The 144,179-nt window shown below is 43.3% G+C and overlaps 6 protein-coding genes and 1 pseudogene across 15 annotated transcripts in view; 1 reads left to right on the top strand and 6 right to left on the bottom strand.

Annotated features, from left to right (window-relative positions):
- The window catches only part of LOC121704918 (protein MTSS 1-like), a 33,094-nt gene extending 25,605 nt beyond the window's left edge, over positions 1–7,489 (bottom strand). For 3 of the 4 annotated variants that reach the window (XM_042085466.1, XM_042085468.1, XM_042085467.1), the window contains exons 1-3: positions 6,857–7,488; positions 5,144–5,205; positions 2,707–2,780 (exon numbers count right to left, since the gene is read on the bottom strand). In XM_042085466.1, coding sequence (XP_041941400.1) covers positions 2,707–2,780; positions 5,144–5,205; positions 6,857–6,928 — 208 coding nt within the window. In that variant the 5' untranslated portion in view covers positions 6,929–7,488. Of the gene's footprint in view, positions 1–2,706; positions 2,781–5,143; positions 5,206–6,856 lie in introns of all 4 variants that reach the window. The other variant, XM_042085465.1, reaches the window with a different exon arrangement.
- Positions 7,490–22,884: 15,395 nt separating this feature from the next.
- On the top strand, positions 22,885–32,063 carry moxd1l (monooxygenase, DBH-like 1, like). Its single transcript, XM_042085470.1, has 13 exons — positions 22,885–23,214; positions 23,474–23,620; positions 25,975–26,127; positions 26,231–26,314; positions 26,810–26,965; positions 27,142–27,244; positions 27,670–27,836; positions 28,092–28,168; positions 29,264–29,360; positions 29,617–29,676; positions 29,759–29,889; positions 30,226–30,334; positions 31,679–32,063. Exons 1-13 carry the CDS (start codon positions 22,942–22,944, stop codon positions 31,841–31,843), a joined length of 1,722 nt encoding a protein of 573 aa, XP_041941404.1. The 5' UTR covers positions 22,885–22,941; the 3' UTR covers positions 31,844–32,063.
- Positions 32,064–35,377: 3,314 nt separating this feature from the next.
- LOC121704920 lies at positions 35,378–37,106 on the bottom strand (annotated as a pseudogene).
- Positions 37,107–40,214: 3,108 nt separating this feature from the next.
- On the bottom strand, positions 40,215–47,243 carry LOC121704921 (secretagogin-like). The gene is made up of 11 exons (XM_042085471.1): positions 47,072–47,243; positions 46,897–46,967; positions 45,819–45,911; positions 44,500–44,589; positions 44,091–44,147; positions 43,013–43,090; positions 42,096–42,151; positions 41,374–41,419; positions 41,142–41,201; positions 40,727–40,795; positions 40,215–40,613 (listed from the first exon to the last, which is right to left on the bottom strand). The coding sequence occupies exons 1-11, from the start codon at positions 47,139–47,141 to the stop codon at positions 40,485–40,487; spliced, it is 819 nt and encodes a 272-aa protein (XP_041941405.1). The 5' UTR covers positions 47,142–47,243; the 3' UTR covers positions 40,215–40,484.
- A 614-nt stretch (positions 47,244–47,857) lies between these two features.
- Positions 47,858–114,151, bottom strand: LOC121705541 (F-actin-uncapping protein LRRC16A-like). 6 transcript variants are annotated; one of them, XM_042086568.1, is made up of 40 exons: positions 113,638–114,151; positions 110,796–110,893; positions 95,197–95,247; positions 85,968–86,027; positions 85,656–85,777; positions 85,178–85,275; positions 84,805–84,875; positions 84,014–84,087; positions 83,773–83,848; positions 81,359–81,463; positions 80,702–80,790; positions 80,281–80,375; positions 79,306–79,392; positions 77,204–77,307; positions 76,006–76,083; positions 75,299–75,375; positions 73,719–73,823; positions 73,346–73,415; positions 71,613–71,624; positions 70,955–71,036; positions 70,751–70,850; positions 70,449–70,503; positions 68,528–68,700; positions 68,181–68,249; positions 65,475–65,568; positions 65,153–65,251; positions 64,596–64,727; positions 64,097–64,228; positions 61,641–61,816; positions 60,771–60,858; positions 60,449–60,589; positions 57,226–57,292; positions 56,530–56,729; positions 55,969–56,078; positions 54,780–55,245; positions 52,368–52,416; positions 51,911–52,177; positions 51,335–51,460; positions 50,211–50,366; positions 47,858–49,729 (listed from the first exon to the last, which is right to left on the bottom strand). In XM_042086568.1, exons 1-40 carry the CDS (start codon positions 113,675–113,677, stop codon positions 49,548–49,550), a joined length of 4,476 nt encoding a protein of 1,491 aa, XP_041942502.1. In that variant the 5' UTR covers positions 113,678–114,151; the 3' UTR covers positions 47,858–49,547. The 6 variants fall into 6 exon arrangements, with proteins under 6 accessions (XP_041942502.1, XP_041942504.1, XP_041942508.1 ...); XM_042086570.1 differs by having other exon boundaries at positions 81,359–81,460; XM_042086574.1 differs by lacking the exon at positions 50,211–50,366.
- A 6,506-nt stretch (positions 114,152–120,657) lies between these two features.
- On the bottom strand, positions 120,658–122,996 carry LOC121705245 (tumor necrosis factor receptor superfamily member 11B-like). Of its 2 annotated transcripts, none has more exons than XM_042086122.1 (4): positions 122,948–122,996; positions 122,123–122,510; positions 121,767–121,949; positions 120,658–121,138 (listed from the first exon to the last, which is right to left on the bottom strand). In XM_042086122.1, the coding sequence occupies exons 1-4, from the start codon at positions 122,948–122,950 to the stop codon at positions 120,750–120,752; spliced, it is 963 nt and encodes a 320-aa protein (XP_041942056.1). In that variant the 5' UTR covers positions 122,951–122,996; the 3' UTR covers positions 120,658–120,749. The 2 variants fall into 2 exon arrangements, with proteins under 2 accessions (XP_041942056.1, XP_041942055.1); XM_042086121.1 differs by lacking the exon at positions 122,948–122,996 and adding an exon at positions 122,674–122,727.
- A 2,556-nt stretch (positions 122,997–125,552) lies between these two features.
- Positions 125,553–139,398, bottom strand: LOC121705626 (tumor necrosis factor receptor superfamily member 11B-like). The gene is made up of 5 exons (XM_042086697.1): positions 139,131–139,398; positions 135,330–135,699; positions 133,156–133,368; positions 128,042–128,266; positions 125,553–126,725 (listed from the first exon to the last, which is right to left on the bottom strand). Exons 1-5 carry the CDS (start codon positions 139,176–139,178, stop codon positions 126,328–126,330), a joined length of 1,254 nt encoding a protein of 417 aa, XP_041942631.1. The 5' UTR covers positions 139,179–139,398; the 3' UTR covers positions 125,553–126,327.
- Positions 139,399–144,179: the final 4,781 nt, after the last annotated feature.

Here is a 144,179-nt window from a genome sequence, read left to right as displayed (position 1 = left end):
ACACACACTTCTCCTCAAAATCACAAACACATGTTTACCATTACAGCTATCAGACCCCTTGTTGGCAAACAGGGAGTCATCAGATTAAGACTTCTATCTCGATGGAAAATCATGAACTACACAGGAAGACAGCCACTGGTTACTACCATATGGCATGAGTGTGTTACATTGTTATGCTGTTGTATACTGTATGTTGTGTGGCCTGTAGGGGATAGCTATGGAGAGACTGGAGAGTCTTTTTTCCTGATTAGAGAGCACTTTTGGCAGCTATCAACAGGCAATGTTAAGCTGCACAAACAAAGAGGTCTTGGCACTCAACTGAAATTGATTGGATAGCCTTACATTTCTGTCAGTTGTTAACACAAATTTGAGGTGCTTTAGAATTTATGACATATTCCCTTGGCTCCCATTCTTGGGTAGAAGCAATAACGCTTATTCAATTCCACCAAACAAACTCAAACTCGTTGCAAAGATCTAGGCTTTCGGCCCAGCTGTGAGGAAGACCCTAACTGAAGGGTGAGCCTGCATCTCCAGACACAAGGCAATGATGTATGTTGTCCTCCACACTCTCCCATCACATAGTTCACATGAGAGCATACGGAAAAGATTCTCATAAAGTCAAAAAGAGGAAAGATAACAGACCGTTGTTAGAGGAAAAAGGAGGCTAGAAGTCACTGGGCCTGTGAGTAACGAACACCAGAGCCGGGCAACAAACACATATCATTTTCATTTGTGTTCATATTAAAAATGGAAGTAAACATTTCTTAAGCAACAATGATCTGCGCAGTAGGCCAATGTTCAAGTATTGCAAGAGGCTTAAAACCTTCTTTTAACACAAAACACTACTCTGGAATCAAAAAACAACAATGAAAAGAAGACTAGGGAAGAATTAAGCAATAAGCCCAGAGAGTGGCTTATTGCTTTTCTAAAACTGTTACCATAAATACCTGGCAGTTTCATAAAGTAAAGGCACAGCAACTAGAAATGGAACCGATTCCCTCTTCCGCCAAGAAATATATTTCCTCTATCTGAATGGTTGCCAAGCAACGTTGAAACGTAGCTACTTTAATTTTTGTATCAAGTTATGGTAGCGCAGTAATATACAACGAAACGCGGTCAAGGTGTATGTTTATGCTGCATTTTACAACGGCATCGAACACGATTCAGCCAATCACATCAAGGACCGGAACTATCAGTTTTAGAAAACAGTCTAATAGTATGTAGCTGTTGGTGCTGCTATTATTTTGATTTATTTGAGAAGCCATTTCATTGTTTACCACTTGCCGTTGACAACGTCACTCATCATCTTTTGACAGGTACGTGTACCTGACCTGCTGATGCATAACAGCAGCATAAAAACAAAGCAAAACAAAACCACACAAATATAGACACCACCCTTCACCACGAGCTCAATGAAAAACAAACGCTGACAGAAGGACTGCGCAAAAAAAAGAGAAAGAAACTCTGGGAGTACAGTCACTGCCCTGTTTTCTGCTAAACCAGATAAACATGTTAAAACACGTCAAACACACAAGCCATCGGTGAGGGGCCCCAACAAACTAGAACTATGACATTACGCCACAGATGCTGGAGCGTTGGTGTAGTCATCTTACGAAATATATTTTGTAATGTATAAATGTGCGTGATTACACCCAAAGCTCAGTTAAGCTCCGTTTCAGTGCTATTTTAGGAGACAGAAAATCTAAAACTAGACAGATGACTTGCCAAAGGGTTCTGGCCGGTCAAACTCCACCCAAAGTACTCTCAGGACCATGGATGCCGACAGCTGATAGAAGCTCGCTAGTCAACTGATGTACTGTATTTTGGCCATATTATTTGATTATGGTGCTCCTAAAGGTGATCTTGTGTTTCAGTGGGGTTTCATGGCCACAGTGTGTGCAATGAAGTAGCACTATGAGGCTATGTGAAAAACAACATATAGAATTCTAGTAGAAAGGTTCTAGTGAAACTCAGGCTCAGTGGGGACATTGTTTATGTGTGTGTGTGTGTGCGTGTGTGCGTGTGTGTGTGTGTGTGTGTGTGTGTGTGTGTGTGTGTGTGTGTGTGTGTGTGTGTGTGTGTGTGTGCGAGAGAGAGAGACAGACAGAGAGAGACAGTCACAGCCATCTGCACCATCACTGCCAGCTACTTGCATGAGATCCTGCAAGTGAGTCAGCAAAATATTCCAGCACTGTAGAGTCAATCACAAATAAACAGGCGCGCGCACACACACACACACACACTTGTGAGTGACGCTATGTGTGTGTGTCTCTCTCTCTCTCACACACACACACACACACAGGATGTGAGCGCTAAAGGACCCTCTACCCTTCCCATTTCCCCCACTGGCGTGCTTGATGAATGCCCATGTCTTTCTGAGCCTGGCCTATTTTTAGGTACTCATGAGGCAGGCTGCCTGGAAGGGAGTGAGGGAGGGAGGGAGGGTGTGTACGTGCACGTGCGTGTGTGCGTGTGTGCGTGTGTGTGTGTGTGTGTGTGTGATACTTCACGTTTGAAAATGTCCAATCTTAAATGTGCACGTCATAGTTGAATAATTTACACACACGCAGGGGGATGGAGAGCACTACAACTCCTTCAGAGGAATTTTATTGGCTGCACCCCCCCCCCCCCCCTTCATTCCCAGTACAGTTTAGAGATTGGGTGACAATCATCACAGAACCAAAAAGCAATAAATATGCTGCTTACCTCGAGAGCTGGTCGCCAGGTCAGCTACCTTCTGGAAGGCATCAAGGAAGGCTGCCGTGGCCACCACTGTGGTTCTGGACAGACAGAGGAACAGCACAGGGGTCACTGTTAGGTTCACCTACCTCTCACCACAGCCATCTTTTGTTTGTTTGTTTGTTTAATTTAAAGCCATTTCACCAACTAAGGCTATTTAATGGCCAGAACATTGTTTAAATCCACAGCCATCTTTAATAGCACTGGCAATAAAAAGCTTTCCTCCAAGAGCATGCACACAATGTTTTGAGGACTTGTCAGCCGAGATGAATACTTCTAAGGCCGTGTGAAGGTTCAAGTAGAAGGCTTATTAATGGTAGGCTGCTTCTTAGGAGTTCTTTGGTGCAGAGCCGCCAGCAAAAAATAGTGGGAGAAACAAAAACACAGGTGAATATGCATCAGGGCAAACAGGTGCTGGAGCATTGGTTGCCTTAGGTTATCTGTCTTTGATGAATCATACCCTCTATAACACTTGATATAATGGCTTTAAGGTGTACAGTAACTGATAAGTAACTCACTTTCCATCACAAGACAAATCCTTCCCCCACCCTTACACCTTGATGGAAAAAAAAAGGAAAAGAAGAGGGAAAAAAGTCCACTCGCTCAGCACAGCGATTTCTCCTCAATGTTTGGAATGTCTGACGGGGGCAGACAACTGTGAAATCTGATCATGTGTTTCAGTGTTTCCACTGGCTGCCACGAGTGAGGCAAGCGATTGGGTGAGAGCGAGTTGGGGGGGGAAGAGAGGCTGCCGCTTAGGGGGCACGAGCAAGACCGTGAGCGCTGGCCTGGCGCAGACTCAACCACCGTCTCATCAAAACACTAACGTCATGTGGACAACCGCACAACTGGACAACATGTGCCTCTCGTTGGGCGAGTTGTGAGCCAGACAGTGTAAAAGTTATTTAGCGCAGCCCAGTTTCAGTCTACCCACCACACGATGTGGCACAATTAAGATGAGCTGGTTGTAAACCTCCCTGACTATTTCACAGCTCAACACCGTCCACAAACTTGGACTCTAACCATGACTACAAAGATGTTACAGCCAGAGATGCTGGTGCATTGGTGCACTCATCTTACAAAATATATTTTGTAACGTATAAACGTCCAGCACTGTCCACTATCTGACTGGGGATATGCGAGCCTCAGTCAAGCCCAGCTGCTGAGAGAGGCAGCAGGACGACACGGCAGCAGGACGACACGGCAGAGGACGCAGTGCAGGAGGGGCCTTTTCTTCACAGGGTGATAAAAATACTCCCTCGCTCTAAAAAAAAGGCCTTCTCCTCCCTGGGACAAAGGAAATGAGGATCTCCTAATTCTTTTCTATTTTGGGAGGAGACAGAGCTTCTGGCTTCAGCTGCAAGATCCCTAATCAGGTCATAGAATGGCTTTAAAACACCAGTGAGAACTGAGAAGCATGTGTGATCTAAAACTACTCAAACAACTTTCACCACCGCCCCCCCTTTAAACACACACACACACACACACACACACACAGTGTTGACATAGGATGAACATAAACAGGGTCAGGCTCTATTCTTGTCTATGGCATTGGGTATGTGTCGAACTCCAGCATGGGACGCAGTCTTGTGGAGGGGTCACACTGCGTTGGAGGGGAAAAGAACATCAGGCCTCTGCCTAAAAAAATATTTTGTTTACAAATCTCCTGATTTGACTCATGTCAAGCAGAGAGATCAGAGTCGGAGCAGAGCGCTGAGGTTACACCACAGGAAAAGAAGCAGAGCTGACTAAAAAACAGTAATTATAGAGCTTTGTAGTTCGAGTGCACAGACTAAATTACAGAGCTTTTGCCTTCAGGGCTTCATTTGGAGGCCTAGGAGCGGCCATTTCCAGTCCTGTAACCGTTCCACCCTCAATGAATGTTCCAGAAGTGGAGTATCAGACACCAATATGCTTTCAACCCCCCCAGACAGGACGTCTTGGATTGTATGTGGTGTTTAAAAAACATTTCATCACTCTGTAATCATACCTTTCAGCACACTAACATGGGGACACTCGAGGAAATGCTTTACACGTTTTCAGACAGCGTCACCGAACTGAAACAATTTTCAAGTGTTGGACTTCTGATTGGATTAAGCAACATATTTATGGGTTTTAAGATGATGGGGGCAGAAATAACACATCAACAGAACCATGGTGACCATCCAGCCACTTCTGCTGTATTATGCTGAGTACTTCCATAACTTCAGACAGACCAATGGTCTCTGTGTGTCATTCACTGATACACTACAGCAAAGAGAAAACAACCACAACCACTCATGCAAGACCTGTTCATTGTCTTCTGCAACATTCTTGGAACTAATTTTGTATGAATTATGGTCTGTCCCATTAGTTATAATTATTTGCATCACAACTCCGGAAAGGCTCCGCAATTATGACTCACCTTAGCTGGGATTGCAGCTTTGAAGCTTTGCTTATGAAATCCTCCCAGACTGGATAACTGCTCTGTAAAAAAAAGAAAACAAAACAAAAAAGCCATGTCAAAATCTTGTGTGCAAAGCATCTTGAAAGTTCAGAAGCTCTGCTAAATAGCTCTGCATTCAACTTTGACCTTAACTTTAGCTAAGCTCAGAGGGCACCGAAATGTATGTCAGGTACCTGTCTTTCGGTTAAGACTGTAGAAAGATAGACAGTCACTCAACATTTCAGAGGAAATGGGCATACCGCACGGTCTCACTAGCCTATATGGGTCAGGGTAAGAGTCTGGGTGGGATGGGGTTCCACTCCTTCTATCAACAACAAATTTTGACCCTTGCGGGTTGCCCTGAGGGCTCATAACTAGTGCTAATGAGATACTTCACATTCCAAAAACCTGCTCCTATAGTGAGCCATTATAAAAGTGGGGTGCAGGAATGCATTTGAGATGTCTGGCATTGATTTGTTGCCATCACTGTCCTCAGAATGTCACTCCATGCAATTCTATACCTATGTCAAGAAGAGGGGTTGGTATTCTGACTGAAAATGTGAGTATGTGTAAGGACGTCTCTGTGTGTGTGTAGAGAGAGAGAGAGACACTAGGGCAGCAAGTAACCCCCATGTTATTCCAGATGACATTAAACATAATTCCTGCTGGAGTGGGACAGCCATAAATGCTGAACTCTACAAAATACAATAACAAATTAAGCATTGTGTGCACTACACAGAGTTATCTTTCCCTGTACAGCATTCAAGACTACTGCATAGTGTCTGCTCCTCAGTGTTCCAGACCCCTAGAGGGCCGGGCTCCTTAATGGTGTACACTGTACAGTAATCTCTACTAGCTTAGTTCTGCCAGCTCTACAGATGTATTGTGTGATTCCCCCCACTGAAAGAGAGTAGTGGTAAAGATACAATGCTACGTATCACCACATCTCTGTAAATGGCAAAATGTATCGAACTCATGGGACCTGTAATTGTAGGGCAATTATAACACAAACTCAATTAGATACAGGGCATTCAAGATTGGAGTTGATATGGTCAGACAATGGTCCCCATGTTCATCACCCAGCCAACATCTGACACTCAGTGGAAGTTTGCAATGGATGTTATCACCCTCAGCATAGGCCTACATTACATGACATTAGTGGTCAAATCAACATCACATAGAGCAAGTGCAGGTGTGCTAAAGGAAAGAGGAACATACAGTAAACCACTGCAGGAAGCTGTTTGTTACTGTTCACCTTTTGGTTCTCAGAAACGAATCGAATAGCAACAAAGTCCAGAAGGTTTTTGTAACTTATGCCATTGCCTTGACCTGAGCAACTTAAGGTAAATCACACCATTGACAAGCTACCCAAACAACCTTGCAGCACGTTTTAGCGTTGGCACAAACTCATTTGGCGTAATTGATGACCAACGTTATGATTTTGCTTCAATATCTAGCTAAAGGTCAACATTAGGAAAAGGTCAGGAAAGGCGCGACTTAACGTTAGACGATGATGATAACGTTATGCATATTTCAAAGGTTCTTACATCCTTCTAGATTCGCTGGTTAACACAATACAAACGCTAATTTAACCCCACAAAAAATCCACCCAGACGACTAAACAAGGTAACGTTATTATGTCAGCCCTGTTGAATAAATGAAAACAACAAAACAATACAGAAGTTCCCTTACCTTCATGTCACCGATAATAGTTTGAAAAAGGCCTCCAAGTGCACTGCATTCTTTTTCAATAACAGCCTCCATTTTTACAAACAACCTGGTCAGGTATGCCTTTCTCACTGGCTAGCCGACGACTTTTTCGCTTGGTTGGTTAGCACGCAAAGAGGCTTGTATTATTAGGTGTCGCTCAGATCAAAAGAAATTGCCCACTTCAGAAGTCCTTCGACAAAACTGATATGTTTTTTATGCTTCTATTCGAAATAATGAGAGTAGCCTACAATTATTTTTCTGTCACCGTAGAGCCCTGACTTTAGCCAGCTAATGAGAACTAACGAACAAACATTGGGGGATGCAAAGAGTGGACGGCGAGATTTAAAACCCCACTTCTTCCCCACAATGGTACGCATTCCATGACTGTAGGATGCACAGCCCCCGAAAATCTGATAACGTTTAAATACAAAAAAACTGACGTTGATTGTATTCCCAGTCTGAAAACGTAAGCCTATGACTCCTATGGAGACAAGTAGTATCCATAACACAAATTCCAACGGAGGTCCCCGTGAGTGTAGTACTCGCGTCTACGAACATCAGCCGCAGCTCCAGAGTTGTGAGCCCAGTTGTGATTGCGCGTCCATGACTTCTCCCAGAAAACCCAAGCGCGTGCCTCATTCGTCACCCCGCCCCTCTCAACATTGGGGGAGGGGTGGATACTTGGAGGGGTGACTTGTTTTCAAAGTTGTGGATGATAGCCTCTGGTGGCTATCAGAGGGACTTCAGCTTGCACCTATTTGCACAAAAGAAAGTTAGTACAGCGGCTAAGGCCAGATTTTTACCTGAATCGTTCAGTTTTTGCAGAAAGCACGAAACTTTGTACAGTTATAGTACTACCTCTAGTGATCAAAAATTGAAATGGACCCCAACACATAGCGCCCCCTAGTGGCCCATATCTTGACTTCAAATTTGGCCACCAAAATATGCCCTTTTTTTCTACATTTATAATGCTATGCTGCTTTTAACACATAATATGACATCTATAGCCATCTTTCAGCATTATGAAATATATAATGAGACAATCATGCATAAATAATGGCAGACATGTTGGATCTTAAAGAAGTAGCCATACATTATGACACTGAGTCAAAAACTGGGGTGCGTTTAGGCTATGTGTGAAGTTTTGACTGTGTGACTAAACCCTGCACTTGCCTGGACTCAATCCTTCTAATTTGCCCCTAGAGGCTGGCATGCTAGCAAGGAGGCTAAAACCCATGGATGCTAGCGTCTCTTTAAGAAACATGCTTCCTTTTGGGAAATTATCTATTTTGTCTTCTATCCTACAGTTAGATAAATTAGTACATAGCCTACACCCAGTCATAGTTAGATAAATTAGTATATAACCCAGTCCAACACATCCTACTGTTAGTCTAATTCAATTGAGGTGGGTGGGGCCAATTAGCATATGCTAATTTAAGGATTATAGTGATTGTTTGAAAAGGTCCATTTTGTTTTATAGTTTAACATTTTGCATCCCATAAAATGATTATGCCTGTCAATGAAGCTAATTTAATCTAATTTTTAATTTAAATACGTAATACCTTATGAGTTTAGCTCCCTCCTGACACATTAGGGCTCATGCTAGTCAGTGAACCAGCACTTTTAGGACACTTGCTAGTGCGTTCAGCGCCCAGTCCTTGGGTGTGCTTTGTGGTGGAAACACCAAAAGCTCAGACAAAACCATATCCCCGGTCCTCTCCATTCCCCTGCCTACCTATTGAGCAGCTCCTGTTTTCAGTGGTTTTAACATGACCAAGCTCTGCCACTTGCCAAGGAAATGTCATCCATATCATGCTCCGAGCGGTCTCCCATTTGCCGCTCTCTGTCTCAAAGGCTCAGGAACGTAAAGTATGGCATGAAAATTGTTATGGGATTGCCAAATGTATTTGTTTTCCTCATCTGACCACAGAATGCCCAAAAGCAGAGAGAAAGTGATGCTGACTAAACAAGCAAAACATTTGCCGATTGAATTACGACATCTTGCGGATGGTAGCTCTGAGAGTGTGAATGAGGTGGTGTTGGGATGGGGGTGGGGATGGGGGGTGAGGGGTAGTGAGTATGTGAGGATGTATGTGTGTGTGTGTGTGCATATGTATAAGGCTGGCTTGCTGTTGGGCCAAGAGGAGAGAAGCTGGAACATAGAGAGGGAGGGTTTCAGAGGAGAGGAGTTGTAATTATTCTATTAAAGATAAGTATAATAATAGGACATCCATTAATGGCCACAGTTCCACCCAGCCCCCGCTGTTATACTGCGATGAGCTGACAGAGGGGAGGACCTGCGTGCCACCCACCCCCCCAGGCCCCCAGCATATGCACACATCCCCCACTACCACGACCAACCACACCTCGCCCCCAGACCTTCACCCAACACGCCACTCTTGACCTAAATATGTACAGTATGTGAATGGCTAGGTTGAGGAATCTATCTAGTGTGTAGTATTAAAAGAAGTGGGCATGCATGGTGAATATCTGTCAGGATTTCCCCATGCACACCACACTTACCCTGTGTAAGATGTATGCCTCCTCAATGTGTGCATTAAAATAAGTGAGGCATGCAGATAGACACCTGATGAGGCATCTACCTGCACTCCACTCTTACCCTAGCCTGTTTTGTAGTTTTTGTTTATGTTTGGTGTATGTCACCTAACATGTAGTGCAATTAAAAGAGAGGGAAGCGTGCTGTGTGCTTCCAGGACAAGGCGTGTGCATGAGCGTATGAGGAGGGTGCACACCGGGGGCCCAGGGCCAATAGATAACCCACAGGACCCAACCAATGCCAAAACCACACCGTGACCCGCCAGGACCGAGTCTCCCAAGCCATCCAATGGGGCCCCGTCAGAATAACGATGGGAGAGGCAGAGAGAAAGAGTGAAATTAGTAAAGTTTATCAGAGAATGTAAATAAAAGGGGGAGGGAAAGAAGGGGATGCTATTTATATTACTACTACTACTACTACTAATAATAACAATAATAGTTCCAGCTACCCTCCCCTGCCCAGTGTTTGATGATATGTGTATCTGTTGATGAAGTTTGTTATGATGGTGTGGAGATGGAACTCAGGCAAAGAGGGTCAGGACTGTAAGTAGGTGATAAAGGGGTACCAAGGAGAGGTTGCATCCTGAGTATTGATTAAGTTTGTAGTTGATAGGGTTTCTAATGATATATAGTCTGTTAACAAGTTTTTCCAATGAGTGATGTGAGCTTTGTTCTTAGATTTCCAGTTCATGAGGATTGTTTTCTTGGCGATAGTCAGCACTACCAGCAGTGTTTTATTGCAGGAGTTGCTTAAATTTACTGTGGATGTATCACCAAGTATGCATAAGGAAGGGGATGCTGGGATGTGACAGCCAAAGATGGAAGAGAGAGATTTTGTGACACTCATCCAGAAGTGGTTGATTGGAGTGCAATGCCAAACCGCATGAATGTATGTATCTGGGTTATTTTGTGCGCAGTGAGTGCAAAGATCCGAGCCAAACCCCATTTTAGCCAATTTATGTGCAGTGAGGTGGAATCTGTGAAGAACCTTGTATTGTATTAGTTGTAGATTACTATTCTTTGTCATGAAGTAGATGTTTTTGCACATTTTGGTCCAGAAGTCGGCACCGGGAGTAATTGATAAGTCTGATTCCCATTTGTGATATGGCAGGCCAATTGTTTTTACTGAACGAGATATAATTTTGTAAATTTGGGAGAGTATTTTTTTGGGAGAGGGAATATTAAGCAGCTCTGAGATTGGTGGGGGAATGTCAAGGTTAGCTGTCTGGATGTTAATTTTTCCTAGGATAGATGATTTAATTTGCAGGTATTGTAAGAAGTGTTTACTCTCGATGCCGTGCTTCTGGACCAAACAGGAAAATGAGGCCAGATTATTGTCTTGAAGAATGTGTTGAAGGTGAGTGATGCCCTTTCCCATCCATGTGTGAAAGTTAAGTGTTTTTTTATTGACGGTGAAATCTGGGTTATTCCAAATCGGGGTGCGAATTGATGGTGCTATAGGTGAATCAGTGATGTGGTAGAATCTCCACCAGGCTGTCAGAGTAGCTGAAATTGTTGGGGCTTTGAAGGATGGGTGTTTTTTGACCGACTGACTGCAGAAAGGGAGATCTGAGATTTTAATTTCTTTACAGATTGTTTGTTCTAGGTCTAACCAGGTGTTGTCTGAGGGGGTGGGGTGTAGCCATTTGTGGATGAAGTGGAGCTGGTTGGCCAGGGCATAGTGCTGGAAGTGTGGGGCCTCTAGTCCTCCCATTGCTTTTGGTTTTTGGAGAGTGGTGAGTTTGATCCTTGGGGTCTTATCTTTCCAGTAGAATTTAGTGATTAATGAATCGAGAGACTTAAACCAGAGTGGGGTGGGCTGGGTTGGAATCATAGAGAATAGATAGTTTATTTTGGGCAGTATTGTCATTTTGATTACTGAGATTCTGCCCATGATGGATAATGGGAGGTTCTTCCAGCGTTGAAGGTCATCATCTATTGAAGTGAGTAGAGGGGAATAATTTAGGCTAAATAAGTCTGACAGCCTGGGGGAGACTTTTATCCCTAAGTAAGTGATGTAGTTAGTGCAGAGTGGGATAGGTGAAGAGTTGGCTGTCACATCCCAGCTGTTGGGATGTAATGGGAGAACTGCAGAGTGATGTCACTTGTCGGTGATGCACTGAACTGAACATCGCGAGACTTTGGGTGAGATCCAAAATGGCAGCGCACTGAACACTGACGCTTGTAAACAGAAATACAAAACTTTATTCTTCTTCTACTAAAAACAATCACTACCTCTCTACAACTCTCATCAAAAACCGGATTATATTCTCCACCTTTTCCAACGGCAACCTCTTCATGCTGGACGTTATGGCATCTGAACCCAGCAAGAAACGCACTCGTGACTACTCAACAGAGACTGAACCAGAATCACCTACCGCTTGCGCTACTTCTACATCCATCGAGGTCAGTTTACTACAATCCATAAACAACAAACTTGCAATACTGGAACATCTGCACGCAGATATTAAGGACTTAAAAGCCAGCCTCGAATTTTCCCAATCACAGATCGACACACTCGCATTAGAAAACCGTGAACTCAAAGGAAATATCACAAACTTATCCGACCATGTTAATCAACTCACCAGCGAAAATCGGATCATGAAAGAAACAATCCTAGACCTCCAGTGCCGCAGCATGCGCGATAACCTAATTTTTTCCGGAATTCCCCTGCCAACTTCTAAAGATACACCCGACGACCCAGAGAAAGCAGTTAAAGAATTCTTGCAGTCATCTCTCAAACTACCGCCAGAAACAGTTGACAAGATTACATTCCACCGTGTACACCGTCTCACTTCCAAAGACAATAAAAAACCTCCTCCAATTATCGCCAAGTTCGAACACTTCAAACACAAAGATTTCATCAAAAGCAAAGGAAAAGAACTGAAAGGCACTTCATTCGGACTAAACGACCAATTCCCACAAGTAATACAGGAAAGAAGAAGAGCCCTCTTGCCCATAATGAAACAACTCAGGCAAGAGGGCAAACGAGCAGCACTGTCAGTCGATAAACTGTATGTCAATGGAACTCTGTATCGCAACCCCAATATCACCACCTGGCTATAGCACATCATACCTCATGCCAACATTCATCTTGATTATAACATTGTCACCCTCAACTCTCTCTAACCCACTGCCTACTGATGCTTGGATCATCTCTGTCTTCTCTCTTCTTATGTTTCACTCCTTTTGCTCCCCCTACCCACCCATTCTCTTTTGCTCTCTCAATGTTTAATGTTATTCATGGTGTTTTGTCTATACATGTTTGCTTGTGTGTCCTGTCTGTTTTTGTTTATTATGTCTATAGGCTAAAGTCAAATTATGATCTGTATGTTTTCAATGCTAAACTGGAAATTTTCATGCTGTCACCACTCCAGAACCAAATTCCTACCTCTTTATGCTCTATATTCTTCTCAGCCCCTACCCTTTACATCTCATTCGCACACCACATTACATACCTATTCCTCCACCCCCCCTTCCCCCTCTCCTATCTAACTGACACCTGCACACACTCTCACACACACAATACCCATCTTATCAAACATTTTCATAACTGTACAATCACAACATGGTACCACTTACATTCCTGACCTGGAACATCCGTGGGATTGGATCTCAGGCAAAGAGGCTCAAAATCTTAAATCATTTGTATAGTTTAAAAGCTGACATATGTCTCCTACAAGAAACTCATCTCTCAGAATCAGACTACACCCGCATCAAATCAAGACAATTCAATCACATTTTCTCATCTCATTACAATACAAAACAAAGGGGAGTTTGCATTCTGATTAACAAAAGAATCTCATTCATCCATAACGCCACCATCACAGACCCAGAAGGACGTTTTGTCATCATAAACATCTCAATTCACAATACCCCTGTAACAATTGTTAATGTTTATGGCCCTAATACAGACAACCCAGTTTTTTTTCAGAACCTCTTCACCTCCATCTCAACTCTATCTGGCTGTCCCATCATAATCGCAGGCGACTTTAATACAGTGTTAGACCCCACAATTGACAGATCTGATCACTCTAAAAGCAAACGAATCTGGCAATCCACAAAAACAATAAAACAGTTCATGAGCGATTCTGGCCTTGGCGATTGTTGGCGGCTTCAGCACCCAGACTCCAAATGCTACTCTTTTTTCTCTCCGGTCCACCACTCCTATTCCCGTATTGATTATTTTCTAACCAGCAACTCTATAATGAAAAATATCTCTGATTCAACAATTCATCCCATAGTCATTAGCGATCATGCCCCAGTTTCAATTAAATGGAACATAACTAACCAACAGCGACCAATTAGCAAATGGCGTTTTAATACATCCCTCTTACAAGACCCAAATTTCATCAGTTTTGTTGGGAGAGAGTGGGCATTCTTTCTAGAAATGAACGACTCCCCTGAATCATCTCCTTCCCTTCTGTGGGAAACAGGAAAAGCAGTACTCAGAGGAAGAATCATCTCATATTCAGTATACAAAAAAAAGAAGGAAAAAGAACAGGAAATAGAACTCAACAATAAAATTAAACAGTTAGAAGAAACCAATGCAAGCAACCCAACTGAAGAAACACAGGCAAAACTTAGGAAACATAAATTCAAACTCAATGAAATACTCAATAAACACACTCAATTTATGATTCACCATCTAAGACAGGAAAACTTCCACCATAGCAATAAATCAGGTAAATACTTAGCAAATCAAATCCAACGTAACAAAGAAAAATCAACAATCCCGGTCATAAAGAACTCAGCAGGGAAGCTAACCAGCTAACCTGAAGAAATAAATCATATTTTTTACCAGTTTTACAATAAACTATATTCTTCAGAAATAAACCCCAACCAGGAATTCATAAACTCTTTCCTAAACAGCATCAAATTACCACAACTCAATGAGACCGAAATAAAAAACCTGGAATCACCTATAACTCAACAAGAACTGTTTGATGCCCTGAAACAGATGCCCGATAATAAAGCACCAGGTCCAGATGGCTTTCCTGCTGAGTTCTACAAACAATTTTGGACCATCTTAGCTCCACTTTTCATCAGAATGATTAATGAATCAAAACAGAAAGGACGTCTTCCAACTAGTTCCACCACAGCCTCAATTTCACTGCTCCTCAAGCCCAATAAGGACCCAACATTGCCATCCAGCTACCGACCAATCTCTCTCCTCAATGTGGACAATAAGATAATCGCAAAAATGCTAGCACACAGATTAGCAGAGGTCACCCCATCCATTATCCACCCAGACCAAACAGGCTTCATTAAAGGTAGAATTTCATCCACCAACACCCGCAGACTGTTAAATATAATGTATCACTCCACAAATTTTCAAGATAATACCATCATAGCAACTCTGGACGCAGAAAAAGCTTTTGATAGGGTGAACTGGAATTTCCTGTTTTCCACATTAGGGAGGTTTAGCTTCGGGGAGTCGTTCATTAACTGGATTAAACTTCTATACACCTCTCCTTCAGCCACAGTAATCACCAATGGACTAACATCACAAAGTTTCACTCTTCACCGGGGAACTAGACAGGGGTGCCCACTCTCCCCCTCACTATTTACCAGAGGTGGAAAAAGTATGAAAATATTGTACTCAAGTAAAAGTGCCAATACTTTGATTAAATATTACTCAAGTACAAGTTAAAATACCGATCTGAAACTGTACTCAAGTAAAAGTAAAAAGTAGTTCATTTAAAATGTACTTTAAGTAAAAGTTACTTAGTTACTTTTTTTTTTTTTGGGGGGGGGGGGGGGGGGTACCAGAACAACCAGTTTTACCAGAGACTTTCTAATGAGGAGATATAGCACTCAAAAATCCTCCATAGTAATGCATGGGGTTAGTTTGTAACGCCAATATGGCAGTTGTCTACACATATCACAACCCTTCCACGGCAAAACGTCGACATGTGAATACATTGAGCCAATCATGTGGTGTGTTGTAAAATACATTGAGCCAATCATGTGGTGTGCTGTGAAGACATCGTGCCAATCATCTGTTGTGATCTTGCCGCTGGAGCAAGATTGGTGTCGTGAAGCCTTATGCACACGCATTTCTGCTGAAATAGATGCACGATAAGTGCCCAAAAAGCGTTGCAATATGGCCTGCCGAGTGGAGGGACTTGCCTAAAAGGACTTTGGTCTTAGCTCGAGTTGCTGCAGCCAGCAGCTAAGGCAGCAATGTTCATGCTCCCAGTGTGTAGCGCTGTAGCTGGAGCAACTCGAGCTAGGTAAAACCGATTGTTTCAGTTTTGTTCATACCGACAGTACTCAGTGACATTGAGAAATGGAGATCTTTGTGAAAAAATGTGAAAGAGTTCTCCTTTAAGTTTGAGCAGTAGTTGATTTTCAAAGTTAGTTGCACTCATCCTTGATCGCTTTGCAGTGAACAGTAATCCAGCACAACTGAAATGCCTCTCACAGGCAGCTGAGGCAGGCAGGCCAATGTTGAGTTGCAGAGAGTTTTTTTAGATTTGGAAACGAGCAGAAGGTTCAGCACATTAAAGGGCGACTTGGGGAAAGTGGGAAATATAGGGCCCCAATGGAGGAGAGGGCCCTTGAAAAGTGGAATACGGGGGGCACAACATTTTCACCAGGCATTAGCAATAACTTAGGTAATCCACACATAAAAAATCCAAACAACTCCATAAGTAGAGTCATGTGTAATGAAGTGGAATAACACAGGGAAAAAGTATTGAACACGCTAAGAAAAAGCACTAAGGCAAGGAAAGGGAAGGAACTAGCTGGAATCTGTAAGTAGTTAGAGAGTAGTTATCCTTTCTATCTGTGCAAATTAATATAAGCTTGGTTAGTAGCCTATATTGATGGGCTAAAAAAAGGTTTTTCATTACCAAGGTGTCACACAAGAAACATTTCATGATGGATAAAAGCAAAAAGCTCTCCCAAGACCTTTGCAACCTTATTGTTGCAAAACATATCAATGAAACTGGTTACAGATGCATTTCAAAACTTCAGAATCTTCTAGTAAGCAGCATGGGAGCCATTATCTGCAAGTGGAAGGAACATCACTGCATCATCAACCGGCCATGCACAGGATCTCCTTGCAATATTTCTGACCAGGGAGTCAGAAGGATAGTCAATTCCAAGGGCCAAGGACTCCAGAAGGACTTGAAGGCAGCCAATTCAATTAAATTAAATTAGACAGTTCTGGAAGTAACTAAAGATCAGGATTCACAAGAGGGACCCCTGGAATCTGTTTAGAACAATGGGCCAAAATCACACCTGATACTGCGACTAATAAGTTTTGTCATACAGGAAATGTCTTGAAGCTGTCATTACAAACAAAGGCTTTTCCACCAAGTATTGAAGAAATTTCAGTAGGCACGTTCAATACTTTTTTCCTGTGTCATTCCACTTTATTACACATAACTGTTATGTTTGGATTTTTTATATGTGTTAATATAATGTGTGGTGAAAAATTTGAATAGACTCACTAACCCTAACCCTAACCCTATGAAGTTCAGGCTAATTACTGAAAAAAAATTAAGTGTTCAATACTTATTTCCACCATTTTACCTGAATATTTTAACTTCCAAATGAAATGTCAAAATGACAGGACTGACTGGATTTTGTATACAAAACATAGTGAAAACTGTCTAAGGTCACTCTCACTCTCCCTTGCTAAAGAGCTAAATGGTTTAGTCCGCCTGCACAATAGTCTATCTTTTGTTTATTTAGTTGAGCATCGCTAGTAGTGGACCGCTAATTGCTGCTGGTGCAATGTATTTCTCCAAGAAAGCCAAGCCAGGTTACCAAAAACAAAGGCCGAAACAGGAAAAATAGACATCAAAATGAGGGGAAACAACTAATAAACTTCTTTCCAAAGAAAGGTGAGCACAAACGTCAAAACACGAAATCCCATAGTGTTTGCTTGAATAGGCTATCTCCGCAATCATTAGTGCTAAAACGAACTGAGACAACCCATTGAAATAGCGGAAAATACTGTACACTTTCATAGGTTAGGCCATCACTTTCCATCACAGTCACTCCATCACTTTCAGAAAGACTGCATGGCGCCAGCTTGATTCCTGTCCTGTTGTAGGGCGCGATTTTTTTTCTCTCCCTTTCTGTTTTCGTTAGTCTTAACTTTTTTTTTACTCAAGTAACGGATGGGATTTTTGATGTAGCGAAGTACAATACTTCACTCAAAATGTAATCAAGTAAAATGTAAAATACCAATTTTATAAACTACTTAAAAAATACAAAATACACAGAAAAACTACTCAATACAGTAACGTGAGTAAATGTATTTCGTTACTTTCCACCTCTGCTATTTACAATCTTCATTGAACCCCTAGCAGCTGCCATCCGTCAGAACCCCCTCATCAAAGGTGTCCAGACTCCATATATGCATCACAAAATCAGCCTTTATGCTGACGACATTCTTCTCTTTCTTCAAGACCCCACAACATCAGTAGAAGAAACCATCAAACTCATTGACACATTCTCTAAAATTTCTGAATACTCAATCAATTGGAATAATATTACTGTCTCTGAATTGTAAGGCATTGCACTACTATTGTATTACTTTTAAGTTACTTTTACCAAAATATCTAGAAATATGGATTTGGAATTCTAAATGCAGTTTATTATGCTCAATGTAGCTCATTGCACTTCTAATGGAGGGTGATGTGGTACAACATAATGACTGAGCTAGGCTTAAGGCTACAGTAGAATGCAATAGGTGCAGTGATGGCTCATGATGCAATACAAGGAACAATCATAGCCAGAATTTTGTTAAAAGAAGACAAAAGGCTGTAACTGTAATGCTGAAATGCTGTAACTTTAGGCTTAGGCCTACTCATTAAAATCAACAGAGAGCCCACTACCTGTACTGTATATTGTTACCCAAAACTTAAAGACATGTCAAGATAGGCTACACAGTGCAGCTACTGGCCATTTTGGTGCCCTAACTGGTGAAATACAGTATTAACCTAAGTATGTCATCATATGGCCAACTATAAAGACGTAATCTGCCTGTTCCCAGGGATGGGTAGTATTTCTGAAACATGTGTGTTTGTTATTTATGGGGGGGAATCAGGGGGGGATTTTGGTATTGGTGGGCTTGTGTGTGTGTGTGTGTGTGTGTGGGGGGGGGGGGGGGGGGGTTGGGTTGTCGGTCCAGTAGTGGGCCGGTCCAGGAGAAAATTGCCAGGGCCGAATTTTGTTCCCAGTCCGACCCTATTTCTGTTAGGTGCCGCTTCACTCAACTGGATGGTCAGGCTGACTGCAACCATAGGCCTACTGAATAGATGGCAGGGAAGCACAGCACACGGGAATTTATAAATGAAGAAGAGTGAATAAATGCACTTGCTTTTCAAACTGATAACAAGTTGTCAATGGTTATTTATGCAAGCTTGTAGCCTAAACCAGACATACCTAGGCCTAGCCAAATGTATCCTGGCTGTAGATAAAGCTGGGTATGAATTTCCCAATATTTTGCCAGATTTATAGTGGTTTACTGCGGAATTGAATTGAAATACCATTGAAATCGCATTGATCTTTAGTTTGGTTGTAAACAGCATCTTATAGTTTACGTAGAGCTATTAAAGATGCTAAGCGGCGCTATAGAGACAGAGTTGAAGCTGATTTCTTGGAGGGTGATCCAGCACGAGTGTGGAAAGGACTCCGAACCATCACTGGCTTTGAAAGAAAGTCCCCTCCTATGATGAATGTGAGTAAAGCCCTCCCTGATGAACTTAATGCTTTTTATGCTCGCTTTGACATGAAAAACAGACTATATTGGACTAGCTGCAGCATGTGAAGCAAATGAGGATGCACCTTTCTGTGTCTCTGAGGTCGATGTGAGCAATGCCTTTAGGAGGGTAAATTGTAGAAAAGCTACTGGACCGGATGGAATTTCTAACAGGGTTTTGAAATCCTGCGCTGCTCAGTTAGCTCCTGTGTTCACTTATATCTTTAACACATCATTGGCTCAAGAGACAGTTCCTACTTGCCTCAAGCAGTCTGTTATTGTTCCAGTACCGAAAAACAAAAGTCCATCATGTCTGAATGACTACCGCCCAGTAGCCCTGACGTCTACAGTGATGAAGTGTTTTGAGAAGCTTGTGAAAAACATTATCTGCTCATCCCTCCCTGCCTCCTTCGACCCCCTCCAATTTGCTTACAGAGCCAACAGGTCTACAGAGGATGCCATCTCAAACCTCATGCACACCACCTTAACTCACCTGGAGGAGGGGAATGGGAATTATGTGAGGATGCTGTTCATTGACTTTAGTTCAGCATTCAACACGATAGTACCTCTCACCTTGGTCACAAAGATGAAGGCCTTAGGACTGAACACCACCCTGTGTCACTGGATATTTGACTTCCTCACCAACCGTTCACAAGTGGTTAGAGTGGGGGGTCTGACATCTGACTCATTAACCATCAGCACTGGTGCTCCCCAAGGCTGTGTTTTGAGTCCACTGCTGTACAACATCTACACACATGACTGCAAAGCCAACAGTAGTCATACCTCCATCATCAAGTTTGCAGATGACACAGTGATCTTGGGCCTGATTAGTAACAACAATGAACAGTTCTACTTGGATCAGGTTGATGAGGTGGCACAGTGGTGTCAATCTAACAGCTTGACACTGAATATCAATAAAACCAAGGAAATGGTAGTGGATTACAGAAGGCAGCAGCAGAACTACAGTTACACCCCACTAATGATCAGCGGGCAACCTGTAGAGAGAGTCACAAGTTTTAAATACCTTGGTGTCCACATTGCTGAAGACTTAACATGGACTGTTAACACTCAATATGTTCTGAAGAAGTCCAGACAATGACTCTGCTTCCTTCGTCAGCTAAGGAAATTCAAAGTTTCTACATCCATCATGAAGGCCTTCTACACTTCAGCGGTTGAGAGTGTTCTAACTGGTAGCATCATCACCTGGTATGGGAACTCCACAGTTAGAGATTGTAGTACTCTACAGAGAGTAGTGCGCTCAGCTGAACGTACTATAAGAACTCAACTCCCTGCTCTACAAGATATCTATTCCAGAAGAGTACTCCTAAGAGCCCAAAAGATTCTGAAGGACTCTTCTCATCCTAACAATGGATTATTCCTACCGCTGAAATCAAGAAGACGCCTATGTAGTCACAAAGCCAGAACTGAGAGACTCAGGAGAAGTTTTTATCCCCAGGCCATCCGAACTCTGAACTCACACTATACTGACTTTGCACACATTCACTCCTCAGCACTCATGACCCCCCCCCCCCCACACACACACACACACACACACCCACACACACCTACAAGACTTTTAGCACTTTTACATCCCTCTCCCTATGCTACAGACCTTTTATTTATTTTCTTATTTCATCACACGTCAAAACACACACACACACACACACACACACACACACACACACACACACACACACACACATATCTGACTTTCTCCAACTTTTGCACACTTTTTATTTATTATTTTTGATTTCTCCTCCATCTACCCATGTCCTTGATTGCCTAGCCTTTCTACCCCCCCCCCCCCCCCCCCCGCCCCATTAATGCACAAATAGGCTGACACCAGACATAATTTCACTGCATTTCTTACTTCCAGTAACTATATGCATGTGACAATAAACTTCCTTGTATCCTTGTATCCTTGTATCCTTGTAATTTCAACATTGTTTCAATATTTATTTTAATTGAAATTCCGCTGGTCTATAGTTAATAAATCAACATTGTTTCAATATTAACTGAGGGTGCAAACTGATGTTAAATCAACATCGAAATCCGACATTGATTCAATGATTTATGGTTGACAATGTAATGTTGATTCTACATAGTTTCAATGCCCGTCTGCTATCTGGGATCCCACCCCTTCCTCGGCAAAACGTCGACATGTGAATACGTTGAGCCAATCATGTGGTGTGATGTGAATACATTGAGCCAATCAAATGGTGTGTTGTGAAGACATCGTGCCAATCATGTGTTGTGATCTCGCCGCTGGAGCAAGATTGGTGTCGTGAAGCCTTGCGCATGCGCATTTGTGCCGAAATGGATGCCCGACGAGTGCCCAAAAAGCGTTGTTAAATGGCCGCCGAGTGGAGGGACTTGCCTAAAACGACTTTGGCACAGGGGTGGAACTTTGAGGTTGCTGTGTTTAGAGAAGCCAGAGAAGCCACGCAGTTGACGATCCTGTCCAGCTGCTGGCAGTGAGACTGGGATCGACAGGTCCTGGGCATACCAGATGGAAATGCTGGAGTCCCCCCTGTGCACCCCTGCAGCGTTGATGTTCAGGAGAGAGCTGTTGATGTGGTGTTTGTTTGTCGTCGTGCCAGTGTGTATTTAGTGCTAAAAGTGGAGGTACTCTCGGAACTTGAAGAGTTGGGTCTTCAGGAGGTTTTTAAGTATACCAGGTGGAGCTAGTTTGTCTGTGCTTACTGACAGAGAGAGAGAGACACTGTCTGGTGTATACCGGCTGCTGGTTTATCTGTGCTTACTGACAGACAGAAACTATCTGATGTATTAAACCGGCTGCTGGTTTGTCTATGCTTACTGACAGACAGAGACGCTGTCTAATGTATTAAACCGGATGCTGGTTTGTCTGTGCTTAGTGCTTACTGACAGACAGAGACACTGTCTGATGTAGTATACCGGGTGGAGCTGGTCAGATGGAGGACACTGCGACTAGCCAGCCCCTGACTCACTGACGACTGACACTGAGGGCATACAACCTACATTGTTCATAAAAAAGCTAAATAATCACACAATTAGCTGTGATAAATTATAAATAATAATTATTTATTTATTGTTCATTCTTTCATGATGTGTTTAAAATGGAAAATTAAATATTGCCAACAGATTTCCAATAAATGGGAAAATTCCAGTCCTACCTTGAAGATATTTAAAATGAAATTGCCCATGGATACAACTATTTGTTGTTAGGTAGTTTCTGTTGTCATTGCTGGTCTCCAAGTCTGCAAGGTTTCAATTTCAATTCAGTAACAGAACTGTGTGTGTGTGTGTGTGTGTGTGTGTGTGTGTGTGTGTGTGTGTGTGTGTGTGTGTGTGTGTGTCAGGGGAGGTGGGAGGTGCAGAGTTAAAAAATGGCTGTTTTTGTCATTGATAGATAATTCATTTATAGACATCCATACTGCAATGAAGTGAGAGCTTCTCAAAAAGGAGGCTCGCAACCTTGATTTCAACAATTTCTCTAAAAAGTCTTGAAAAGTCAAGAGGGAGGTAGGGCGAGAGAGAGAGAGAGAGAGAGAGAGAGAGAGAGAGAGAGAGAGAGAGAGAGAAACAAAGATGTAAAGTGTCATGCACACATTGTCACCTATAGTTGATACCTGAGCCAAAACAGAAATTTGAGAGGAGGACTGACAAAAAAACTGTTTAGAAGAATGAGAGCAGGTGACCCTACCTATCCAGACCAAGGGTGGATGTGAGAGAGCAGAAGATTAAGGCAGAGCAAGGCGATTTGGAAGGAACGCAGAGTGAGAACACAAGATTAGTTTTGGTCAGCAGTATGACCTGCCCGATAGTCGTGCCTCTCCTTGTCCTGGTTCTTGCCATGGAGACCCGAGCTCAAGAGGACCCACTCTTACCCTTTACAGAGTGCCTGGATTCAGAGGAGCTGGTAATGCTGAAATGGGGCTTTGACGACGTCCAAGGCAACATTACCTTCGAGTTGTGCGTAAATACCACAGGCTGGATCAGCTTTGGGTTGAGTCCCAATGGGGGCATGACTGGGGCTGATATAGTCATTGGAGGAGTGAACTCAGATGGATATTATTTTGGGGTAAAGAACAGAAATTATGCTCATACTTTTCTTTTTTTTATCTTTCTTTGTCCTTATCTTTAGTGTTCAGACATTCCCACTTCCATTTTCTCTCTTGCTTTTGTAATGAAACATTTAATGTGACATCTTGGAAGTCTTTAATTGAGTTAAACTTCGCTTAATTGATCATTTTTAAATTTCAGAATCATGGAGCCAAGTAGGTTTCATTCATCCAGCAATATTCAAAGATCTTCCACCATCTTCTTATTACCCTTTGCAGGACTACCATGCCAGTGGAAATGAGAGGCCTGTACTTGACCAGAAGCAGAGCTACAGTCTGCTCTCTCTCACTGAGACCGATGGACAGACCACCATGAGGTTCGAGAGGTCCATCAAGTCTTGTGACACAGATGACCATCCTATTACTGTGAGGCACAATTTCCTCCAAGCAATCGTTATTTTCCCTAATTAATTAGGATCAGCTTGTGATATGCTTAGGTGAAGCTAGCGATACATGCTTGTAGTTGATGCTTTGACTGTCCCCACTGTGTCAAATATTCAATATTTAATCATTCAATTAACTTATGGATTTTTAAAAATAATTGTTTGTTATGTCTTGTTATGTTCTCTGTGTAAAGCACTTTGTGTGTCTAAAAATGTCCGATATAAATTCTATAATATACAATATTACTAGACAGGCCCATATTTACCATCAGAGCCGGACAGTAACGGAGTACATTTACTTGAGTACAGTACTTGAGTACAATTTTGAGGGATCTGTACTTTACTCGAGTATCATTTTTGGGGAGTACTCATGACTTTACTCAAGTACATTTGAGAGGCAAATATTGTACTCTTTACTCCACTACATTTCTATCCATAACCGTGAGTTCCCGTTACTACTTCTAAAAAAAAAGGAAAAAAGAAAAATCTCGGAAACCCTCAATTTGTTGTTTCCCTCTCAAACGTGATTGGATTGTGCAGGTGCCAATGACTGGGACAGCCTATCAGCAATCACCTTCAGCTTTCCGCCAAAGTCAACTCCATGGTTAGATTTAGATAAGAGACGAAACCATGGACGAAACAATGGATGAAGACGCTGCAGGTCCATCCCGGGAATGTGCCAACCTGTGGCCCCACCTTGCAGGACTATTTCAATTTTCTAAACAAGTTAATGATAGTTTTCGCTTCAAGTGTTTCAATTACAAAATAGTATTTTGTATTTGAAATACATATTTTAAATACATGTATTAGAAATACTGCCCATCCCTGGCAACATGGTAAAGAGATGAAAATGACTTGCTTTTACTTCCAATTCATTTTACATTATCCAAGGTATTAACATTAACATTTTTCATAACTCCATGTATGACGTTTCTGTACATAAATGTAAGCACTGTGGCAGTAGTAATGCAATATTTAAAAAATGTAGGCTACTCTTGTACTCTTGATACTCAAGTACTTTTCAAAACAAGTACTTCAGTACTTTTACTTAAGTAGACATCAGTAGTCATCTACTTTTACTTGTACTTGAGTAAAATTTAGCAAAGGGTATCTGTACTTTTACTCAAGTAATGAAGTGGTGTACTCTGTCCGCCTCTGTTTACCGTATAAATCTCAAGGAAATTTATAAAGTCATGACTGTGGTTTTAAGGAATGCATGATATTATGAATAGTCATCTGGGTGACTTTTGAACTGTCATTTGATTGGACCGTTTGGGCAACCTCATTCACTTAAGGCTCAGACAGTTCTGATGTATTGCCCATAAAAATGTCTTTAATTTATCATGGTTATTGAGGACAGTAGAGAGTAATTTACCAGACTGAGGATCATTTTAAAATATTGTGTTTTTACATTTACCCTCCTTATACTATACTATATGTAGACTATTCATAGCAAATTACTTAATGAAAGGAGACCATTACAGTCCAGTGCAGACGTGTGTGCCGGCTCTCTGGCTGCTCAGTTCTTGGGCTAGACGTTGTTTGCACCTTGCTCTACCAGTTGAGCTGCGGGACACTCGAGGCATCAGTTACTTTATTTTCAAAGGAATCATAGGACCACCCATTTCACAACTGGTGATTCTAAAATAGCAGAAAAACAAGTTTTTGGCACACCTTCTTAAACATGGTCTGTAAATAATAGGCACAAAGTGTGATTGTAAAGATTCATTGTGGTCCATTGTGCAGGGAGTTTAGCTGTATTAAATGAAGCTATTTGAGAGTGTGAAATGAGAGAGCTAGAGGATGGTGGAAGCTGGATAGGAAAGTTCAGAAGAGTTCAGAAGAGGTGGAGATGGTTATCAATTTCTCATGGAGTTGGTTTTGTTGTGTTTGTTGTGTAACACTGTTAGTTTCTAGGTTACTTGATGACCTAGACAACCACAAAAATGTTTCCCCATTATTATGATTAGGCAATGGCCTAGAACGTTTGTCAAGAACTGTCAAAGTTCAGTGTGAAATTAGTGACCACTTAATCAAGAGGTCTGTATTTTAATTTGCGGTGATAAATGGCCTTACTTACTGAAAACAATACTCAGAATAAATCTCAGTAATAGGCCTACATCTGTTGGAATTTTCACCATAATATTTGGACCAAAATTTCGTTCATCAAAATGCTTCCTTTTCTTAGACCTCTTGGAGATCATATAGTAATGTGGCATATATCAAATATCAATATCAATCATCGCTCATCTCCCAGTTTGATCTACACACTATTGCGCAGTTTATCTTTGTCTTTAAGACTTGTCTAACCACGTCTTTCTCCCACCTGAACTGCAGGAGCTTCCAGTCAAGCTGATCTATGCGTATGGGCAGACTGATCAGATTGGGTATCACAGACAGCGCCGGGGCACCAAGGAGGTGAATCTGCTCAAGTACATGCCTCGCTCCGACCCCACCCAGAGCCAGTACTTTGACATGACCATGTTAAATGTAAACGACTTCTCTCATATCTCCTATTGTGTCCAAATATGAGAACAGACCTGGCAAAAAGCAATCAGTGGTTTGAACTGAATCATATCACCTTGTTTTGCAGTTCACAATTCCTACTGAGGAAACCCGTTATGAGTGCAGGATAATAAATGCTCCCACATTTGCTGAGAAACAGCACATCTATCGGGTAGGCAAGAAACTTTGTATTGGAACTGAATGGATATGAGACTGAAAAAATGGAAATTCATTATTTACAATATTTTTTTTCTCTGCTTCAAGTTATCAATAATGTTTATTAATGGATGATTACTAATGGATGACTCTAGTTGGATACTAATGCATTCCTGTCTACACTATGGCACACAAAATAAATCCTGCGGCAGAAAGTTAGTACTACAGTGGGATGAAGTAAAATGTATGAAGTAATACATTTATAGGGAAAGAGTTCATATTTTTAGGTTTGAACTAAATTTATGTTGTGTATTCCAAATGAGTGAATCGAATCGAATCGAGTTCTTTAACAAGAAATATGTTTCACTCAAGGTTTTGTTACTTTGTTGAAAATGATTCCACATGTAAATCCACGTTTGCTCAAGTTAAATGCAAGTGATTTATCTAGATTGAAATACGTTGTTTTCTGAGACTACCTGATGATGCTGTGCTGTCCTTGCCCATAATCTAGATCGAACCACTGATTGATCACCTGGATCTCGTGCACCATTTGCTTCTCTACAAATGTCCGCCGCAGATGAACAAAACCTTTCAGGGGCAATGCTACATTAATCCCGATCACAGAGTCTGCTTCCAAGTCATGGCTGCATGGGGCGTTGGGGGCGGGGTGAGTTTTTGTTGTTGTTGTTTTTTAAGGTTTTTAAGCATGACAATAAACTAAGAAATGTAAGAGACAAAGTGCATGTATTGTCTGGTTCATGCATGATGCCTCTCAAATAGCAAGGACGTTGCTTTACCTCTCTCTAAACACTGATGTGGAAATGTGAATCTTTTTGATCACAGGACTTCGAGGTCCCAGAGCATGTGGGGATTCCTATTGGAGGAGATGAGGGGGGCTGTCTGTATAGGCTTGAGATCCACTACAATAATCCAACCTTGATTGAAGGTACAGTACTATGCAGAACTGTCTAAACTCTGTTGTATAGCAGGTGATTGCACAGAGCTAGATTCTGTGTAGTTTAAACAATGTTGCCTCACAATGTCAGAAAAAATGCTGCTATACCCTTCTTCAGTAAAGTCCTCTTGTAGGCTTTTTTAAAAGAAAACTACAGCTAGTTGGATAGAAAGTGGTTTGAATATCAGTTTCAATCTAAGTATGAAAGAATGTCTTGCTCTGTATAATTTGAATTCTAGAAATCAAAGCAAATGACTTGTAATGATTAATTAATGATTTGAAATGATTAATTAATGTTAACTTAAGTGGACTGCATGGCATCCGCTACCACAGCGACACCCTTGGTTGTTATTCAAAGTTGTAAGATGTCACAACGGTAATGTCCAAAATGTCTGCCGTGTCTCGTCCTCTTTCAGGTCGAGTGGACAACTCAGGGCTGCGCTTTCACTACACATCCCAGCTCCGCAAGCATGATGCAGGTGTTCTGATGGCTGGTTTAGCAGTGGCCCCTGGGTACAGCATACCACCCAATGCCACATCTTTTCACACATATGGTGTGTGTAACACTTCCATTAACACAGAGGTACTTTAATCGTCAGTTTGTCCGATCATGTAACATTGCAATGTGTATTGCAGAATGTTCCGATTCATGAAATGATGGAAGTTGCTAAATGTCATCTTCATAAAACTGCAGATCCTGCAGATGTTTATCACGCCTGCGTCGGAGGTACTAACCTGAACGTCTTGACTGAGTGACTTAATCCTTTTATTTCTTGTTTTTCTCTTTTTTCTCTCTTGTTTCTCTTTTTTTTCTTTTTCGCATGTGTGGGTTCCTCAGGCTAAGGATATGCAGGTGTTTGCAACTGGACTGCACACTCACCTGGCAGGGCGGAAGGTTCGGGTGGGTCACTTTAGGTGAGATGGAGATGTTTCATGTCAACAAAACATATAAGAGAAAACTACAAGTATAAAATGAAAAAATATGAACTCAGAGTTAAGTACCTTGTCCAAGGGCACAAGGTTCAAGGTCTTTGTTGGGAATAGAACCCACATCTTTTCTGGCTGCTGCATGTTAGCCCTAACCTGACAATAGCCAGATGAATGTCGTTCCGCTTAGCTCCGCCTAGCTTCACTCACATCCATCTGGGACCTCTTCCATTGAGAGTGATTTCTGCAACCGACTTTATGGTTCAGCCAATCAGGACGCAGGGCGGGAGTTTCATAGATGTGACATAGCGTAGAAGCGACTGTGAGACTGTTATCAGCGTCACGGGTTGGCTTCGATGTGAGTGGTTGAAGTAGCACGTCAATAGATGACGGACAAGTGGCTTATTCAATCATATGCAAGCATTTTTTGATTAGGCCCAGCCTTCTGAAGCAACACTTCAATGGATCGGTTCCAGATGGATGAGTGGAGCTAGGCGGAGCGAAATTCATCTGGCTATTGTCAGGTTATGTTAGCCCAGCTCCTTAGCCACAATACTACCACCACTTTACATGAAGAATTTTATACTAAAATATACCAGCAAAGGGATATGATTGCATCACTGACTATGTTAACATGGACATTAATATTCTAACTATTGACCTTATTCAGAATAAGTCAATATTGCAATTATGGGGTTTACATTATTTGTTGATTGACTATTCCAGTCATATTCCTGTGTACATGTAATGCAGCATAACCCAATTATTACTAGTAAAGACGGTTGATTCTGTAAAAGTTTCTGCAATGAAAATTGTTATAGGACGTTATAATTATACTCCTGTCGATTCGGAATACTCCTGTCTTTATTCAATTATTGCTTATTCCAACTATGAACTTACTTGGGTTAAGGTAATCAGAAAATGTTGTTTATGTTGTTTATATGCCAGTGTATTAAAATATTGTCTAAATTGGTTTAATATCGGTATATTAATGTCCATGTAAACTATGCAGTTAGAGGATCTATCACTGGAGGGAACAAAACAGTTTGCAAATTCTTCAGTCTCTTATCTACTATGTTTCAGGGATGGCGAACAGATTGGATTTATGGCCATTGATGATCACTACGACTTTGAATATCAGGAAGTCAAAAACCTGGGCAAAACAAAAACTCTTCAAATGGTTTGCATCTATGGTTTATTATCATGTAGAATGTTTTATGAGATTGACATGCATGACAGATCAAATATTTGTAGGCCTACTTAAATGTGAGGGTGTTGGTGTATGTGTTCTCTAGGTGAATAGGACCTGGAGAGACCTAGAGAATATGGATATGGTTTAAATTGTGACAGTATAACAATATTTCAAACTTTCTTAAAAGTCTGTGCTAACACTTGCTGCTAACTGCTGTCTGATTATGCCTGGCTTTGATTTGTAGGGAGATACTCTTCTGGTAGAGTGCACATATGACACCGCTAATCGCATAGGTTTCACATGGGTCAGTATGAAAATATTGAGTATTTTAATCACAGCTTTGAATTCCACTTTATCACTAAAACTTTGTCACTTTCTCTCATCAGGGTGGCTTGGGCACACAGGACGAGATGTGTCTGGCTTTCCTCTTTTACTATCCTGCCTCCAATTTAACCAACTGCGTCAGTTTTCCTAACATGGACGCTCTAAAGACTAACCTGGGAGCATCAAACGATAAGTAAGACACAGGACTATGACTTAAACATAACAATTGGAATGTACCTTACCAATTACCCTGTTTTTTTTTTTTATTAATTACACTGCTTGGTTGAATTTTCCACTGTCCTGCGTTCTTTAGAATGTGTATTAACCATATGCACACCTGTGCGTCGGGGCCGCTTTACAACCTTGAACGTGCATTCATTTCTATGAACCGAACGCTGTGTCGTCCATTATCCCTTACATAATATCTTGGAATTCTATTAAATAGAATGGAAAACCTGTTCCACCTCTACCACCTCTACAGTACCTCAGCTGGGTGGCTTGTATTAATATTGTGCCAACTGTGTTGTAGTGAATTCTACACTATACTCAGCCAGAAGACATGGGATGAAGAGGCAGTCACTGAGTATGAGAGGACCTTAAAAGATATCCCGCAAGACCTTATGGTAGATGATGGAGAGGCAAGTGAAACACAAATACTTCATCCAAAATGCCATATTTGTTTCTGCAGGCCAAGGCCCAAGCTCAAATCATGACAACATATTCTATGGTCATCAAAACGCCCTATCATAGCATAGACATGTTATCCAAGGCATGCATTTTCTTCATCTTTTTCATATTTAGATACTGACCTCCATCTCAATGCGTTCTTTCAAGGCTCAGGTTTTCACTGAAATTGTGAAAGCACAAACATCAGTTTACACACTCTTGGAGACCTTACCCTAGGCCAGTGGTTCCCAAACTTTTAACAGGCATGTACCCCCTGAGACATTATGATCTTCCGGAGTACCCCCAACACCACCAATTGTTAACAAGTTTTTTTTAAATTGTTTTATTAATATTTATTTTTATCAATGTTGTCGAGAATAGTGAATAGGATCATAAACATATGATACAAATCTCATCAATAGTCAACATATGATAGGCCTACAAATGTGCTGAATATAATGATTTTAAATAGATCTGCACCTAATCTCACCACACAATCGTCTTGTTGAATGCAGTGATCTTATCTGCTAGGTGCTTGTCTTTGCCTTGTAACTCATTGAGCTTTCCAAATATATCGCTAAGATAGGCCAGCTTCGTCAAGAAATGTTCATTAGTCAGAGTTTCTCAAACTGTGGGTCGCGAACTGACGTGAAAAACAGTTTTTTTTATTATTTTTTTATCTGTAGCCTAGGCCCAGGTAGCACCCGATGCGCAATGGACGCACTATGTTATTCATAGGGAAGCGCTCGTGTCAAGGCAGCTTAGTTAGTCCTGACCTGGATGAGATTTTGAATGAGGTTGTGAGAGTTGTGGTGAATTTCATCAAGACCCGGCCCTTAAAAGCGCGTCTATTCTCCGCAGTTTGTGAGGAGATGGGAGCTGACCAAAAGGCTGTACTGTTTCACAGCGAGGCAAGGTGGCTTTCCCGAGGTAAAGTGCTGTCGCGTGTTTGAGCTCCGAGTCGCCTCTTCTTGGAGGAAGAGCGCATGTTTGAATCTGCAAGCACGTTCACTAATTTACCCTCTCTGTCTCCACTCTCGAACATTTTGTTAATGCGGAGAAAATAAGTTTTTAATGTGCAGTGCAAATGCGGAAGTTAAGTTACCAACGTGGGATAGAGAAAACGTTTGAAAAGGCATATGACTTAGGTCTTTTTTCGCGTACCCCCCTGAAATCAGCACGTACCCCTGGGGGTACACGTACCCCAGTTTGACAACCGTGGCCCTAGGCCTATTTCAAACATATAGAAATAATTACAAATCATTGCAATCTAAAATGCAAATAAACAGATATACTTCCCTCTCTAATTTTGACAGAACACCTACTGGGGCACCATTGACAAGATCAGTGACATGATGGAGAGCCCGACACCCAGCTGTGACAGAACTCCACCGCTACCAGGGCCATCAAACGCATCCAACATGGCCAGCGTGTCCTGGATTCTGCTGCTGTTGATCTGGGCAGTCATCTGTGCATTCTAATGTTAGCACCATCCCAGTGTCTTTTCAGGTCAGGTGTCTGAAATTTCCACACCAAGCACCATATAAATCAAGTGTTTGATCACATTAAATCCTAGTTGTTCTGTCATGCAGTGATACCTTGTAATCTGAGACTTGTACACTTTAAATGTAGTTTATTAAGCAGTTGATTTGTGTGAGATAAAACAAAATGAGATTAAGATTTTCACCTGCTCTTCATCTGATATATATTTTTTTTTCTGGTTCATTTTGCAATAAAATATATTCAGCTTCAGTTGTAATTTTGTAATTCTGTACTCTGCATTACTAAAAACATAGTAAATGGACTGATGCAGCAGTACTGGTTGTACAGTGTTTCCTCCTAGAATATTAGCCTTAGATCCATTTCATCTTAGCATCATCTTCTTGTTGAAATCAACGTTTGGACATTTGAGATGGTGAGGGTAAAAGGATTTTAGTCAGTAGAGCAGTCCCATCTGTAGTGAAAATATTAGGCCACAAGGGGGCACTCAAACTCTCACACATCATAGCCCACTTAGTAGAAATGGAAAATGAAAAACATAGATATGTACTTTCAGTTCATAACATTGAGTTAAAAACACTCAATAATTTCAGTAAGATTTAAAACCGTATGCTCAAGCTAATACTTAATAGAACATTGACCTACAGCTGATAACCACAAATATGCAATTTAGACAGGTATAACTTCACAATGATGAATGGGCCTATCCTAATTCCTAATTCCCAATCCTAATAGTCCTTACTTCTTTTTCATGTTATAGTCAGTTCAAATAATGTTTTGCTGTGTATTGTTACCAAAACAGAAACTGCTTATAGGAAGTGTAGGAGAGGCCGCGACATGAGATCACGTCTGGCTCAGCACTGAAAGTAGAGAGAGGCCACAGACACGTTCCTCACGAGGAGAGTTGTGTTGGGCGCTCACAAGTTTGCACATGTTGAACAATAAGACAGACTGGTGAAGCAATGGTAATATTACGAGAAACCACTATTAATCTGACTCCATAAAATCAAGAACTTGCATCTCGAATTATCACCAAGTAATGTATCAACTATAGCGGAGTATTGATATGGCATATGAGATATGGCATATGAGAAGAGAGATATGTAATTGGTGGGTAAATTTACAATTTATTTAACCAGTAAAACTTAAAGGTAAATGTGACCAATATCACTTAAATTGAATGTAAGGTAAAACTCAGATAGGCATACACCGGTACTGTATCAAAGGAACAAAGAAACAAAGTAAGCTTAACCAAACAACAAACTTAAATGCAAACTTAAAGGAACCGTATGTAAGAAATGTATTTCAATTAATCATAAAATGGCCCTAATATGTCACTAGACATTAAGAAATCATGTTCATTTCAAATACTTATATCACTGACAACAGTAGTCCGGCCAGGATATTGTCATTTAAAAAGTGAACTTGCAGCCCTCAACTGATGATGTTGTGTTTTGTCATGTCATGTTGTGTTTTGGCCTGATGCGCCACCCTCCACCTATCTACTAATCACAAAGTCAGTAGTGTTTCGGCATCCGGGTTGGCAACCTCGAGTCAGGGGGGAGGGGATACATCGCTCTACAGTAATTTGAAAGTGATTGCAGTACCAGTTTTGGCCACAATCTTACATATAGTTCCTTTAACAAGTTAACAAGTTAGAATGTCAAATACACCAGATAAAACAATTCATCAAACATTTAAACAAACCTCAATTTGGCTCGCATTTGGCTGCGTTGGCCCAAAATCCAAGCCTTACACAAATATTTAATAGTGTAGCATACTTAAACATATTTGTATTGAACAATGCACGTTTGATTGTAAAGTGCAGCAGGTCCTTCCACCTGTCCCTGTTAGACTCTATTTGGATAGCCTACCTACAAGGTCTGCTGCTACATGTCATCCACCAATCAACATCACAGATGTGTTACCGCTAGTAAGCTGTCACAAATAAATCAACAATGCCTGTTGTGACACAGTGCTAACATGGTAACACAAATGAGTTTTCAAAGTTATGAGGGGATACTGATGGCCCTGTCAACACATACAGTAGCCCTAAAGAATAGAGTTGTTGTTTTTTTTTCTTTGTGGGAGTAAGCAAATAAACTTGGTGCTACCAAAGAACAGGTTGATATTTCCTGCCAAAAACAACCATTTCAAGGACAAAAGACTACAAAAGTTCAGTATCTGGGTAGCACAGATGGACTCAGCCTACAGCTTCTTCATTGCATGGCAAACTACTTTAACCCTTCCTATTATATCAGAGCAGTGTTTCTATGGATACAGGCCATAAATCAGCTAGATCATTTCTGGGGTTGTGACTCACACAACCGTTTCTGAGACCACTTGTAGTTTTCAATCTCTCTCATTTACAGGGGGTCTACTTTGTTAATGTCTCTTTCTGTACACCTAGAGTGTTCAGAAGATGAACTAATAATTATACACCAAAAGAAATAGACATAGTTAAAATGGATATCAAATAAATAGATATTGAAATGATGAAATATCACACGATGAAGATATAATGAAGATAAAAAAAAGTTTGATAGGAGGATAGAGTTTATCATTTATCTAGGTAAATCAAATTCTGAATTTTCCCAAACACAAAATTGCAAAGTTCCTTTATATACAGTAAATATATATCTACACATGAAAAAAATAATAATAATAGTAAGTTGGTTTTATTTGAACATAATTGTATCTGGAAAAGGAAGTTCACATAATTGTATCAGAGAAAAGGAAGTTCACTACAGTGTGTCTCAACACTGGGCCCATTAGTGGGCTGTGCAGAGCAATTAAGTGGGCCGGGAAATGTTTAAACGTCATCAATTTGAGACGCTCAGTTTGACAAGCTAATGTTCTATGCCAGTGTTTCGCAAGCTATCCCAAGTGGTCCGCGAGCAGACGTGGTAAAATATAATATAGATGAGTTGTTTGCAATATTGAACCAACTTGTATGTAAATCCAAACAGTTAAGTAAGCTATGCCAGTTTAAATCATAATCTTCTGACACAATAAACAAGGTGCAAAGACCATAAGCAGGTGGTTCAGTGAGTAGGCCTATTGTATAATACTGTTGAAGTAGGCCTCTTTTTTTCCGTGAGGTTTTTTTTTATTGGTTAAGTGGTCCTTGGTATGAAAACGTTTGAGAAACACTGTTCTGGGCTGTGGTGCACGTAGGATAGATAGTGATGTTAGTGACAGGCCAGTTCGGAGAAACACCATGATGGTGCAGCTTGGACAAATCATCAGTGATGGACCCAAGGTCATTGGGTGTGTCAAGTCTTTGATCATCAGACACCCTCGCCTGGGCGACCCAACCGGGGATGATCAGTTTCCCCGGCTTGTGTCCAAGTGGCACGCTACACCATGGATCCCCCCTCTTCATCCACAACCACCTTTTCTACAGCTTCAGTGATGTTCCTGGTGGCTTTTCTCTTCTGCAATCCTCTGATGCCAAGGAGCCTGAGTGCCCGGTGCAGAGACTGCGAATCCTCTGCAGCCCACCTCTGCAGGCCTCTAGCAGCTCAAGGTATTTGGCCTTTTTCCGCTCATGGACTTCCTACATCCGGTCCTTCCAAGGAACTGTAAGTTCCAACAGCACCACTTGTTTTGAGGAGTCAGATGTTAAAACCAAGTCAGGCCTGAGTGATGTCCTAGCGATGTGCTCCGGGCACTTCAGCTGTCTCCCGAGGTCCGCTTTCAGCTGCCAATCACACACTGAGGTTAGCAGCCCTGTTGAGGTCTTCAGCCCTGTTTGTGTTTTGTCTCCTGCCCTGACAAAAGCGATGTTGTGCCTTGCTGGGAGCTGATGCTTGCTCTGCTGAATACCCGTGATGATGGTCTCCGCTACTGCCTTCAACACCTGGTCATGGCGCCATGTGAACCTCCCCTCTCCCAGGGCTTTTGGGCAGCAGCTTAGGATAGGCTCCAGGGAGCCTCTTGCTAAGCACAATGGGCACGCAGGTGTTTCTGCCAAGCTCCAACAATGCAGATTGGAAGGGCTTGGGAGGACATCGTACACAGACTGAATTAACCCTTAAAGGAGTACCGTCACACCGGTGTGACGGGAATGTTGAGAAATGAACATTCTAAAGAATATCTGGGTTCATTGAATTCAACATAGAATTTTAGAACCTTCAATTGTTGCGGAACTTAGAATGTTCAAAAACCTACACCTTTAAGGGTTAAGAACTTGAGTCTCGCTGGTTCTGCCTTTCAAAGTCCAGGTGATCTTCCAGGTAGAAACATGGTCCCAGTTGGTCCAAGCTCCTTGCTGGCGCATGGTCACTGTGGGGGGCTCCTGCTGGGGGGCTCCTCCTCCACCCCTGCACAAATCTCATCCTGGATTAGCCGCCATTTCTCTCTCCCCTGAACACTGTGGTACTGTGGTCTTGTATGACTACCAAGCCCTGCTCGTCCGACTGCCACGGAGCCTACCAGAACGCCATGCCTTGCTTCTGCCTGCTCGACTGCCTCCTGAGCCTGCCACTTCCTCCCAGTTTTCACTATGATGCCTGCAGAGGAGATTCTGGTGTCAACAGAGTCTCTGTAAAGTAACACCTCCCTGGCTCCTCTGTCAGACCGGAGAAGGGAAGCTGGAGCTTGTTGGTGTGCCCATACAGTGCAATGCTGCTGAGGCTCTTTGGCAGGGCCAGCCACCTCTGCAGGAACTGGCTGATGTTTTGATCGAAGCCCTCCACAGTGGTTATTGGGACTTCATATACCAGCAGTGGCCAAAGGAGTCTTGGCAGGATACCGTGTTGGTGCATCCATACCTTGAACTTCCCTGGAAGCCCTGACTTATCCATAGCTGATAGCCATGTCTTCAGTTCCTTCTGTGTTGACTGGACCGCTGCGGTGTCTTTCAGGGTCTCGTTGAAGATCTTCCCCAAGCTCTTCACCAGCTTGTCAGACACTGGTGGGATTAGAACTCCATCCAGGTAGAAGCGATACTTATCTGTCACCCTCCCTTTCCTCAGGACCAAGGACCTAGATTTGGCTGGCTTGAAGGCCATTCTTGCCCACTTGATTAGCCTCTCCAGCCCGCGGAGAAGCCAGCGGCCTAATATTTTACCTAAAACTACTAAGGTTCTGCGAAAATACAATCTGGATTCCATAAAATATGAATTTGTCAATGGAGGTGATGATATTGAGTCCAAAGCGCAGTGTATTGCATGTGTATTAATGCTGTCAAATGAGCCTTCAAAACTGAAGCGGCATCTGGAGACAAGCCGGTTAACTACTTCAAAAGAAAAGATAGATAGATAGATAGATAGATAGATAGATAGATACTTTATTGATCCCCAAGGTCTCAGCAGCAGCATACATACAACACAAACACATTCTTTAACAGCAGAAAGAGTAATTAAAGTATGTAATATAAAAACACAACTAAGCAATAAGGACAGTAGAAGATAAAGAATATGCTAAATATACTAAAATACAAATTATACTAACACTTAATACAATATATAAAAATATACTAAAATACAAATGACAAAAATACAAATTATACTAACACTTAATCTAAATAAATTCTAAAAACAGTCTCCACATAGTGGTGATTAATAAATCAGAGGCGCTTGCAATGACTGAGGCAGGGACTGAGCCTGTGATTCTCTGTGCATAGTAAGGTATGGTAAGGTGCTCTAAGGTGCTCTGTGTGAATGAGTGTCATGGTGGTAGTGCAATGGTGATAGTGGTCATGGTGATAGTGCAAATGAGTAAGTCAACAGTGCAACAATGCAGAAATAAAGTAAAGTAAAGTCTATATATCTATATATTTAACTATTTAAGACAATGTATAAGTGTGGCCACAGTTCAGCTGTGGCATGGAGGGGGGGGGGGGGTGTATGCATATGTGCTGATGTGCTAATATAGCACGCAAACAGTGAGGCATAAAGACAGTGGTACAAGTGGCTAGTGGACAGACAGTACCAAACATGGAGGGGGTGAAGAGGCAGACAGACTATGCAGAGAAGTCTATCTCTCCTCTTCCCTTAAGTGAGGCATTGAACAGTTCAATGGCCCTGGGGACAAATGACTTTCTCAGTCTGTCAGTTGTGCAAGGCAGTGAGCGAAGTCTCCAGCTGATCAGGCTCTTCTGCTTAACAATAGTGCTGTGGAGTAGGTGACACTCATTGTCCAAGATGTTGATCAGTTTGTTCAGGGTCCTTTTGTCAGATAGTGAAGTGATGCACTCCAGTTCAGCTCCAACTACAGAGCCAGCTTTCCTTACCAGCCTGTCAATTCGCCCCACATCCTTCTTCCTTGTGCTTCCTCCCCAGCATACTACTGCATAAGAAAACAGACTTCAGGCTATAGAAAAAATCTAGCCCAAAGTGGGGATCTTTTTTAATGGGCCTTGGCCTGTTACAAGTATGAATAGATGGGCTTTGAAGCAGAGAAGGTTGAGAACCCCTGCACTAAAGTATTTAACAGAATTTATATAGATTAATATCTTGCTCTGTTGAAAACAATACACTGTCATTTTTATAAGAAACCATAAGGTGCATGTATAGATCACTGATGTCGGATTCCCCTCCCACACAGCACCATGTCATGCACGGCACACCTGACCAGTGACGGACTGGACTAGGGGTGGGCGATATGGACAAAAAATAATATCTCAATATTTTTTGTGATTTTGACGATGACGATAATTAGTCGATATCCTTTAAAAATTTGTTTTTGTTAAAGTCTGAGTTACTTTACAGCTCATTATTTATGAATAGCATCATTACACTAATAACCAATAACCTAACCTGTGACTTTTTAACCAAATCAACCAATGCACTCTATGACACATTTCCAATTCTGCCCCCACTTGTGTGTGTGGCAATGACATGGTGTAGCCAGCTAGCCTACATTAGAGAAGATGAATAGGCCTGACAGTTTCCCAAGAGAAAGTCTGAAGCTGAAGTTCCTTCCAAACCTTTACATAGGATTCACTGTAAAACTAAGCAGACCAACAGAGTACATCTCAGTTATTTCCTTCATGATTTGTTTAAGAGCAATCATAGGCTAGCATTCCAAGTTACAGAATAGAAACCAATGCACAGGATAATTTGGAGGCTTTTATGCTAGGCGACAGAGAAAGAGGTCGTTATGAACTTGGATGCTGATGACGTGATAGACAGGGTTGCGGGGAAGAGCAAGCTCCTTCGCACCTTGTTAACTGCATGATGTTAATTAAGACACGTTTGTGGAGCGGCTGCTCTGATGATCTATACATGGGTTTCCCGTTTACCAACAAAACTACATTTGCGCGCAGCCGTGGGGCAGAAGACGCTTGGTGGCCGTCCACAACGTTATAAACTTGAGCTAAATAGTTGGCTGCTGTAGGCCTAAGCTACAATCGGAATTTTTGGCGAAGACATGCATTCCTTTAGGGATATTGAACATATTGAACCATCGTGATTTCGAATTGATGCAGTTTTCAGCACAAAAACTCATTTTATTCTTTTCATGGAGAACACTGCTCTATGCTGTTCTATGGTGCTTTCTGCCTCTTGCACCCGCATGTTTTCGTGACGTTGCATAGAAATCCATGTATTCTAGGCTATTCTTTTTTCATTTTCATATTTCATATTGCATTCATTTTTTTGGAGTTGTGCATTGATATATAGGCTATCCATGTTCTTGGTTCAGTCTTTATGCATATTAAAGTTAGAGTTCATCACCAATGGGGCTACAAACGTGTTATGTCCGTGCATGTGAAGTTATATCTGTGTGTTGCGGACACCTGCACGCATGTCCCCGTGTAGGCCGCTGGTTGGTGAAAATGCCAGGGCCGTTTTTTAATCCCAGTCCGTCACTGCACCTGACTGTCACTAGCGGTGTTTGTTGACTTAGAGGCAGCTGTGCTATTGGCAACCACGAGGGAGGCAGACAGTAAACACTCTGCCGGACCGAACAGCTGCTGGCTTTTTCGCACACTGTCCTTCAGCAGCAGCAGTAGCTGCGCAGAGAACACCCTCATACCTCACATGTGTGGAGTTGATGATTATGGAGTCTGCACTTGCAACGAGTGGCAGCCACCATCTGACTAGTGACTAGTTTCAACACAGCGCTAAGTGCCCCCTCTCTGTGCCCGGTGTCCACAGTAGTTTCCAGGGGTATCTAAGTACTGCAGATCTGCTGCAGTGTCACGCTAGTCTGTGAAAGCCCAGGGCTGCCAACAGCTGCTGTGTGTCGCCACTCTTATCTGTTGGAAGCTAATGGGCTGATATCAGCAGAGTGAAGCCTGAGGGCAGATTGCCTGCACAGAGGTGTGTTGAGCAGTGGGGGCACTTGGAGAGAGGCAGCAGTCACACCAGCTGGACATTCATCAAAAGCAGAGGCTCAGAGCACTTCAATTGATTTGCAGTTTTAATAGGTATTTACCTACAGCAAGAAAGCTATCTGAAGTAGTAACACAACACTCACAATTCACAAAGCTTAAAAATGGATTGCTACAAAGGGAAATATCGAGTAGCTTCATCTCTTCTTTATATGCACAAAAACAGTTCATATAAGTCTAACACAAATACATACACTTCCTAACTTGGTCCGTTGACCCATGCAGATCCTGTCAGTGCTTTTCACAGACACCCAGATGAGCCCGAGCAGTAGGCCAGAACTTCAGGGTTTGGACTTCAACCCCAGACAAAGGGCCAGCTCGTTAATCTGGATCTTCCCGTCGTTGTTGACGTCGCAGTGGCGCAAGAGGATGGCCCGAAGCTTGTCCAGCTCAGGTCCAGTGATGTTGGGCTGGAGGGCAGAGAACATGGCAATCTGTTTCCTTATGTGATCAATAACGAACTACAACCTGATTTCAAGACACCACAGAGATGATATTGAACAGTGTTGACCCCATGACTCACCCTGACCAGCTCCATCATGTCCTTTACGAAGCCGTCCACCTCCGGCCCCTCTAGGGCTCCAGTCTTGCTCTGGAACACAGAACCCATTAGGACCAAACGGAATAACCCAATTTAAGAGAGCACTAAGACTGATGTGACTGGGCAGAATCATACGAGCCACAGACATAACAAAGCTAAACAGCATGGAGACCAGCAGAGAGGAAAATAAATGGACACAGAACACATCTGAGAATGATAGGAAAAAAAGAGATGGCTAGAAATAGTTGCTAGGCATCAGTCTTAATATCAGCAAACTGAATAGGGGGACTTGCTGTTTCAATAATGGACCCCACGAGGTCCAGGAGAAACATAATAGGCAACATAGTTTCATTATACTGTTCCCAGGATGTCTCCCTCTTTAATAGTAAGTACTTACAACATCATAGTGGGAAAATATCTTTTCAAAGTCACGTTTCCGATCCTCTTGACTGGATGCCTGTGAATATCAGGAAAAAATGTTTTTCTTTTTCATGTTTATTTCATTGTGCATTGTGGCAGTGGAAGAGCAGGAAGCATAAATGAAGATTTACACATTTAAGATGAAAAGTTCAGTTTGTTTCTGGCTCTATGGCTGGATTACTGGCAAAGCTACATGGACAACAACTCACATCCATCTTAAACTGCAACAGGAAGTTTTCTTGTAAAGCCAGAATCCTGTAAACATATACAAAGGTGGACATCACGCAGCGTTTATAACACATGTAGTATACATAAGGCTTAACTGTTACAAGGATCATCTGATATTCCATACATTTATCGTAGGTTCACTGAGAAACAGGTAACCTAAACCGACTGTGGTCGACATAATGGGTTTGGTTAACCACTGCCAAACATAGATACAATGAGAATTATAAGCCTCTTTTCAATGTTGTACAGTACATACTAGATCACACATACAACAGAAGTGGCTGGTTGGGGTGCCAGTCTTTTTGGAAGTTAATTTATGATTAATCGCTAACAGAGAAAGGAGCAGTGCTGCAGTGAGAAGTGAGATGTAAACTGTAGGATTCCAAATGGACTTATTACATTTGCATTAGTGATGCACACAAAAAATGCAATCTCACTCGTTTAATAAACAACTGGCAATGCTTTCATCCTTTTAGGAGCATCAGTCCTTACGGAATGAATGACTGAGTGAGGCATTAGTAGATCATGCAGATAATGACTGCATTAGGGGTGTAATATTGGCCAATAGTTTAGAGAAAAACAAGAGCTGAGTTCCTTGTCAAGAATGAATCAAGCCCTGTAGCCACATGGGGTTCCCGTACATTCACAACAGTGCAGTCTGCTGTTATGTGATTTGGGTATAAACATTCAGGGATGTACATACCTGGCTAAATCATTTAGATCCAAACGCCCATCTTTATTTTTGTCAAAAGTTTTAATCTGTAAAGACACAAGGCAGGTATGTACATGATTTTAGTGGGTTCACACACAATTATTAGCACACAGAATGGAATTTTGACAAACATTATAAATTTGCACATATAGGTAGGTACTCAATATTATATTCAAATGGACAAGGAATCTAACATTAATATTAAAATCAGATTAGTTTGCTGACTAATGCTGCTCTTCACATGCCAGCTTGAATCTGTGCTATAAACTAAGTCTAAATCTTAATCTAAAATCTTTTTCAAGAGAGCGACAGTATATCTATGTACTGAAGGAGACATTTGCAAATCCGATTTTAACTGATCCTCAGTCTTACATCTCAGTCTTTATGGAGACCTGCAAGCAAAATGATTGTTCTCTGCATAGGGCACTCTGGAGAGCTTTTTTTAAAACTAACAATAATTTCTGTGGATAAAAAATAGTAGCCTTCAAGATACTATCTATAACCAGTATAAAATGGATTTGACATTCATTGAATGAAATATTTTGTGACTTATGTCAAGTCAATTTCTACCCTCACTTCAGACACTTCCAAGCACGCCTTCCACTGCATTAAAAAAACAACTCTGGTCAATAAATTCAAATTTGCCTCAACTGGGCCATATGTTGCAAGGATATCATATCCATTTCAATCTACTGCTCAACTATCTATGACAAAGGCATGTCTCCCAGTCATGGGTCTCTCAAACAGGAAATAATATCACTCAACACACTTGTTTTGGTTTTGGATTGTTTGCAATAGTCTCTGAGAATGCAACATTTCACAGGCTGGCATGTGTGTTGTCATAAGGAAAGAGTCACAATTTTAATGTGGGCCTGGAAAGTATATGTTGCTTAGGAAGCTGTGGTTACCATGGCATATGTGTATTCATCCAACTTAGAGGAGGGGACATCTTTTTTATGCTGGGCAAACAGGTCCTTTAGGAAACTCTGATGGGGGGGAGAGAATAAGTTAAGTATTTGTTTACTGATAAAAATACAGGACAACCAATGACTTGAATGGATAAATTGGCATCATTTCATGTCCATTATAATAACAGCTGTGTCAACTCTATTTTTCACAAATAAATACACAAATGCACAGACATAGCATCTAAGCAGGCACTTCAAGCATTTCAGCTAAGTGTTAAACACGGGAAGTGCCAAATGTCACACTTACTCTTAGGCTTTTAAGAACACAGGCCATGCATGCAGGCATCTGCAGTATGTTGCAATGTGAAAACATGGAGAGGTTTAATAATGATCAATTCATCAGCTAAGATACAATTGCAGGAAAAGACATTCCACTTATGGAGATCTGAGTCTGTAACTGCATGCATGCATGTCTGTTTAGAGAACAAGAGCTCTGCTCATACTAGTAGTAACTCTTCTCTATTCTCTTTTTGATTTCCTTTTTCAGTCTACTACTTTTCTATTACATCACATTTTGTTATTGCTTTTCCATGTAAATAATATAAGCTTTTACATACAGTGGGTTGCATAAGTATTCACCCCCATGCTAAAGTTGACTAAAAAGAGGAATAAAAAATCATCTTTTGGAAATTGATCTTAATGCCTTAATTTAAAAAATGAGGAAAACTCCAACCTTTAAGGACACCAATTTTCTTTGTGAATGAATAATGTATCGTAAATAAATAAATATTCTTCATTAAAATACAGGGTAAAATGCAGGGTGCTCTGTTCTTCACTTCACTGTTCTTCACATCTGCACATTTTTTTATATCATCCTATGGTTGCTGAGTGACATTCAAATGAGTTGATGGTCACATTTTCAGCGGTCTCTTAATTTTGAATATGACTGTCAACCCATTCATCACACTCAACATATTGCCACATTCAGAGAGCCCTACCACAGAGAATAAAATAAGAAGTGATAAGGCCAGTGTGCTGTGTCATGTGACTTGTGTTGGCTGTTTTGCCTTGACATTACCTTTAACTCCATGGCATTGATATAGCCACTGCTGTCCATGTCATACTTCCTCCAGATCTGTGGAGAGAGGAAGAACTCAGCTGCAGCCATCGAAACATGCCACCTGTCTGGTTGAACTGATCAATCCAGTATTCATGTAAGTGTTGCCTGACTATCTACACTAGTGTCTAAAGAATGGAGCGATCTAGCGAGCTTAATCACTCTAATGTCACTCTGCTTCTGAGGTTGTGTTAAGTGTTTGTAGGTGGTAAAAAGAGTTTACTGGTTGATGATGTTAAATGTATACTTGTCAAATTCAACTTTTAGGGCCACAACATTCTGTTGTTGTTTTCTACTCTGGTGTATTAGAATAACAAGAATTCCTTGAATTCCAAGAATGCCAAAACCAACTTGCAAGTTGTGAGCTCACCTTCATAAAGTCAACGCTGTTATACAGAGGGGTTTCCCTACGAAAGACCAACAGGAAGTTCTCATCCTCTGGGAGAATCATGTTTGCCAGCTAGAACAGAGCATGAATATAGAGTGTGATTCATGACATTCAAGTCACCGAGCAGTCCTCATACAGTATGCTGAACATGTGATGCTGGGGACCACAACCTGTTCAAATTAAAATTGAATACAATCAACAAAACATGCAAACTATACACTTTCATTGTGCAACCGAGGCAAGTAGATACTAAGACAATATCATAACAACCTGTGCATATATGCATATGCATAAATGGCCATCTATTAGTGTCATATCCATCAGCACAGCCTCTAGATGTATACCTACATTATTAGAACAGTTTTCTGTCAAAACCTTAATTTCATATCTAAAGGTTTCCACTCGTCATCAATTGCAGTTCTCCACCTGTTATCTATGTCCCTATAAAGACTTGCTTTTCACCACACCCTCAAAATCTCCCTCTTCTCTTCGCTCCACCCTTTAAATCACTTTCATGCCCAAGAGAGCAGTTGTCCAACCACTCAAGGGTAATGCATGTGGGCAGAGAGCCGACCATTTGCGGCCCCGCCTTGGCTATTCTCCTTGTGTCTGTTTTTAATGATGTCTCATATGCATTAGATGAATGACTTGGACTGCGTTCAAAACTCACATAAGCTAAATAAACCCAGCCTGTGCTCAGTCTGCACCCAAGTTATCACTGCAGACCTTACGGCAGATAATATACCAAGAATAAGTGGAGACTACTTTTCTTGTCTTTTATTAAAGATCAAACGTAGATGTATGAATGCTATCAAACAGAAAAACTGTGACCCATCTACTTTGTGTGGACATAAATGCAATCAGCAGGCTAACTATACATAATAGTTTTTCACTCAGTGAAGTGCTTAGTGATTCAAGTGCACCAATGTGCTGGGTATTGTTAAGTGTGGATTCAGTGGGTTTACAGGTTGAATGATCGGTCACTACGCTTCTTGAGGTATGCTACATTAAATGAAGTTGACTGATTTATGTAATTTTAGGTTGATGACCATGTCTGTTTCTGTTAGACCCTATTACCATGGCACTAGTGTAAACCCCGCCCACTCAGTGAAAACACTCTCAGGAAGTGACAGTTATGGCTTCAAAATTGTGTCAGAGATAATATCAGAAGACCTCACCGTCTGTGCAACAACAGTCCTCACGACAGCTAGCACACTGACACATAAAGGCCCGAGGTGGCAAGAGAGGGAGTTAGCACTCAGGTGACAGGGAACAGGTGAGGGTCAAGACCGGCGGAATACCTCTTGAATTTGTAGACGCCCGTCTGCTGAGTCATCATAGGCGGACATGAAGCGCTGCTTGAGCTGCTGGACCTTCTCTTCTGTTACCTGATCCTAATGGGAGACATGGCATTAACAGGGTTGCCATGACAAGTGTTCACCGCTGGACACAGGGTGCCCTTACATTATTATGTCACTGCTCAAGAGTGTCCCTTTTATCATGGATGCAACAAACACAGATCCAATTGAGTCATACACTTTGGGTTCAGGTCTGCGGTAAAGATGTGAGTATCCTGAATTGTGAGTTCTGAAACATCATCCTGGACCTGTGCCTCGTGAGAGCTCACTGAGAACTAAACACTGTGTACTTAAGGCTGTCAAGGAAGGCAATCTGACTACAGTTTCTTGATTATCAGTATAGAAATCACTTCCTGAACAATGTATTCCTGTTAAACAAGATTCATGAGGATATGCTGCAGAATTAATTCATTAAAACACTACACTGTAGTACATTAGGTGCCATAAACTGTTACAGAAAGTGTTTCATGTAGATCTGTCAAGTCTGTTAAGTGAGGTTCAACAGATATAATAGGCTAGATAGATAGATACTTTATTGATCCCCAAGGGGAAATTCAAGAATTGACTAATTGGCTACATTGCATTTGTCAAGATAAGAGAATAATCTTTAAAGCCTAAAACATAGAGTATATAACTAAATAAATGTTTGCTTTTGTGACCACAATCCCCGCTTTTAGTGGGAGCTTTCTGGTGATTGCCTGTGCTGGCAATAATGAATCCCATCTCATGCAGCTCAGGCTGCATCTTTGGCCACACTCTCTGACACTAAGCAGAACCTCATAATTGTGTTTTTTATTACATTATGGGTGGATCCATGTGCCCGCTGAAGCAGAATAAATGAATGTCTAAAGGATGTTATTCAACATTTCCTGACTATAAAAATCTTAGCCTGTATTTGAATGTCACACATGGGTGAAATAAAGAAAGCTATTTTCATTTTACCAATTAGGTACCAACATCTGGTGATCTATGCAAATGATTCCATAAGACTTGCAACTGCAGAGACAATTGGGTGCCGCACCTGGGGTGCCAGTTTCTCCATCATATGCCGGAAAAAATCGTCGAGTTCCTTCCCCTCAATATAGCCATTATCTAGGAAAAAAAGAACTCCGTTTTACATCGTCTTTAAATGCTGCCCGAGTTTTGTGGTTAAACATTCTATACAAATAGCTTTATCAAAATAGAAACGTTCTCACCATCAGAATCAAAATGTTGCCAAATTTCCAGAAATCCTGCTGCGTCCAAGTTGTCGAAAGCGCTCTCCATTGCGAAGAACTGGGCTCGGATGCCAGTCAAGTGAATGGAGAGAAGAGGCGAGAGACTTTACGCGTATGCTCTCCACTGAGAAACTGAAAGCAACTGACTGCTGTCAGCTTTTGACAACCAACTTGTGGTCAGGTTTGCCGTGCAATTATGTCCCACTTCCGGAACCCAAAGAAGTCTCTCAACATATTACTGTAAGCCTACAGACATTCACATTATATTGCACACATTTGGTACGGCACCTTTGTCAGACTGATACAAATTACTTTGCAAGTCAGGAAACCTTTTCAGACTACTACAGCTTACCTACTATAGCTTGATTGTTGCCTTTCCGTTGTAGGCAAAGTCTTGCAAAAAACATTTGCCAAATGAATAAATGTGAATGTATGTCTAATATTGTTTTTCTAAAAATACAATTTCAAGTGGTGGTTTTGCGGGAATAAAAGTGATGTAATTACTGCTGCAAACACGAGAACACAATGGGAAAATATGCTTTATAGCACCATCTAGTGTCTAGTTAACCACGATGCTGTCCTACCTCAGATATGGGCCAATAAAACAAATGGGTAGGGTGTGTAAGGCAATAAAAATGTGTCTTCCTTACATGTCATATATAATTTCCTTAATGAAGAGTCAGTGGATTCACTTCTTCTAACCTGCTCTCTCCCTATTAACATTGTGCATGTAGATAACGGACACAGGGTCAATTGTTTTGCTATGTAAAAGAATTTTAATTGTTATAAATATACACAAATAAATGTCCACTCTCTAGAATGCATTATGAATAGAAGGTGCCATAATCAGAACCAGCAGGACAAAAGGGACAAACATAATGTGGTTACTTCAATAAGTAACATCAATTCAAGTTCTTTTAGTAAACAATTCAGATTCATCTCACATGTTTATTTTCCTAGCCCATAAAGAAAACAATATTTATTGTGCTTACAGCGCAACAACAAAACTAAAATTAATTGATTTTGTATGGTATTGACATTATGTACATAGAAAGAAGGATAAGCCTATTGCAATGGGTAAAAAAGACATCACCAACAACCAGTTTGTATAACAACAAATCATAAACTGTCTTGATGACAGTGTGCTTAGTACCATATTAATATAGGACTTTGTTTACACACACTTGTGTGCATATATTACATTATTATTTTTTTTTTACCAAGGTACTGTACATTTCACATACATATACAGACAGAGATGCACATATATACACATAAACCTTACATGCATGTCACAAACCGTAAGTGGCAAACATAGAATGGGCTGTTAAGAGGACATGTGAGAGCACATTGCTTGTCCTCTGGGAAAAGAAAACATGGCTCCTTCATTCATGAGACACAACAGAAATCTGCCAGCTGCTTTAGTTCCACACACAGGCTGAGCTCAAGAACATGCCGACTAGAACTCCGCAGTAGCACTAATAATGCAGCTGAGCACGTGGACTTGGGACTGTGTGTGCAAGCGTTGAGTGTGTGCGAGTGGGGAAAGAGAGAGAGACAGGGAAAGCAATCTAGAAAAATAGAGGCCCGAGGCAAAGAGGGGATGTGTATGAGAGGTGGTCTGTATTCCTGGTCTATATCTTGTCCAGCCATTATGTCTGGGAGGAACATCACAGTACTGACTAGCTCAGGATAGATGCCATGTCATGATAAAGATTCCATGTCAGTGCATTTGGGGGATGATGACCTTAGAGTAACTGGTTTGAACACAGTGGCTAAACGCCCTGTTCTTTTGATCACAGTGCTTTGAGCCCTTTTGCCACATTACAGGGCTGAGGTGATCCACTGCAGTAGGTCTACTGCAGACACCTGACACTTCACTGCAATGGCAGGTAACCCCAGTAAAGGACGGGATCGAGGAGGAGGAGGAGGTTTTAAGATCAGTATCTTAGGATTAAGGCCTGGAAAAAGAAAATGGAAACTTCTGGAAGAACAATCAAATCTCCCTTACCAATGTGCCGGTGAAGCACAGGGCATGAGGAGTGGGCAAATCAGACAAACACTGGCCCTGCGGCGGAGAGAGAGGACAGTCCAGGACTGTCCTTTCAGATTCACACAGCACAAACTTCTAGAACATGCACACCGTCCGCACACATGCCTGTCCAAAACCTGGACCAGTACTCATGAAAACTCTTAAAAGAGTGCTGACCTGTGACCAGGGATTCCCTGCACATTACTAACCTCATTAATTCAAAGTCAAAAAGGTTAAACTGATCCCAGTTTAGCCCTCCGAAACAAAGAGAGGCCTGGTTTAAAGGGCGGAACCTGAGGGTTAACGCTACAGCAGAGGTGGAAGGCAGCTTCTCTAACAGTCTTTTAGCAATTCCTGGTGGCTCTTGTGGAGAAGGAAGGAAGTGGACACAGTGGGGGGACATCGCGTCGCTGCACATGTTTCTCAGATAAATACAAAGTCTTTGTTGCCCCCGTCCTCCCCTTTGCTCTTGTCTTTGTCCTTGTCCCGGTCAGCAGCGGGCGAGCGGTCCTTGGACTTGGTGCCATTCTCTCGGGCGGCCAGTCGGCCGGGGCCTGGGCTGGAGCTCAGTGGGGGGTCAGATGTGGACGTGGATCCCTGCTTCACTGTGTGTTCAACGGGAGAGGAAATAAAAGAGGTTACAAAAGAGCTTGACCAGCAGGGGGCAGCACTCAGGGGAGGCCTACAGCCACAGCAGTGCTCGGCTCTACACACCACTAGGCGTCACATTCAGCTTCTTATTGGGCTCTGTCTACTTGACACTTTAATGAAATACATGGCAAACCCAGAATGACTATTGTGTGAAACTAAACACGTAACTTAAACAGGACATGACACTTAAAACATGACACTTAAACATGACATGTAACTTAAGCATGACGTTACAATTAACATCCATAAGGCGACAAGAAGCATTGCAGGAAGAAGCATAGAAAGGAGCAAGAATCTGAGTGCGCTAGGATGAAGATGTGATGTGGAACTGGACACACAAAGATGCAGGGCCAGTGGGTGGGTGGGGAGGCGTAGGTAGTGTGTGTGTGGTGTGCAGACTGTGTTGGTGTTGTTGGGGGTTGAGGGAGGTCTAACCGGGCCATGTGTGTGACGTCCGGCCTGCCTTCTGCAGGGTGTCCTCCTCAGCTGTGGCACTGGAGGTTCGGCGCAGGGGTCGGACCCTGGGGGCCGTGGCTGGACGCTCGGGGTCCTGGCCTAGGCTGGACGCACTACCTTCTGCTGGAAGCTCCGCTGAGGAAAAGGGGGGGGTGCAGGCTGCCATTTAGCCTCAATCTCTAACCAGCTCCGACCTCCTGGCTACTCTTACGGCTCTTAAAGTTCTACGTTTAATGTTTTTACTCAGTGAGGATGGCTTTCTCCTTAGAGTGAAGGCTTTGTGGACTCTTACCCTAGCTCTCCCCATTTTATAGCCTAACCTTCAGAAATAAATTAGATAATCAGTCAGCAAGGTCTATGGTCTATTCTAACTACCAAGTCATTTATATTCCCCCGGTGTAACCGGTCTGTTAATAATTAACAACTGTTTGACACTAAATAAACCCACCTCCACAGTTCTGCATTGAAGAAGAACAACCACATTAAGTCCAGCTGTGAATGAAACTACGCTTCAAGTAACACTCTTTAAACAGAACTAGTAGTGTCAATCTTTACTTAACCAACATGTTTTTAGAAGAGTCTATAGTGGGGAGATGACATGGAGCCATCCTTGCTGTATAAATGTAGTGAAACCAGGCCACCACAAGCTCACTGAAAATGACTTGATTTGAAGAAAACTATATTAGATGGTCAGAGGGATATGATTTTGACCAGTAATGTAGTCTAGTAAAACAGGACATGGCCCCAGTATTCTCTTGAAATGACCAGGTATCAATGACCACAAACACCAATTCTGCAGATTCTGCACAAATTCTGCAGATTTCCTTAAACTGGGGGGAGTTGTGGTGTTGACATAATGGCAAAACATGAAATGAAAAGTGAAGATGGAAAGACATTTTAAATTCAGCACAACAGAGCTAGCAGGCAAAAGACAAAAGACCATGCACTGACAGTGAAAGACGTTAACATGCGTCGCACACTGACCTTAAAAAGAACCCAAAACAACCCGCATAAATTAATTTGTTAAAACCTTCTGTTCTCGAAGAGGAGAACCTCCCTAGCCAGAGGCAGCTCCTCTCCAGCTCCCTCCCCCTGGTACCTACCGTCCTGAGGGGAGCGCCGGCTCGCCAGCGTGGTCCCCTCCTTCAGTGAGGGCACTCTCTTCAGGCTGTGGGGCAAGCCAGGCCCTTTAGGGGGCGCACTAGCGCCAGGAGAGTCAGGGGCTTCGTCTGAAGGAGGAGAGGGATAGTGAGATGGACAGACGGACGGACAGACAGACAGAGAGAGACAGAGAGACAGACAGAGAGACAGAGAGAGACAGAGAGACAGACAGAGAGACAGAGAGAGAGACAGACAGGCAGACAGAGAGACAGACAGACAGGCAGACTGTAGTGTACTGAAATAACAGTCCAATTTTTACATAAATCTCAGGATATGACACATGAAACTTAATTCGCACACATAAACAAACTAAATAAGCATTTCACTTTCTAAGAGCTCTCCAATTCCCTCCCACGTAATGCCAGCCCAGAGAAAACCCCAGCAGGCGGCGTTAAATGGCAGGTGAGGCCTGTGGTTTTGGGTCCGTTGATTGCTCTGCAAATTCCAGTTATAGGACTGTCATAATGAATAAGCGCTGTGCAGTATCAGTTCAGGGCTTGTGCCCCCTGGCTGCTTACCGGTGCTCTTGCAGCCGGGCCGCGGCTTCTGAGGGATGGCAGGCCGGGCGGCCAGCGCCGGTTTGGTGCCCTGCGGTGGGGGCTTGGGGCTGGGCGGCGTCTGGGAGGTGGATGGGGCCCTGGGTTTGGAAGAAGGGTCGGGTTTCTCCGGCCTCTCGGGCTTGTCTGGCTTGGCCTCGGCCAGCGCAGGCTTCTCTAAGTTGACGGCTCCGTCACTCTTCACTCCAGAAGCAGATCTGCTCTCAGTGCTGAGGGACTGACCCTTAACTGACCAGCCAGAGACAGAGAGTGAGGGAGAGAATACACATGACATCCTTTGAAAACAACGGGAATCTGAATACTTCAACACACTTATACAAAATTTTGGAGACTTTTGGAGCAAATTATTGACTACTCTACGTTTCTCTTCTCATTTTGTCCCCTGACCACATCTGCGAATTAAACCCTCAGCACCCACCTGCCACAGGAGTCTCTGGTCGTTCCAGACTGGACCCTGAGTCTGGCATCTGTGAACAGAGCAAACAAACATCATTAGACAACAGTTAACAACATCAGATAGGTCACATTTATTACACATAGTTTATAATCCACTCCATCACATAACAGCTGTCTCCATGCATTGTTAATATACTCATAGATACAGCAGTCATGACCTAAACATCCGAACCCTGAGAACTTAACAGATCTATCAACAATCTGAAACCTACAGTAGAGTACATCAGATTCCTCTAGACCACAGCAGTAGCCCTTTCCATCAACTAACTCATAATTTACCACATGGGGGAAGCACTGCACGAATTTGGACGAATTTGACCCGTATAGAGGAACAAATAGTTCCATCAACATCACTTCTGTCTCTATAGGGAGTCCACCAGCACCCAGACTCCATCCCTCCCATCCGGAGCCCAGCCAAGAGCATTCCTCCAGGCGCCGGGCCTTAGGCGGTACCACCTAGACACAGCAAAGGCTTAACCAGCGGCACCAACCGCCACACCTCGCCCTGACATATTTCACAGCTGTGGTATTGGCATGTCAACTCAACTCAGAGCCAAAAACATCAGTTGGAAGCACTGCTACACCTCAGGAAGAGTTATGAGCACTGCTTAGCAAGAACGCTCTGTTTGCTCTACCTTTTTTCCAAAGGCCAAAAGACCAGAGTGACGCTCACGGGGGGAAAGGGTTTCAACAGCACATTACAAGCCTCATTCATTTCTGCAAGCTCAATGTGAGCAGCAATGGCCCGTGCTAACGCTAACAAGCTAAGGTGGCGGAACGGCTACGCCACCCATTAGTTAGGTCTCCCCAGCGTCTCCCACAACAGGCAGGCGAGCAGGAGGTTCGGACGGGGTGAAGAGAGAGGGGAACGCTTGACTTTCAACTTTGAAAATTGAACATGTCTTTTTATATATATATGGGGCTTTTATGCCTTTATTTGGACAGGACAGTGGAGAGTGACAGGAAGCAAGTGGGAGAGAGAGATGGGGTGGTATTGGGAAATGACCGCAGGTCGGATTCGAACCTGGGTCCCCGTGGGCACTCGGACACGTATATGGTACGGGCGCTGCAGCCTGCTGCGCCACAGCGCCCCCCATGAACGAGTTTTAAAATGACTCTGACAGCCTGCTAAATGCAAATCTAAAGTAATACCAAAATATACACATCACTCTCTTCTTTTGACAAAGTGCTTCTGCATTTGGGTGACTGATAGTTTTGTAAAACCCTGGTTGCCTGATAATCTCATTAAGCTAAAACAAATCAAATTGTACCATTTAAATAATGAGCTATGCTGGCTTATATTTGATTGTATGTGATAGAATCACTTTGCCATCAACACAACAGGACACCCATGTGTGTCATGGCCAACATTTCTCTCCATCCCCTGTAGATGGCGCTCCACTGACAGAGTTAAGGCCTGTTGACACCAGTGACAATCTGGCCAACAGATGGCAGGCACAGCTTTGCACAGTGAGGCCAGGTCAGAGCAAACATAACTCAGGCAAACACCATAAACCTCTTACTTTCTCTCACACACACACAAACAAACACACACACACGCACACACACACACACACACACACCTGTGTCATTTCTCTGTGGTGGACAGCTCTATACTATCTCTGTTGTTGTTATTTCCTAACGTTGCACAGTCTGTGGCTGTATTCACCTTTTAAACTATCACTACACAGAGAGCACAACACACACACACTCCTCTTTCTGAAAGCGCTCCAAATTCCACGTCGCCTGATCCTACTCAAATGCTTTGGTCACAAATGGCCCAGAGACAACACATCCATTCTGCCAACTCCTCTGCAACTTCAAAAGGCATTCAGGCCAGCTGGTATTGGTCATTTGCATCCAGACCCATTGCATTCCATAGTGGAAAAAAAGTGTAGTTGTGCCATGTTCAATGCCTATGAAAACATGGCATTCAAAAAGTGGCATACAACTGCATACAGTAGTCCCAATAACACTTTAGACTTCTGTCAGCCTGCAGCTGGACTGCAAACTACGACTTGGTCACTAGGGGGAACCACCACCTAACTGATGAATTTGAACACAGCAGCACAACCCACATTAAAATTCAGTGATCATACCGTAGTGTCACATTAGAATGTCAATATAATAATCAATATAAAAAACAAATGTAAAATCAAACTGAAAAAAAGCTCTCTGTCACTCAACTCACTCACAAACCAAGCCCATTAGCACACTGACTGTCATCCTGTGTTAATCTATGTGCTGGTAAAAGTGATAGTGATCCATCTGGACCAGGCCCAGAGCAACCATGTGCACACACACACACACGCACAGACGTGCACGTGCACGCACACGCACACACACACACACACACACGCTCACTGAAACAAACCTTCGGGGAGCCAAATGCCCTCTTCTCCTGCTTGGCCTTCATCTCGGCCAGCAGGCCGCAGCCCATCACCTGCACGCCGTAGCGCCGGCCGCTCTGGGGGCTGCCCTCAGAGTCCAGCGAGTCGATGGAGTCGGGCGTCTTCAGCTCCTCCGAGCGGTCCGAGCTACTACTGCGCTCCGCCGCGGGGGGTCGGCCCCTGGTCTCCGGTGCCGGACTCCTGACCTTGGGTGAGGACGGCTCCTCCAAGATCAGGGGGGTGGACGCTGGTGCAGAGGCAGGCGTGGAGCTGGAGGCCGAGGGGCCAGAGGTGGTGGCGGCGGCCGGGGCTGGAGCAGGGGCAGGGGCTGGACTGGAGGCGGCATGGCTCTTGTCGGACCTGGAGGAGCGGGACTTGATGAGGTTCAGGAAGCCTCCTTTCTTCTTCTTCTCTCCGTCCTGGGAGTCGGAGCTCCGGAGGGAAGGCCGTCTGGGACAGAGGTCAGTCAAGAGTCAAACACTCAGCTCAGAGCAGTGCACACACACACACACACACACACACACACACACACACACACACACACACACACACAGACAAGTCAAAACTATCAAAACCTCAGAGACATACGGATGGGATCAGGCACGTAACAAAAACCAAGCAGGAGGTAGCCCATGCCAAAATATTTCAAAACCAACATATTTCTGGTTCACAGCCTCCAAGCCAACATTGCTGTTTTTCTCCCCGAGATCATTCTGGAATGCTCCCCAATGCTCAACATTCAAGGCATCAACTCTGTGTTGCCTAAGGTACGTTTTTTGAGGCCAACATTATAAAGGAGAGCTGAGTGAGAGATAGAAAGCTCTTTCTCTGATTGATATACATGGTGAATTTAACAGAACTATATATGTGTCGTTAGTGGCATACACAAGTTGAATGTCACAACACGTCAGAGTGATTAAAATGGTCAAACACAGTTTATCTCAAATCAATTGAGTGAGCATGGCTTGTAACTCCACTTGTCTGGCATAGTGCCACAAGGGTAATCCAAGAGACTCTGCCATATGCTGTACACAGATGAAAAACTAAATGACATAATTGACATAATTACAAAAACGAGGTTCGGTAACCACAGAGAGGGGGAGGTGGAGGTGGTGGTGGGGACACGCATTGTACAATTAGACAGGAAATGAAAATGGCAGCCAAACCGCTCACTTATTGTCCATTTTGCTGACTTTCCTGGAGAAGAACTCGTCCACTCCCTCGTCCACCCGTCCCATCAGGCCGTTCTGCTCGCCCTCCTGGGGAGGAGCAGTGGCGATTTGCTGCGAAAACAACAAGAAGATTCTCTTCAACATGGCCTCAAAGGCCTTCACGAGGATGCATTCAAACATGACGACACAAATCAGACAAATAGACAAACAGAAAAAGCAACAAAAAAGCAAAAAGACAAAGAGTGATTCAGTCATCACAAAACTGTAAATGACTAGAAGTACTCACAGTAAACAGTTGAAATCATTCATTTACAATCTATGTTTGCTGTGTTTTCCCATATCACTGTCCACACACACATGAATCAATTAGGCCGTGAACGGTGTTGGCTCACAGCTCAAACAAGGCGAGTGTGAGTGAGCTGAACCAACATGAAGGCTTGAGTGAATCTGGGCTACTGCTGATTAGTCTAATTGAACCGGACACCAGTGAAACTCAGCGAAACTGGTCAGTCAGCAGTGAGAAGGGAGAGAGAGAGAGAGAAGGCACGGGCCAGACACCCACCGGGACCTTGCTGGAGTGGGTCTTCTTGTTCCTCCTGGGCCGCAGCTTGGTGAAGTGCTGCAGCTTCTTGGCCTCCTCCGAGGGCAGCTCCCCCATGGACCCCGGCGGCTTCTTCTCCAGCTTAGAGGGGGCAGCCTGGTGGTGGTCATCCACGTGGACGGGCACTTCCTCCAGAGCCTTGTCCAGGTCAAACTCCATTTCTAGATGAGAAGAGGGATGCACAGGGAGAGCAAAGAGAATTTTAGAACCTTAAGAGTTTTAGTGCATCAACATTCTGTAAAGGAAAAACTCTAGCAACTACTGCTACTAAACTAAACTACATTTACACTTTACATTTACACTAAACTACATTTACTTACATTACTACATTTACAATATGCTACAATTGTACTGCTGAGACTTGATGGATGGACAAGGAAGGGGACACTTTTTAGAAATATTTAAAAGAAAAAATACATTTTAGCCTTAATTGACAGGATGGTGAACATCAGAGAGAGGTGAAGAGTGGGAACAGGAAATGACCTAAGGCTGGATTTGAACCGGAGTCCCTATGGGCTCTAGACCCGATTGTGGTTTGGTACACCGACGCTACCCCTGTGTTAAAGGCTCCCCCCTGAAGAGGACTCTTTTCAGGATTACATATCAGCCCCTGTGAGATGTCAGTATCTCCATGTGAATTCTCACTCACTCACTCACCAAAGGCACGAGAGACAGGCCGCAGCATTCTGCTGTGAATGCTCTTCCTCTTGGACTTGGGGGTCATCTGTGGATTAGAAGCAAAGATTAACCAATGACGAGCCTTTTCACTGACAATCTTTCAATTTTTTTTTTATCAATGCCTCGAAAACAGATGAAAGCCCTTAGTAACTCAGATGCTCCCATGTTTTTCAAAATGGCATGACTACACTGGAAATCAAATCAGATATCTGGTCTTTGCATTACAGACTCAAAATTCGGAAGTGAAACTGAACCTATCCAAATCTGATGAAAGCTTTTAACCTGATAAATATGATAATCTTGAATCCTTTAACAAAAATAAATTGTTCATTTTCTGCACTACTACTTCTGCAAAACCAGAGTAATCATGAATGTCTTAAAAAGGTAAATTCTCTGCACAATTTGAATCTATTCAGTGCAGAGAGAGAGAGAGAGAGAGAGAGAGAGAGAGAGAGAGAGAGAGAGAGAGAGAGAGAGAGAGAGAGAGAGAGAGAGAGAGAGAGAGAGAGAGAGAGAGAGAGAGAGAGTGTTCTCTGCTCTACAGGAGCAGGCCCATTATCCCTGTCCATCACCGTCCCTCTCAGCAGATAGCGTTTTATCAGCTGAGCAGAGCTTCACCCAGCAGCCGAACGACCTGCTGTCAAGTGGCCGAGGGATTGAGACGAGCCTCTTTTCATGCAGAGAGCGCGCGTGAGTCCTTGTGTGTTTCATGCTCTGTGTGTGTGTATGTGTGTGTGTGTTTGGTGTGTGTGGTGTGTGGTGTGTGGTGTGTGTGTGTGAGCACTCAAGGAGATTGGCCGTGAAGCCCTATTAGTGACACCTCAAACAAACCATCCTGCCGCAATCGGTAACCATGGATGCTCAGCATGCCATCACACTACAAGCCCCTCGGAGCCCACCCAGACGAGCTCTACCTGCAGCTCTCTGTCCACTTGGCTGATGGAACCCAGTGTGGGGGGGATGTTTATGCTCAAGCAGTCGAGAGAGAGAGATGATATTATGGACTCCTGCCAAGACACTGTCAGCTACCTGTCCTCTGCACTTAACTCTGGGTCACGTTAAATACGTCACTACTTTACAAAATGGACTGGACAAGGAGAAGGAGCAACTGCAGAGGACAGGCAGGGATTCACGCTGATGGAACAGGGCTACAAACATGGACAAAGTCCCAGAATGACAAGCAGCATTACATACAACAGGAAAACATGGGATCAGCAGCGAAGGGTTGGCACTGGAGCTACACGGTTAGCGTTAGCTTCCATTCTCAGTTGGGTTAGTGTGGGCACTGGGTTTGGCTCATAGGTGCATGGCATGACCAGGTGACAGGTGGAATGCATGTCTTTGGTTCCCATGTAAGGCAGTGGCAGCAAACACAGGCAGGCGTCTTGAACCCGCATCACAAGGCAGGCTCAGTATTGGGGGGGGGGGGGGGGGGCAGTGGGGGTAGCTGTGAGATGGCCAGAGTCCATCTCACCTTTGGGGCTCTCATCCATCACAGGGAGGGGAAGGAGGGAGTAAAAAACAACACACAGGCAGGCAGCCCATCAGAAGATGAGCTCTTCTGAAATCAATTCAGAGGTGGCATGGGGCCAGAAATGTCCATCTGTTTTGGGGGGACTGAACTGAACTGCCCACAGTGAGATTGAGACTGTGGGTCTGGACAGCTGTGGTCCTCTGTGATAATGACCGTGGCAGTGACCACTGACTGGCAGAGGTGCAGAGAGAAGAGCATTGAGAGAGAAAAGGACAGAGAGAAGAAAAAAGGACCTGAAGAGGAACCGAAAGAGAGAAGCGAGAAGGAGGAGTGAGATAATAAAAAAGGGAACAAAAGGCAGGAGAGAGGGAAAGACAGAAAAAAGCAATACTTACACTGGTACAGCACAGAGTCTCCAATGACGCAAAAGAATGGAACAGAGAAGGCAAATGGCAGAGAGAGAGATGAGGCAGAAAGAACGGAGCATGAGAAGAGAGGATTAATGAGACCTGGCAACATCTACTGCTAGTCCAGTCCCAGACAGAGAAAGAACCATAGAGGGAGAAAGATAGAGAGATAGATAGAGAGATAGAGAGAGAGAGAGAGAGATAGATACTTTATTGATCCCCAAGGAGAAATTCAAGAAAGAAAGAAAGAAAAAAAGTAGAAAGAGTTATAAGACCACTTTTAAAAGGCATCTGTGTGACAGAGACATCCACAAGGCACAGCAGACCTAACTTTGCTCTGTTGCCTTTGAGAGAAGAAATCATGGCCATGGCTGCTTTTTTCTTTAATGGCTTACAGCACCGTGGCACATAAAGTGTTTGCTGATGGCTTCATAAAAGTGGTTCACAGCAACAGGACACTTCCGTCCACCAATAAGAAATGAAAATGCAATCGTAAACAAACATGGTGCACAGAATGGAAAATAATTTCTGTCACACCACACATTACATGGTCTGGTACTGTTGGTCTTAAAGCCTCATGACAATTTTAATTTTTTTAGGACTACCTCCACAGCACTTAGATACGATGGCGATCATGTTAGTCTTTCCACTGAAAATATAATAAAAATAGTGCAAATTCCACTGCAAATGAAGAAAACATGATCTGAGATTTAAGCAAATTAAATGACTTTAAATGCTTGGTCCACCCACAGCACACAGCCCTGTACATCAATCACATCCAAAGAAGCAACACAAGGCTTTTACACGGTGAGAGAGCGAACACCATCTACCATCCTACGGGTGCACTTGTCCTTGTCACGTTTTCTCTATTCTGAGGCCGGGTGTGTGAGACTATAACACATCAACATTCATTACGGGATGGACTCATCACCCTCCCACAGGCCAGAGGGGACAGAACTCACTGTCCATCACAGGATAAACACTTCTAAATATCTAAACACACATGGTTGCTGACTCCCTTCCCTGATATACACAATTCAATGAATCAGCTACAGATTCATTCCACTCATATAATAATGTGAATGATAGTTCCTTCCTCTGTCAAACTTTATAATGTAGCTAACATGGAATTATGTAACTCATCAGTGCTCCCATGCACAATTAACCCAGAGCAGAGCTGGACAACATTTCAAAATGAATTCTCTTCAATCTCTTACGCAGAAGAGCCATTTTCGTTGCGTATACTATGAAAGAGAGCCCTTTCGATCTATATATCCATCTTGCTTTCAAGAAGGACGACTCTCGAGGAGAAGACACTCACCATGCAAGTCTCGAGATCATCCAGCCTCTCCCCCTCCATGAGCTCCATGGTGCCCCGTTTGGAGACCCTCTCCTCAGGCACATCCAGATCCAGAGAGCCCTGGCGCGTCAGTGCCTGCCCTTTCCTGGACAAGTGTTCAGCCTACGGAGGGGGGATAGCTTATTCATACTGAATATTGTATTAGAAACATAGAACATAGAGTCTATATCAAGTTTGACATGCATTCCAAAAAGATGATAGACTATATAACTTTTTTCGGCTTTACACAGGAGAGGTGTTATAATTCCTTGTGCTATAGGTAGGGGATTAACTACGTCCTTACCAGTGTGTGCTGGGAACCAGAGAGGGCCTCAAGTATCTCATCCACAACGCGGTCGGAGAGGAAGGAGGCCAGGCTCAGCTTCACCTCACTGCAGACACAGCAGACAACATCTGGCTTATTTGGCTTGCTTGTGTATGTGAATATGTGTACTGTATGTACGCACATACACAAATACACACATACATACAAATTCTATTTGTGGTGGTAGGTTTGCAGAATTAACTTGAATGCAACAGTTTTTAACAAATTAGTGCAGCGTGGTTATGATGCTAACCAGATTTAAGCACAATTTAGTACAACCTGGAAACTCATTGTGTGGTGGTCAATGTTGATATTGTGGTGGGCCGCCACAAATAAGTCAATTTATGGGAAACACTGCATACATTCATATGTACTGTATGTATGTATGTTATGCATGTATTCATTTTTTGTTTATTTGACATGGACATTGCACATTAATAAACATAATCCTATGACTGAAATGCCCATCAGAGCATTTCTCCTTACCCTGCAGGATATCTATACCAGAATAGCACGAACAAGGGCCCAAAATATTCTAAAAGACATTTCACACCCTGACCATGGACTGTTTAGACCACTGAGGTTAGGCAGACGTCTCTGTTCTCACATGGCTAAAACAGAAAGACTGAGGAGGAGTTTCTTTCCTCAAGCCACCCGCATCCTGAACACACATAAAACATACTACACTTTACTTTTTACCCCCCTTCTCTCTCAATCTTATTTATTAAATTATTTCTAAATCTTTCTTTCTTTATCCTTATAAAAGACACCTCTGCACAGGAAAGTTGAGCAGCTAAATGCCATTTCACTACATGTTTTACAAACAGTATTACAAACTGGACTACCCACCTGATCTTGTTGATGATGTCGATGCCTGACTGCTCCAGCAGGGTGTTCTTGACGAAGCTGCGGGGCACCACCATCTTGCCCATGCTGGCCTTCATCAGGTCCTGCCGCAGGTTGGCCTTCCGCATTACGTGCGGACACAGACCCTCTGCTGCGTCCACCATCGACTCCAGCAAACTCTGAAAACCAAACCATGTTTACGTCAGGACTCCAGCATCAGGTACTTGTGTGCATGAATATACATACAGTATGGGTCTGGGGGGTCCTGGAATTCTAAAAAATATTATTCAACTAAAATATTTCAAAATAATTTTCACACTAAATGCTTTGTTGTCTAAAACATGAATGAGTAAATAAAGAAACACTGAAGCTTGGGGGGGCGCTGTGGTGCACCTGGCTACAGCACCTCTACCACATCTGGGTCTCCTGATCCCTGGCTACACCTCAACCACATCTGGCTCTCCCGATCCCTGGCTACAGCACCTATATCACATCTGGGTCTCCCAATCCCTGGCTACAGCACCTCTACCACATATGGCTCTCCCAATCCCTGGCTACAGCACCTATATCACATCTGGGTCTCCCAATCCCTGGCTACAGCACCTCTACCACATCTGGGTCTCCCGATGCCTGGCTACAGCACCTATATCACATCTGGGTCTCCCGATCCCACTCCATCTCTCTCTCCCATCTCTCTCTCCCACTCACTTCACTGTCCTATCAATTTCAAGGCATAAAACAAAAGGCCAAAAAAATAACAAAAGAAAGCTAAGATGGAAAGATTTACCAGCTTAGCACTGGTGACACCTTATTTAAACTGTTTTGTAGAGTGTAGCCTACAGATGAGGTGTTTGTAACTACATACCGATGCCAGAGATGCCACAGCCCAGCTTGGTGATGTGTGTGATTGAGAGCATTTGATATTACGCTCTCTGCTTGTGACACCTAGTGAAACCACTCCAGTGAGCCCTCTGCATTGTCTGATATCCTCACAGATCAATGTGTCTAGCCAGGCTCGCTGGATGAGAGGCGGCTTATTTATACACCTGAGGCCCTCAGCCGTAAACAAGCCCACTGTGTGGAGATCAAGAGCAAACAAAGCTACCCTCACTGCTGGTAACACACACTCCCCCCCACACAAACACAACCGCCCCATCCCCTCCACACACACACACACACACACACACACAACAGCACGCTGAAACACATATTTCTAATTACCTGCTCTTTGAAAAAAAATTGCAGCTGATGATTAAAATAATTAAACAGCCAGACAGAGTGGCACCCTGCGAGTAATATGCTGCTGGTTCTGAACAACACTTTCAAATGATTATTACAGTCTGTACCAAACTGTAATATGCAGATATAAATATGCAGATTCTAAATGCTCTAAATCTAAAAAAAGAAATGAGATGCCTTCTATTTGCAGTCAGCGTATGAGCCGGCGGTTTTCAGGAATGCTGAGCTGCACTCCTTCCCATCAGTCTCTGGGAGGGGAGGGGGCATTTCCTCCCTGGCCAGCTCTCTCTGGGTGAGCCTGTGAAAGGCGCGTTTGTCTGGCCGGGGCTACGGCACACAGTGGCCTGTCTGTGCTCCCCTGCAGTCTGTGGCGCTGGCGCCGCAAACAAGGGAGACCGGAGCAGTGGACATCGCTCTCCACCACCAGAGCGGCCACTCTGCTCCGCTCCGCAACACAACACACCGGCCTCCTCCTTCTCTCTCCCTCACGGCTCATTAACGCCTCACGGAGAGGATGACGGACAGCCCCTCACGGCCAACAGCTACACATACACACAGGCCAGCAATTTACACACTGTACATATTTACTGAGTCTGGCTGTGTTGTGAGGTCAGTTTGAAAATGTTTGCTTGGCAGGGCATTGAAGGTTTGCCCCATACAGCGTCTTCTCCTGCCTTTCTCTCTCTCTCTCTCTCTCTCTCTCTCTCTCTCTCTCTCACACACTCACTTTATCCCTCTCCCTACCTCTCTTGCTCTCAAGCCCATGCTTTCTCGCTCTCCTTCTCTCCCTCTCTCCTTTTCTCCAGAGAAAGCGTTTGAAAACAGGGTCTGACAGCTTGGAGGGAGATATAGTTGGGAGTTTTATTCAGCCAGCCAATCTGACAGAGATGAATTGCACAGGCATCCAGGGCTGATGCAATTGTGCAACAATTCGAGTCCATTCCCAGGCCATTTCCCCAAAAGACTGTAGATCATCCAACTCGAAAAAAACGCCACCCAGGGTTAAATAACGATAAGCGAAACGATGTGATTGAAATTCAATTATTGTCTGTACACAAGGCCGTGGGATCGTAAAGATGTCATGAGATTTGAGAATTAGATTTATAGAAGTAAGGTGATAAAATACCCCCATCCACCACTACCACAATCCACCATATTCACTACTCCCTCTCCCCCACTGACTCCCCATGGCCTCCTCTGTGTCTGAATGCCATCGGTACCTGTAGCTGTTCATCCATGACCCGGGCCACCTCCCCCGCCATGGAGTCCAGCTTCTCCTGGATGGGCCCCACTGACGAGCCGTTCAGCTCCTCTCTGGAGATTGCCCCCAGCTGGTACAGGTTGGGCAGGAGCTGGCGGTGCGGAAGAAAAGGCTTTGATTTGAGCGATGGCGTACATGCAGATGCAAACCCCAGAGACAACACTACAATCATTGTTGCCACTTCAACTGGAATACATTGAGCAGGAACAGAGGGTCAAAAAATCACAAAAGCATAGCATCACAACATTTGACTACATCACATAGATGTTATGTACTGAGACTGTTATGTGATTGATACATCATTAAATATCACCAACATTTATATGTAAAGATAATACAGCATATGACACAAGGGCAAAGGAAAGGAAGTGGAAGAAGACCAGTGTTTATAGGTGTACCAAGACACATCATGGACTCTGACATGTGTACACTTGTAACTGGTCAGATTTCCTCCTTACTGTTTTAGAGTTTCTGGCGTCCTTCATCAGGTTCTCTGCGGTCTTGATATCCTCCATGACCGTGTCTGTCTCAGCAGAATTCCTTAATGAGTTGAGGTGGTCTTGGACTTTCACACAAATCTGGTCAATCATCTGAAGGAGAGAGAGAGAATGAGAGCAAGAGAGAGAGAGAGAGAGAAAGAGAGAAGGTTGATTCTGTGCATGGTTGCTTGCAGCAGCTTGCTGCTGAAGTACAGTCTTGCTTTTGTTTAAGCTAATGATACACACAAATGAACACATGTAACCAGTTGTGTGGTTGCCCAGTAAATCTGCTCATAAAGCTGCGCCATTTATCAACACCAAATTTCCCTCACGGGATCAAAAGAGTATATATACACTACTTAACACCCTGTGCTACCAGTGCTGTTTTAGCAATTCATATGAGGAATTCTTATACATTCTAGCATGTGTCATGAAACAAACAATTGTTCTGTGATCCAGACAATAATAATACATATAATAATATGAATTATTATTATTATTATTATTATTATTATTATTATTATTATAATTATAACCTGCTGCGTGGTTGTCGTGACGATGCCCTGCTGCAACCTGTAAGCTTGTTCTTGGAGGTATTTCCGGGTTTCATGGTTTCTGTACAGGTAATGCTCAATCTGTTTCAAGATGGGGAAGACAAAACATTTTCATTTTAGGATCTGATACCCTGGTCAGACATGGATAGATATGAACTGGCTTGCATACTGTCTGGTATACAATAGCTAGTTACAGGACAAGAAAGGTTAGTAGTAACTGAGTGCTTTCACAGATACATTTGAACACATAAATGGTCATGTCCTTCTTGCTGAAAGGCCTGGGTGAGATGTTGAGGTGCCACACCTTGAGCAGGGCATCCTCCGTCTTCTCTGGGCTGGCTTTGAGCGCCTGGGACGCGTCGATAATGGGGATGGGCATGAAGCGGATGGTGAAGTTCCTGTAGGGGGCAGCAGTGCATTCCTGTCAGACCACAGTCGGCAGAGCTAGACTTCTCTCTCTCATGACACATCCCCACAGGCATCACGTTAACAATACAGAGTACAGACAAACCCTAGAGATCGACTAACTAACACAACTTCATGAGCTGCATGGAGGAGAGTGAATAAGTGATTTTTGCCATCTGATGGACATTCACAGCTTAATGAATTCACTGAATAATCTGTGATTAATTAGACCAGGACCAGGCCAGGAGAGCAACACAAGACCGTATTCAACCCTTTCTTTATCTCCCCTCTTCATTTCTTCTGTCTTTTCTTCTATTTTTGACTCATTATGAATACTATTTGACAGACAACAGTCATCTCTCAGTGAAAAATCAGATGAGCTCCTCTAACAAAAAAAAACTCATCAGATCCATCTCAGCGGCGGCGGAGCGGGCAGATGAAATGAAATGAACCCATTTCACAGCCTAACTGTCTGGACTTGACATCATTAGAGGCGCGGGTGACCCTGTGAAAATGAGGCGTCTCCCCACCCCGCCACCCGCCAGCCGGACTCATCCCCATTCATGAGCTCTGGGGGCGGACAAGCAGGGAGCGGCTGATGAAGAGGCTCGCTCGGCACCCCCTCACCTGAGACACACCCAGGGCCCCATTAACGGCCTTATCACAGCAGCACCACCAGCAGCAGCAGAAGCAGTTAGGACACAATGATGCACTGTTTTCATCCCACCCACACTGACCTTTGACCTTGAGTGGTCTGAGGACAAACCCCTATCCAACGGTTGGAAATTAAACCAGCTATCCTACACATATTATACTTGAGTATAAGTGTCACCAATCTGCAATTACACAGTCATGAATCCCCACTAATAATTACTAAAAGTAAGCATGCCTAAGCCATGATGTGGGAAAGGTTAATCCTAAAGATAAGTCTGGCTTAACTTGGATTTAGCGCCATTATGAATATTAACATATACAACATATAGGTGAGAGAACAGTGAGCTGGACACATAGACAACATGGAAAAAATGCTAAGGTTTGGCTTCCTGTACTCTCTGCTGACTGACGGAACAATCTCTCCAGTTTCAGTACAGATGGAGGAAGAGTCCTCAGCAGCAGCCTGGCCGATGGCAATCCCTGAAGGCCCATCCCCCACCCCACCGCACCATTCCCATCCCCTCTCTTCTCCTCCCCTCCCCCTGTCTCCTGTCCCCAGGGTTCCCTCGCCTCGCCCCAGTCTCCTGACTGTACCACCACGGCAGCCTGGCACTCCACATCCATACTACCCCACCAACCCCAGCCTCCACTCCACTGGCTGGGCACAGAGAGACCCAGAGACTGGCACACAAACAGGCAGTTTTTTACTTCCACTTCTTCTGAATATCGTCTTCAAACATGTGTCTAGTGCACATGAAAACTCAACACACACAAACGAACGTGCTCACACACACACACACACACACCCTAACTTCTCTGGCCATCTCATAAATCTCTTGTAGTTGTCATACTCTGTGAGTGAAAACCCAACAGAAAGAGAACCCTGGTGTCCCATAGGAGAGGTCCTGCTTTCCTTCACCTCCTTTGCTCTTTCTCCATTTGATGTTTTTATTTATTTATTTGTTTGACTCACTATTTTATATATATTTTTGGCCTCAGTTGCTTCAATCGGAATCACAAAGAGCCAAATCTTCAGAGGTTCGCTTTCAACCCTCTCCCTGCTAGCCATCACTCTCAATCTCTTTTACACACACACACACACACACACACACACACACACACACAAACACACACACACACACACACACACACTAGAATATGTCAAAATGTAAACACGCAGAGAAACTAGAATATGTCAGAATGTAAACAAGCAGTAAAATAAATCAAATAAGGTCAAATATATTGTGATGTTTGCTAGTAAGTCATGTAAGCCATAAACACCAGACAACAAATAATCCACTAGCATTTCAAATGCATATCTAAAACTATATGCACAGGATGATTTCCTATTAAATGTCTCATTTTAATGAGACTCCTCCAATTTCTATATCCCAGACATTTTCTGCCCCCAATAAGCAAAGTTGAGGTAAAACATGGAAAGCACAATAGAGTGGACAAGACATCCGTCTTGATGGATCCTTAGCACTGAGTCCCTGATATGACTTACTAGTAGGCCCTAAGATATAAAACATCTGTAAACTGTAAACCATATGCATTTTATTCTGGACACAACAAAAATCTAAGAACAGGACATCCTTCAAATCCATGTGTTCTAAAAATTGGATACACTGAGCATGTCCTTGAGAACTGAGCCTACTTATTCAGATAAAACTTCCAAAACAAAACAAAAAAAGAAAACAAAAAGAACAATTGTGAATTGCACTTGAAAATCGTATTACATTTTCCCCCACTGAACAACTGCAACTGATACATCATCTACTAATGAATCTAATGAAGAGCTCGACCTCTTGATTAAACATTAAGCCATCTTTAGCCTCTCAGGCATTCTGCTAGTCTTCCACCTGATTATGTGATCAGAATGAAAGCATTGATGATTAGGCATCAGATCCTATATTCACACACACACACACACACACACACACACACTTACTTTTCCAGTGCAGCTGCCACATCCTGCAGGCCCTGTGGGCTGATATTGTTCCTGTCCCAGATGATAGTCCTTGAAGAGCAAAATGTTCATTAACAATACATGCAGCCATCACCATATTACTTAAAAGCAAGCCGACACATTATGAACCTTTGTGATGTTTAACAAATGATACCCTTCATTATTAATGCATCCACTCAAAAGCTCTATTTATCCATGTTATGACGGCCCCTGTGTATCACACAATCTAGTAGACTTCCAACATATAGTTCACTTGAAATAACTTGAGCAGATCTTCTCACCGCAGTATACTCTTGGTTATCAAAATATTCAAATAGGGGAAATCTCACCTAAGCTTGCTGTTTATCTGTAGCGCTTTAGCCAGCATCTTGGCACCCATGTCCCCCATGCCATTACCACTGATGTCCACCCGTGTCAGTGAGGTGTTGCTGCCCAGTGCATTCAGCACAATGGTCAGGTCTGTCTTCAGCTTGGAGTCCGCAAGGGACAGGGACGTTAGCGGCTGTAAAAACACGATTCACGTTAATTCAACGGAAGCAATTAAAGGTCATTCCTCAGGAAAGAAATGTCAGTGCTCCCATATCAATGTTCAGTAAAAAGAACAATTGTGTTTAAATGTAGATAAAGGATAAGGACTCTGGAGCCCCTAATTTGCACTTCCATGGAAACACAGATACACAAGGGCATGATGTAGTTGGTATGACAATATATAAGTTTTAGATTCCACAGAAATGAAATTCCACATTTTTCTAGAGATAAGCTGAGGTATTCAACATAGTGAAGCTAACATTTATTCTCTTCACCGTCTCCCACACAAAGACTCCACTTCCTCCCCTTCCCCTCCTCTCCACATGCTCGCTCTCTCCCTCCTCCTCTCTCTCTCTCTCTTTCTTTCTATCTCTTCCTCCTGGGGCCTAAAGACTGACAGGATTATTTTTGTCAAAGATTCTAACATTTCAGGATTTCCAGGACACCCGAATAGCAGCCAACTGAGCCTTTGTGAAGCAGAAATACCTGCGAGCTGAGCAGATGAGCATCTGTATGTGTGAGGTGAGCGTAGGGCAAGGCTGTTACAGCACCAGTGCGTTTAAAGTCTCAGGAATAAAGACAGGCTCACAGAGCTACCCAATCTGCCTTTCAGAAGGTATTTGCCAGCAGGAATTCAGCTTATGAATGAGGTTTGCCTTTTTGGCTCAAAGTAAAAGAGATTATGATTTAAGTAGCACTGCTACAATAACTGTCACAACTACAACTACTACTGGTGACGCAATGCCCAAATACCCTGTGTATGCAGAGCAAGATCTGCTAGTGGAACAGAGATGGAACATTCTTCATTGACCTACTTTAACCTTACACTGCTGTACTGACATTGAATATTTCTGGGCTTAAACCAAATCTAACAGCCTGATTAGATCTTATATTGGGGATGGATGGAGAGAATTACTCAATCATAAGTAGATAGAGAGAGAGAGAGAGAGAGAGAGAGAGACCGACGATCAACTGACAAACAGGTAGACAGACAAAAAGATAAAGATAAATAGATACTTCATTCATCCCGGAGGGTAAATTGTTGTTTTGCAGCAGTTCACAGCAAACACACAATTTAACACAACAGACATGAGGCATGAACACCATAAAAACAAACAGATAAACATTAACTGCTTTAGCATATATAAAAACAAATTGTATGAAAAAAAGATTTAGATATATCTCTAGCTGTTAAATCTAAAGCAGGATGTGCAATAATCTATGTGCCTGGCCAGAGGAAAGCACAAAATCCTGTATGTCTGCTCCCATACTGAAACCATGTATTGTTCGTTCCACAGAGATAGTAATGTGCATGAATTTAAATCAAAATACGTGAGGGCGCAGGAGGTAGCCATGTGTGTCCTGGTGGTAATTTCACTCAAATGTAGGCTTCAGAATACTCTTCAGATACACAGACCCAATTCAAATTAATGTTTAGGTGCAACACCCAGGCGTTATGGCCTTAATCATATAAAATCCTTATCACAGCATTTCAGCTATGCCCCCTCCCCATTACAAGAACCTGTCTCCTGTGTTTTAATACAGTACTGTAAACACATTTACAGCATAATATATCCCTTTGACTTCCCTTCACACCACGACAGCCACAAGGTTGCCGTCACTGTACCACTGCCTTTAGGCAGAAAGGATAAAAATGTCATGTATTGGTCACATGAAAATGGCCTAAGGCTGAGCAAATGGCATGTGACAGACGCATCTCACCGATTCCTCCTCCTGGATCATGTGCACCAGGTTGTCCAGGACAGCAGCCAGGTTTCTACACATGGGTGAGATAGCACAAACGCCATCAAGGCCAGCAGGGTCTTTGGTATGTTATTAGTACTTTATCTTACAGTAAACAAGCTTTGGGCAAAAAAACTAGAATTAAAAAAGAATTAGCCCCCTTAATAAAAGCATTATTGACAGCTAACTGCTTGATAAAAAAGATAAAAATCACAATAATAAACAATGCCACTAAGGTGCATTTATAAGGTCATAGACTTTCCTACATTCTTAGTACTCACTTTGACTTGATGTTGTTGAAATTCTTTCCTAAAGAGAGATGACGAATTGACCGGTTCTTGGCCAACCACACTAACAAGGTGGCCATATCAGAGTCAAGTCCTAGTGGTTTACAAGAGAGAAGATTAATCATTTATCAATCACGTTATTGGTTGAGCGATATGTCAGTCAATCACACAGGGCTGGCTTCTGATTGGCCCGCTCACCATTATCGGAGATATCCAGGCTGGAGATGTTGGGGATCTCAGCGATGCAGCCCTCCAGGATCTGAGAGCCTCCTGACCTCAGCTGTGCAAGGGGGAACCACATGACCACATATGACAACACATCACTGCAGCGCCCAGGCACCAGGGCAGAACCGAAGAACATCACAAGTCTTGTGCACACAGAAATAGTCACACCAACAAATTCACTCAAACAAATAAATATTGCCTGTGGACACAGGACAGGGGTGCAGTGCATTCTGTGAGATTCGGTGAAGTATAACCGGCAAAGTGCATGTGATCTGAACTATAGCGTCTATCCTCCTCTTGGCCAGGAGTGAATTGGTGCAAACCTTTAAACAGGTTATACCCCGAATTAGCCTAGGAATATGTAGAAATGTAATTTAATAATTATAAAAGCAGAATGTAGTCATTCAGGAATTTCTGTCCAAGACTAAATCAGTCTTTGTAATTGAATAATTGAACAAGTAGAATTATTTCATCAGTTATTGGTGTCCAAAAGAAGAAATGACCAGGGTCAAATTTGGAAGAAATGAAGGAGCAGTTGAATGAGGTATTCAATTATGTGAAGAAGAGAAACAGCCGAGGGAAGAGAGGGAGAGCAGAGCGGTCTGCGGTGTTTGAGAGCTGAGTTACTTACACAGTGGCCAAGCTTAGGAACGCGTTAAGAGGAAAGAGGGGAGGGGGGAGACAGATCAGCACGGCAAGCAGTTATACACAAACACACACACACACACAAACAAACAAACAAACAAACAAACAAACAAACAAACAAACAAAACACACAGACACAAAACATAAACAAATCAAAACACATACAAATAAGAACAAATACTGCCATGCATGTGTATGTGCATGTGACATATGCCCACCCACACTGACAGACACAGGCACAGACAGTGCAGCGCAGTCGGAGATTGTTAGACAATCAAACATGCTTCATCCAACTGCTTTGCTTTGGCCAAATATGGCCACTGATTGCAATGATTTAATTTTACTGTGAAAGATTTTACTGTCGTTTTCTAATGGTGTTTTAAGCTTATTTGCGTCTAATTAAGTTTTCAGCAAATTAGAAAGAAAGCATTACTGTGCCGATGGAAGGCTGAATTGAATGTGTGTGTGTGTGTGTGTGTGTGTGTGTGTGTGTGTGTGTGTGTGTGTGTGTGTGTCAGTGAATGTTTGTGGAAGAGAGAGTGGAGCCGGGTGAGAATGTGTGTGTGTGTGTGTTAGAAAAGAAAAAAAGAGTGTGAGACAAAGAGAAACAAAAAGAGTGAGAGAGTGAGAGCGAGAAAGAAAGAGAGAAAGAATATAAATTGAATTTTTCTCCTCTGGCTTAGCCATTGGCGACATTATGCATAAATGTCTCAGAGGAATGTCAAATATCTTTGTGAGGGAGTCAGAGCCGGACAGTGGGTGGTGAGGATTGCTCACGGGCCAGCATCAACCGCAACAAAATGACCCTCGGCCTGTTTGCACATGTACACTCATGGCTATTTAATTGTGCTGCATTTCTAATAGCTGACTGTGGTTGGGAGGAATCGTGACCCAGACTGCTTTCAAGTTTCACATCATTATGCGGATGGTTCTCAAATGATTTGATTCCAGAATACTTCCAATCCACTTTCTACATGCGATAGGAGATAAGGATTACGAAATAATGAATTTGAAGCCTCCTTCAATCTACACGGACCAGAAAATTGGAAATTTGTTCATTATACACATTTGAGTCACCGCCAGCAGATGGGTCCAGCTAACACTGATTGACTAACAGTAATTAAAATATGAACATAGGCTAACGGATAGAACACATGGTTGATAGTTTAATTGACAGTTCAAAAGGAATTTCCTGACAGACAAATTAACTGAGTATTACATGATAGAGGGTAGGCTATATGCTGATAGATGGGCCACTGGGCTAAAATTAACAATTACCATCTCTTAGGGTTTTTGTGATTGGCAGGCCGTGAAGATTAACAGGGTGGAAATACGCTGGCATAAGGCATTTAGGCTTTCCCTCTGATAAACATACTGCATCTCAGCTGAATACATATTCTGCATCAGTGCAGAATAAAGACGTATGCTGATAGGCTTTTAATCCACAGGTTTACAGCTGTAACATTTTTGTCTGATGCCTATTGATGCATCTCTGCTCAAAGAGTAATGTCACAGATTCATTCATTTTCATTCACTGTGGTATTTTCAGTTTTCACTATCCTCTCAATAGATTCAGAATTACCATTAGTCTTCAATAGTCTGAACACAAAAATGAAATTCATGTGTTGATTTTGCAATCCCAAATATGAATCTGATAATATCATAGGTAGGTTTTGAAAGATTACAATCAATAGGCAGTGTCAATGGGCAGTGTCTTACCTCACAGCAGCTAAGATCTAATGAAACCTCTTTGACATTTGAGTTACTGGCTAGACCCAGGAGAAGAGCTCTGGAAAAGAAACAAGCGTTTAGTAGGAATGTAAATCTGGGCACAGATTAACTAGTCGGCCAAATGTTGAACAGCTCAAATAGCAGAGCTACAGTGGATGTTTAACAATGGAGCTAACAGTGAAATACACAACTTGAAGATTTGTTATAAACTTTAAACTTTTTGTTTTTTTCAAGGACACACACTGAAATTGTACCGTAATACAATAACAACACAATACAATGTAATCAAAAGACTCCAAATTGGCTCCTCAGAACTCGCATACGTTTCCAGAGGTAACAGAGACGAAGAGAGGGGACTCACTTTAAGGCCTCTGGTGGTAGTTTAGTTCCAGACACGTTGACACTGCTCAGGACCATGGCACTGCTGAAGAAGTGCTTAAATGCAGGAGGAATGTCCTTCCCCTTCCTGTGAACAGTCAACAGTCAACTTTCATCGTCAGAAGAGTAAACATTTCCATTTATTTGTCGATATAGCAGCCTCGTCTGATTTTCAAAGCAGCTTCTGTACATGTGTACATTCTGTACTTATGTGTGGCCTGATTCCAAAAAAGATATGTATTTTTAGAGTTCACAATGTTTGGTTTGCAAAACATGTCTTGTTTGATCAAGGTTTCTTTGAAGATGCATGGCCGACCAACCCTGTCTTCCCCCTCCCCCACATCTCCCATCACACCACGATAGACATCATGTGTAAACACATTTACACGTTTCACACACACCCCAACCCAGCCAACCCTGCTGGTGTGAGGAGGAGCATCACATGCCTGCTCTGTTAGAGGGCCTTGCAGACAGACCGGCCATCCGTGTCATTTCAAATCATCATCACATGAGGTCAGCAGCCTCACTCATGTGTTTACTTTCACTAAGAGAACAGTGGTCTGCGCTTACACGCCGAATCCGACACCAATTCAATATATTGAGCACTTTGGCAACCGTGTCAAAGGTCAGCCCACAATTAGGCCATATTAGGCAGGAGGACTCATCTCCTTTCCCTCATTCCCTGCCATCTGTCTGCCATAATATATACATTATATTCATTATATGTAAACATCCCATCCAGCTCTTTCAACCAGTCTGGTATGGTTTAAATTGATATGGCTTATGGCTTAGAGTGGTACCACTAGAGCTCTACTGGAGGTACCTCTACTCACACTACTTTTCTCATTACTCAGGGAGTCTGGCACTTGGAAGGTCTTATTTGGCTCAATGTAATCTAAGGCTAGCCTGGATATCATCATGGTGTTTGCACATTTCTGTCGTACAGCAGAGTCAGCAGTACATGAGTGCAGATGACCAGAGAGGGCAAAGGAACTGGACTGGGGTGAATGAATCTACACGCATCACCAGTCCTGCTGACCTCTCCCTGCATCAGCACAAGGACTGAGCTGAGCTCAACATGGATCCAGACTGACTTCCAGTACATACATCCAACATTTGTGACAATCAATTCTGACAAAAACACACCCACCCTTTCTATATTGATGGTACCATCACCATAACCATGGTGGTGTCATTCAGATAGCATTGAACAGATGTAGCAGCAGAATGCTAAAACGAGATCAGCAAAGAAAAGCCTACATGGAGATGTTTGAGACTACACGATTTAATTAGGCAAGGGATACACACCACAGACAAATCTGAATGACAGAGCAAAAAAGATGAGCAAATTTGGCAAATTTAAGGACTAAGATTAACTAGGACATCTGTAATAAAGTCCCCATGTTTGTCTGTGTATGAGCACATCTGTGTTTCTCCATGTGTGTGTGTATATATATAAGGGTGACCATTTATTTATGAATAAGCTGTTTATTATCTAGTCCTTAATCATATATGGTTGTGTATGCGTGTTCCTTTTAATATACAAACTATTCCATTGCTTACCTATGGGGGAAGATTCCCTTGGACATGTTGAGCACCGAGAGGTGCTGTACTGACCCTCTGAGCAGAGCAGAACAGACCTGAAGGACAGACAGACATCCTCGGTGATGATCATTCATATCAACGATTTCATGAGTTCATTATTATTCACCCATCAGTAAAGACACTCATAGAGCATTGCGAGCATCTGTCATACACCGACAGACTGTAATGAAAAGCTTGTGAATAGAGGTCAGAGAGGCCAGTCAGCAAGTAGAACCATCAAGTAATTTGTCAAATGTTTTCTGTAGGCAGTAAGACATGTAATCCAGTATTTCAAAAGCATAATTGTAATGGGATCTGGGGAAACCTATCACATGGTGAAATCAAAAATCCTTGATTACTGCTCCGTTTCAACCCTCACTGGTGAAATTTCACCAACTTAAGATTCTAATACAATCCTAGCAACATCCTGGATACCGTCCCCTAGCAACATCCTGGATACTATCCTACCAACATACTGGATGTTGCTAAAATAGTATCAGAATCTTAAGTTGGTGAAATTTCACCATGTGTTGGGTTTTCCCAGGCACAATTTACACAGACACATCACTGCATAAAAAAAAGTATCTATCTATTTATCTATCTATCTATCTATCTATCTATCTATCTATCTATCTATCTAATTTTTAACACCCAAATCTCCATGATTATGAAACAACATGACTCACCAGGTCAAGTGAACAGTCAGTATTGGAAAGGTCCAGTGTGGCCAAGCTGTTTGGTTGGCCAAGGAAGTTGTAAAAATTCTTCACAGAAAAAAGAGAGAGTGAGAGAGTGAGAGACAGACAAACATCAGAGGCACAAGTGATATTTTCTAAGACATGATTGACTGCAGATTAAAACCCAGGAACCGCTGATCATGGTCAGCCCATCCGCATGAGGTCAAGATCTACAACCACAGGAGCGCGGAGGTCATCTGTGAGTAACGGCCATGTTTTATCTGAACAAAGACAGATGTTTCCTCCACTCTCTCTCCGTGTCCAGCATGAGAGGAGGGGAAAAGAAAGCCCCCACCCCACTGGCCATCAATCAGGCACGACAGCAACCACACTCTCTGCCCTTCGAACAACCCTCCTGGTGGTACTGACGGACTGCTGGTCGGTGGCTCTGCGGCTGCAAACGTCCAGCCCCCCCACACTGAGGTCAGCGGTGACTTCAGGAGCGAAGGAAAAAGCCCTGCTGATTTATATATGTAGCTGTCTGGCCAGTCGGCCCACACACAGACCAGCGCCTCTCTGGACACACAGACTGGCCACCATGTGGCTCTGTGCACGCAGGGGAATCAATGTGCTGCTATTGACATGGGCATTAGTATGGGATGAGTGTTACTGCCTGCACGTGTGAGCCATGATTCTCATTCCTCACTACGGATGCCCTCTCAGTAGGAGAACATTATATGCTATGTCAATTCAGATGTATGTGTATGTGTGTTTCTACATGCACTTTATGTATATATTATTTATGTAGTGTCAGGTTTTGACTATATTACATCTATATATATCAGGGTTGTGCACAATTCAAATTGCAATTCTGCTTCCTGTTTGCTACCTCAATTGAAATGCAAGTGAAATTCAAGAATTGAATTGGAATTTAAGAGCCAGTTTCAATTCAATTCTGGAATTTTGCACAAGCCTGATATATATACAGTATATATATATATATATATATATATATATATATATATATATATATATATATATATATATATATATATATATATATATATATATATATATATATATATATATATATATCTTCTATTAGGAGAGAGATGTCTTACCACAATGTAAATACATATTTGTGCCTGTTTACTACACACACACACACGCACGGACAGACAGAGCTTTTGGGAGAGGGGGTACCTACCGTGAGGTCGTCCCCCCGCAGAATGTTCCCTGAGAGGTCGAGGTGGGTGAGGGTGCTGGGGATGGACTGGTTGGCACTGAGTGACTGGGCAAGGCTATTCACCCCTAGGGGAGAGGGACGGCCACACAGACAAAGAGCCAAAGGATTAGACACCAACATGGTCGCTCTGAGGCTAAACAAATCAGGCAAACGGCACACCAGCAGCAACTATTGTTGAGTGAGTCACTTTGCTTGGGGGAAAATGCACAATGTATAACATGCACTGAATACAGCCTCAGTTTTAAACAAATCAATCCAACATTACACATGCACCATATACTACAGTATATGCAAAATTATACATACACAATTGGAGGTGTAATCATGTAAGTACATGCACACACAAAGAGAAAGAGGGAAAGAAAACAAATGAATGAAAGACACAAAAAAGGAGTCTCAGTAGGGAGAGTAGCAGGAGAATACCATGAATATTTCAGTCCCAGGAAAGCCTGTAGCTGTGGTTAATAGAGTTGCTGAGGAGGCTTCCTGCTGCCTTTGACATTTCCTTAAAAAGGGCTCCCAGGACTTTAATTGGTTTATTGAGAATAGCCCGCATTCATCACAATAACGTCTAGCCGAGATACTTGTGAAAAGTGATGACTTGTTCTCAGCCACATGTGAAGACCAGAATAAAAAAAAAGACTTCTCCACTCCCCCACTCACTCATTCACTCACTCCTCACTCCACTTGTCTATTGAAGCTGGGCATCTTCATCGTATAAACTGAGCTGCTGATGGCCAGCAGCAGCCTGAAAGGACTACTGTGAAGCACACTGAATTCTGGACTAATTCGATTGATTCAAGTGCATTTGTTCAGTGCTTCTTACAGACACGGCCTCAAAGAGCAGCAGAGGACAAAACGTCCCTGAGAAGCAAAAGGACCGATGTGGCGTCCCTGACAGCTCCATGCTTAGCCGGAGTTTATTAAAGTAAAGGTATATTTTGCACACCGAATGTAAATGAAATCAAATGTGAGTAATACTCACTTTAGAAGTAAGGCATTCATTTCTGCTAGGCATATTGTGTGCATTTAAATAAAAGTCTACCTGGGTCCATCTGCATAAAAAGCCACCGATGTCTTCATATTAAACTCTAATCGCCGGGTAGAGCCACTCGCCTCCCCCACTCTCTCTTCTGATCACCCTCATTTCACACATCTGCATGTCCTACAGGCTGCCTCTCAGACTTCATTTCACTCATCGGATAATATCACACATCCAGCAGATAGCTCCAGGTAATTGCCACACAGACACTGTTCTCAAATAACAACAAATTAGAATTAGAAGTCCCAATTTATTCTAGAAATTAAACAGCAGTGCAGGGAGACCTCTAATTTGCATACTATTTATTTACATACTATGATATCACCCATTATGGATTATGAAGACAACATCGATATGTCTTCCCACTGGTGATTTTAGGTATAATGTACATGCTAACTATACACACCCACACACTATTGCACGGAATCTTCAAGGTTCTGGATTATTTTAGGGGTTTTAAAAGTCAAGTTCACTTTTCCGCCATAAATGACACAGAGTCCAGTCCACCTGTCAGTCATCTGCAGTCGACTCCAGGAACAGAGTGGAGATGTGCAATGGCTCGCTCATTAGGATGAAACTCACAGTCATGTCAGGAGAGCCCATTCATTAGCACCTCATTAACCTCCCTCAGCAGCCAGGGAGAGACACAGAGACTAGCACACACACACACACACACACACAGCTGAGGAGAGGTGTGAGCTCGGGGAGGAACAGACAGACACAGAGAGAGAGAGAGAGAGAGAAAGAAAGAGAGTGAGAAAGACAGAGAGAGAACTCCCAGCTCATTTAACTGAGCCTTTAACACAGACCAAAGAATCAAGCTGTGCAGCAGAGCAGCCTCAGCGCTCAGCTCTGTAGTTCTGCTGTAGAGAGAGAGTCAGGCCAACCCCCAAATGTTAAGTAGCTTCCAAAGACCTACCGCTAAGGAGATTCAGCTACGGAGTGGCTAAGAAGGATTTACACTCCAAAGGCATTTCCCTGGTTTTGAAGTGGAGGCCCGATAATGGCCATCTGACCGTACCTTTGGGTGACAGTGAGGTTTTGGAGAAATTGAGATGTGTGAGGCCCTTGCGGAGTTTGGCAAACTGGGCACCCAACGAGGCGATTCCTGGCAGTGGACAGAAAAAGAATGGATATAAAGTAAACAAAAATCTTATCTATTCAAAATGATGCATTAATGACAACCTTCCCTAATATGATACATATGGGTGGGTTTAAATTGCTACTGCTTAGCAAACAGTGGATTGTTGGATTCCAGTTCGTCAACATGATGAGACATAACTATGACTCCACAGCGTATTCTCTCCTCTCTCTCTCCTCCCTCTCCTTAGCAGGCAGTTGTGTCTGCCCCACTACCTGCCATTGCTGCATGTCTGCCTCCCGTCTGCCTTCAGCTCAAAAGATATTCCCTCTTTTTATCTCTCTCTCTCTCTCTCTCTCTCTCTCTCTCTCTCTCTCTCTCCTTTTTGCAGACGTGGTTTTCATACAGAGTCCAGACTCAAAGGCACTGGCAGCCCAGTGGAGAGTGGATTGGAGGCCTGGACAGTCTGATGCATGTTATATGAGGAGAGAGCTACGGTCTGCAGTCAAGGGCTGGGCACATACTCTGTTACGGTCACATGAAACATTTAAACTTCACAACAGTTTGGGGAGTTTTTGGGGACAATCCAGCATCTGTAGAGAATTGCAGTTGCACAATTCCCAGTCAGCCTGATTGAATATTTCTTAATATTTAAATTCCTTATGGATGGGTGGGAACTTAGATGCAACACCATATAATATAATATTCAGTTCATTTATGAGATCATTTAGAAATTAAATTCAAGAATATCATTAAGTATAAATGAATGTTATGAATACCAGTAATACACAACTGAATATTCACACTAAAGACCTAAATCAGACATTTGAGGATACATGCTATTCTACTGTATGTATTTAAACAGACCAAAAATGAAAATGGCATGCACTGCATTGCTTAATTAAATTCACCCACCTCTGTCCTCCAGTGGGTTGTTGGCAAGGTTTAGAGTTTGGAGCCCTGAGTTGGAGTTCTGGGCCAGCGCATTAGCCAGCTTCTGTGCAAAGTCCCTTCAGGCCAGAAAGGCAGCAAGAGGAGAAAGACAAAAGAGAGAAAAAAAAACAAAGATGTGAGAGAGAGAGAGAGAAATTGAGAGACGCCGTTATTTATGCGTGTTGATGTGTTGTATCTGTACATGTTGTGATTAAATTATAAAACAACTGCTTTGACAATAAAAGTGCATTTGTCATGGCCAAATGAAGGACTACTGCATTTAAATTTGATAGACATGCATAGAGCAGAGACAACGATACATGTATATCTGTTAGAAAACTGTTATGCTTCCATCTTAAAGATAACTGAGGGATGTGAGTGATGTAGGTGTGACCCAACTCACGTCTTGAGTCCGGCGTTGTCCAGCACTAGCTCCTCCAGGCGACTGGACCGGGCCACCACCCTCAGAATCTGCTCGCACACGTCTGCAGACTGGATGGGACACACAGAGCACACTCAGAATGAGAGGAACAATTCCAGGACCACACACACACACACACACCTCACCGCAAAACAAACAGGGTGCATTTGTTAACTACATGCTTTTGCAAGAGGATGAGATCAAAAGGATGGGAAGACATAAGGAGTTAATGCGGCTTGAGAATAGCCAATGTAAGGATAGCAATAGTAACACAGGTTACTGTGAACAGAACATACACAGTGTGTGAACTCGATCTAAACTTAACGACTTTGTAGAGACAGTGGTTTGGCCAGCACGGGATGTGTTCTCAGGCACACTAACCACAGCGGCGCCTGATCACCATGGCATAGCTGCTAGCCGCTAGCAGTTTGCTACCCCCACTACGGATGCCCAATGATGATCCCCCTTATGTGACTTCCAACATCGCAAATCAAAACGTTGTCCCAGGACACCCGAGGGAGAGTGAAAAATAGTGACATCAAGACCCCAGTGGTGTCTGCCATCAGTGACGTGAGTTAAAGGAAGTGGTGTGTGTGTGTGTGTGGGGGGGGGGGGGTCGCGACTGAGACTGTTGTTTACTCTGGGACTGGTTCCGTTGCAGAGTGTGGAGGCCGGAAGGCCGAGGGTAGTCAAAACACTCCGAATGCCGGAGCTGGAGGAAGGAGGCGGGGGCGAGGGGTTCTGCTGGAGCCCAGAGACAAAAATAAATTGGGGTTAGATTAAAAATTTAAGTCTGACGAGCTCCTCTGACCCAATTCTTCGGCTGGGCCCGTCTCAGTCTCTCTCCCAGCTCTGCCGAAGACATCCTCGTCTATCTAACCAGGCCATCTTACACACACACACACACACACACACACATCCATCCCCCCACTAGCCCCTTGTTTAAATGTTGTTGTATGCTCCATACACATCCCATTATGTCTCTTTCATTAGCCTGGCTAATTGTTTGTGGCCAGCCAGTGCATGACAATGCGGTATTGTGTGGGGGCCTGCTGCAGTGTCCTCTCAGCGGGCAGCAGGAGGGAGTCAGGGCAGAGAACGGGCCCGAGGAGGGAGGGGGGGAGGGTGCTGGGTCACGAGACCGGTGGTGTGGGCGTCCGCAGAGGAATGTGGAGAGGGGGCCGGTGAAGGAGGATGGTCGGCACCGATACACACCACAGCTCCACTCCGCTCAGCTCGACACACAACAGTGAGAGGGCAGTCACACACACACACACACACACACAGATGAATACATGCAGACACACACACAAACACACTACATTGACCAGAGGCAAAGAGACATCTCAACAGAATAATGGGGCATTCAGAATGCATTAGTGAGCGAGGCTCCATGGATATTTCCCATTTGAATCTCTAGAGTACCTCATAGTCTTGTTCCTTTTTATTTGTTGCCGTTATTGATGCTGAAGATGGTAATCACTTCATTACATCCTGCTTCCAATTCTGTGTGTTATTTTTGGATTTGTGGTCTGTATTAGTTTGCGTCTATGTTTTGTTTTTTGTGTCATCATATGTGGATATTGCTAGGTTTCGCCCTAATAAGCAGCTCTGGCACAAAACTGGAAACAGTGACAAAGTCATGCAGTAAACAAATGGACAATAACCACTCTCTCACTCTTCTCTTTCCCTCTCTCTCTCTCTCCCTCCCTCTCTCTCTCCCTCACTCTCACTCTCCCTCACTCTCACTCTCCCTCACTCTCACTCTCCCTCACTCTCACTCTCACACACACACACACACACACACACACACACACACACACACACACACACACACACACACACACACACACACACTAACACTAACAAAACCGCCCTGTCTTGCACAAGGTATTCCAGCACAAACCCACCCACACGGACACACACAAAGACAAAGAGAAACACGGCAGGGGCGTCACGGCTTCCAAGAGATGAGTATCACTGGCTCATTGCCACACATTAATCCATTGCACACATTAATACATTTGAATTGGTGCCAATGAATCACCCACTAGACTTGCCGATAAAGCAATTTGGGTTCCGATTTAATGCCACTCTCACTCTCCCTCTCTGTCAGCCAACCCACCCCCCCCTCCCTCACCTAAATCCCTTCTTTGTTTTTCTTCCTATCCTGCATCACTCTCTTATCCCAAGATGGGAATTCAAACCCCCATAATGAGGTGCACTGTGTTTTTGGCAGGGATTTGAGAGAGATGCCGCTTGCATTAATCAGGACAGGTTGGCAGGAGCGCCAGCATCCTCATATCCGGCTCACATTCTTTGAGTGTTTTTCTCCAGCTGGTGCATCTGTGGGACTCAGTAACTCCGGCTCAGAACAAAATGTTGCTTATGTAGCCAAAAATGGCCACACACACACACACACACACACAATCTAATTATACAACTAGTACCAAACTACTGCTTTGAGCTTGGAATTCCCCATTAATCTGTGTAGTGTCCAGTCTGGGTTTTACACATCATTCCACCTATAAATGGGATCATCATGACTTTGTTGGTAAGGGATTTTGCCCACAATATGACAGACATCGCTTAGTTGTGCTTCATACACCATTTCATCAAATTGTGTAAACTGGCAGTAATTTCAGGCTTCTGAGTGATTAAACACTGCCCATTTACACTATGTGTGTGAGGAGATGACACTCATGGTCTCTATGGCGACGTAATCCTGCGGAGAGTGATGAATGGGAGCTGGTAAGAGGAACCTGCGCTTCCTCATCTGAGCACCTAAGCCTCTGGCCTCCCTCTCCTTCTGCGGCCAGCTAATCCTCATCAACCGAAGGACAGAATACCGGTGACACTACGATAACATATCCTCCAGCACCTGCCCGCTCCTACAGCCCATGTCCAGCCCAAGACTACAGCTTTAATTGAGGCGCTGTAATCGAGACGATTGACCGCTGGCATTCTGTGGGACTAGCGCTCTGAGTGAGTTATCAGTGCATCTAAAGGTGAACCTGCCAGGCCTGTCAGTCACGAGACCCAGATTAACTCACCAGTTTATAATCCTTGGTGGCGAGCTTTGTGAACCACTGGTTGTACTCCAGCACTGCAATAATAGCCACCAAATCCCTGGTGAAAGGAGACATTACACAAAATGAAAAAATGAAGACAGAAAGCACCTGGAAAAGATTACCTGCAGCCACGTTCTTGACTCTAATCCATTTTTCTTTTTGAAGATATGGTAACTGACAGGCACATGCGAGAGGAGGTAGAAACTACAGACGGGAACTTTACCTGTTCTCCAGGTGACTGAAATCCTGAAGATTGAGCTCTCGGGTGTCTTGGGTCAAATAGATTGTGTCTACATCCTGTTTTTATGTGACAATAACACAACCAATCAGGGATACAATTAATATAAAATATTAAATAACATACTTGTTCCCACTGTGAAAGATTATATACTATAGATACTAAATACTATAGATACTTATATTCTATAAAAACTAGATGATACTGCAGTACACAAAGCATATATATTCCTAGATAGAGTAGTACACAAAGCTTATATATTCCTAGACAGAGTAGTACACAAAGCCTATATATTCCGACTATTTGCAACGTTTTCCGATTCTGTGCATATCAATTAGGTTTCATGTTTGCAAAGCCGCTCCCTGGGGTCTGGGCAATGCTGCTGCTGCTGTTGCCATTGTGAGGGCAGCTGCAGCTTCAGCTGCATGAATCAATAGAGGGCAGAAGAGGCTGCGACTGAGCGCGTCAAGCACAAGATGGCCTCTTGAGTGAGACGCTTCCTGTTCCTGCTCACAGCAGGCTGGGCTGGAGGTGCTCAAAACATGATGGTGGGGCTTACAGTCAGCGTGTGAAGTGGCACTGGAGTGTGTGAGTAAGTGAGCGTGTGTGTGTGTGTGTGTGTGTGTGTGTGTGTGTGTGTGTGTGTGTGTGTGTGTGTGTGTGTGTGTGTGTGAATGTGCACGGGAGTGAGTGAGTGTGTGTGAATGAGTGTGCACGAGTATGTGAGTGAGTGAGTGTGTGAGTATGTACGTATGCATGTGCGTGTGTGTGCGTACCCATTGGACCTCCTCTCTGTAGGGTAGGCTGAGCCAGTCACACACACAGCGATACTGCTGAGAGAATCCCCCTGGAGAGGAGACAGCAGGAGCAGGGTTACCTCATCCGTGGGACTGCATTTTCATCATGTGCCCATCTCAATCATGTTCACTGCTTCTACTTTCAAACCTTTGGAGCAGTATGCGTTGGTAAATGTATATGTTTTATGTTGTATATTTAATGTACCTAGGCAACGTTATTACAACATTTATGTTAAGGACAGCAATCTATTCCTTGGGTACAAAACAATTATGCACACACACGCATGCACACATACATGCATGCATAATCATGCGCACGCGCACGCCCCCACACACACACACACACACACACCGCATGGTCCAGGCTCTGGGAGGTTCTGGTTGTCCCATAGATTCTGTAGATTGGTCACTCTGTCCGCTGGCTCCATTACCAGCTTCTTCATCACCTTCCTACAGAAACAGTGAGAAAGCAGACATCACTCAAACACGCATAATTACACTATGTAGTGGTAGTGGATTAATGCTTTGAAAGCACATTGGGTTTTATATAACGTTTATGAATGAAAAACGTGAGAGGATGTGCAGACATATCCTAATTCCCCATCATAAAACAATGAAGGCATGTCCCATTTCACAGAAGATAAAACTGCAACATGGCTCTGTCAGCTTTAATGTTAAAGGGTAAAATGTACTCATTCTCGATACTGAAAGGTGAGACCCAACAACTGATAGATAAACAGAAATAGATCTGACAGAGTGAGAGAGAGAGAGAGATGAAAGGAGAGAAAGATGAAGAGAGTTGGGGGGGGGGGGGGGGTGCAGAGACTCACAGTGGGGAGAGACCTGGACATATCCTCTGCAGACAGCTGCCGATGTGGGCCACCAATTCATTCACCTCCTCTGTTGAAGCCAGCTTCAGTGACACCTGTCCCCGCTCGTACTCTATGGCCAACTGGAGGACACAAGGGGCAGTTAGACAGATCTGTCCCAAACCTGTACTTTAAGGTACCTGTGACCTACACTCAATGACTCGTCATAGCAAACTTCCAAGTCAGGAAAGCCAGTAAAGTGCATGGTTATTTTAAAGAATTGCAGTATTTCAAGTAGACTACATGCTTTTGTGCATTGCGTTTTGTTCTTACCTGTGTCGGTTTATTGCATGTGATCCCTTGAATCTCCAGATAATTGAAAGTCTGCTCTACCTAATATGACAAAAAGTGATAAAAAAGGTCAGGATACTGTCATTTAAAGGCTAACATAATATAATTTTCAATATATATCCTGCTTATGCATTTTATATAGATTAAAAAAGGTTGATTATATCTATGGCATGCAGATTCTCAGACACACACACAAACACACTCTCACATACAATAGGAAGCGGTGTCATAGCACAACCAGATTCATGCCAACAAAAATACAAAACAAAACAAAATACACACATACAGACACAGAGAGAGAGAGAGAGAGAGAGAGAGAGAGAGAGAGAGAGAGAGAGAGAAAGAGAGAGAGAGAGAGAGAGAGAGAGAGAGAGAGACACACAGACAGACAGACAGACAGACAGAAACACATCGTAAACACATATAAAACACCCACACATACACAAGAGAGATCCGAATACTAATGGCTGGGGCTACTGAGGTGCATCCAGCTGAACCACAAACACTACAAAGTCTCTCTTGAGTGCATCCACCTTCAAATTAACTGCTTCACTCTGAAAAGCAGCCTGGGGGAGAGATGACACAGTTTCCCACCCACAGCCTACACATGAGAGGACAGCCACAGGACTCAAGACATATTTCTTCTTCAACTTCAGTGGGAATCAAACTAAATGTCACAAACAATTTTTTTTTTTCTATATTATGTTCACATTTTGCTTCTATAGCTCAGACATGTTTTTTCTTCAAATTCAGTGGAAACAAACAAAATATCAGACTATTCTATATATTAGGTTCACAGTTTGCGTCTATAACCATTGCATATAATTCACACAAAAAAGCCCCCAAGACCAATGCCAACATGATCATATTTTGGCCAGCACTCAGCTCAGGACCTTCCGCGTGAGTAAACAGCTCCAAATGTCAGCCTGCGCTCCGAGCTCCCACGGCCACCACTTCAATGCCTCCCCTGGTTGTGGCTTCTACGCACGAACACTGAAGAGGGCCTCCCTCTACTTCAGTCAAAGAACTGATTACCATGTTAAAACCGGCTCTTGAGCCTTCAAACAGTCACCTGTGGATTTACATCCAGGGGGACGGCTGATTACCATAATCATATCAGTAACAACTGTAGCACCCAAGGGAGATGCCACACTCACAGATTATTACTACACAGTGATTCCATTGAAAGTCAGGAGACGGTGGGCATTCCTCCCTCGGCTGAGCCAATGAGGGAACAGATGACCGGAGCAGGGTCCACTCTGAAGCTTCCCGCATCACCACCCCCTGTGTAATCACGCCAACAGCAGGGTGAGTTGTAAGGGAAAGAATGCAAAACTGAAATGCTGAATCAGAGGAAGAACAGCAGACAGGGACCTTGAACAAAAGAAGGTCAGACCTTCACAGAACAGAGCACGGAGCGAGGAGTTGGGGTCAAGTGTAAACAGATAGCTGGGAACACAGGTCATGGAACTGGTCATTTCCACTCCAATTTGATTTGTAGTTTTGTTGCTGTTTTGTCATCTTTTGATCCTCACAGGAATTTACTTACAGGATTTTCTAACATAAAAACTTAATGAAAATGTCAAACACATAAAGTGGGTCTAAGACAAAACACCTATCAAAGACAAGGAATAGACATACTGTAAGGTGTTTTGACATTGTGAAAACAACTGGGTCTAGCATTTGAAAAAACACTGTCTACAAGATGAAGTTACAGCATAGCAAGACTATTGATCATTTCTGGTTTGACGGAGTTCTTTCCTATTTTCAGGAAATTAAATTAATGTCTGAAAACAAACAGGGCTCTTTCTCTTTCTCTTTGAACACAAAGGACTGTGTATCATATGAGAAGAGATCAAATCATGTTATATAACATTCCCATAATGTCTGTAACACATGTTAACTTATATTTTCCCTCCTTATGTTTGACCTTTGACCCGGGGAGCGGATGCGCTGGGTGTTGTGTGGGATATGAGTTAGTTGGACCAGTGGCAGGTGAAATGGTAGCTACGGAGTTGCTCTGTACTGAACTGGAATAAAAGGTTAAAGTTATATAAACGTAGTGTTTATTGAATCTAACATTGGTAGCAGAGGATGGCTGCTAGTTACAAAGTTCCGCCGAAGTTTGACGAGACCCGGCCATACGAAAGTTGGAAAAATGAAATCAACGTCTGGACGCGGGTTACAGAACTCGACGAAAAGAAACATGCACTCGCTGTCGCCTTGGGGCTCCAAGGAAGAGCCCGGGAAACAGCCATGGAAATACCCGCAGCTGACTTGGACAGTGATACCGGTATGAATACGTTGTTAGCAAAACTAGATAGTGTGTTCCTAAAGGAGGAAAAAGACCGCGCATATGAAGCGTATTCCCATTTTGATAGCATTACAAAAGACAGTTCTCTGTCCATGTCGGACTATATAATTGACTTTGAGCAACGATATAACCGGATGAAAAAGGACCACATGACGTTACCCGATGCTGTGTTAGCATTTAAGCTCTTGGACACGGCTTGTCTGGATGTGAAAAACAGGCAACTTGCACTGACAGCGTGCACGGACTTAAAGTTCGCCGACATGAAGTCAGCACTTCAGAGGATTTTCGGAGGAAAAACGCCAGGCACGTCAAACGGAATACAAGTAAACCAGCAGGACGTGGCGTTCTTTACAGAGCAAAGAAAGCAAGGACGAGGACAACGGTACACGTTACAGACTGGACAACAGAGGCAGCCTTTACCAGGTACCAATCCACTGGATAAATTCGGTAAGAGATCAAGATGCGCCATCTGTCAGAGCACGTTTCATTGGGCTAAGGATTGTCCTCATAAGAAGAGTGAACATGTAAAGCTAACTGAAGAAGAAAATGTTGAGGAATGTAACATCACACTGTTTACAAAAGCCTCCATGTCTGACTCAGAAATCTTCTTGGTTGAATCCCTGGGGTCAGCTATTATTGACACTGCTTGTACTCGTACTGTATGTGGGGAGAAATGGCTGGAAAACTATGTGAAAGACCTCAGCACAGACCAAGTGAACAAGATGCTGCAAACTGAAATCCCCAGTTGCAGGCCATTTCGATTCGGAGATGGAAACTTAGTATATTCCACCAGAAAAGTGAAACTGCCTGCCAAAATAGGGCAGACAAAATGTCATGTTGAAGCTGAAGTGGTCAAAGCTGATATCCCACTGCTGCTGAGCAAAACATCTTTGAAGAAAGCAGGAACCATTTTGGACATGGAAAACGACCGAGCTGTGATGTTCAGACAACCTGTGCCTCTTGAATTCACTAGCTCTGGCCACTACTGTGTAGACATTAGAGACAAATATCCTAAAAAAGGTGAGATTGAAGATGAAGTCCTTACTGTGACAGAAAACATGTCCACTGATGAGAAACACAAAGTTCTCCTGAAGCTTCACAAACAGTTTGGCCATGCTTCTGCAGATCGTCTACAAAGGCTCATTCGTAGTGCAGGAAATGAGGATAAAGAATGTATTACTATTTTGCAACAAATAGTACAGGACTGTGACATATGCAAGAGGTACAGCAAGACAAAACCAAAGCCTGCTGCAGGTTTGCCCTTGGCCTCAGAGTATAATGAAACGGTAGCAGTGGACCTGCATGAGTTGGAACCAGGCGTATGGTACCTCCATATCATCGACCATTTCACGCGTTTCAGTGCTGGAAACATTGTGAAAACAAAGAAATCCTGTGAAATCGTCAACTCCTTCATTCACACATGGATAAGTGTACATGGCCCCCCACGGAGACTATACAGTGACAACGGTGGAGAATTCAATAATGAGGAAATCAGAGACATGGCAGAAAACTTCAACATTGAGACAAGAACAACAGCAGGATACAGTCCCTGGAGCAACGGCCTTCTGGAGAGGCACAATCAGACACTCACCGAAATCATCCAAAAAGTGAAACGGGAAAATGGATGTGACTGGCACACAGCTCTTGACTGGGCCCTTATGGCCAAGAACAGTATGCTTAGTGTTCATGGTTATAGCCCACATCAACTAGTATTTGGACAGAATCCTAACCTCCCCTCTGTATTAGTTGATAAGCTACCTGCCTTAGAGGGTACCACTGTAAGTGCTAGGGTAGGAGAACACATATCAGCTTTGCATGCTTCCAGGAAAGCATTCACTGAAGCCGAATGCTCAGAGAGAATTAGGAGGGCACTTCGCAAGCAGCTTAGACCTACAGATGACAAATATGTGACAGGGGACAGAGTATATTACAAACGAGCAGACTGCACTGAGTGGAAGGGACCAGGGGTGGTTATTGGTCAGGATGGAGCTGTTGTATTTGTAAGACATGGTGGTATTCTTGTTCGAGTGCATCACTCTAGGCTTTGTAAGGTGAACACACAGGAGCAGGACAAGCAGATTGCACAAGATGATGCTAACAGAAAAGCAGAAAGTGAGGAAGGCATGACAAACACTGCAGTAGACAGCTCAGATAGTGATCAGGATACTGACGATGAACAGGAGAACATCAGTGACATGGATGTGAATACAGGAGAAGTGTTGCACCCACCCATGACACAAACTAATGTGACACAAACTGACACAGAACACAGGGCCTGTGGTAACCCTGCCCCTTTTGCAGGTGTAAAGTTAAGAACAGGTCAGACTGTAACATTTGTGAGTAGAGATGATGGCATTCAACATACAGCCAGAGTTTTAGGCAGAGCAGGAAAAGTCACAGGAAAGAACAAAAACTGGTATAACCTACAGCATCTTGAACCTAATGGCTGTGAGGGACAAAAGGAGTCAGTTGATATGTCACATGTTGATAGTCTTAACATTGAGTCAGAAGACAGGGAGGTTGATGTACTCATAACAAAAGACATTTCATTTGATGTAGCAAAACAAGAAGAAATTAAGAATTGGCACAATAATGATGTGTTTGAGGAGGTTGAAAATGCAGGCCAAAAATGTGTCTCCACCAGATGGGTCTGTAGTCTCAAGGAAACTCCCAAGGGTATTGTGCCTAAAGCACGACTAGTAGCCAGGGGTTTTGAAGAGCTTAATATGCAAGAGTTACAGAAAGATTCTCCAACTTGTGCCTCAGAATCTCTTAGGCTATTGTTATCAGTAATCTGTCAAAACCAGTGGCAAGTTCATTCTATGGACATCAAATCTGCATTCTTGCAGGGCATGGAGCTCTCCAGGGATATTTATATCCGGCCCCCTCCTGAGGCAGGCAGTGAAAATGTAATATGGAAACTAAAGAAATGTGTATATGGTCTTGCTGATGCATCTCTATACTGGTATAACAAAGTCAAAGAAATCATGCTGGGCACAGGTGGTAAAATGTCGCAGGTGGATCCAGCCGTCTTTTTTTGGTTAGACAAGCAGTTTAAGGTTACTGGAGTACTTGCATGCCATGTAGATGATTTTCTTTGGGCAGGCTCGCAAGATTTTTCAACAAATGTGATTCCCCTACTGAAGTCTGCATTCCATGTAGGGCGCGAGGAGCATGAGCATTTCTGCTATGTAGGGATGGATTTTGCTACTGTTAATGGTGTAGTTCAGGTACATCAGCACAGTTACATTGAGAATTTACAACCTCTTCACATGCAACCAACACGTGCTATACTGAGGGATGCCCCCCTTAATGACACTGAGAAAGAGCAGCTTAGGTCAAAAATAGGACAGATCCTATGGGTTGCCAAGCAGACCAGACCAGATGTTATGTTTGACTCATGTAGTTTAGCATCTAATATCAAAAATGCTACGGTGCAGTCTATGCATGAGGTAAATAAAATCATCCGTAAGCTGAAGTCAGAAAGGGTGACCCTCAAGTTTCAGCATTTAGGAGACAATGATGTTCTCAACCTGGTTGTTTTCAGTGATGCTTCTCTTGGTAATCTTCCAGATGGTGGTACACAGGGGGGGACATTGATAGTTCTTATGGGAGAAAGAGGGAAGTTTTCTCCTCTCTGTTGGCAATCCAAGAGAATTAGACGTGTTGTACGAAGCACTCTTGCAGGAGAAACACTTGCTATGTCAGATGGTATAGACAATGCTATTTTTCTTGCAACTCTTATGTCTGAGCTCACCACTGGTAATGCTGAACTGAATGCTCCTTCACTGGTCTGTGTGACTGACAATCGATCTCTGTTCGATGCCCTTAAGTCAACTAAACAGGTCACAGAGAAGAGACTCAGGTTGGACATAAGCAGCATTAAGGAGCTTATACAAAGCAAGAAAATCAAAGAGATGCTCTGGTCTGACACAAAAGGCCAACTCGCTGACTGTCTCACCAAAAAGGGAGCATCGGCTCTGGTGCTTTTGAAAGCTCTAAGTGAAGGACTGTGGAATCTGTGGTGAAAACTTTGTTTGCGTTAATATGTTCATATTTTGTCAAACTTACTCTGAATGTATCAGGATGTCTTTTTTTTGTTTTATAGTCATTGGATGACTTTGTATGTTTATTTGAAATCTTGACAGGTATTACTTTTACATTGTTTTATTATTTCACATAAAAAGGATAGGGAGATTGTTAACTTATATTTTCCCTCCTTATGTTTGACCTTTGACCCGGGGAGCGGATGCGCTGGGTGTTGTGTGGGATATGAGTTAGTTGGACCAGTGGCAGGTGAAATGGTAGCTACGGAGTTGCTCTGTACTGAACTGGAATAAAAGGTTAAAGTTATATAAACGTAGTGTTTATTGAATCTAACAACACATACTGTAAGCTACCATGTAATGGTCATATCAGTTTTTTTGTTCATTTAAAAAAATATATAGACAAGAATTTAAAGGCAATGTGTTATCTGTTCAGAGTGACATCTACAGTAGTTGACCTTTAAATCACACATTTGCCACAGGGGTTGTGATTTATGCTTTGTTTGTCATCCACAACGCCGCAAATCAAAGTGTTGACCTGAATGATCAAACCATTTCCCACACATCAGTCAGCACTCACAATAACGCTGAAGTGTCATGTCAAGTGTCTGTCTCATTCAGTACTATACACAAAGGAACATGCATAAGGTTGGACACAAGTCCCTGTAGGAATATGCCTATCTGTAGAAGAGTGTATGCAACTGTGTGTGAGTGTGAGTGTGAGTGTGAGTGTGTGTGTGTGTGTGTGTGTGTGTTGTGTGAATGTGTGTCACGCATGCATGCTGTGCTACCAATAATAATCACATTCGCTCTAGGTCAAGCACACACACAACGAATAAGCACAAACATAAACAACACACACAACGCACAAGCACAAACAAACACTCACACACACAATGTACAAGTACAAACATAAACAACACACACACACACACACAACGCACAAGCATAAACACATACACACACACACACACACACACACACACACACGCTGAATCCAGAGCCTTGGAGGGTATTGCAGCACCACCCTGCAATCTAACCCCAGCAGAGCTGAGTTGGCCCTGCTCAGTAGCCCGAAGCAGCAGCGGAGGCAGCAGCAGCAGCACCGCCCAGCCAACCCACTGAGGCCGGCCTCCTGCTGCCAGCTAGCATTTAGCACCTGACCTCAGACACAAAGAGACCCTACAGCTACAGACGTCTACAACTAGAAACCACCACCACAATATGTCAGCCTGCTGTGGTGAGAAAGAGAGAGAGAGAGAGAGAGAGAGAGAGAGGAGAGAGAGAGAGAGAGTGGGGGGGGGGGGGGGGGGGGGAGAGAAAAAGGAAATAAGAGATAGAGATAGAATCACTAGGCTACCTCAAAACTGGAATCTAGTCACCTCCAGATATGGCGCTACATCACACAAGCGCCTCTGTGTGTGGTGCGGTAGGGTAGGGTGGGTGGGTGGGTGGATGTGTTTGTCGAGAGGTGAGAGGTCAGATCCAAGCCCCAATTTCACAGAACATGCAAACCCTTGCCTAGAGCCATACTACCAACACAAAAGGGAGGGATGCGAAGCCACTGCGCTGCTGAGCGGGAGGCTGTAATTATCATCGACCTGCCAGGGTTCAGCCTCTGTTCTCGGAGGCACCCACAGGCGAGCCTTCGCTGTAAAAAAATAAATAAATCTATATTTGTAGAGCATCCGAAGTGAGGGCCCTCGTGAACAAGGAGCGCATTCTTTCAACCCTGGGCTGACCCAAACCACAAGTAGTGCACACACATGGCCACAATGGTGGAAAAAAAAGCGCTAAAAATGCTCTGTCCATCTGGATTCAATACAGAAAAAATCCTGGACTCTCAAAGTCTTTCCATTTTTAAGAAGCTTGTTCTGCATTTGCTGAGTAAGTTGTGAGGTTTTTGTCCTCAAATTGCAAGGAGTAGAGAGCAGCTTCAACATGCAGCATCAATGTACATGCTACAGTCAAGACGATAAGCAGTAGTATGACGATGGCAATGGCCACACCTGACCATTTTATGGCCACTCTACGGATTTGTGTCATGGGTGGAGTATGTCAGTGTCACATGGTCACTCAGGGTCAGCGGGTTGCTAGGTCACATGACTGTCTGCTTGCGAGTTGACCCCAGAGAGTAATGTCTGTCTCAGAGCAAACGAGCATCCAGGACTGGTCAGCTCCACTCAAGCAGTCTCCACCTTCCCACTAATCCCAGCGGGAGCGAACCGACGAAAGGGATAATCTCAGAGGAATCCTCCACACCAACTCTGCTTAGGACATTCCCCCAGGCGGTCTTACAGAGAGACTTACCGAGCTGTTTTCAGTCAGCAAACAAATAACACATAAACACCCCCCACCCTTACAATCAATAATTGCAGTTATACTGCACACAACAGATTTCCAAGTTTAAAATATTGTATTTCTGCAGTCAAGTGCAATACTATGTAGTGCAATGTCCAAAATATAGCATTTCCTGCATATGAACTGTGAATAATTCCTCCAAAATAGTTTTGATAGTCAGAAAACAGCAACTGTTTTGACACTTGAGTTATTTGTGGCAGTTATTTGTTGCAAGGGACAGCTTCACAGCTTTAATCATTCACACATAACATACAGCCACCCAGCAGGCACGCAGACATCCCTCCTGGATCTACAGCATCCTGACAGAGGCACGATGAAGTAGGGCCCCATAGATATACCAGTACACCAGCCCATATTCATGCAAAACAGATAGTGAGGAGGCTACGCCGGTGCTTCAACAGGCGCCGATAAGGCAGGCCTGTTATCTGCTTGTGTAGTGGCTCACTCTGTGCTATTGTGCTGACAAGCCTACCAGGCTGAGTGTTCTTACCTTGGAGGGGATGCGCGCGGTGAGGATGTAGGCCCGATGAGAGGCAAGCGCCTGTGGAACGGAAAGAGAGGGGGGGGGGGGGGGGGGTGTCAGTGTCATTGCTAAGTTGTATATCACAAAAACATGACATTATGGCTGATAAGAGCAAACTGAAACCATGAAGGGGAAAGCAGCGCGATCAAGGTGAAGTCAGGAAACACATAGAACATCATGAAATATTCAAGGCCACACACAAAGCTTATAAGGTGCATCTAAAACGACATCGATAAAATGTGTACAGTGACCTTGTATGTATGTTTCTCTATGTCTCTCTGTATATGTGTGTGCGTGTCTGTTGAGCGTGTGCATTGTGTGCAGTTGAGTTTTATCTCATGGGTCCATTTTGATTTGATCTTCAATAGGAAGCGCCCTACAGGATTGCCTTTTTCCATCCAGACAGTAAGTTACACAGAGCTGCAGAGGATGAGCTTTCTTTACCCACTGGTCTAACTCCAGCTTTTGGGGGAAATCACACGAAAATACCTCAAGTAAAAACAGCTGCTCTTCAAAAATGCATCATACAGTACTTGCACGACTAAACATCTGGCAGACAATAAATAGTCAGTCAAATGTTTCGTCTTTCCAGTTGCTCACTCAAATCATTTGATCTATTTCCATGACTACATTTTGAATCATGGTGCATAATTAGCTTCAGAAACATCATTTTTTCGGCTCAAATGAGGTCATTCATGCAAATAGGAACCTTCCCAATTTAGCTCCTGCCACAGGGCTTCTTCGCCACTTCCTAGGAACGGGCTCGAAACGGCAGCGGACTCCGAGATGATGATGTGGCCGTGATGAGTCCGTCACGTTTGCACCTGAGCAGGGCCATCTCTGACCCAGAGTCGGTTTCTAAATCCCATCTCTAATGTGACAGACAGAGTCAGTTTCTAAATCCCATCTCTAATGTGACAGACAGAGTCAGTTTCTAAATCCCATCTCTAATGTGACAGACAGACTAAGGGTCCACACTGGAACAGACAGCACAGCACTCTGTGGAAATCCACTGTAGAAGGTAGAGCTGCAGATCTAGTTATCTTCTGGAAGGAAAATGGCTCAAAACTGTCTTTAAAAAACAATCACTGAACCCTGTAAAATTACTATTTAATAATAATTTGCATTACATTTGCCTACACACTGAGTGAGACTAGTGTTTGCATCTTTGATTTGTCTCACAAAACAGTCTGGTGTGATTTCTCTATCTATGCTAAAGACTACAATAAAATTATGACTGAACAGAGCTCTCAATGTGTGTGTGTGTGTGTGTGTGTGTGTGTGTGTGTGTGTGTGTCCACATGTTTTCCAGGATTCTGCACTCTTTCAATCACAGGTTGTCATAGGAAATAACCTGCCAAAACATGAAGCATAAACACAGCCATATATTCTGCAGCTCAGTCACAGACTATTAACCAAAAACACCAGTCCTTTTGTGTCCTGCCAACATCATGATGCCATTGTGCAAGACAGAATACAGAAAAACAAAAGTGTGTGCAAATTGTGACAATTATTCTTATTCAGAAAACGTGTACACATTGACTGAATTGTGCTAGCGAGAGAGAGAGAGAGAGAGAGAGAGAGAGAGAGAGAGAGAGAGAGAGAGAGAGAGAGAGAGAGAGAGAGAGAGAGAGAGATGGACACAAATGGCCACAGCTGGTGGGTCATGCAGGTGTTTTCGTCCCTCTCCCTCCCTCTCAGAGATGAGTGCAGGGGTTCTTTACGTCACTTCAGAGCTTTGGCCCCAGGGAGCTGCCAGAGCCCACTGTCCCGGTCACTCCCCATCTTCCACAACTACCACAGACCTGTGGAGCATCCCTGCATTACTGGGATACCTGTTCCTCAGGTAGGAGGTTGTCTCCTCCAGTAATGGGGAGTAAAGGAGAGTGGGGGTAGTGCAGCTTTGATGAAGCCATCTCCTGATGTGTTCCCCTACTGCAGAGCTAAGGATTAAATCTGAACTTCCTGATACAGTTATGCACCAGCAGCATATCAAGCCACCACCGAAAGCCCTGAGCCAACCACGTCTCCCAGTGCCTGCATGAGCCCTCCCTTAGCCAATCACGTCCCAGCATCTCCAGATGGCAGCAGTGGAGCATGCTCTGATACTACCATGTTGGCTTGCCTGCACAGCCCAACTGACCAAGCCATCCTTAACCTCATCAGAGGAAGAACAAAGACTAGCGCATACAAGTGAATGGACTGGAGCGATGACATTAGGAAAAACGAGTGCATAAAATAATGAAGTGTGTGTGTGTGTGTTTTTTCTCTGTGTGTGTCTGTCTGTCTATGTGTGTGTGTGTGTGTGTGTGTGAGAGTTTGTCTCTGTCTGTCCCTGTGTGTGTGTCTCTCTCTTTGTGTGTGTGTGTGTGTCTCTCTCTGTGTGTGTGTGTGTGTGTGTGTGTGTGTGTGACTCGGTTGGCAATGCAAAGGCCCATCTGTCTGTCTATCTGTCGGGCAGTACAGCCTCCTACCCTCACTCTGCACCTCATTCCCACTCCCACCGTCAGGCCTGCACTCTTCCATGTCGGTGTTGGATCAGTCGGGCAGTCTGCTGATGGCTATGGCAATGACATGCTAGGACATGGGACAGAATACAAAATGCCCTAAATCCTGCAAAGATTAAACTTGGGAGCGGAAACAATTTTCTGCTTTCCTGAATTGCAATGATAAATCAATAAATGAAAAAAAAAACAAAAAAAACAGGGGTCATCAGATTGATCGGTCACATTTTGTGACGACCAGTGCGGTTTGTGTTTCTCGCTTTCACGGCTATTCCCCTCTGGGCTGAGCTCTGACGGCCATATTGTGGGATAGTGTTGCAGTTCAGCTGAGGGTCCTGTCAGGAGGGACAGCTTGCAGCAAAGGGAGCACAGAGACACCAGCTCACCTCATGCTGCTTTTGCCAAACCACTGACCTGGAACCAAGAGACCCCGTGTTCTGATGTACAGCCTTCCCTTCACTTGACTGACTCAGATCTGTCTCACCAGGGTCTGTCTGTCAAGCGATTCCTTTCCACTACCATCCATCAAGTCAGCTGTGGGTGACCCAATCTGTGACGAATTACTGCACAGTGCACGGATTTTATTAATTCATCTAATTACTTATTAATGCTGAATCACTGAATTTAAGAGAAAGCGAAATTAGATAAAAATGGAAATATGATCAAGGCTGTGGAATATTAAAACAATATACAGAAAACGTCCCATCTGCATTGAGGTTGGATTAATCAAACACTGTGGCTGCAAGAACAGCGCTGAGGTTTAATTGCTCTAGCACTTTATTTTCATAATCTCCTGTCAGGCCTCTCTCAAACAAATTACACAAGAAAGGACGGAGACCATTGGGCATCTCTGTAATGGTCTGCATTACAGCTTTATGTATGTAGAACTCACAAATCAATACCTTGGAGGGGGGAACCATTCCAACCATGTCCAACTCTGTTTAATTACACTCTGTCTGTTCCGCTGACGGGAGATTAGGTTGTGTGGTGCTTGACGTTCAAGCCTAGTGATCACCCAAGGGTTTGAGCACTGCTCTTCCGTCGTGCCGTTACGCAAACGACGACGGAGGAATGACGAGGCCGCTCTGCGGTGTTCTCGGGCGCCCTCGGGGCAGTGACGGGGAAGGCGAGAGCGGGAGGATGTGACCTTCGCCCTCGGGCAGTGCAGCACACCCATCCGTCAGGCCAGTAGTGACTGGCCCGAGCCTGCGTGCGTGGTGAGGCAGGCACACAACATGTCTGCCCATATGTCCTTCTCACTTACAGTACTTACTTAGAGCCTCCACAATTCGCTCTCCACTTGTCTCTGCCCATATGCCGTTCTCATGCGCACGTCTACTCCTCAACCGCTGCTGAGATTTGGGGCAAGACACATGACTGACCAGGATGACTCATTCTGGCTACCATGACCACGATTAACAAAATGAGCTAAATAAACAGCGTATTCTAAAACCAGTTCCTGAAAATCTTAAACACCACGTAAGCATACACGCCCCACCCTGTGTCCAGAGAGCACAGTCACTGACTCCAGAGACCAGTCCAGAGAGAGAGGGAAGGCAGTGACGCGGGCCTGTTTGGGGGACCCCCTCCCCCCCTTCTGTGCCGTACCGTGCCTGCCTCTCCCCTGGAGCTCTGACAGAGCTCTGCTCCTCCTGTGCCGTGCATCTCGCTGGTGCTCCCTCGTCTCGGCTGCTCGCGGCACTGCTGCACATTAACCTACTTACGCAGGGGGGCAGCTGTGACTAACGTCACACGCAGGATCCAGACGGATGCGCCTCGCCTCGGTGTCTTACACCCCTCCACACACACACACACACACACACACACACACACACACACACACACCTTTGTTTCGGGGAGACAAACGACAGCAGAATGAACGCTCTTCATGAAACATAACAAACAGTCAGACAAGTAAACACGTTGCTGATTGTTGTTGTTGTTGTTGATGGTTGATGTAGGGCTATGCATAATAAATGGCATGATATTAGCGGGGCAATTTGACTAGCTGTGCAATGAGAGACAATCGCAATTAGTGCAGTCATTACTTCTATGACCATTTCACCACACCACAATGCTCCATCAGTTCATGTGCGTTTAAACAGCAGATAGTCACACACTCATGGGAGTGACATTACATCTGTCTTCTAGGCAGCATCTGAGGAAAGCCAGCCACGTGTTCCTCTGAGTATGCATGCATACATAATTCCTATTAATTTTCCCATTCATCGAGACTCCAACGCAGCACATACCACTCATTTCCCTTAAAGACAGCCTCTCATTTCCTTTACTCTCACCACCAAATATAACACAAGCAATTGCACAATTACAGCACAAAGGCCTGTAGGCGTAAAAGATGGCGTTAACAGTTGCAAGATATTCATAGCAGCTAAATAAGCCCCTGCAGGGAAACAAATTAGAGCTCTGCGACATCCTTTTCAAACTAGCTGACAAAAAGACAATGCTCATAGCTGTGGAGATTGTGGTCCAAATCCAATGGCAATACATTCAACTCCCAAATCAGGGTGCTGGCAGGCATTCCAGCACAAGCCAATGAAGTATCTCTACCACAAATATGAATGTGAACAAAAAAGAATTCAAAATTTCAATATGGAGAAAGTAAGGGTAGCGGACGGAGTCTATTCTTAGACCAGACTGCGGGACTGTCTTCTCTCACGGCTGGCACGTGCACTGATAAAAACGCGGCTACGAGGATCAAACACACTCTGAGTGTAAGTGTTGAGGTGTGGCCAGGCAGGATAAAGCCAACTGACCGTGAGCACTGGTGACACTGCCCCTCCCTGAAGTGTCAGTGATGGAGATGGTCTCTTCCCCTACGGCGGCACGGCAGTAGCCTCTTGCTGACGCGGCAGCTTAACCGAGCAGCGTGGTGGACAGCATTCTGCCTCAGCAGCGGCTTCCTCTGCTATACTGCGGCCTCCGCAAACACTATAGGGTTCTAGAGCCACTGCAGCTGAGCTGAAAACACGTATGTCACCAAAGGTTATGGGGATATGCTAGTGCCTCTACACTAGTGCTGATAATTGCTTACTGCAAACAAGCTTTCAGAAATCATACGAAAGCTCTGTTTCTTTAATATGTCAGTTTCAGTACATTTTCAAGCACTTGCTGATAAAACTGAGCATTTTGCCTCCCGCTCCATTTCCAAAGGGGCCTTACTTATCAAGAGCCAAGCATGTCAGTCTAACCATAGGCCTAGACAAAGGAGCCAGCCTCCCTACACTCACACACACACACACACACACACACACACACACACACACAAACACAGGCTCGTAACAATAGGGGGTTTTTGCAGATGGATTTTCCCATTGCCTGGTGCTTCCATCCATGACACATCCACATGCCCCCCTCCCTTTTAACAGCTATTGGTGCGCACACACACACCCACACACCCACACATGCATGCACGCACACACACACACACGGTAGAGTTTGGCCCGCTGCCAAAACTCACAGCCTCACAGCCCACTGCAGTGCCCTCTTACTAAGAACAGGATGAGGATGAGGAACATACTAATAGACGGCGCACAGCTGTGCTGTACTGTACACACGTAAGTGTGCCATCATATCCCTGATCACTCTGATGGATGGCACCGTTTCCTGAAGAGCTAATGTCTTCTAGGGCAGGTCCTATGAGATGAGCGCCGGCAGCCCTGATAATGTAGAGGCTAATCTCAACGTGCGGAATATCGCATAAACGGCTTTTGCTCCGCCACAAACCCACTCCAAATTTCATTTCAATTTGCCTGCCTCTGTGTCTGGGCTCAGGGGGAGATTTATTTATGAGCTCAGGAGATTAGACAGGCTGGCATATGCCACAAAAATCTGGACTGGTCATTAATGGCCAGGGTGGAGTTTTAGCACAATCCGAATTTCAGGTTAACATATTGCTACTCAATGAAGCAGAACAATGTGTATAACACTGACCAAATACAACAACCCTTTACTCCTACTCCAATGGATACGATTAGATGTTTAAAATGGACATTTGCAACATTTATCACAACTAAAATCAAACATTTCTTCCTGTACTAAACATTTTTCATTAAACTATAGGGGACTCTTTGAAATTAGGACTCCTACCCTATGACGGTTTAACATGCTAATCTAAAGGCTAGCACCCATCCCATTGATGGGAGGAGGATTGATCTGACCCATAGCTGCAGCACGCTAGTTTAAGACCAGTAATGGTGCAGCCTCGCACGCTTCCCTGGGAGAAGAGACTGGGAAACGCCGGCTGGGAGGCTGATGATAAACATCAGCTGCAGGACTCGCAGGACTCACAGGACTCTCTCCCCCCCCCCCCCACCCCAAGCAATCAGTGGCCACTTCAGAGAGCACACAACACACAAAACACACAACACACATGCGCTTTCATCTGCAGGCTGGCACACCACACAGCGCCACGGGCCGCACCCAGACCAGCTTCCCTTGCTCCCGCTCCCCTGCCCTCGCAACCGTTCACATGGCACAGATGACAGGATAAGAGGCAGCTTCCACTGCTGCAGCTCCACACAGCCAGAGACAGGCCAACACTCACCCGCTGCACAGAGAAGCAAAAACAAGGAAACGCAAATCTGGGGGGACTCCAACAAATTAGATATTAAAATCAGATTATCTGCCACTGCAATAAGTCATTCTCAATTAGTGTCCTGATATTGATGTACACTACATATACATATGTATGTGTGTGTGTACAAAAACAAAGACAAGAATTTCTGGTTACGTTTCACTGAGAAGTGTTTGCCAACTTGTGCGCGGCTTTCATGTAAGCACTAGTCCTTTTCAGCCCCTGCACACAACAATAGCGACGCTCTAGATTGCTCTACCACTAAGCCAGTGATGTCAGTCCGTCACAGCCGAGAGCCTGCCAGAGGGGGATCAGCAGGTCGCACGCTGCTGCCCAGTCATGGCTGTCTCTATTGTGCTGACCTCAGCCCATCAGTCACTTTCTTTCAGATAAAGACTGTTGGTGTGATCACCGGGAGCTACAAGATGCCAGCTTTTGGAGTTCATCTTGAAGTGTAGAGAGAAACAAAAGGTCCTTAGTTGTACACAATCGAATAGTTTTCATGAAATAAACACACCTTTTCATACATAACCAAGAATTACAATCTTCTGACTTGCCTTGCTATACATACATGAAAAGAAGAGAAGAGCATTCTCACACACTAAACCAAATACTCTTCCCATATCCAGACATCTCTGGCAGGTCCAAACACATGAACAGAACAGGTGTCTCCACATAGGCCTGCCTCACTGCTTACACACACACAGACAGACACACACACACACACACACACACCTACCTGGCATTGCCCCAACCTTCGCAGAGATGACAGAGGAGCGCATTTCCCTCAGGCAGACGACCAGTCTGACACACACAAAACTGTCTGCAGCCATTCATGTTCCAGGGCTTGTAAAAGACAGTCATGTAAGGACTCCAGCCATGCATGTTTTACATGTCTTCTGAATGGACCTCTAAATGTATTACTGCTTAGCTCCCACTTCCACAGAAACATGGTTTCTGACAAGCCATACATAATAAAGACAAAGACTGGCGCTTATGGTACGTGGGAATCAATAAAATAATTCATAAAGGGGCAAAGGTTTACATGACGGGCAGCAATGTTGACCTCTCTCGTAATAAAGATGTATTGCAAAAAGTTCTGGAGGTAAAACATAATCTCAAAATTTACAGGCTAAACAAATCTTAATAAATCCATAGCTTATCAAGTGATGTGTAAACTGTGCTTTGTCAAGCTCTCCATTCGGTTCATAGACAGCAAATCTTTTCTCCACTAGTGTTGACGGGCAATAGAACAAACAGGGGTTCATTAAATTATTATGAACAGTAGTCAACCACTGTGACAGAAAAGCACACCACATTCAGCAGTGCTGCTGCCTCAGTATGTCTGCATATCATTCTACTGACCCTGGACCCTTTCACTGCTCTGGGGGGGGGGGAGAGAGGAAAGAGAGAGAGAGAGAGAGAGAGAGAGAGAGGAGAGGGGGGGGGGGGGGTGTCAGTGTCATTGCGTCATTGTGTCACCAACACACAGACAGACAGATGAAGACAGATCTAGAGAGCCAGCACACACCAGATTTGATAAACATATTCGAGCAGGAGGAACAAACCCCCAGTGCCCTGCTCTGCTACCCAATTAAACCCTACAAGCTGCTCTCTTCATTCTGGGCAAGTGTTACTGCACGCGCCTGAGAGTCTCTACACGCCCAGCAGAAAGGTGCGCGGCACGGCTAGGAGGCCACTACATCAGAAGGGAGGATACTGAGAGAGTAGATAAAGGCTTGCCAGAGACTGAATGGAGACACAATGGAGATCTTTGACTATCTACATGTTTACAAAACATTACCATACTAGGGAGAGGAGTCTTGGGAGCTGGAGATTGTACTTTCTTTAAACATTAACGTTATTCCAAAATAATAACAGCCCATTTTGTATCAAATATGTTTATTGTATGGTTTAGAATGTGATGATCTGTGAAGCTTGTTTTACCAAAGAACAGTGGCTGGATAAAAACTGGGGACAAGAAAAGAACAACCTCTTGAAGAAGGATTTAATGTTCAGAATCACCACCTACCAGGGCACTGAATAATCACCATGAGCTTAAAACTCACCATGACTCAGACTGGAAAAACTGTGTGTGTGTGTGTGTGTGTACTGGCTCACATTTGTGTGCACTTCTCTCAAACACAGGGAGGCTAAACTTCAGTCTGAGCCCAGGCTGTGATTTTACATCATGGAAACTCCTGATAACACAGAAACATGATTTTATTCCTCTCCTGGAGAGCTGAATATTTTCTGGAAATGTACCACCCTCTGTGTTGCTGGTAATGCTGTGGTATGTGCTTCAGAATTAGTTTTATTTCTAGTCTTCCTTATTTTAGCTCTTAAACAGGATATATAAAGAGTGAACATGTTAAGTTAATTGCATGCCATCTCTTACTACAGCTGTAACTGCAGAAGAACAATAAATATTTCATGAAAAAAATGACATTTTGCTGCTAGTGAATTCCAGTGTATCCACGTCTTGAACAGTCAAGAGAAGTAAATACTTGGGAAATAGGGATGTACAGACTAGAAAGAGGGAGATGTGAGCTGCCTGATCAAAAAATCCTTTACTAGTGCACTCCCTGGAGTCATAGATGAAAGGAGAGAAACATGAGGTGTGTTTCCATGGTAAGAGCAGCAGCCAAGCCCTTATGAAATGTGTAGACAAATAAACGAGAATTCCTTTTCTAAGCAATTAGCAAATGAGATTTCCTTTTGAGATTTCCTTTTTAAAATAATTTACTAAAGCATGTGATGAGCCAAGGATTAGATCAATAATAAACTTGAGAAGTTAACCTGTCTTTGTGTCATAATCACTGAGGTTCACAGTATGTTCCTTATTGGTTTAATGTCTTGTCTTTACTTTTTAACCGGTGTGATGAATCAGTACAAATCACAGACCTCCTTCATGTCAATGAGCTTACTGCATCCACCAACACACATTTAACTAGAAGGGCACTCGGAGAGCTCAGAACTCTAACGAGGCTGAGCACTGTGCCTTGCATCATCGGTGAAAGTGAAACTGAATTACTCTAGGCGCCCCATGAGTCATATCTGCACCAAAATGCTAATGGGTCTTTCCTTGGCCCATGCCCCACCTTTCCAAGTTTCATTACAAAAACAAGCCAGTAGCTTTTGTATAATTCCGCTGAGACGGATAGACAAACAAACCAAACCAAAATGATTATGTCCTTCCCAGAGGTAAATATCACACGGATATGTCTGAATATTTGGGACCTTACTACTGGTGTTGCTGCATCCAGCAATTTACAACAGTGATCAAATCCATGTACGGTTCTCTTCAGGCACAACACTTGTGGCATAACTGGAAGGATCAAATTCAAACAGTGAATTCAAATTCAAAGTGAGATCACACTAGAGATCTTGAGTGTGGAGTGAATCTAGAGAAGGAAGCTACCTCTTTGGAAGCCGAAATCCAAATGAATGCATATGTGCATGTGTGTTTGCTGTAGACACTGCTCCACCCCCCCAGGGGAGCTTATTAGAGGTGAATGGGTATGAGGCTGAGCTCTGCGTGGGGAGGGAAACCCAGCCTAGACCTGAACCACACCCACACCAACGGCCAGCTCATAGGAACAGTTGGTCCAGCCCCGTCTCTGTTCAAGCCTAACCTCCTGTTGCTAAAGTAACATGTCTAAATCAGAGATCATTACAAGCTATCTGCAAGTGCTAATTGTAAGAGGATTTGAATTTTAATTGGATACAACGCTATAATTTGACTAAGCAAACAAACCATCTCCCCAGGGGTAACTGATTGAAATAACGATTAGGTTCAGCATAATGTCTCATAAATCTGTTGGTTTATGCAAATTACAGTAACTGCTATGGCTAGTCCACCCACAATAACGGAGGTGACAGCCATGCACATGTGATTAAATAATGAGTGGTGAGAAAGTGAAACTTCACTTACTTTAGACTTCTCACTTACACTGAAAATTGATATTATCAATTGTTCTGATCCTTGGAACACTCTGAGTATTGCCATTCTGCAGTTAAGAATCATTGCTGCTGTTGCAGGAGAGAACACAGGCCTTCATAACATTTAAACAGACATTTATTAGTAACCAATCTGCTTGTGACATTGCCATACTGTCTGAACTGTAATGTCTTTTCAGCACTTATTCATGTGACAAATGACAGATTGCCACCAGTGATACTTCCTTTAAGCATGACCACTAACTCCATGTCAGTGGCTCAGCCAGCAACCCAGTGTCCCTCTACACACATCCTCTCTGCCTGATATAAAAACCGGACAGTCTTATCACACCAACCAGCAACGGCCTCCACTTCTCTAGGCGTATGTTTGGCATTGGGACACCCTCACAATGACCCTGTGACACACATGATGCAGGGCAGCTGAAGAGACTGGCAGGCTATCACAGCACACACGGACAGGTGAGGGGTCCTGGGATGTGCGGGTAGGTGATCCTAAGCACAAGACCGCTGGTTGGCCCTGTCTGCATGCCTCTGGAATCTATGCCATCAAGTCAAGACAGGCCGAGGTCGGAAGCGGAGAGCCCAACACACAAGAGACCCCCCCTCCCCACCCCCTGTCACACACTGACATATACACAAACATAACACCCCTGCAGGCATGGACATATAATGAGCCAGTGGACTACAGAGTAGAGAAAAATACATTGAACAAGAAAAGCCCAATCTATGTTTTGTCCTCTGTCAAGGAAGCACCACTGGGTGGGTCTTTGTCGAAAGCGCAGCAAACATCTGATGCTATGTTTTTCCACAGAATTTCAACAATGTGTAACAACACTGTTAATGTTAAAAATGCAGGCTAATATCAGGATTGAGTTGCATAAATCTCTCATTTATTCTCCATTCCAAGTTCAATCTCCATTCCATTTCACTTTTATTGAATAATGTGCCAGCTCTTATGATGTATTATAAAAGCCATTTGTCCTGGGTTGGGTTGCCTTGATAAATTGGACAACCAGACAGGCTAAGCTTGTACAGAATAATCACTGGCTGGCCATTAATCACAACCAGCACCCCTATTAGTGTACAAAAACACAAACAAATACAACTCTAAGTGAAAAGAAGGGGATCTGAGGCGAGATGCATCCCTTCCTCCGTCTTTGCGGCTCAGTCTTTCTTTCCAGGTCTGATTCACTCTCTCCATGTGTCTGTTTCGTGGAACCTGCAGCGGTACAGACAGCAGGGGCTGACTGTTAATGAAAGGCAGCGCAGGGCTTTCCTCTGGCAGACACCCCCCCACACACCAGCCGCCATAATCCGGCGTCTCCCCGCGTCTCCTCCCAGGCCTGGTCCCAGGGGATGCCTTGCTGATGGAGTGGAGTTATTAAAACATCTGTTTCCCTGATATCTGCGTCCGAAAGGGCTTTAGGCAACCAACAAGAACACATTTCATCTTTCCATGTCCTACTGAAGACATCCATGCTTGCCTCGGCTTAGGGGTTTGTTTGAGTTTTATTGTAGGTGCTTAGAGAAGCTTGCTCTGTCAGAGAGTGATTAGTGGTTATTAAGGCATTGCCTTCCGAATACGCCAGACACTAAGTAAGAAGAGACAGACTATTTTATTTAACACATGCTGTCGAGCAGTGCAGGAACTATGGGTTCAATCATCTGTAGAACACAATATCAATAATATAACAAGTATAAGTATATATAATCCTTACTTTTTCTAAATATTGCTTCAAATAAATTTAACTTTCTGTTAGTAACTGCTCAATGTGTGCAGCTCAACCTATTCTAGGATGGGAAAGAAACAATGCAATGTGGTTTCATTACAAATAGCAGCACCCTATGATCAACCTGTCCTGGAATGAAAATTAGCACACTGGGGTGCCTTCAAAACAAGAAAAATGACAGCTGTCACTTCAGCTTTCTTTAAGTAGTAGGCCCAATGTCTTAAAAGACAGCTCATGACAATAGCTCATACTGTGTCTTCCCACAAACCCCAGCTCCTTACACAAGCCCAGTATAGACATATAAATTCATATCAACTAAAATATGTTACTAATGCTAGCATTTAATCTTAACTTCAATTGCCGTGGAATTTAATAGAGAATCTACAGTTGTGGTGGCTATTAGAATGAAAAACCTGCTGGCTAGAGTATCCCACCCATAGCATTTTAATAATACAAAAAGCAAGTGCAGAGGGCACACCTCCAAGACAAGAAGGCTTGGCCAGCTTTAATGCTAGCCCATCCATTAGCCCCATTTTGTTCTTCGGAAACAGTGGACAGCAGTCTCAAGCCAATCAATTGTTTAAATTAGCTAATTAAATGCAGGCTACATGCAGAGTTGGCCCATATGGAAGATCATCTGGATCAGGGATTGCTGCGACCTGAATTCGAGGCTATGGCCTGTCAATGTGCCACTGAAGAAAGAGAATACAAACAGGAGTCTCCAGAGAGACCATTTCATTTTATAGCTAAAACTGATGCAGCAGGATAGTGACATGAGATGGGAACCAAGAGGAGGATTCAAATATGGGGGTTCCAGTGGGGGATCCAGATCTCAGATGTTTCCTTGCTCTTTTTTATCACTTCCTCCCAAATGATTCTCTCCACCTCTGAAACAACAAACACTCGGTTGCCATTTGTTTGTTCGGCCTTTCAAGCCGAGGACCCCGGCGAGCATAGTACTCCTATGGTCAGAGAGTCCCACTCATGGAATTCTGTGTCAACTCCAGGGAAATTCCAAGGATAATTTTGCCACTTTTCTTTTTTTGTGCTGTCTGAGAGTCCCTCCTACACACAGCAGGGTTTGTTCTGCTTCAGTGACACAAGCCCCAGCATGTAAAAGCACTCCAGTCTCCGAGTGGGAGGCCTGACCATATACAATCAATCAGAAGTGTGGAAAACTCAGCCCTGGTCCACTTAAAAGGAGTCCGTTCAGCTGCTACTACAGATATTTCAAGGGGCTCAAGTCAACACCATCTGTTGATGTGTTCTTCGACCCAATACAGTAAAATTATTATAAATCTGTTAGCTGTAAGCTCTGGCTACTCTCTGTTTATGAGCAGCATTATGACATCATGAGGGAGTGAGAGGAAGCTCCTCACCCACTGACCTCTTTAGCACTCCTGTCGTAGCACAGGCCTGTCAATCACATGACATACACACATACACACACACACACACAGGTCAGTTCTGTCCTTATTATTATCACTGGGGTTCCATCACTGTTACGGGGCTCACTAGTGTGCTGATATGAAGTAACAGAAGAATGGCATTCAGTGACAGCGAGGTCAAGCAGGTTTTTAATTACATTTAGCCAACTCAGCTGCCTGAACGGGAGACTTCTTACAAACGCAGAGCAAGCAGGATCGGAGCAGCACTGGCTCAGAAAGTGCTCCGGTGAGAGATTTTGAGTATCCTTGATTCCTTCCAAAGCCCAGCATTGTGAGTGAATAAGCAACACAACACCCCCCCACACACTTCCCACACACCCCACACACCTTACCTATTCCCAGCAGCAATCAAATGCAATGTTGACTCTGCAGGGCCTGCTGAGGATTCCTCTGATAGTGTGGACTGGGTGTGACTATGCTACAAAAGAACAGGAAATTACACACCAGCTGCTGTCCTCTCATGTAAAATATGTGGGAATAAATATTGGCTTGAGATTGTGGCAATCATTTGTTGTGAATGTCAATTTCGCTCTGACCATTTCTTTGATATGCGTGTGCTTTGTTCCCATAAATAAATACAGACTACGCAAACACTTTATAGACATGTTGGCTTGATTAAATGTAATAATCCAGACAGTAGAACAACTATTAGCAATTACTGCTTAGCACATCTAAAAGCACTTAAAGTGATGATAACATCTGGATGGGGTGCAGTTATTCCACTGTCATCCCTAACAATGGCTATATCAATGGTCATCATGAACACATGATTAAGTGACACTTGTAATCAAGCTGAAGCCTGAGTGACTACACAAGGAATAGCTGGTCTGAATTTGCCTTTGCTTGCTGTCGTCTTTGCACTACCTTTATTCATAGACAAGCACAGGAATCATCAAGAAAGGCCTAACCATCTCAGACCACTCAGATAAAAACAATGCTACAGGCATGAAGTGTGAGGATGCTCTTGCTGGGTAAGCACGTTAACTGTGCCATCAGTCAGATTTCCAGACCATTACAAGCCTCTGTGACCCCAACAACAGTCTACAGCACAAACAGGCTCATGGGGGAAGAGTGATTCAACGGCCATCACTTCCACCACCATCACTTTTGCCTTCATGTGAGCCTACAGGGGGTTGGGGGTGGGGGGGGGGGCAGAAATGATGGATGAAAGCGAGATGAAAACTACCCGTGGAGAAAGATGAGGAACAAAGAGATCACCAGGCATAAGCACAGAGTCACAGGGAGACGGTGCGGTGCGGTGCGGTGCGCTGCGCTGCGCGGCGCAACTGACTCTGAGCAAAAGGAGAGAGGAAGGAGACAAGTGACTTACCAGGACTCTGTTCTCCACCTTGTCCCCTTTGATCTCCAGTTTAACCCTCTTCTTCACGGACAGTTTGATCTTCCTCCCCACCGCATCCTTTATGCTCTCTGAGGACGGGAGAGGAGTAGAAAGAGAGTGAATCAACTTGAAATGAGCAATTGCTCTGCAGCTGCGTCCACAGACGGTCTTTCTCTCTCCTTCCATCTCTGGGTATGCAACTCAGCTGCAGACATCAGGCATTCAAAATACATTGTATACCCCTATAAGACACTTAAATGCACACGCACACAAGTACATGTTGACAAACACTGAAATACAGGCACAGACACTATACACACACAAAGAGAGAGAGAGGGAGGGAGAGAGAGATACTGGCATTTCATGTAGGGAATGCATCCCTGGTGCAAATATTCACTGCACTAATAGCTGATCCTGTTGAAAATGTCCCTGAAGTGACACTCTCATCAGATGTTCAGTTACACTAAAAATGAGTTTGATCATTTACCATATGCTGTTCATTCTAGTGTGTTAATTAATAATGGCAATACTGACAAACATTAATTAATTTCCTCATTTCAGCCAGTCCTTGTGGATCAGTTTTTAAAGCCAGCTTTCTGTCATTTGAGAGTTTGCCTCTCCAAGAGGAGCATTAGCATTCAGCTCATGGCTAGAAGATTGGTGCCACCACCCCGTCATATTAGCCCCCGGTTCCACCCCTCACATTGATTTCACACCCCTTTCTTGAAGTTCTGTCTGGAAGTATAGGACTGGCTTCACCCCAAAGTGGGTCATGTCACTCATAAAGCAACAAAGGCTTCCTGGGCCACATGAGGCCCACATGCAAAGGTCCTCTGCTGCCCCCCCCCCCCTCCCCCAAGCAGGCGTTTGACCACTAAGACACCCTATGAAAACAGCTGACTTTTCAGCTGTAAATGGCATCTCTCATCTGCGTATGAGAAGGCTCCATGTCAGCAGACAAAGACAAAGTTGTTCATGCTGCTTAGCTCGTTCATGCTACTCTCTCTCTCTCACACACACACACACACACACACACAGCCCAGGTGTGCTGTCCTGCATGCATCCTCTAAGCTGTCTCCAAACAAAGCTCCTCTGCTCTGCTGCAAGTGGGCAGACCTCTGTGGCCGGCCAGACAAACAAAGCATCCACTTTCTCTTCCCCATCCTACAGCGGAGCCGTGCTCTGGCGCTCTGGTGCTAATTGCGCTTTGTCAGAACTCCAGCGCTTGCATTGCAAATGAGACCCTCTGTCAACCTCTCCGCTGCACCTGTGTGGAGAGAGACTCTGCCACAAGGCGGTTGGCGAGGCAGCCAGGAGTGTCTCTGGGGTTTTTAGTGTGCCTGATGCATGAGGTGCATCCCACTGCCAGGAGTGTCACAGTATTAATCATCACAATGGCTGAATGAGCCGCAAGGTCCCTCAGACATAGAGAATCTGTGGATGGATACATACAGTGGACTATCCTAGAGTATATGGAGGCCATGAGTGTCACAGTATTAATCACCACGATGGCTGAATGAGGTGCAAGGTCCCAAGGGTCTGCAGATACACACAGTGGACTATCCCAGAGTCTGTTGAGTGAGGTAAAACCTCTTCCCTGTCCTACTCAACATAGACGAGTCATGGCATGAGCAATGGTTGCAGAGGGGATTTCAGACTAGTCTTCCAACCATCACCTCTTCCTATTTCATCCCATACCCAGGAGGGATGGATTACTGCACGGGCCTACTGGGCCCAGGGGCCCAAGGTGTCAGGGGGCCCTGAAGCCCAAGCCTTTGCATGGAATCATTGCCTCAATATCAACAAATCAGGATGTAGGCTATGAATCTGATTGAATTTAGTATTGGCCATGCCCAAAATCCACCAGAATACAGGAAATCACATCAAACAAATCCCCCCTCCTTCCCACATATACGACAATTAGTGGGGGGCCTTTATACATCTGGGCCCAGGGGCCCGAAAGTTCATAATCCGCCCATGCCCATACCTACAGTAAAAGCATTTCTGAACACTGGACAGGTCAAAATGTGGCCAATTTTCAGAGGTTGAGAGCAATTCAGAGGTTCATCAATCTAATGGGATTCACAAGCCTACAATGTGATAAAGGTCTAGACAGCTGCGTTTTGATGCGCGTATGAATCTAATACATAGATGGATTCACTGAGACACGAAATGACAGACTTTAAAATTAACTTTCAAATCAAATCATTAATATAAGGTTTCGATGGACCTACTAAAACTAAGTGTAATTAAGCATTTTCCTCAACATAGCACAAGAAAGGAAAAAGAAAATTCAGTTACACTATGTTGAACTGTACTGCTATGACTTACGCACCGCTAATGTGTATTGTTCTCAAGCCGTCCGTGGCTTCCTATCAGCATTTTTAACGCTGTAAGAGTATGAACTGCTGTCAAACCCGTCCCATGGCGCTACACGACCTAAGTCTCAATAACACAATGGGGGGAATTAGTAGGCTATAGGATAACGTTAATGTGATGAAACGGACTGTAAACACTAGCGATAGCATGCCATATAGACACGATATTTGTAGTTTTCGAGATAGACTATACTCCCTACTTTACAGAGAGACGAATGCTTAATATGCAACAAAGACAGTTTCAGATAGATCAGTCAGCAGACATTTGTAAGCTGCCCATAGCGCGCACGCATTGAGCAAATCTGGCAATAACTGAAGATTCATTTTTCAAGATATACGGAAACTTCTTGAAAATGACTACAGCAATTTCACAACAGTTTAAGTAGAAATAGTAGCCTAGGATTATTCAACCATGTCCGGAGACGTGCTACAAAAATGTTTATACGAACGCTTACCAAGCAGTTCTTTGGGAACATCTGATATTTCCTCAGTCATCCTGGACTTCGTTGTCGGTAATTATATCCACATGAAGATTATCCTGACTTGACTGAAAGACAATGCGCTCTGGAGATGAACAAACATATAACGGAGTAGAATGTGGAGGTAGGCTATTCCCCTAGTGTTCGTTCAATCGGTATCAGGTGCCGCTTCGGACACTTTACATGTCTCCCTCCCCCTGCGATGTCGGTATTATATATCCACGTTTGTCGCGTAGCATGTCCTTCTTTCAGTCGGCTTATGATGAATTCGACGAGGAAAATCATGTATTGAGTGATAACCGGAGACCGAGAGAAGGAATCCCCCGATTAAGCTTCGGTAGTATTGTAGGCTCACCTCGCGAGAATGAACCGCCCGGAAGACTCACACACCCTCCTCATTCAAACCCTCGCCTCACCGAGCCAGTGATAACGCGAGCCCTCCAAAGGACATCCGCCGCAGCGCATATCAGGAGACAAGGCGACCCTGAGTCACTGAATCTCCAACACTGAATGGCAATGGGAATGTTCAGACAGTGACATCTGCTGGCTTTCGTCTGAAATCACACAGCTGAGTTAATTAGGCCTACTGCCCTGACGAAATCTATCAGTATTGGTTCTTATTAGGCCTACGTGCTGCATTCTGTCATTGTAGTTCTGTATTCCACAAATATCCTATACTTGAAAGGGGAATGCAAAACCGTTTTTAGGGTTGCGTAGGAGAATAAAGTGTCTCATTCTTCTTGGTAACATTTTTCATCAAACATAGCTTCATGGCATGGTGTCTTTCACTGTATGTCACAGATTCTCTGAAGGATTAGGCAATGATTGGGATGGTGTAGGCTTGTGGCATTACCTGTGTTAGATGTAGGCCTACACTGTGCTGTTTTGAGGAATGGTCACCTTCGGAACATTTGGCTTTATTGATAGGATTTAATGTTGATCTGCTAAAATCAGGGGAGCCGCAGGGGGGTGCTCTAAGGGCCCAGCACTGACAGAGAGTAGGCTATTATTAATATAATTAATACTATAATTATTTTCTGTCATAGGCCCACATTTTCTATTTATATTCTATTATATTGTGGTAATGTGGTGGCAACATGGGGCGTAAGCTAACTGGCTCATTTGTTTTGTGTTTGTGACGGACTGTGCCTAGGTTGATGGTGGTTGGCTAGGGTTTTTATGGTTATGGTTCAGTCCACATCAACGGGACGGACCAACCTAGCCAACCTAGACCATACCTAGGCTGGTTAAGAGTATGTTGGGTATTGGATATTTCAATGTGGTAATATGGTGGCAGCATGGAGGGGAGTGTCTCTAGGACGCTGGTTTCACTGTTAAGCCTTCATGAGGTGTCATGGGCCTAACTTAACGAAACATCGGTGAATGAGGATGCCCACTTGATAACCCCAATGACATGCCCCATACTATATACTGCTGTTGGATGGGCCATTTGTCTTGTGTTTGTAATCATTGGTTGGCAGATTTGTGGTTAGCGTGCTTTTTTTAAAGTTAATTTGAGTAGGGGCTTCTGAATGTGTTTTTACCTTGGGGATTATAACATATAATCCTGTGTTTTAATGTAAAGTTCTAGCAGCACCCCTGGCTGAAACAATGCCTTTTTGCAACACTCCAAGAGCAGAGTTTTAAGGATACACTACAGTAGCTCTCCAGATTGCAGATTGACACCTGCACCCACATTTCAACCACTGAGCTTATATTTTTCAGGGTGCCCTCTGTAAATATCTTCCACAGATGCTTGGACTGCAGGACAGACCTTTTCTGTAGTGTGGTGCTACTTTCTCCTAATGGAACCAGCTGCTCTCCACCTGTCATCGAAACATTTTGATATTTTCTGGGCGAAGTATTGGAATTATTGTCTCTTTAGTCTTCATTTCCTCTGCTATTCACAATCCTGGCTGAATTTGTTGGCACCCTTACGAATATTGAAAGAATGTTTCATCTTGTCTCTAAAAGTGATGAAATTCAAAGCCATTTTCTTGTATAACTGCATGCCTTTGGTATGCAATAGAGAGTAAATCAAAGGAAGTTTGAAAAGAGATCATTAGTAAATTATTTTAAGTATATATTCTAAAATGGCCCGTACGGATTTGTTGGTAACCCTAAGAATATGATACATTATTGGATTAAAGTGATGTTATTCATTCATCTCATCTAAATGGAGAAAAGTAGTTACTCTTCAGTTTGGTACCATTGTGATCAGAAAGGAAATTATAGACAAGCATAATGAAGTCTATCTCCAAGCAGCTTGACATTCCTGTGACTAGTTGCAAAGAGGAAAAGAGCGATGAGCCAAAGAAAACATCCAAGAAAAACTCCAAGGTCAGGGTGTCTGATCACACCATCGGTCACTTTTTGGACAACACTGAGCTCCTTGGAGGACTCAATTGTTGAAAGGAAAACCAAAAAAATAGCCAGACAGGAATTGGCTAAAATGCATATTGTCAAATCCTTCTGGAGAGATGTCCTTTGGACGGATGAGACAGAGATGTTTTGGCAAGTCACATCAGTTCTGTGTTCACAGATGAAAAAATGGAATCTGTGCCTTTAATCTGTGCAGGGCACAATGAAATCTCAAGACTAGAAGGCATCCTGGAACGAAACATGCAGCCCAATGTCAGAGAGTGCAGTGCCAGTCGCAGGTAATGGACTCGCGCCAACAGGATAATGACCCAAAGATAGAGCATCCAAGAATGATCAAGTAAGCAACGGCGGACTATTCTGAAAATGGGCTTCTTAAGTCCAGACCGAAAACTCTTTAAACATCTCAGGAAAGGACTAAATCATGCAATCAGCAGATGGACTTGAGACATCTGGAGCAGTTTGCACAGAAAGAGTGGTCAAAACTATCTGTTGACAGATGTCTGATTCAAAGCTACAGAAAGCATTTTTTAAGTGATTGCCTCTAAAGTTTGTTCAACCTTGCGCAACATTTGTGTGTCAAAGTATTTAAAAGAAAAATTGAGTTCTTTTCTTTTGTTTGCAGAAGGGTACCAACAATTTTAGCTGCATCTGTATGTACTTCTATATAGGTATATATATTTATCAAAACACCTACATATATCTTTAACCAACACCCAACATCAACACTCTGTAATGATATGCTTTTAGTTGTAGTAGGGCATTAAAAAATACTACATCTTGCACTGTTAAAGCCTACATTGTCATTACTGACGGCAAATCCTACCCACTAGATGGCAGTACATATTTATGTTGCATTTACTTTGGAACGAGAAGTAGACGAAACCATTTGAGCTCAGCAGCAGCTCAGACAAATTGTGGTACTGAGGAGAAACTCTCAGAGGAGCAATTTGTTTATTCCTACTGTATGTTTTACGATTCTATATTTTAAAACACATGGTATTCAACTTTAACTGATATTACATGTCATTTAAAAATATAGCCTTTTGTGAATTTACTACAAAAACACAGTGATAAATCATTACATAACGGGAAATGCATACAAAATGGATGATATTCTTTCACTGAAATGCAGGAGGAAAAGTTATTATGTTCAGGAAGATATTATGGATAATGGACAAGTCCATATTATTTACTGGTGGTCAGCAATGTTCTAAATGACTGACTGACATTTGATATTTGTATTGAGATCAAGTGGAGAGATTTTAGTGATTGTATGAATGACACTTTGTATTTTTTCTCTGGCATATGGACAGGTCAACCTCACACCCATGTTTGGGTCTCTGTCCGTCACCCTCTGACTCAACAGGTGCCCTCTTGAGAGGGGAAGAGTTCTACCTGACGTTGGGAGAGACCTCTTTTTCCACACTCTGCTTATTTATGAATAAGAGAATAGTGAGGATTAATTTTGTTTGAGTTCAATTACATTTTCCGAGACGGAAAGCTGGAAAATGTTACTTTTTCGATGTGTGACATGTGCTTTGTCCCAGTGCTGCTGCATGTCTGTGTGAAAATTGGCTAGACATCTGAGGCTCTTTCACTGAACTGGAAAATTTTCAAAACTTCAGCCTTAGTGACAACCAGAGCCGATGCCACAGTCTTATGAATCGGTTTCACTCTTTGATCAAGAGAGTGACAACACACCAAATCTGACCTGTGTCCTTTTTTTGGACCTCACATGATACCTCAATTTAGTTTTGGAAAGTCCTGTGAATAAAAATAAAACTGTTGGCACTTCCCCTCCTCAACATCCAATCACTCCAAGGACTCACCAACACACAAACACTTAGGAACAGTGTATTTCCAATTTTCGGGGAAATGTGATGGAAACAGACAGCCTCGTGAGCGAACATCGAGTCGGTAGTTTTACGAGACTAAATAGTAAAATATAATGCGACTTAGAGAGCAAGAGAGAGAGAGAGAGAGAGAGTTGAAAGCCTTTCCAAAGCCCTATTTTATATATGACCTGAACCTTGCTGTTCTTGTAATTTCTTCAAGCTGTCCCTGTCGCTTCCAGTCAAAACATTAAGGCCTTTCTTTATTTTATGTCTGTGGCCTGCCCACTCTCTGTCTTTCCATAATGCATTCTGCACTTGTCTGGCATGGCGTCAGGTGAATTGGTGGGTTGAACAGTCTGTCCTGGATTTGCTCTCAAGCATCTGGTAGACATCTATGGCAGTAGAGTGACCAGGGACCTACTCCCATTGGACTCTCAGGCTCTGCGCAAACAAATGGTCCCACTGCTTCTCTAGCATTTTAGTCTTTAGCATTGTCAGTATACTTGCTGATATTATCAATATGATATCAATACACTGAGGATACAAGAGAAGATGTGTTTATTGTATTATGAATCATGCCTTGGATGTGAGTATGCGTGTCACTAACTTATGTAGCTCAGCTTTGCAACCACCTTCATCCACTATCAATCAAACATGGGATCCACACAAACCTTCCTGCGGTGGCTCGGTCCTGTTCTGTGGATCATCATAAAAGGGATGGGGAGGTGCTTTTTAAGCCGCTCGGGTAGTGTATGACACTGTGAGCTGCCTGTATCCAAGTTCAAAGGACACCAGGAATAGCTTCAAGAGAGGACACTCCTTCTATGTGACTCAGTGAGTGCATACAGTGAGTCATTTGATCGTTTGTTTGTGTCCCTGCAAGTTATTCTGTGAGCAGATGCTAAAAGTGACTTTCCCCCTTACTGACTCACCGTATACAGTGCATACGTCTCTCAGCACGTGAGCGTGGCACCTCATAAGCGGAGCCGAGGAAGTCTCCGATCAAGGCACACAAGCTTGAGTTTGTGCGTGCCTCAGGAGGTCATCCAGCGTGCATTTATTTCAGGCTTACCGTGTCTTTGGGAAATTCTACTTCACTGTTTGCTTCAAGTGGAATTTCCAAAAAGCAAAGAAATAAACATTGGCCTCCTTAAAAACACATACTCAAAGAGTGTGAAATTCCATTCAAAGTCAAGAATACACTGAAAATATACAGCATTTGCTGCAACACCTTTGATTATTTTGAATGGATTTGGCTAACTACTAGATGTTTTAGACCCACGACAAGATTTTAATACTATTTTAATACTATAATAGTGTTAAGTGTTAGTTTGGCCTTTCCAGTGCTTCCACTGTCTTCCTCTGACGCCTTTCAGCAGTGTTGTTTGAGCAGTGTTAATAGGGGTCACTATCTGAAGCACGTCTGTGTGGATAACTTGCATTAAGCCTTAAGGTCAGGTTCTGCTTTTGTGTTGGTTTGGTTTTTCTTGGGTTCCCTTTTCTCCCAGTGTGTCCCGAGCATGAAGCTGCATACATACTGTAACATCAGGGCTTCGTGCCTCAAAACATACAGTGTACCTCAAAGCATACAGTGTACCTCAAAACATACCTCAAAACATACCTCTCATGCAAATTCTCAGTCTATCAGTCTACACATAATCTTACTGAACACATAACTGACATGCTATTCCGCCCACCTCTATACAAATTCATATACCAACTCACACACATGCACAAAGCCACATGCAAATAAACATGCAGAGAGACAGTACCCCATTTAAAGATGTGTGGACTAACACCAGTCATACTCTCTCTATTGACCGTTTGAAGATAGTTGGGGCAGCCATGGCCTACTGGTTAGCGCTTCAGACTTGTAACCGGAGGGTTGCCGGTTTGAACCCCGACCAGTAGGAGTGGCTGAAGTTCCCTTGAGCAAGGCACCTAACCCCTCACTGCTCCCCAAGCGCTGCTGTTGTAGCAGGCAGCTCACTGCGCTGGGATTAGTGTGTGCTGAGTGTGTTTCACTAATTCAGGGATTGGGATAAATGCAGAGACCAAATTTCCCTCACGGGATCAAAAGAGTATATATACTTATACTTAGTTCCATTATCATTTGTTCCCGCAAGGCTTTCGTTTTAACATTCCATATGTTATCTTAATGAAGCGTAAGTAGATTGGGAACAAAATACAACGTTCAAGCATTGTTTTTGTTTTTCTTGTTGAAAAGGTCTATAGGAAACTAACAGCAGTGAGAACACACTAATGGCCCACAGCAGCCATCCCATGGTTCCCATCATCAGGAAGGCATTGGCTCCTCCATAGGAAACCCACACATAACTGGGCACTCATAAACATTTCAGTTGGGTTTAGTCATAACCCTAGTCACTGGGGGAAGCCTGGGTGGTACTGCTTGTTCAGTGGTAGGTGTGATCTTCATGGTTCACTTCTGCCTAATTGTGGATTTGTGCATCTCTGCAGGAGAGCCATATGGAACCAGTGGAAGTGCGGTTTGATTAATGACTGTGAAGCTAATCACGTAGACTGGGAGGGCATTGTTGTGTTTCTTATTTATTTTGTCTCGTCTCCCGCTCCTTGCCTGATCTCCAATTCTAACCAGATACAACCACAAGGAATGTGCTTTATGAGCAAGACGAGACTGTTACACTGGATTACCTCTTCTTAAATGAACTTCTGGATAGAACTCAGTGAGACTCCACTCGACTCACCCATAGAAAAAGTAAAAAAGTTTATTGACATACTTATAGGAATTTTAAAGGTGTTGTTGTAAAAAACACATTTATTTATGAAAGTTGAAAGTACTGTATGTGCAATACAAAATGCTACATTTTTGTTCTCCTCTTATGATAAATGTTAATAAATGTCATTTTTCCTTTGGTCTTTCATGTGTGTGCCTTGATGCTGGTTCTGTGTGGCGATTTTGTTCTCAAGCTCACAGTGCTTCATCTGCTCGTCTATCTCACTGATCTTCCTCTCCAGCTCGCGGCCCACGTTGTACATCTCTCCTCTCAGGGTGTTGACCAGCTGCCTGAGTCTGGGCTCCGGCTGCTCCTTGGCCCACTTGTCGATGGCCGCCAGCAGACCAGAGCGCTTCGAGGACGGGGACCGTTCTTCGCCTGCAGGCTGCTTGGTCTCCACTCTCAGGCCCATGTGGACCCTGGCCAACTTCCTCATCTTCCCAAGCCGTAGCTTCTCATGGCTGAAGAAGGCCGAGAGGATTCGCCTGAGTGGAGCCAGTGGGCCTGTCACACAGTCACACACAGCCATTTCACCATCAGTGCATTGGTCAGGCTGTGCAGCCATATATATATATATATATATAACACAACAACAGAAAATTACAATAACTGTATAGTATATAAGATGGAGCTATAAGACACATCATCAATAATTTTTTGTTTATTTAAAGGTGCTCTAAGCGATGCCACGCATTTTTTAGGCTAAAACATTTAATGTCACTTACTGCAAACATCACCTAACCAACCGCTAGCTGTCTGTGTCCTGAATTCACTGTAAAAAAACGTGGACATCTCTGTGGACAGCCCAGGCTTCAAAAACAGCAACAAAAACAACCTGGGCAAACCTACCCCATAAAAACGTAACAAACTGTTCCAGCAAATCACAGACGAGATGCGCGTTTAGGAGAGTTTCAATTGCATGGGAGCAGCACGGGAGAGAGGGGGAGGAAGTAGCGAGCTTGCTCTCTGTTTTGTTTGAAAGTCAACAGAAGTGACGTTACCCAGCATCGCTTAGAGCACCTTTAAGTTGCATATATGGTATTGGAACAATATATTTACTGCATTTAGACATTCAGCTTTTATCATTTTTATGTTGGACATTTTATGTGTGTGACTAAAAATTTTTCTTTACCTTGGTCCCTCTGCTCTTGACATGACATGCAAATGTTGTCATGCCATTGAGAACCTTTTAAGGCTACTCTAAGCCCACGGGCTGCACAGTCGGTGTGATGGACACAGACTGCAGTGGAGGATCTCTCTGGAGAGAATGTGCCAAGCTCACAGGTGTCACACACTGTGTTCCGCATGGCGCTACCTGTTGAAGATATTCCGAGAGAAATGTTACCACCATGGCCAAAGACATGAAGACATTTGTGGATGTGTTGTTTGCAGGAGCACATATAGAGTAAAATGGTTCACTTCCCTGAAATTTGAATGAGAACACAGATCATGTGCTGCCTGGATGGTTTACATTGGACCACTGCTTACCTCTCTGTTTGACGCCCTCTCCAGGGGGACAGTCCCTGTGCTTCACACAGAAATCAGCGCGCTTGTAATAGCCCTCCTGGCACTCGCACACCCGGTCGTTGAAGGCCGTGCACTCCTGCTTCACCACCTGGTGCTCACTGCAGAACGTGGAGCAGTACAGACACTTGGGCAGGTAGTTGTGGAATTGGGTGAAGTGGTTGAGAGGGCAGGGTGCACAGATGGTCTGCCTGTTGGGGGTGCAGGGAGCCTTCATGTAGAAGCCTGCGGGACATCGGTCGCAAATCAGCATCTTCCTGCTCATAGGGTCCCTGTGCCGGAAGGTGTGTGGCTCTGAAGTGACGCTGACCAACAGGGCACAGACAACCACTGGTGCCAGTGTGTGGGGAGGCTGTGGAGGAGACATAACTAGAATATCACACTGAGAGCAAACATGTATTTTACACAAGTGGTCTGTAACTACATTTTACATTAATAAAACATGTGAAAATCCAAACAAAGATATAGGCTGTGTTCCAATTTGCACACTTCTGTACAATACCTTCTGTACTCACTTCTGTGCAATATCTAATAGGCCCTCCTTGCACTCGCATACCCGGTTGTTCAAGGCTGTGCACTCCTGCATCACTAGTGTAAGTACAGAAGTATGCAAATTGGAACACAGCCATAGTCTTAATCAGGCAAACACTTACATTCCCATCTGCTGTAGTAGGCATACATTACTGAATTTAAGTGCAGTTGCTTCTGGAACTTTTACCAAAACAATGCTTAATGCTACATTTTTGTATTACCAAATAAATGCTAAAGCATATCATCATGTCAACTCACCATTTTAAGATGTTGCTCTGACAAAAGAGAGAGGACTAGGGGTTCCACAGACTTTTATAATGACTGCAGATTACTTTTGAGGAACTGAAAAAGAGAAGCTTTATTTTATTTGGTTTTGTGGGTGTGGGTTGTGCATGTGTGTGACGGGTGTAAAATGTTCCATGGTAGCAAACACATTTACAAACATTTGTATTCTCAATACCTCTTCCCAATTTCTCCATAGATAAACAACAATATATAAAACATCAATCTGATGTCATCAGAACTTAATCATTTAGCACATGGTATTCAAACCATTACTTCAATATCGCCCATTTTTTTCATATATATATATATATATATATATATATATATATGTGTGTGTGTGTGTGTGTGTGTCTGTGTGTGTATTCTTTTATTCATAATATATGTTTTAATCATTTCTGTTTTGAGTTACAGAGATACACATGGCCCACAGTCCATAGTGGAAACTGTATTTTATTATTATTAATAATAAAATGTCATTCCAAATTGGATGTACTGGATTATTTTGAAAGGTCAAACTATCACTACATCTGCAAATGTCATCTGCCTTTTGCAGACACTCGTGAGTACAATAATGTGGATGTGTCTATATTTCCTCTGGAGAACACGATAACGGTTACTTTAAAGGTCAAAGGTATCTTTCAGGTGGATGTGTCTATGGTTTATGTCTGCACTCAGACAGTGCTTAATGCAACAGTCATTGCATTTAAGAACGGCAGATAGCAATTGCAAAGCTGTATTGATTGGTTTACATTTTTGACATCTTTGAATCTGTAGTCATACTCAAGACAGGTGTGACATAATGACTCATCTGAGCAGGAAGCACCAGTCATGGCAGAATCTGATTACAACACCCCGCCCCCCCCCACACACACACACACAGTACACTCAAAACAGTTAGCACTCCATTAAACACCATGGGCAAACATGAGACGACAGTCCTCTATCCAAACCCACTTTGCATGATAGCTATCAATGGCTAGTGTTGGCTCCATTCAGTTGAGAAATTTTCAAATTTGAGAGATGACAAAAGGGTCAGTGTGTGACAAAGATCTTTGGCTACGCTACTAGGGGGCAGGTCACATCAAACCAGTGGGAAAAGACAACAGACCAAAAAATGAGCGTTACGTCACACTTTTATCTGCTAAAGTGCCTCTGCAGAAGAGTATGAACATATCAAAAGTTTCTCTAGTGTACAAAAGTTATTTACAGAAGACTTAAAGAAGAATACAGATAGAAGCTAGTCAGATTTGATTTGCAAAAATATGTAAAAAGTAATGACATCATCAAAGGTAGCCTCTTTGATTCCTTTTTGGTTATTTAAGTGTGTCCAAAAAACAGCATAATTATTAGTCTCTATCTACCACCTTGTAGGCTCATTGTAGCCGTATTGTGCTAATTCAAACAGGAAAAAGCAGAGGTGAGAAAATTTGTGAAGCTGTGACTAAGATTTAGGAAGGCTTAGGCCTATGTTACACTGTAACTTAACATGAGATTGTAGATTGTATTGTACAGTAATTTGTTTGTACAGATTGCATGTAATATTTACACAACAAAAGACAACATCTCTAATTCTATAGCCAGCTGCTAGAAATTGCACATAAATTCCTCTTACCTCCCTTTCTCCTGCTGCTCTTAGGTGTTTCTGCCAGATGATTATTTTTGTATGTGAAGAAGGTTACATTTTTGTGAGGTCTAGCTGGCAGGCAGACCCATGGTAGCATACTTACCATGCATGCATTCTAAGGAATAGAAGAATAGGTGGAGACTAAATACTTAAGATATTAAAGAGAGGTTTGAAGGGCTAGTTGGAGCATGCTTTGTAGACAAATTTCAATATAGGACCAGGTTTTCTTCAGAAATACTATCTATCCATGTCTCACTTTCAGATAAAGATCCGTGCACCTCTGTTTATGAATCATTCATGCTGTTTCTGTAAACTGATTTCTTAGAACTGATAAATGCTCAATTTGTTTGTTTGAACATAAACAGCAACCATATTGTCCAGTTGCTGTAATGTCCTGTTGAACCTTCCAGTCAATCAACTTGTGTTCTGGCCACCTGCTTATTTCACCACTTAAAGGTGTAAGTTCTTGAACATTCTAACAAATGATTCTGTCCTGCAACAATTCAAGCAGAGGGGGTTGAAGCGGTAATTAAGGATCTTTGATTCATGGTTCTAAAATTCTATTTTGAATTCAACGAAGCCAGATATCCTTTAGAACTTTCATTTCCCAACATTCCAATGACACCGGTGTCACGGTACAGAGAAGGCTCAGCAGACCATGACTCGGCAGCTCCTTGGAACCACTGGCTGCTGTGTCATTCGAGGTAGACCATACCTTTCCTGTCACATGCGCCACCATGTTTTACTAGCGATATGATTCACCAGGGGCCACACTGTACTGTTGACCAGAGAGAGAGAGAGAGAGAGTTCCCTTTTTATAGGGAAGTTGAAGAGGACATGAGACACCTCACCCACCCTTGGAGAACACCCATCTTTTATCCTCCACCTTTCTTTTTCTTACAGTGACTGAGCTAGTTCATGCTTAATGAGTGAAATGACATTCAGGAAGCTGTCTAAAATAGTCAGTACACATTTAATTTAAGTGAACAAATATTAACATTACCAGGGATTTACAAAACAAAACATGAGTTCAAATGCCATGTGATAGATTTGCTTTCCAGTCAATTTCCCGAGGAAGGAGACCATGTCACAACTTGCTCAAATGCCATTTGACAGAGACCATCAGCAAAACAGTATAATTTTTGAGAGAGGATATTGATATTAATATTGATTTCATGTCTTCAAATGGTGTCACCATACACTGTATACATTCAGACTGCCACACACATCATATGGCATAAACCTCTAATTCTGTGAAAAATAGTACAAATTATACAAATTAATTTAAATCACCTCACATTAAAAACTCAAGTACCGTTACACAATAAACAGATAAAAAACAGGTTGAAAAGCACACAAGATGATGTGTGACATGCAGCATTCACAGTCCAGCCTCCAGACAAATCCACACACATAAGCCTCTAGAACTTTCCGGTTAAAAAAATAAACACTTAAATAAACAAAAAAATTGCACTCCACTTTACTGTACATTCATGTCAACTAATGTCTGTTTTGCATTTAACAAAATTCTGTTAAGTTATTTTTGTATGAGCTGAGCAGTCCAAACCAAAAGATCAATCGTTAAAAAGAAGAGGACCAAGCCCCGTCTTTTCCGTCCTCACATCAAAGCCCCAGCCCCACTCTAAATACAAACCCTCCCTTCCTTTCCCTTGTCATTTAACTATATACAACTTCTTTAAATAATTCTGCTGGTGGAACACTGGTCTGGCTAGTCGTTATAGGCTTTGGATTTAAAGCACGAGCTGTCCTGAATCATGTTGAAGAACATCTTCTCGTAAAGTCGGTACATGGTGGAGGCCCCGATGATGCGGGCGATGCGCTTGAGGCTCTTGAGGAGACGCTTGGAGACGGCGTGACCGCGGCCCCGGAGCCGGCGTAGACTCTGGGCCAGGGCTTTGCCCACGTCACGCTCGCTGTTGCGGCTCTTCCACAGGTGCAGCAGCTGCAGGATGTGCTGCTGCGAGGGGCAGGAGACCACCAACGTGCGCACATCCTCGTCGCTCACACGCACGCCCGGAAGGCTCTGCGTCACCGCCAGCAGGTCGCCCAGCGTCAGGTTCTTCAGGCCAGCACAGCGCAGCACCTTCCTCTCACACACATTCACTCCTGAAACAGAGTAGGGAAACACACAGGTTATAGAAGGACAATTTGACAACTACACAAAGGACAATTCAGATCTTGTACTGATGCAGATCTTTACATTTAGTGTTATCTGTATCTGTACCTACGCAGCACCTATAAGGATATGTATGTGTGCTCTCTTCCTATACAGCACATGCCATAAAGTGTCTGCCTGCATTGTATTGTACATATTGTGAATTATAGGATTTAAAATATGTGGAATAGAGCAATTATACTTGTGTGCTCAACAAACATAAAGTTGGCCAAACACTCAACTATTTCAATCATTTAAGTATGTATGGATACTCTACACCACTTTAATGAACAAACTTGTAGCATTTTACCACAGGTTGTGTAATCCTTTATGGAACTGTGTATTTCTGAATGTCTCGTGTGAATGATGTAACAAAAAGACTACTGTGTGTGAGTGTGTGTGTGATGTTATTATTAGTATGAGCCCACAGAACCATACCCTTTACAGTAATCCCTGTCATATGGTTATGGTCAGTCAGCTTGACATTTTCTTGCTCTGCATCGCTTTGTGTGTTACTATAAGAGAGAGGGAGACTTCTCGGAAACTGAACCCTGTGCTTAGAGAAGACCCTCGGAGAACAATTCATGAAGCAGCACACGGAGATCAGCACCTACTGAAGCCACTATGCCTCCACTAATCTGAAACAGTTGTGTGAAAAAGACCAAAAATATGGTAACAATGCCATTGGTTTGCTGTGCAGCAAAGGCACATTTTTTGAAGCTGTTGGCCTCTACAGGAGTTTCTTTGAGTGTAGGGGACTGATCTGAGAGCTTTTTTCCCAAGAAAACACTTCTGTTGAACTCTTTTAAAACCAGTTCTTGAGAAAACAAAAAAAAAGTCCTACAAGGGATTTCTGTTCAGTGTTGAATGTGACTGTTTACTGAGTAATGAGTAATTTGTTGGCGACTCACATGGAAGGAAAGTGAAAGCCCAACGCTACAAAAGTGCCTCATTGCTCTCTCATGAGCGTAAGACTGAGTTTGACTAAAATATAAGGCAAAACCAGCTTCATCACTCTTTAACAAAAAAAAATACCTGAGAGTAACCTGATGGCAAAGCACACTGGCTCACAAGTCCCTTCATGCCTTTCCTTAACCAACATCCTGCAGTTAAACTAACTTGCAGACTCAACAGCACAAGTGAGTCAACCCACAACTAGGCAGTAGGCAGGCCACTGTAATGTACCCCACAACTGCAGAGCAGGAATGTGAGGATGAGTGCACTGGTGGTCAGAGTCGGGGTCGGGGGTCGGGGGTCGGGGTCGGACCTTGGATGATGCTGAAGAGCTTGTCCTGGTCCTTGTTCTGCTCCCTCCACAGGCGCAGGAGCTGCAGGAGCTGCTGCTGTGGGCTGCAGGCCTTCTTCAGACGCTCCACGCTCTTCCAGTCCACGCGCCGGCCCGGCAGGCTCTCCAGCAGGCGCTCCAGCGGGATGGAGGCCAGGCGCGGGGATGCCAGGAACTGGAAGATCGCCTCCTCGCAGAGCAGGGTGTCTGAGCGGGAGAGAGGGAAAGAGGGGGATTAATGACGACACACAGTATGTCTGGGCAGGTATATCATGTTTCCTGTCAACTCTTTCAGATCAAACTGGGCTGATTCGACTTAGACTCTCAGCGATACCTAAGATTTATACTAATCCCTACTGGACGGGTTCAACTTGTACCGCCAGAGTGCTCTCTAAGACTGCAAATAATGACTGCAAGATGAGCAAAATTATAGTATTTTTTTTTCTATGTAGTGCATTTTAGACTCAGTGCCCTTTAAAAAGAAATGAAATCCATTATATCTTACTTAGATATGATACTGTGACTTTTGGCCACGAAAAATAAGCTGTCAAGTAAACCTTGCTATATTACCATTCAATAATAATCTCTGATAATGAGGTAAATAAGCCACTTTACAGTCCACACTATGTTTAGGAATGCAGAGTCCAAACCAGTGTCACCCACCAGTGATTTACAAGGTTCTAACACACTGAGGTATACAGTATGATGTACATAATTGGTCTCTGTAGGTTTGATGTGTGTGGTTGCATGTGTTTGAAACTGTGTTTCATGTATTCTATCGTTCAAAGGATCTATGTAATGTGAAGACTGTAAGAAAATGTATGCTGTTCCTTTAGTTTATAGGTTGAGCAAAGTTTCCAGGCAAAAATCTAGATAAGACCAAAGGTCCCAAAAACAATATGACCAGACAGGCATGAATCAAAAGCAATTTTTTTTGGTGGGAAACCAAAAAATACACCCTACACCCCTTAAAGAGGTCCAACATTGTCGCTGTAAATTTTATTGTGTAAAAGAACCCTTTATACAAGCCAGTAGCAAATTACTTTTACAGAACCTTTAAAAAGAGCTCAACAGTTGGCAAAAAGGCTTTCACTTCACATCACTTTAAGGGTAGACACTGAAGTTATCCTTCAATTTTCTTTTAAACAGCCTCCTTTATCACAGCAAAGAGCGGAAATTCTTTCTAAATGACGGCCGTAGTCATGGTTTTATCAGTAATTAAAGAAAACATCCTCCCCCTTTTAATTAAGAGGTGATTGTAAAAGTGAGTCAAACGTGAGTTACAGTGATAAATGTCTCTGGACCACCAAGCTTTCAAAGGAGAAACACCCAGGCTAACTCACTTTCACATGTTCTGGATAAGCCTTCTGGATTGCAAATTACCAACACATGATTCAGTTATGCACTGTGTTTGATTCTTTCTGTCACTGATGCCTCAAATGAAACAAAGCTGCGACAAGATATAATGTGTGCCGTTTCCCAGAAACACAAATGAAACCTACAGTGAAACCATATTTTGTTCTCAGAATCATTCATCATTTCTTCAGTTCTGGATAAGTCAGCCTCTTACTGACATGTACAGTCAAACTATATTCAGATGTACCCTGTACCACACCTTTCACATCCTTTCCAAATATTGCAAGGTATTTCATACTGGTGCAAGATATGTGTGTGCGCGTGTGTGTGGGCATGTCGGTGTTTTTGTGTGTGCGGGTGGGTGCAGTCGGGGGTGTGTGTGTGTGTGTATGTGTAAGCAAATACTCATTGCTTAAAAATGAGTAATGTGTCCTTGCTGAGTGCCTATGTTAGCACCATTTAATACTTAAGTATGAGGCCAGATCCAGAAGGAACTCCTTATGTTGCCATCAACGTGAGTCAGTTTCCTCTCTGGTTGTCTTAGGATATGATGTCACCTTTTAAACATTTCCTCCTGGGTCCTAACAGCTGTCCATTTCTGTATTCCGACCCTTTCTCTTTCACATTGCGAATGTGGACTGGATGGAGGATTATGTAGGCTATCGTGGATGCTTTCTCCACAGCAATCAAATTGTAGGGCTGCTACTTTGCTGCCACTCCAGCAAATGTCGCCAATGAAAACATAAAATCTAGTATTTTGTGACAGTTATAGTTACGGTTACAATTTCGCTGTTCAAAATCTATTTTGCGAATGCTCCACTTTGCTTTTTACTTTTTAATGCAATAAACTTTTTTTAATCAAATTCAGCAAATGCCTCCTCATGGTCTGCTATTTATCAGTTCTGTATGAGGCGGGAAAAAAGCAGTGTTTGTACACAGCCCTGACTCTGTAACTGGGGAAACTACAAAGTGGCACTGACTCTGCCAAACGGTACTGTTCCACACAGCGACAGGGAGTCCTTCAGCCCATGCACAGGACAGGGAGAGAGCAAACATGATCCACAACTCCACAGTCAACATAGGCTAATCACATTGCCAGGAAGGAGACATGGTGGAGAAAATGCCCAAGAGAAGAGAGTCAAAAGAAAGAAAATTGTGGCAAGTGCCAAATCATTCAAATCAGCAGATTAGGTAAGAAGCACATCAGTGGTATGATGTCAGGCTGGAAATATGAAAGTTGCCGGTTTGAGTCCCAACATGGTAACTCAGTGAAGCACGTTATGCTTTTGGACTGGACATGGTGTGTTATCTGCATTTTCTCAGTCCACTGAGCTGTAAAATGGGTACAGACTTTGGGATTTTGGATTAACCCACAACTTTGGGATTTTGGATTTTGGATTAACCCACAATAGACTGGTGTCCCATCCATCTGTTTAGATCACCATAGATAGATAGATAGATACTTTATTGATCCCCAAGGGGAAATTCAAGAAATTCATAGAAGCCAAGTACTGTATAAGCACTAACCATGCTAAGGAAATGACTAATGATCAGCCAAAGGTGAAAAGGTCTTCTAACATGGAACATCCAACCATGGAGAACAGCGAGTGGAGATTCTCTGTTTCTGCTTGATAGGTACCAGTAAGTAATATTAGGTATACTGTACTGTTGTGTTGATGCTGCTAGCCAGAGTTGTAAAAATCCGGCTTAAGAAAGTAAAAGTCCCGCCACATTTTTGTTCCAACCATTCACTTAAAATCTAATTAGCACAATTCAGCCAGGTAGATCAGCTAATTACTGAAATCACATGTGTTCATGTGGACTTTTACTTTTTGAAGCTGGAATTTTACATCTCTGCTGCTAGCTATATAGTAACAGAAGAGAATTTCTGGTTGTAAATAGTTTCAGTTCCCCTCAAAGCACGAGGCACTTTAAGTGCATTGATTGAAGACTTCGTCATTTCTGCATGTGCTTCTCCAGTTGCTGGTGGTTGTCCTCCTAAGCCTCTCAGGTGTGCTTTTCATGGAAAGGGGTAGCCAAGCTTTAATTGAAGCTAGCCTTGTTGTTAGCGATGCTTTCGATTTAGCTTTAGATCATCATCGTTGTTTTGAAGGAAGATGAAAGAAGAGCTCAGAATGCAATTCAATTTTCTCGTACTTTTCTCGCTCTTTGTATTTCAGCCAAATGCACTTGAGTTTCGGTCCTTTTTCTCTCCTTTTTACGGTCTAGCTAGATTTAAAGAAACACCAGTTCATGTTACAGTCACAATAAGTTGATCGTTCAAGTCTCAAGATCGTATCAAGTACCGGTATTTGGTCAATCAATGAGTCACTGAATCAGTTCTGGTCAGTCAGTCGTGGACAGACAGACATCCTCTGTGGATCAGGGAAGCTTAGTAAGAGCCTCTACTGAGAATGGGCCCTGGAGCAGCCACAACTGCTCCAGCGGTTACTCCTCTTAGCATTTGGATTCATGCATGTTTTAAAAAAAACTTTGCTTGGTATCAATACCTTTTTTGTTTGGTTATCTGACACAAATCTAAAATCCTGTCTTCGGCCATTGTAGTTTTAAAACAATCAACACAACAAAATTTCTTTCTCTGATCTTGACTTTGTTGGGTTTTTAGATGCTGTTTAGTGTGCTGGCAGGTTATTTATGTGATGATGTTTTATACTATAATATACTTCAACGCTGTATGAGGTTGGAATGTTTAAGACTATCTCCACTGCCTGGGTGAACGGTTGGCCTTCAGGCGGTAGATGTTCTGGATTCTTTCATATTTCTCTTTTGGTCAGTAAAGCCCACTTATTAATGTCATTGCCTTAACAGTGTGCATCCATGATTTGCAGTGGAGCCTGGAGGAGTACATTTGTTTGACTGTTGAGATCAAATATCAAATATTTTCCCAGAATATCAACTGTAAAATAAACTGGTAAAATAAAATCTCATGAGAAATCTCAATCTACAAAAAATTGTTTGATCAGAGCTGCAGAATAAAACCAATATTAAACTCATGAATATAAGAGTAGCGTCTGAACTCTCTGGATTTAGCCCAATACAGCTCCTCATGAATCCTTTTCATTAAGAAAAAAAATGATACCATGCCAGAGCAATAAACTGTACGCTTTACTGAACTAAATTTGCCAGGAAGAAGCCCACACATTCTTTTCCCCCAAATTCCATAATGTTGCCTAATATGTAACCAATACATTTCCACAGCCTCACAGTGTTTTTATTGGACAGACAGTGTGTTTCACTAATAATCTCAATCAATAGCTATGGTTGATGTACAGTAGAATTTCATCTGACATAATCCAGTCATAATTCATTACAGCACAGAGGCCCCAAATTATTTCCTAAATGTGAAATATCCTTAGTCTTATGTTGAAGGTGGCGACCTGGCCTATTAGTACAAAACGGAGCACCTGCTAGGACAAGTTTTGCTTTATTCTACCCAAGGCCGACATGAAGTCGATCAGAAAAACATTTTTGTTGCTGCCTGAATGTTATATATTACCATTGTATGGCTCTCATGTAAGAGTGGGTATATGACAAATGTTACACACTGATCAAAAATTTGAAAAGGTGCAAACCCATTCTGACAGCAGCCAGTCGTAAAACTTCATGTTGCCATTGAAAAGTCATGCCGTGAGTGCCACCCTAGCTACCTTGGCCTACTCTGACCTTCGAATATTGGTGCCATCATGGTTGTCATGGTATTGTCTGGGTGCAGGGCATACCTGTGTGGCACTGCATGTCCAGGGTGTTGCACTCGGTGGGGACTAAAGCTTCGTTATCACACACCACGTCCTGCGTGCTGGTTCCGTGTCGGAGGGTCTTGTAGCCGAGCTGGCTACAGTTGCGGTGGGGGACGCAGGGCTCTGTGGCCGACGATACGCTAGAATAATAGCCATCAGGACACGCCTCGCACACCGTGTCACTCTCTGGCATCCCTGTACACACAAATACAGACACACAAAGTCAGGCTGAGCTTCACTTGAAATGTAATGATTCAGATAGGTAAAAAGCTGATATTTACATACATTATTCAAATATGTGTAACTGGACTGTTCACTTCACCAGAATGTCTACTGTTGTGTATCTCAGGAGCATTAAAACCTACATGACATGTTGTCTTCATGTAGAAATGTGGTCCCACTCAGTATAGGTCAAAAGTACAGTTTAAGTAGCTGACATAGACATGAATTGTAATGGATGTCTGTCTAACTGTCTGCATCCTCTAAATAATATAGGGTCTCCAAATCACTTGCAGCTGGTCTGAATTGGAAATGGTTTCATGATGGGCAGACAAATGATCTGCCTGTGAAAAAGATTTTCCTGAACTTTTGGCACTGACCACAAAAATAAATAGTATAAAGGCTGATTCTCATTTAGTTCTGATAACTGTGGGAGAGGCGTGGACGTGCAGTTAATAGGGGTCATTTTCAGCAATCATACATATGGCTTGAGGTTTTCATTGATGAAGGTCAGACAATCAGGAACAGAAACCTCCTGACAGCAAACACAGAAAGGTCAGTTTCTGATACTGAAGCTCCTGCTTCCCTTCATTCCGGGTCACATGATTTGCTACACAGGAACACTCCCATGTCATAGGCTATAAATAGAACATTTATAATTACACACTCAGAACATAAAAATAGCCAATGAAGAAAACTGATGGGGTTTTCCCCTTGTGAAGAACTGATATTTCTTAAAGAGTTCATTTCACAGTTAAGAAGCTAAGAACTTTTCGTTGGTGATGAATGCCCTTAATCTAACACTCAGTGGCAGTGTCTCTCTTTGTCTCTGTCTATCTATCAATCCATCTATATAGCTATATTTTTTCTTCACACTGTAAATTACAGTACAATTCCTCTTGATCAGGAACTATATTGCCATCTTCTGGTGACTGCAGGCTATGAATTAACATTTCAAATTCAAACAATATAACATTTCATTTCTATACTTCAGATATATAAATGTCTCTCGTCTACATTTTTCAGTCTATATTAGGCAACTTTTTTCATTCATATTGCACAAACCTAGCAGTGCATGTTACTACACATTATGTAAGAAAACTAAAACTGTAATTCTTGTATAAACTGTGGAAAAGTAAGAGTTTGAGGGAGATGTCAACGTGCCACAAAGAACCACTATTCCTCATCTGTTATGGAGACGTAGCAGACTGTTGATGGGAAGGGTTTGGCCAGGGAAATACCCCCTTGGACGCTGTCCATAGCGCACTGCAGAAGGCCAGGGGATGAAGCGCGGCCTGATTAAAAGTGGGGAGGAAAGAATCTCAAAAAACAAACGTGCAAATTAAAACGCCATCGCAGATGGATCCCGCCGCTCCCCTGAGTACACCCCCGGGCCTGGACGAGCAGGAGGACCGCGGCCGATCACAGCCAGCCGAACCCGGCTAACTCCGCCGTGATGAATGACGCTGTCACTCACTCACCGCCGGACGCTGCCAGAGAAGTTATTACCCCTGCGCTTTCCTCGAAGGCTCTCCCCACGCCTTGCAGCCCTGTCACTCACACAACGTATGGCCTGTTCAGCCCCAGCCAAGCAAACACATCCAGCACACTGGACCCCTCAACGCACGCCAGGGATAACACTCGTTTGGTATTTACACATTGTTATTAGCTATTCCCACTGTTTTCTTACGGGTGTAGTTTATACAAGGCATGAAACTGGAGTTTGGGGAAGATGACAGAATGTATGCTTTCACAATCCTCCATTAACAGCAGCTGCACTCTCTGTGATTTTTTAGCTTCAGCTTTGACAGACAGTGGAAGTTGCCTGGGAAAGAAGAGTCACGTGGACAGTGGGGCCCTGCAAGAAATAGGCCAGGGACGTGCACCTGTTGAAGGCGACAGACGAAGTGAGGAGGCGGACGGTCGAGCATACTCACCTAGGGCCGTGACACCACTTCCAGGCAGGCACGGCGTGTGGCGAACGCAGAACTCCACCACCAGGTGGTAGCCTGGCACGCACTCGCACACCTGGTCGTGGGTGGCGTTGCACTCCTGCCGCACCAGCTGCTTCTCCTTGCAGACGGCCGTGCAGTACTGGCAGCTCTCGCCCCAGTGCCACTGCTCCGCAAAGTGCCGCTCCGGGCACGGGCTGCACTCGGTGCGCCGCTGGCCATCGCAGTGGCGGCTGACCGCCGTGCCGGGCGGGCACTGGTCGCACAGGTGCAGCTCGAAGGTGACCGGATCTCGATGCGAGTACTTATGTGGCTGCACGTCATGCAGGGCCCAGGCAATGGAGGCGGTGAGAAACTGAGGAGAGAGAGAGAGAGAGAGAGATGACATCAAAGTGAGTTGTTATACATCAGGGAGTAAAGGCCAGAAATGACCCAGGCTGCGCTCCAGGAGACACACAACACCACAGTGGTAACATATGGGGTAACAACATCAGTGCCCTGTACCCTGCCCAAGGCACTTATTACAGAATTTATTGCATACGTATTGCATACGGTGTCAATATTTGCTGCATAATTTAAATGTTAGCCAGCGGTACATCCATTAAATCAGTGTATGTTTGACTAAATGAGCACGAGGACTGGGTGGAGATTTGTTCCCGACACACAGGTGACGTTTGATGAAGCCAGAGAGAGAATTTGGCGTCTGGTCGCAATGAAGACTATGCAAGTTTCTGGGTCCCTTGGCCAGCAGCGTGGCGGACTTCCCCGAAACCCGGCTGCCATAACAAAACAACAACAATAACGGCAAACGGAATGGCGTGTTTTCCGGATCTCCCAGTTGCCCTGGACTGACTTCTCTTGGCACCTCCTCAGATGTGCATACTTCACACATGCGGACGAAGGATGTGACAGTGGCTGAAAAGTCTGAACGGGTGCCCAGACCAAACATCAGTCATGTTCTCCATGGCAGGTGGCAGGGCATTTCTAAGGAAATCATTAAGTCCTCCGATGTGTTTGACTGTGGGGGAATGCCATAGGAAGAAGAATAAAGAGGGTGGAAAAGCCATTGAACTTTTAGCCTTTTCACTGTTCAGTGGGACGCTGCCATTTGATGACATACTGTTCAGCGCTCTAGACCATAATTATATGGCTGTATAGGGCCTCTGACGACCATAATTGCACCATTCAAATGATCTGAAGGAAACTCACAAAGGATGACTCTTGTGGCCTGTTGCCAGCTAAAAAATCAAACGCTTGATTTCAAGGTATGTTGCATTCATCTATGTCAGACGTACTGTATGGCTGTATGTTGTTTTAAACTCAAAGGCATGTTACAAGATTTCTTACATTAAAAACAGAAACAGAGCCGGAACTACATGACCACCAAGATTCCATGGGACCATTCATATGCGAATTAAGAAGGCGGCCAACAAGACTATCAAATCTATACATTATTCTGGATCATAAGCCATAGTTTTATTTAGAGTTAAATAAACCGGGACAAATGTCCTGTAAAATCCTAGGGTTAATTGTTTCAATGTAACTGAGGCCACTGACATGGATGGTTAACGGGTGTCGGGAATCTATTTCATGTCATGTATAGCATACAGATTCTGATTCCTGGGTACAGGTCTGATTCAGGAACAGCGAGTGAGATATCTGAGATTTCTGAAATCTGTGCACTGCGTGCGCACAGACTAACAGGAAGACAAATGAAGACTCTTTGCTTTGACAGGACGGAGGACACGGGAGAGTGCACGTGGGGCATTACCCAGACTACAACAGCCTAACACAGACATCAGCGCTTCAAGCACTCCTTAACAAAGACATCATCTTAGACCTCTAGACTAAGTACAGGCCATCTTCCCTATACAGACAGTTGGAGGCAGCTATGACTGACACTACAGAGTCACACAGGAAAAAGTCACACAGGAAAAACACCCGCCTTCCACCCTTTTGCATTAAACTAAGCCCGTTATTAGATGCTGACAGACTCTGCACACATCAACATTCCAACACACATCAGCATTAAAGCTGCCATCTCTGTTCAATACAGGCTGCATCACCCGGCTGAGACCACTGCTAAACTTAGTTCTCTGGGATTTCTGTGATGTTCCCCTTGCCTGGAGGCCCAGCAGACATCGCCTGGGAGGCCTGGCATTAGACAACTGCAGGTCTGTCTCCATCATCATCATCATAAAGCCATCATGACTTCAAACAGCATGTAGATGAGAGAGAGCAGATTATGTACACAAGCCATGCGTCCAGAGACAGGATCACAGGAGTTCATGAGCCCACCTACAATCTCTCTGTTTACCTGACCTGCTGCAATGTGAAAGGAGGCATTATGATCATAAAATGTAAATGGTTCAAACTGATTTTATATTATGATGATAAAACGGGGGAAAACCTAATTAGCCTAATGCCTTATATAGGTTAATACCATCAACTGATGCTTTGTAGTAAATGGAAGGATTTTTTTAAATGTACACTGCAACATAGTGGACTGAAATGTAATTTTGTCCAGAGGACGAGGAAGAGTCTAATGTGGGGTAGCTGTTATTGGCAGTTATGACTGTCAATGCAAAACAAAACACAACACTGATTTTGGCAGGTAGACCCAAACCGACTGAAATGAGGAAGTTCTACTACTTCCCATCGGCTTGCTTGCTACTAAAATAAACAAACGTTAAGGCTTCAGTGTACCCTAACTGTAGCTTATGTCGAACACACCGTTAGATGGAAAACAGTGCTTATCTAGTCAAGCCGATTCACAACACCTCGGCGAATTAGGGAAGTGCAACAGCCCCCACCTGCTCAGTCGGAAAGATCAAAGACTTGAGATTTTTTCTTAGTGATAAATGGCAACGGCTTTAAGGGTGACCCCGCTGACTCAGTAAGCATAAACCTAATCTGTAGGCGCAAAAATATTGAGCATGCCTATTCAAATGTTTTTGAAAATGAAATCATATGTAAAGTCCATTAAAATCATTCTTGATCATGCACTTAGATACACATCAAAACATAGATGTAGGCTATGCAAATGAGTAGCGGCCAACTTGACCAACATGCAAAACATAGGATGGGAAACAACTGGTCTTTTCAGTAGGTAGGTTATTAGCCTATTCTGAGGAAGAATGCAGGTTGAACTTTTTGTAGAGTAACCTAACTTCCATAAATAAAACCTGATATGAGACGAATCCCTACTTCATCATTTCTCGTGTAGGCTGTTTCAGTAGCCTATTTGTCTATGTATTTGTCTATTCAAAGTAGGCTAAGCACAGCTGTTACTCGTTGTTGTCCCTTGAATAGAACAGAAAAAAAGACTATCATTGACCTGTTTGCAGCATGTTTGACTGACTTTCAGCCTGTTATTTGTAGGCTTCCTGACGTCGGGAATGAACGCGGCAATAGCTTCCACATTTAATTCAAGCCACTACGACTCCGACTCTTACTCGCATGTTCTGTCTGAGATTACTAACTGTGGCTATTTGAAATGACAGTTTGAAGTTGAGCGAATATATATATATATGTCAAGCGCTTTAATTACCTTTCAATGACATAACTCATATTGTTTTTAAAAACGACCACCTTCAGAAGGCTACAGCTGTATTCCCAAAGGTAACAGCAATAGCGTAGCCCTCTTCTTTTTCCAACATAATGCATAGTGGGAACCGGTAGGTACTCAGCGCTGAACCGATGGTGGCTTTCACGGAATAGGTAAAGTGTTTTTGCGAGCCCCAGTCAATTGCGCAAAGACGAAACAAATACGCGGACAGCACTCACCATGTATATTTTCATCGTTGTCTGTGGTCTCATATTTCGGACAGTCATCTCTCCTCCCAAGAAAAGTCCGTTTGAAACAGACCGTTTCCATACTTATACTTTGGGATAAGGGAAGAGGTCTGTGCCCACCCACTTCACCAACTGGCTCAGAGGACATCCTAAAAAAAAAAAGAAACGTGTGAATCTGTGCAGTCATTCTTACGCAGAGATGAATGCAATAAGAATGAATAAATATGGAAATATGACGTTATTGAAAGCTATAGGTCAGTCTTTATTGAAGTTCATGATGTAATTACTGGCATACTCATTAAGTAATTACTCATAATATTCTGTTCCACTCAGTGAACACGCATATTACTGTAATGGAAAATAAATAAAAACATCTCATTTGTATTCATATAATCAGTCATTGGCAAGATTCTCATTCTGAACATCTCATATATCCCACATTTTAATATGTAACTTTCACAGAAGTCACAATTGTGAGCACAAATTCCAGAAGACTATCCAAACTATCAATTTGCCAGGAAAGTGTACTATGGAAGTTTGCTGTTTTGACCATGAAGTTATATTATATTTGTCACACCTGCTAGGGATGAGGTGACATTATTTTACTGTCTACAGTCTCTAGTCTCAGGAACTCTTTAATGAAATTCATCAAACTTCAACATATTACACTCCCTGATACCTGTTAACTAGCAATTATCTCTATAGGCAAAAGGTTGCCTAAAGTTGTCCTGAAAAATTACTTCAGGTTTTGAGTTTATGAGTTTAGTTGAAACCAAAAAACATGTTTTCAGTTTTTTTTTTTTTTTCATCTTTCATTTACTTTGATATTCCTCTAAATTCTGACTAGGGCTGAAACGATTCATCGAGTTACTCGAATAACTCGATTACAAAAATTACTCAAGGCAAAAACCCTGCCTCGAAGCCTCGTTAAATTCCTATGACGCACACTATATGCGCAGGGATCTGATAGTTCCACATGGACCGTTGTTCAGGAAGCACACCACTAGCGCGTGAATCGTGATACATTCTGAATTTAGCTGGCGCGATGGCCATATGAAAATTATCTCGTTAATTCAGAAAAACAGAGCTGTGACTTGCATGAGGTAAGCTAGATGCCTGGACGAGGTGTTTTAATGTTTGTTTTAGGTGTTTGGTTTGGCTGTCAAACCCTCCGCAGCAAACTGAAAAAGTCCGATTTAACTTGGGTTTTATCAAAGAATGTCTGTGTAGATGAATATAGAACACTGCTAGATTCTAAATCGCATTCAGTATTTTGTGTTTTAGCTAGCAGCTAGCAGTAGCTAGTTATATGGATGTTGGCTGTGATGCCTAGACTACAATGCAGCCTGCATAGGCTAACGATCATTTTGATCATCACCTCTGTTGCTGTTTGCTTGGCCGTCTTTAGAACTGTTTTTCTGAATTAACGAGATAATTTTCTCGTTAATTCAGAAAATCAGAATAACTCATTAATTCAGAGAAACAGGGCTGTTTTTCTGTATTGATGAGATAGTTAACTCAACAATTCAGAAAAACAGGATGTGCTAAGTCAGTAATTCAAACAAACAGGGTGCTTTTTTTATTGCATGAATGCAATACGCTTCCGTGGTAAATGCTGCAGGTGTAGAAATCTACATAAAACAGATATTTACTTTGATGTCAGGTCTAGATTACAGCATGAAACTTGTTGTGCATATTAATACATTAAATTGCTTTCCCTCTTCTCCCTCCGAGCACTTCACAACATAGTATGGACAGCTTTGTTCGCCCAGCTAAGTCATGCACAAGAGGCTGCAATTTTACAGAGAGCATTTTGAACATTATTTAATTGTTGGCACTGGCACTTATAAACACTAAATGTGTAAATTGCAATAAATGAGCTTAGTTTTGTAACCTGATGTTGAAGTTAGAATAAATACCTCTGTGCCAATTGCTTGATCATTTTACAGCCATCTCATTTTCGTTATGCATTATTTGTTTTGGTTGTTTAAAAATGCAAAAAAAAAAATATCCAATTAATCGATTACAAAAAGAATCGATAGCTGCAGCCCTAATTCTGACCCGTGTTTTATATAGAGTGTTTTTAATGTACTGTATGCTATGATTATTCAGCACCGTTACTCCACACTAGAACCTCTGACAGGTACAATGTCTTAGTTTCACTTAGTTCCAGTTGTTATCATCCATGTAGAGCACATTATTTTATTTAAAAAATAGCACACAGATTCTAAATCCCCCACAGATTTTCAAGTTCAAGTTTTTGTAAGCTTTTCTCTTCAGTTCCCCCACACCCAGTTGTAGGTCACAGGGGCTGCTGCAAAGCAGCTGCATGTAAAAATGTTTTTAACAGTAACGGTTTTATGGCAGAGCCACAGAGCACGTTTCTCCCCACAGTTCACTGCCTGTGCGTCCTTTCTCTGCCTGGTGATATCAAAACCTCAGTCTCAATGGAGTTTCTTCAGACTTCCCAGAATGTTTCTGCTGAGAGCATCTTCACACTCTGGACATGCATATATAAATATGCTTAAACAAAAATACAAAAGAAATTAAACAGAGGTGATGACAGCTGTTGTCTGACCAACTATTGTGTCCTGTTTTTTTATGGGTCTGAGCCTCTGAGATCTGACAGAGTTGAGACGGTGCTGAGTGAGTGAGTGAGACAGGAAACTGCTCTGCTTCCTTCACGAGACTAATGACATGTCTAAGCTCCAGCCTCGCCGATACGTTGCGCAGCAGTGGCCACAGTTCCGACAGCCGCTGGCGGAAACCTTAGCACTGGGTCACCACAGTGGCGGGGCGCGGGCGGCCGACGTACGGCTTTTACACGGAGACGGCATCGGTGACGCGTGGATGGCCTCACCAGCCTGTGGCCAGGCCTGGGGGACTCCTCCACTTCACTCGGGCCGACGTGCGCACTGGGCAAGACGTAGGTGTCGAGAGGTCAACCATCAGAAAAAACTTGTGGCCTCTGAACTGACCAGCTCAGTGCTTCCCTAACCCACACACTCTCATCATAACTAACTACTCCTAAGCCCACTGCTGGCTTGAACACTTTCCCACTACATCTTACTGTATGTGTGTGCGCATGTGGTTCCCTTTCCCGGGCTTGGTGAAGTTAATCTGGTTCTTCTGCCACCAAATCACATATAAACTCGTTGACATGTGGCAGCTAAGTGATTTAATACACCCCCCCCCCCCCTCCAAATCACAGCTTTGACTTGTGTGCGTGTTTGTGTATCTGAGAAGTTCTTGTCATTGCCTTCTTCACAAGGCCTGCTGGGAATTTTGTAAATGAATTGGCTTGCCAAACCACTGAATGATCATTTAGCAAATGCAGAGAAGCAGAGCCATAAAGTAGTTATGACATTTGCATCCTAAACCTACAGATATAACAGCCTCTCCCCAAAGTCCCCTATTGTGTCAGGACTCGGTTCAGATGGGTGACAGTAAATGCATCAAAAGAGTCATTTCCATAAAATACATAACACCTTTACATTTTGGGTTGACAGAAATTCTGCACGGGTGATACAGGTGTGTTTGTGAGAAACCACTGAATTTGTCAAGGCCTTTGTAAAATACATTAAAGCAGCACTACAGAGTTTTGGGGGTCTCTGGGGGCCCCCTGTCAGTGCCTTACAATCGTCCTTAAACCCGGTGCCCTTTGTTGGCACTGCTAGACGGAGATGCTGGCTAACATACTAACAGGTGTCTTTTGGTGATATTGTCTGCAATGTTGTGCTGTGAGATGTTTTCTTTCATTTAGGCGGTGTGGGCCTTACTGGAACACAGAACTGCATAGTGCATATCCTGGGAGGCTGCTAGGAATGACATATGCATTTATCTGTCCTGCACATGACCATAAACCATCAAAATAAATTTGAAGATGATGCCAAAACTAGTTGCCGGTTAAAAGCACACATCAGAAAGTGGTAAATTGTCATAGTGTTGCTTTAAATGTTCCTTTGTTTAAATCTAAAGCCAGTTGTACCTCTAACATTCATTAAATCTCTTTTTTTTCCATATCAGAAGCTCTGTGTGAGTCTGTCATAAAAACGTTTCCCATTGCGTGTTTTTGTTATTGTGCTTCATGTGGGTATAAACAGTTGTCCGCAAAGGGATGTATTTTATACCACTAAATGCTAGTGGTAGTCAAGAGGACACCTCTGGCAAACCTTTACACAAGCTTCACGGCCTGTTCCAAGACATCTAAAATGGGCCATTTAGGTGGACAATGCTAGTGCACACATCAAAAGCAAAAATGATAAGCAAACGTACAATTCTGAGGACAGCATTTTTGTATAATGGGCTGAATTTCCCAGATTTTGCTGTTATGTTATAATTGTTTGGCAGTATACAGTGTGAGGCAAAACAAAATCCTCTCATTTGACCTTATTCTTGGCATTCACAATTGTATGTTTACTTTTCACTGTTTTGGTTTTATGTCATGCATGTAAGGGAAGTCCTTGCCTTCCCTCAAGCAGGTTTCAATTTAAAACTATCTTCAGGCTTGCCACAAATGTTCAGGCTTGGAAAAGGAGGAGGGAGGAAAGAAGAACACCTGCTTTTATTCATAATGCCTGATGACAATATAATGCAGGAGTGGATGCTCAGCCTGATTGCACTCCTTAAGTGAATGTGACCTGATTGAGTTAGAGTTAAAAAAGTAGGGCAGGGTCCAGGACGAGGCCCATTTCAAGGTTCTCTCTCAGATGCCACAGTCCCCTTAAATTTCCCCACTTACGGCTACAATGTCAAATACCACCTCTGCATGGTCTACAGTATTCAGGACAACAGCTCTGTGAGTCAGTTGACATCATACAGAGCAACCATGACAATGGGGACTCGGGGAAGCCTGTGGCATGTGGTCTGATGTGAGTGAGCATTCAGTGTCCATCACCTGACTGCACTGACCAGCATGATGAATAGGGTCAGGGAAAGGGGATGTCCCATGTCGGAAAGAAGAATAGCAATGTTGGCATCTAAGCTGTGGGTGTCAAAGAGAGAGTGAATAACTGTCATCAGCTGGGTGAAAAATGTCTG

This window comes from Alosa sapidissima, chromosome 3, assembly GCF_018492685.1.
Source record: "Alosa sapidissima isolate fAloSap1 chromosome 3, fAloSap1.pri, whole genome shotgun sequence".
Taxonomy (NCBI): Eukaryota; Metazoa; Chordata; class Actinopteri; order Clupeiformes; family Clupeidae; genus Alosa; species Alosa sapidissima.
This window is presented reverse-complemented; position numbering and strand designations above follow the sequence as displayed.

Excerpts from the sequence above, each read along its gene's own strand:
- moxd1l (XM_042085470.1), top strand. The coding sequence starts at position 22,942 with ATGACCTGCCCGATAGTCGTGCCTCTCCTTGTCCTGGTTCTTGCCATG. Across the intron at positions 26,315-26,809 it reads AGAAACAGCACATCTATCGG|ATCGAACCACTGATTGATCA; the intron begins GTAGGCAAGAAA and ends CCCATAATCTAG. Across the intron at positions 29,890-30,225 it reads CTGGGAGCATCAAACGATAA|TGAATTCTACACTATACTCA; the intron begins GTAAGACACAGG and ends ACTGTGTTGTAG.
- LOC121704921 (XM_042085471.1), bottom strand. The coding sequence starts at position 47,141 with ATGGAGAGCGCTTTCGACAACTTGGACGCAGCAGGATTTCTGGAAATT. Across the intron at positions 46,968-47,071 it reads GCAACATTTTGATTCTGATG|ATAATGGCTATATTGAGGGG; the intron begins GTGAGAACGTTT and ends TTTTTTTCCTAG. Across the intron at positions 40,614-40,726 it reads ACATGATGGAGCTGGTCAGG|CCCAACATCACTGGACCTGA; the intron begins GTGAGTCATGGG and ends TCTGCCCTCCAG.
- LOC121705541 (XM_042086568.1), bottom strand. The coding sequence starts at position 113,677 with ATGACTGAGGAAATATCAGATGTTCCCAAAGAACTGCTTG. Across the intron at positions 84,088-84,804 it reads ACAGAGAGGAGGTCCAATGG|GATGTAGACACAATCTATTT; the intron begins GTACGCACACAC and ends ACATAAAAACAG. Across the intron at positions 65,252-65,474 it reads CGGAGGATGCCCTGCTCAAG|ATTGAGCATTACCTGTACAG; the intron begins GTGTGGCACCTC and ends ATCTTGAAACAG.
- LOC121705245 (XM_042086121.1), bottom strand. The coding sequence starts at position 122,712 with ATGCGAGTGCAAGGAGGGCCTATTAGATATTGCACAGAA. Across the intron at positions 121,950-122,122 it reads AGAGGGCGTCAAACAGAGAG|GTAGCGCCATGCGGAACACA; the intron begins GTAAGCAGTGGT and ends TATCTTCAACAG. Across the intron at positions 121,139-121,766 it reads TCAAGAGCAGAGGGACCAAG|GCCCACTGGCTCCACTCAGG; the intron begins GTAAAGAAAAAT and ends ACTGTGTGACAG.
- LOC121705626 (XM_042086697.1), bottom strand. The coding sequence starts at position 139,178 with ATGACTGTCCGAAATATGAGACCACAGACAACGATGAAAATATACATG. Across the intron at positions 133,369-135,329 it reads AAGTGGTGTCACGGCCCTAG|GGATGCCAGAGAGTGACACG; the intron begins GTGAGTATGCTC and ends TTGTGTGTACAG. Across the intron at positions 128,267-133,155 it reads GGACATGCAGTGCCACACAG|ACACCCTGCTCTGCGAGGAG; the intron begins GTATGCCCTGCA and ends TCTCCCGCTCAG.